This window comes from Periophthalmus magnuspinnatus, chromosome 16 (assembly GCF_009829125.3).
Source record: "Periophthalmus magnuspinnatus isolate fPerMag1 chromosome 16, fPerMag1.2.pri, whole genome shotgun sequence".
NCBI classification, from domain to species: Eukaryota; Metazoa; Chordata; class Actinopteri; order Gobiiformes; family Gobiidae; genus Periophthalmus; species Periophthalmus magnuspinnatus.
The window spans coordinates 19672788-19809736 of NC_047141.1; the positions used below are offsets into that span (position 1 = coordinate 19672788).

At 39.1% G+C, this 136949-nt stretch overlaps 2 protein-coding genes across 2 annotated transcripts; one reads left to right on the forward strand and one right to left on the reverse strand.

The window, feature by feature from the left end:
- Positions 1 to 294: 294 nt before the first annotated feature.
- Positions 295 to 3083, forward strand: zgc:91890 (solute carrier family 52, riboflavin transporter, member 3-B). Its single transcript, XM_033981652.2, has 4 exons — positions 295 to 476; positions 962 to 2039; positions 2184 to 2307; positions 2403 to 3083. The coding sequence occupies exons 2-4, from the start codon at positions 1009 to 1011 to the stop codon at positions 2613 to 2615; spliced, it is 1368 nt and encodes a 455-aa protein (XP_033837543.1). The 5' UTR covers positions 295 to 476; positions 962 to 1008; the 3' UTR covers positions 2616 to 3083.
- A 7661-nt stretch (positions 3084 to 10744) lies between these two features.
- Positions 10745 to 67752, reverse strand: LOC117384418 (nuclear factor of activated T-cells, cytoplasmic 1-like). The gene is made up of 10 exons (XM_033981741.2): positions 67272 to 67752; positions 63051 to 64143; positions 61551 to 61710; positions 52899 to 53101; positions 50788 to 50960; positions 49997 to 50137; positions 38707 to 38762; positions 35109 to 35241; positions 28416 to 29027; positions 10745 to 12273 (listed from the first exon to the last, which is right to left on the reverse strand). Exons 1-10 carry the CDS (start codon positions 67399 to 67401, stop codon positions 12218 to 12220), a joined length of 2757 nt encoding a protein of 918 aa, XP_033837632.1. The 5' UTR covers positions 67402 to 67752; the 3' UTR covers positions 10745 to 12217.
- Positions 67753 to 136949: the final 69197 nt, after the last annotated feature.

Below are 136949 nucleotides of genomic sequence, written 5' to 3' on the forward strand. Positions count from 1 at the left end.
TGAGTTGAATGAATAAAATAAACATCCTACGTAGGCTAATATTTAAGCCATGCATTTTATCATTGGAAATGTATTATATACACAAATTAATTTAGTCATAGCCTCGAGGTTATCAAATCAAGTTATTATGTAGCAAATAAGAGGATGAATTGATTCTTTATGCATTTTTAAGCAGCACAGAGCTACTCTTGCAGCGATGATGGAAAAGCTCCGCCCATTGTTAATATTTCCACCAATCACTGCGCAAAGGGTTTTGAAACCGGCTAAGCAACTGCGCATGCGCCTTCCAGACCCGTGTCAAGTGCAGTACACGGAAGTGGAATGCGGTGGGAAGTGTGCGTGGGTCACATAAAGGGGACAAGAGAGTTTTTGGACAGTATGGATGAATGAATACACTGAGGTTTACGGATATTTTCATTTCAGTGGAGTGTGTAATATTAACATGAAGTTGCTGAGTCTGATTTTGGACTGATTAGGTAAGAGATGCTGACGCTTTGGAAAATAACAGGTTTTAGGACTGAAGTAGCCTTTAAGCCACTTGACCTCTAAATTACAATGAAAAATACTTCTTAGATTTTCAGTGTACTTTAACTTAATAGAATATTACCATTAGATAATATACTCTATATTTTAATAGCACCTCTTCCTTGTTTGTGCTGTCCCACTAAATGTTGACACTGTGGTTATAGGAATCAATACAGTGTTGTCTGCTCTGGTTAATAACATTTTAACAAACCTTACCTCCTAACATTTTATAATTTTAATATTCATAATCCCTACTGTCATAACTTGCAGCATTTACAGTGTCATGCTATTGGAGCTTTAGGCTATGTCTGTGCTACCACATGATACTTTTCCTGGATCAGTGTGTCAGTGTGTGAAAGGTCATATGCCTCTGGCCTATATCTAAATCTCTACTCCCTCAAATACTAATACTAATACATTTACATTTCTTTTGCAGACTTTTCTCATCATCACTTCCTCCCTAACCTAATTCCTGCCTCCATTATGTCACTGCTGACTCACGTGCTCGCCTGCCTCTTCGGGATGGGCTCTTGGGTAGCCATCAATGGGATGTGGGTGGAGCTTCCTCTAGTTGTCCAGGAGATCCCAGAGCACTGGTACCTGCCGTCCTACTTGACTGTCCTCATCCAGATGGCGAACATCGGCCCTCTATTTATCACCCTCATGCACCGTTTTCGCCCTGGGACCCTAGACGAACGGCCTGTCGTCTACTTCATTGTTGTGTTGGGTGTTATTGCTACATTCCTGCTGTCTTTCTTTTGGAAGAACACAGTGACAATTGCTGGATCCTTGCACAGTGTTCCTCTTCTGGTGTTAAGCTTTCTTCTCTCTGTAGTGGACTGCACGTCTTCTGTCACCTTTCTGCCCTTCATGATGCGCCTACACCCACAGTATCTCACCACATACTTTGCAGGTGAAGGCCTCAGTGGACTTGTGCCTGCTATGGTGGCTCTGATCCAAGGTGTTGGCGTGGTTCACTGTGAGAATGTCACCCTCTTGGCTAACACAACAGCCGTTAATTCAACTACAGCAGTGAGCGGAGACCTGCAAGCTGTCAGCGAACCAGCTAAATTCTCTGCACAAATATTCTTTCTTTTCCTCAGCTCTATGATGGTTGTGTGTCTTATAGCTTTCATTCTGCTCAACTGTCACCCTGCTGTATCCCGGGAAAGAAAAAGTAATATATATTATGTCACTGATCTCGCTCAGGAAAAGAGGGATCAAGGGTTGTCACTACACTCTCAATCTCCAGAACAAAAACCAATGATTAGTTCCCAGGAGATGGCCAGGTGGGAACCCCGCAGCTCTTTTGGCAGGGGCACCTATAGTAACTTTGAGGTGGTGTTTATCTTTTTTGTACTTGCCTGGGTCAATGCTTTGACCAATGCAGTGCTGCCCTCAGTCCAGTCCTTCTCGTGTCTGCCTTATGGGAACCAGGCATACCATCTGGCCGCCACCCTAGCAGCTGTTGCTAATCCTATGGCCTGTTTCATCGCCATGTTTGTACCACAGAGGTGAGTGTACACTTCTTTGTACAATGCTAATCTTGTACTATGTTTAGTGATTGATTAGTGATTTTATATCCTGGACATCTTGTATGATGAAATCTTAATAACAATGAACAGTATCACATGAAATTACGCCTTTTTATTTTTCAGGTCTCTCATTTTGATGGGTGTCTTGACTTTATGCGGGACTGGATTTGGTGCCTATATCATGGCAATGGCGGCGTTGAGTCCTTGTCCACTGCTGGTCGATAGTACAAGTGGAAGTGTAATCATAGTGAGACATTTCCATTTCTCCTTTCAATGTTTTCTACTGCTTGTTAATTTGGTTGTTTTGAGCCATTATTTTAATTGCCTTTGTCTATTGTCTAGGTCTTCGCGTGGATCCTATTTGTCTTGACTTTATCATATGTAAAAGTCATTATTGGAGTAATCCTCAGAGATGAAGGACACAGCGCCCTTGTGTGGTGTGGAGCAGTAGTGCAGCTGGGGTCAATGGTCGGAGCTGTGTCCATGTTTCCAGTTGTGAGTCTTTATGGACTGTTTAAATCAGGTGATGCCTGCAACACAAAGTGCCCAATATAAATAATCCACATGCCTTATTAAGTTAATGATAATATTATGAACTTGGACTAAAAGAGCTTTACGTTTTGTTTGTTTGTTTTTTTTCTTTTTGTTGTTACACTTTTTGTGGAGATGGTCTGGAACCTAAGATATCTGTGAACATTTTGTTACAAAAAATAATGTTTGATTTCATGTGTGAGGTCAAAAGTATACTTGAACATAAGTAGCCTACTGAAAGTTACAACAATCAGCCTTATTAGTAAATGTGCAGAAAATGATAATAATAATAATAATAATAATAATGTTGTTTACAGTATGGACTTTATAAATGTTACCAGAACACAAGCTTGATTTAAGTTTATCATTCATGTGTTTTAAAAAAATATTGAAAATAAAATTACTGTTGGTGAAAAAAATGTATCAGTATCAGTAGTGAAACAAAAACTACTTCAAGATCTATTTTACATGTTGAAGGATTAAATTGATGGGAAAAGAAATGAAAAAAAAAATGCACACAACTCTGCAAAACTTCTAATCAACCACTAGATGTCGCTCTTGTAGTATGTTTAACGCATGAGCAGTGTTTTCACTTTGGTCGTTTCAGTAGCTTTTTGCACTAGTGTAGATTAATAATGATGCCTTGAAATCCAAAATCTATCTAATAATGTTGAAAAAATCGCATTCCATAATTATCCCGTTATTGGACATTGCACAACTAAACATAACCTAGAAGTGATGCATATCCGTATTAAGAGTGATTACTTTAGTGTGCATCATATATGTCACGCATGGAATGCATCTTGTCCATATACATATGTTTGTTCTTCCGATTTTAGCCACTGGGACACAGAGCCATAAGGACACTCATGGTTGGTCATATATGATTCAGATCCCTGTGGTCACTCACAACATCTGGGGTCATCATTTCCTGATAGCTCACCCTCACCTCTGTCCTATGTCTTTTTCACATATGGTTGTGCGGACTAGAGGTAACAAATCATCTTACTACAGCAATCAGGCATAACAGTGGGTGTGGATTCATTCCTCACTTTGGTAATTGATCAAACCTTGCTTGATCCAAATGTGTAATGACATAAAGTGAAAGATAGTTCTCTACTCTTCTCTCTACACCTTCACCATTTGATGTCTCTTTTTACTCATGTCTTCTTCGAATCACACAGCAGACATTGTGACTGTAATTTCAATTTAAAACACATGAGGGGGGATATCCTAGCCTTGGCTGTTCTTTAATGGGCCGTCGTGGGATTGGAGTATGCAGAGAATGATTGAATTTTGTAATAAGGCCAGGAACTATTGTGCGTTATGCAATCGACCATTCCCCACTCACAACGCGACGTCTGGTAAAACCTCGGGCAGGAGGAAGAAGAAAAGGAGCTGGAAACCTTGACGTCTGGACCCTGAGACAGACAAATATTTTTGCTGCTAAATGACTCAAGACTATATAAAAGTAAAACTCTGAGATGGAGATAAAAAGAGTAAGATGTGAGCAGCCACATCAAACTGAATGGTTTTGAAACAGGCTGCTTTTAATGGTGCTAAATGAGTCTTTTTACACTGTAATGCATGACATCCTATATTTCCTGAAACATATGGAGCCCATACAAAACTGCCATATTGGTTTATTTATAAGATTGTGTCATGTCTGTGTTAGTCTTCTGAGTCTTTCCACCTGCGCTACCACACTTTTTCACTTTTTGCTTTTGCATGGGCAAAAGTCACTAATAGGCAAGGGAAGTTTATTTGTATAGCACACAAAGGCATGAAAATCACAATGCAAACAAATCAAAACATAAATAATCATCGTGAAATTAACATTAAAATAAAAGAGTGCAGAATAAAACCCTTTCAGTCGTATGCACAGCCAAGCAGAACTGTTTAGAGCCTGGATTTAAACATTGTTAAAGTAGAGGCCTGTCTCACATCTTCAGGAAGACTGTCCTGGGCTTTAGCTACATAAAGCTGAAATGCAGATTGTTGTAAAAATATGAACACCATGAGTTTTTAAGGTTTACCACTCACTCCGTTCACATGTAGTGGTAAAATAGGCCTCCTTTTAGGCCCTTATGCAAACTGACTGCACAAGACTTTGACTACTTTAGCGTACTATCCATGGCAATAGTTTTCTGACCACCACTACACATGACTCTTTTACAAATTGCGCTATTACAGAGGACAATTCATCCCCTGTCATGGTCTTTTATTGTCATTACATTCCGAATACTACTATACATAATGTCAAACAAATACTAATTGCTGAACCTCTATAGCCTTTGCAATAGCTCAAACTCGTATTGCTGTTTAAAGTAAACTTTGATTTCACACCTGCTACTTTGGATTTCTCCTTGGTGATCTACAACTTTCAGCAGCAACATCCTTCCCGTTAGGCCCATTACATTCCTATGGACCCTTTTCTCTATGGCCAACTTCGAACTAAGACATAAAGTAATCAAAAGTTAAGAGCAAACACTCAAGGAGGCACTTAGCACAAAGAAAAGCTTTTATGATAAAACATTCATATACAAGACAGGAGACAGGTAATCTTTGAGGACGATAGGGTTGCCTTGTGGTCAGTTTCAGTGTAGTAGGGCTTGGGGAGTGTGGATGAAGGCTGCTAATGACCTCCCCACCCGCTCATCACACACAGAACTGTCTATGCAAAACAACTCAAACCTGAGAGTATCTTTAGTGGTGAGAAGTGGTGTGAAGTGTGCCTCAAAGAGCTGTTGGAGGCTGCAGTAAAGTACACTTTCTTGACAAGCCGATTTTAGTGGAGACCGATAATGTGCATGCATATTAATGGGGAAAGATGTACAGTCAATAAGATATACATTATAATATATTCAACACAAGGAGGCAGATGAGCGCTTCATAGTCTATAACTTTCAAAGTCATAAACACATTTGCATCGAGAGAGCCCTGAGTCCAAACTTATTTACTTTAGGCTTACTATGTTTTGTATTCTTTTGTTGTTGTTTTTGTGTGTGTAATTATTATTTTTATTTTTAGATTCTCATTTTTACTTAAACTGTTGTTTTGTTTTATTGTTTTTTGTGTGTGTGTGGGTTTTTTTTGTAAGATTAATGTAAGATTTAATGAGTGATTTTGATTTTCCATTACATAAAAGTAACATAACTGTGTCCCCAGATATATAGACATGCTCAAATCAAATATAGCTTAGCAATGATTTATTCTTAATTACAAAAAAATGAACATGATGGCCACGTTGTTTGTTATAATTTAGTCTTTTGGTTCTCAAACTGATTATCCAAGAGAGAATAAGCCTCATATGATTGTCTCATTTGGTTTTGCCGGTTTCAATGCTGAAATCCAGTTAAAACCTAAAATACCTCTCTCTGATCTTAATCCTCATAAGTCAATGCTAGTGCAGCCTCTGAGAGAATTCTGGAGGTTCTGAGCTTTCACATGAGGCATGGCTTGTCCATATACTGAGAATGAGCAAAACTTGTGTCTGTCCTCTATCTGCAGGTTAAGGCAGTGGTCACCCAGGTTCAGTTGTGATTGTAGTGTGTATATGTGTGTGTATATGTGTGTGTATTATATATATATATATATATATATATATATATATATATATATATATATATATATAGGGAGAGAGAGAGAGAGAGAGAGAGAGAGAGAGAGCAGCAGTACAGCAGTATATACAGTTTCTTTAACTAAATTTGCTGTCCCGGTGTGTGCCCACCTTGCCATTGACTTTATTCAAACTTTGTTACTTAAACATGTTCATTTGCGTAATATTATCAATTGCTCATTAAAAATGCAGTAAAATCTGTATTTTTATCTGTCTACTTTTACTTTTTAGTTTCAAGTTTAACTATAAGTTGAGTCTGAGTGTGTCATTAAAAATGCAACTCTCCCATTACTCTCCCATTAAACAGTGCACCGTCATATTCAAAACCAAAACAGGAAAAGGTCCAAAAGCCTCATCTGTCTATGTCGGGAAGTCGTGTGCTCAGGTCGACTGTGGGGTCAGTGGCAGGTCGCACAGGGCGTCCATTAGTGGCCTTATTTAGACTTATTTCTTTAAGGGGAGTGATTGGCCACAAAGACAGAGAATCATTACCTCTGCCCGCCCCCTCTCTGCCAGCAGTCAATAATGAGGGATCATTAAAATGAATAGATGGACGTTCCCCTTTTCTCCGGATCCTTATTGCAAAATCAGTGTCAGGGGAAATGAAGATTGAGGTTGTAGAAGGCGTCTAAAAGCCTAACAGTGATTGTCGTGAACTCATCTCCAATGCCAGGCTCCTTTATCTACTGTAAGAGTCTGCACCTGCCTGAACTCTGCTCCGGCAAGAGCTTTTACTGAGGCCCATTAGAGCATCCCTAATGTGCGCTTCAATGTACTTCAACATAAACATGGCGTACATGTACTAAAACATTTACAGCAAACAGACAAGGATCGCCGGATGGCTCGGCTTTCAGTAGAGGCAAAGAGGGTTGAAAGAAATGTGCAAACTGGTAAATAACAGCTGTTATTCAAAAGTAAACATTTGTAAAACAATACTCTGTATTTCATTGTGTTGTGATCACCTCATCATGCATTTTTGACACAAGTAAGACTGGACAATTTGAGCATTATACTTATAGGTACATTATAAAACACACTTGGACTGATTTTGTGTAAATATTTTTTACTTAATCGCTCCAGCTGCAACATGTGTGCATTCAATCAGAATTTTTAGCCAGGATCACATTTATCTTATTTCAAGTAACACCATGAAATTTCCAGAGACAAAGTAAAAGAGTTAAAAAGGTTGAATAAAGCATTAGGACCTTTTGAGTACCAAGAAGCACTGCCTGACTATAAACTGTCACTTTAAAGAGATGCTCACTTTTTTGCCTTACTTAAGCACAAACATCTGCAGTAATGGCAAATTGTTTAAATACTCGCACAACATTTTACGCAAAAGAAACGAGCAAACTCAAGCTGAATGACTGCAGATGGAGAATAAAAGGACGGCACACAGTTTTCCAGACCCCATCTGTTTGCTTTTGTGGTGTGTCTCTTAAAATGTCTTTTAAAACAGTGATTTGTCTGAGGGCCTACTCCATTGTGACTTGGCTCTTGGGTCATCCCTTTGGCCTGTCCCATGTGAAACCAGCCCATGAAAAGACTGCCCTGTGCACCTGTAGGCTCAGACTGTCCCACCCAAAACAGATTCAAACAACGCATGTAAAGGCCTGGTAAAGATGACACATGTGGTAGTCATTGTGCTATTTTATCGCGTCAAAACTCCTGATAAGGCTGTTTATGTTCTCCTGACATATGTTACTGAATACCCAACTCCCAAGTGGCAAGAAAGAGCCAATGGAGCACACTTATGGGATCTAGCTATGAAAAGGTCTGCCTGCATGGTCAAGTAATTATCTTTTAAAGCATCTTAAAGCATGCTTCTCTTAACATGCCCTTCATAACGCAGGGATATTGGGAATTTACAGCAAGCAGATGGACTTTAGGTGGTAGGAGCGAGACCATTTGGCCTGAGAGCTCACTTCGTAAAGAGGCAACATCAAGAGTGCAGTGGGAATACAAGAAGAAAAGATGTGGGGCAGTAAAGTCACTATAAAGGCAGATAATGAAACTTCTAAGTCATGGCCTCTGCAGGTGTGGAGGGCAGGTGGACACAGGGAGGGCCTGGCACGTGCTGGAATCATCACCCAAAATACACAAGGGTTTAGGTGGAACCTTTGTGCACAAATATAATTGTTTTTTGAAAATAATAGTATTGAAAAATAAGAGTATTCTGTAGTGACATGCGTTCACATGCAATACTTTGGTTTGGCACCTAAACAGAAGTGGATGAAGGAATTTTCTTATGTAAATAAAAGCACAGATAAAGAGGTTAAAAGTTAATCAAGTACAAGTAAAAGAATCCCATGAAAAAATCTGCTTCAGTAAAAGTATTTAAGTACCTGTTTAAAATGTAATTTAAGAGTAAAAAGTAAAAGTATTGTGTTGTTAATTTATTTAAGTGTTGAATGTAGTCATACTGATTTTAAAAAAAGGGAAGATTTTGATCAACACTAGCAGTACAAATGAATTTCTTAATTTCTCATGAATTTTGAATATTCAATTTTGTTTACTCAAAGCCAAAGTTTGAACTCAAAACCTTTATGAAAAGTACTTCAAATCATATGAAAAGTACTTTCTACTTTTCAGTCTAGTTCAAATAAGTACAGACACCTACTCTAAAATGTAGTAAAGTAAAAAGTATCCACTTTAATATTTACTTAAGTAAAGTACAGATACCTACAAATTCTACTTAAATACAGTAGTTTAGTACTTGTCCTTCATTACCTTCCACCACTGCCTATATACATAAAAATTACACTGACTTGTAAGTTATGTTGAAAAAATTTTGATAAGGTGTGCTGACCTTTTGTTTTCAATGTTTAATCTACTTAACAACAACATTTAAGAAGCATCCATAAAAGACAACAGAGAACCAATTAGGCATGTGTTTCAATAAAGTAAAGTAAGTATATAATGAATATTCTTTCTAATAAGTAATAATAAGGATTATATTTTAGAGATTTTATACATTGCATTGTCTAAGAGCTGCCTTGAATCTGACCCACAGAGACTTGGCTCCCAATCTGCACCAATGACCTCTCAAACCCTACCAGTTACTCATTCACTTGATACGTTCATACATATGCAATGTGGATGAAGTGTCTTGCCCAAGTGCACAATAACAGCCTGATGCGGTCAGAGCTGGAGCACCAAACTGCAGTTTGCTTGGCACCCTCGCTGTACTGGCTTTTGTACTAGTGTGCCTCTTAGCATACTTAATCATTATCTCATTGTGACAGTTATTTGGATAATCAAGAGACCAACATAAATCAAATTACTCTACTTTCTTATGTTCTTATTTTTTCCAAAACAAACTTAATTATGTATATTACAAATAAAAAAAATCCACAACTCTTGCAGATTGCAGGCCTCTGTATGTTTTTTCTCACATAATTGGTATTCCTGCTCTACCTAAACCTCTTTTGCTTAATGGCGCAGTGTATTGGAAAGCATGGCCTGCAGTCATGCTTCCTTCACTGTGTCAAAGGGTACGGCACATTGAGAGGAGCGCTCAGGTAAGTGCCAGGAAAAAGGGGCGTGTCTGCATCTGTAAATATAGTGCCTCTATTTTGGGCTTACAGGGGAGCACCGCCTGGGCCTGCCTTCTGTCTCTGAGCAGGCCATGGGCGGTTCTGAACCCGGGCAAATGGAAAAAGTGGGCATGCAGGACTGGCAGGTGGTACACAGGAGCGTGGCACGACTCCCAGGGCGAGGGTTATATCAGACATAACTGCTCACCGCTGACAATAATCACCGGAAAACACAGGCCTCTGCTTGTACCTGCGCACCAATGCATTTTTGTTTAACTACAATGTGCGGATACAGCACTAGCAATAAGTGTGTATTAACTAGAATTATGCACTTCTTCTTTTTCCATGTGCCTAATGTTTTCTTTTTGTCTGTATAAATCAAACTGGACTCTTATGGGCTTTAAGCCATGTTATGTTGTTACTGCCTCAAAAACATACCTAAAGTTGTGTTTTGTCTCATTCACACATGTTTGAGTAATCCTACATTATTAGTCTGTCTACATCTCCAAAGCTAAAATGCTCTGTTCCACCTTGTGAAGTCATGAAGCAGTTGTTTTCAAGTTAAGAACAACTTTTTACCTTTAGTTCAGTGTAGAGGGGCAATTCCAGGGCTGAAATTATCCTAATTATTTTTGGAGTGTATGGACTTCCACTTCCTGTATCACCACATGACATCACAAGGTGTTTTCTGTTTGAGAGAAGAACTCAGCCTAAATATGCAGGATTTGTGTGTTAAATATGTGTGAATGACACAAAAAACAACTCTAGATATATTTTTGATGAAGAAACAACATTATAACATAGATCAGAAAATAGCATAATATGGGCCCTTTAAAGTTAAAGTTATATTGTTGACATATACTTCAAATGTGTATTGTGAAATTATTCATTACATACAAGTTATAATGATGCCATTTATTTATTTTAATATAGAGAACACATTAAATGCACTTTAAACACATTTCTTTTTTTTTTTTTTTTTTATAAATATTTCATATTAAAGAGAAATATGTTTGACCTTGTGCCTACACAGAAAAGCATTATGGGTGTGACAAGTTTGTAGCTGAGAGAGTAAGGCACAAAAATAGAAAACATTATGATACAGTTAACTCATGCTAATATACCACATGTCCCAATGTGTCAGGAAGTGACTGGATATGTCTGCTCTATTATCCCAGTGTGATGTGCATGCAACGGATCATTTGGAAAAGTGTTCAACATTTGGTCTGCTCTGTATGGACAGTAAAGTGCATTCTGTTGCTTTCCTATGGGGTGAAACTCAATGCTATACTTTGTGAAACATAGGCAATAATTTCACCAAAGACAAAATCATTTGGTTTATTTAGATCAATTATTGCCAACTGTTTGCCATAACAGTCTGGCTAACCCCAACAGTTGAAGTGTACTGTCAGTGTGCCTATTTACATGATGTGCAAAAGCAACTAATGCGCAAAAGTCTGTAAGTGTTTGAGGGATCAATTTGAGAGAACATATTTCACCAAATATTTAAAATCTAATTATATACCATTGTTTTGAGATTCAATGGAACAGACCAATACCTGGGCAGAGGTCTGTGCTCTACAAGTGCAGCTATATCTTCAATATATGTTCATAGCGTCTCTTAAAATCCCATCCTAGACTTTTGCCCATTGTGTGTATTTAAACCTGCAACGTTAAAATTTAGCAGGTAAGCATACCATTGTTAACAGAATTTAGGGGCAGAAAGAAAATTGAAAAGTCTGCCTCAATAAGCCACTCTTAGTCTGTGCTGTACGCTAATTTCGATTGTCTCAGCATGACTCAGTTGAAGTTGAAAACTGGAAGACAGGGTCGGGGCCATTTCAGTTGAGGCACTAAGGTGAAAGCATTTCATAGAATAGCTATAGATAGAGAAAACCAAAGCAAATAAGATAGATAAATGGCATGATACAACCTGAAGGCATTCATATTATCAATACATACAAAATAATATACAAGGATAATATGCTTTAGCAAATAAAATACAAGGCTAGTCTATTCACATAGTCCGATTCAACATATTGTCCGGCGTGAGCTCCCCTGGAAAAATCATTCAAAGTTGTACAAAAAACATGTAGACAATAATAATTTGGTTTAGAATGGACACATAAATACATGAGTGCTGTCGTTAATATTACTGCAGTAAGGCACCAGTTTGCACAAAGAAATTGACGATCCACTGTCCATGCATTATTATACATAGTAAGTTGTTTGGTCCACTAATCAATTAATTTTCTTTGTTAAGGCAAGCAATATACACTGCCCTTGAAATCACTTCCCTTTCAACATTCATGGAGTTTGTGGATCTTGCCAATGATTGTCAGTGTGCAGTTGGAGAAGTCAAAAAGAGTCAGAGATCCTGGTCAAATATCCAAATTCTTCATAGTCTGGATCTCATTGTTTTGTGGTTATCTTGTTGTCGGAGCTGTGAGCGGCAGACGGGTCCAGGATGTCTATGCATGAGTGTGCACGGAAATGCTGGAGAGGTCGTTTCTGATGATTTCATTAACTGTGGAAAAACATACACAAAGGGACAGCGTTAGTCCAAATTATACAGAAGCATGTAGTTCATAGTGCTAATTTAAAAAGATTTGACGCCAAGGTTGTTTCTATAGATCAGTGGGGGAATAAGTACTAAGTTACTAAATAATATACCAATACTATGATAAAAGGTAAAACTGACAGAAGAGAAAGAGATACAAATGTAGAGAAAACGCAAATAGCAAACAAAAAGCAAAAAAAAAGTAAATACATCGGGTGCATAGTAGTATCAACAGCTAGTAACAGCAGCATAGCAGTGATGAGTGAGGGAACAACAAAATCTTGATATTTCCATACTGAAATGGTATTGAAAGTATCACATCTCAAATGTGCTGTTTCATAATCAAATTCACATTTGAATCATTTTCTTAAATACATTGTTTATAAAAGTTTATCTGCCTCATATATATATATATATATATATATATATATATATATATATATATATATATATATATATATATATATATATATATATATATATATATATTTTATTTTTTTTTTAAGCTGAGGGTATTGGACTGATCCAATCGTGCATCATGACTGTAATCTCATGTACTCTCTTAGCATAGTTTCACTTTTTAATACATTCTTGCTAACTTGAATAAGAGCAGATATCAGAACAATATCAGTGAATTCTTTGAAAGTTGTGTCAGCCCCCACATGGTCCCAGTCTAAGTCATGATGTTTCCTGCACTTGTCCCTAAACCCGCGCCTTTCCCATAGACCAGCAGACACACATGAGTCCAGCTCTTATCATTTCTGTGTGCTTTGGCAAATCCCAGGGAAGTGACTCTGGAGATGGCGAGGGCTCTGCAGTCACCCAACAACACAAACAAGCAGCCCATGGTTTTGTGATCGAGACGCGCTGTGATAAAGTTCACTGATGTAGACAGAGAGAGTGAGGTTAGAGACAGGAAATCCACCCACTGAACAGGGTCTGCAGAATGCTATTGATATGGGTTTGTGATACCAAGAAAATAACATAGGCCTAAGCTCATAGGGAGGTGTTGTATGACAAAGAAGTGTCATACTTTAGCAACGATTCATCACTAGGCTTCTTTAGGAATGAAATAAATACAAAATACGTTTAAGCTACATTGTGCATCTTTAATACACATATATTGAATCAAAAGAAAAGGCTATAACACAACAACAAGGCCAGTAACCACATGGTCACATAGGGAAGAGTGTAATATTACCTGCACTTTTAGGCCTTTTGGGGAAATGCAATAGTGGATGTACAATTTTACTAAAGCCAATCAAGGAGTAGTGTGATTTTGAACTGCACTTTTAGGTCAAGTGGGAGAATGCTGTAGTGCACTCAATACATACCACTGAGCCATGAAGACTCAGTGGCATGCATTGAGTGCATTATATGGTTTCTCTTAATCTTAATAATCTAATTTGAATAAAACACTGAAAATAAAAGAAGAAGGTTTCAAAAGCCCTGTTGGCAGCCTCTGGAATAATAACTTGACTTTGAAAACATACCACACACCTTCGCACACACAAATCAGGCTGGTTGGGACTCACCCCCCTAAACAGGAGGAACTCCCATTGGAAAAACCTGACCTGTGCCAACACTGCTGGCTGTTTTCAACTCCATTTGGCTCCAGGCTGAGCAGGCATTTACACGCCGAGGTTATTTTTAGCTCTGCCACACCAGGACATTAAGGAAGTATGGGGACATGTAACAGTTAAATGAATGTCACTGCTGCTCTGTGGGTCTAATACAATACTGTGTCACAAGTCTCACAAAAGTTAATTTAACAGAAACTAACACAAGTGCCAATAAATGGGTCCACACTTAACATAATATTTGTTCTGTGCTCAATTAATGACACTCTGAGCAAAGAAAAACATTATAGATTCATGATTAAAATAATATATATATATATTTTTCCATTTCATGCCGTGTCAACCAAAAATTGATTGACTTGGAAAAACCCCAAACTTCCAAAACATCCTCAAAAGTACCCTTTAAAATGCACACACTGTCGTCACAGTGCCGTTACAAAAGTGCTATTTCCTCTGCCCACGTATTACCTGAGCTGTACTTTTGCTACTGATCAGCTAAAACTTTTTCCATTATAAAGATAGAGGAGGGTAAGAGACTGGCCCTACTATGTTTTATTTGAGTGTGCACTGGGTCAACGAGTGAATCTCAATGTGAAACAGGATGCGGCGAACGGTTGCACCACAAAATAACACCAACATTCTATTTATAAATGTTATTAAGACTGTTTGTGTCATGGCTACGAAACTGTGACAATAAGACACTGAAACAGGTTGGACAGTGTAAATATGTTTCCCAGAAGAACATAATAAATACAAGAATACATTTAAAGCCAAGCCAAATGTGAGAACACATGCACACTTACAGAAGTTTGTCTGAGTTGAAATACAAAAAAAGTTAAATAAATAAGTAATATATTTAAAATTATTTACCAGGATTATACAGACAAATTGTGTTATAAGTCAGAGCCATTATATCAAACAAATACATGTAAAGGTTTATGTGAGGTTGGGCATTCTGCATAAAAAAGTTTTTCAAATTAATATGAAAATCACTTCTATGCGATTGCCATAGTTTCATAGTTGAGTTATATCATAGTTTTATCATTATAACATCAGGTTATGAGTATAAATCCTGAAAATAAATAACTGGCCACTAAAATCAGAATATTCAAATATAATTCCATAATAAAAGCCTGTACAACATTCCTATAAAGGTATATTTCAACACTCATTTGTCCTGGCATCCTTCTCACTGCAGGTTGGAAACTGTTCCATTTCTGTTTGCCCATGCAGGTTAATAATGGAAAGCTGCAACAGGGAGGATCCCCATTCATGAATAAACAAAAACAGTGGAAAACTAAACTCCCGATATTCCCCGGTGAGAAAAAAAAGCTTACTTAAACAAGTGTCTTCCTTTATTAGTCACAACGCCAACGCAATTTGTACAGCACCATTCAAACCTGTCAGGGCCTATTCTTAGGGCTGGGCAGCTGGAGGGTCTATTTTAGATTGACACCAAAATACTACATACTATAATAATGCTTCCTTGTTTGATTAAATGAATGTGTATTTTCAGTGTTGGTATCCCTACTTAGATCCTCATCTTTGTCAGGTGTGCCAGGATAATTCCAATACAAATCTGTCTTTATCTGCTGCTTCGGAAATAAAGGTTGAAAATATTGTTGCAGCAAAGGTTTATTTAAAGGGTTCAGTTTTGATAAGAACAACATTCCAGCCTGAATAAATATTAGATTGTATCGCTGGACAGATACCTAAAGGATTAATACAGTACTATGACTTTGTAGGATTATGCAAATTAATATGGGACTATTCCAATTGGTGTAATTTTCTGCTAAACAATCTATATTAAGAGTGTTATGTTAGGAAAGCTGGTGAGAAGTCAAGCAAAACAAAAAAACAAACAAAACTAAATGAAAAAATAAAAAATAAATAAAAAAATTAACTAATTCATTTATTAGAAAGGAGATGCTATCTATGGTAGGGCTGAACAATTTGGGAAAAAAATAATTGTGATTTTTCTGCATTCAGAAGAATTGCAAAAAAAAAGATTTAAACATGAGCTATGCAGAATAAGACTGGATATTTCCTTATTTGTGAAGGAAATTATGGCACTTCAAAAACTGCAGTCCTTCCAATTGGCCAATTGCGTCCACTTAAATTGTGAGTTTGATTCAATTGCAAAAAGCAGCCCTATTGCGTTTTTCAGTAACACTACTTGGCTGCTGTCCTCTTAGGTATTGCAGTGTAGAAGTTGTGCATAAACCTGAGCGTCACATGGGATTGAGTTAGAATAGTTAGCGGCCTCCTTTGAGCAGAGGGTTCGATACGAGCCGGGCTTCCTCTGTGAACAGTGAAAGCCCTGTGGTCTGCTACAGTCTGGAGGCCCGCTGCTGTAACCCAATCTCCATCAACCCAAATCAGCCCTGACCGGCAATGACCCGTGCCACTGACATCACCTTAGCTCAGCTCCACTCAGCTGACGACCCAAAACATGACCTTTGACCCTGAGTGTGTAGCTGAGGCTTCCTGTTCTCTTGATACTGAAGCGGGAGAGACACCTTCTTGAACTTCTTCCACTTTCACTGCGAGAATAAACTGTGAGGGTCAGGAACATATTGAGGAGTCTTCCGCTGCCTATAGTAAAGGAGCCTCCATTGTTTGTAAAAAGATGCTATTTCTTCCTGCTATTATGGTGCTTGGAGAAACATAGAGAAATCAGTTTGAAAATTATAGTTCCTGAAATTGTCTGATATGATTTTTTGTGCCAGTACTGTATACATGTCTTGCTGTTATGGTCAGAAAAAATATTGGTGCCAAATAAATAAATAAATACATTTTTATCAAACCAATACAATATTTGAACAAACCCACTGATATCACTGATAATCCATCCCTAGCTCCTAATTCATTTACCACCTGAAAAACATTACATTTAGCATTTTCCGTAATATTATTTGATTATATATTATTACATACAGATATTATATTGCTGCAATATAACATGTTGGAAAGAGGCCTGAGCTATGTAAACCCTTGCTGCCAATAGACTGAGTAACACCTCATGTGAACTTAGGTAAAAATTGATTTGCTTATGGAAGCCAAACTAAAGCTCCAACTTGCTGCACAGAGACAATTGAATTTCCTGCTACATATTACTTTTGTTTCCCCGGCAATATCAAATCTTCTCTCGGGCCTCGGCAGCAACACTTAATGGACAATTTGCTGCCTCCCACGCACGACTCGAAAGCTCAAACCACGTCACCACTTCTTCTACCTTATAAGCAGCGTCAAAAATAAGGGAGGGGTCAAAGGTCGGAACACACAAGATAAATTGACGATGTGGGGAGTTTATTCCCAAAGATAAACTCAAAGGGGAGAGAGACAGGGTGTTCCTCTAATGCCTCATCGTGATAAAGTGCTTCATAAATTCATCCACGTCGTGCAGGTAGACGGCTCCTAATACGTCCCAGAACCCCTTTGGGCCTAATGATGTGATGATCTGAACAGACAGCGTATTTCATCGGATATACGCTGGTGTGTGAACCTCTGGGATGTCCCATGTGGAAGCACTCACCACTCAGATAGGGAGAGAGAAAGACATTGAACTATAAGGACTTTGATGTTCAGGGTAAGATTATAGCAGTGTGATGGGTGGTCATTTAAAACGGTGAGCTACGCTATATATCTGCTGTATTAAATGTGTTCACGTGGCATCACACTATAGTTTAAAATTGAGCTGGGAGGAATAACAAAATTCTGTAGCCTAATTTGCTGTTTAACAACTGTCAGATTAAATATTGCTTGACCTTGGCTATGGTTCATACCTCTGTAATTATAGGGCCTATCCAGATGATACAGTTTAACGTCTTTCCTGTCCGCAAACAAAAGCGATTTTTTTTCACAATACTTCAGCAAGTGATAGTGGTGTTCATTAGCAAAGACATCATTGGAGGAGTTGTAAGCCATAAGATTTATCTGCCAAGTATTGTAGTCCCAGTTCAACATTTGCAGAAGATAACTTTTGAAATTTCTTGAAAATTGTAAATTTAGTTTTGCCCTCCATCATCAAATTGTACAATGTGACCGCAACTTTTTGGACATGGGACTCTAAGAAGTAACAAGATCATAACCTAACAAAGAGTTGGGTCTTACTATCAGTCTGTTGGAGACAAAACAGAAAAAATAAACTGTGTAAACAAGAAGTGTTGTGATGTCGCTGAGGAGATTTCCAATCGATAAGTCTGCTGCTGTTTTTAGAGAAAGCTTCCAGTGGTTTGAGCTGAGTGTGAGTGAGAGAACTGTCACACCTTAGAACGATCAACTAATTGTAGTAGATGATAGTTTAGTCCTAGCTATGTTGTCCAAGTTCAGTTCTGGTCTTGGGTTCTTTTTCTTTTTTGATGAAATATGATAAAACAAACAACACAAGTGTATCCGGCCTTAATGTTATTGTGTTAGTGGCATAAAGTAGTTTCCATATTATCATTTATTACAATAATACATAACCAAAAGTGTTTTTTTCCATCCAAAACAAACATCTTTTGGGTACCCATAAAACTACAGAGATTACATTTAAACCATGGCTAAAAAAAATAGGACTAGATCCAAAATTAGAAAAGCAAATCTGTAACAACAGTCCTTCTGTGCACCCCACTGTGCCCACGCCTGGTCTGTGAGATAACCCTGTGTTTGATGTGGTGCCTCTCTCCAGTTTGGGAGGCAGCCCTGAGCTCCATCCTCCCTCTCCGTCTCATTTCCTCCAGAGCCCATGGGGGCACCAGTGTGCTGCTCCAGGTCACTCCCCAGAGGCCCATGTGAGGATGAGAGGGAGCTGTTTACTGCTGCTCTCATATGCCCTCACGACTGGATTCTCTGAAAAGGATTTAGGTGCCAACGCAAACAATGACAAAAAAAAGCACTACTAAAGACCAGTTAGTTGTATGAAGTATAAGAAAATATCTCTGTCAAATAATTAATTTTGTGAGGGGATAATAAAGGTAATACATGTAAATTTTATGATGATTATTTGTGATGTGCACTTTCAATTATTTTGTGTACGAATTGCGCTACACAAATAAACTTGCCTTGCCTTGCCTAATGAAGAAGGTTATATAGTCATAATTTCAACATTATATATTGTGTCCTCTGTAAATTATTTAAATTTGCAAGGAGCCATCTGTACATCATGGCAACGGACAACAGATGAAAACTAGCCTCTTGGCTAATTCTGGCATGTTAAACAGTTACTGTTGGTCAACATGCACTGTCCACTATAAATAAATAAATAAATAAATAAATATTCATTCAAAATTGTTGCTTTTCAAATAGATGAGAAATATCTAACCATTTGTGCACTGAATTTATTGCCCGTTTCACTTTTTGGATAAATTATTCCACATGACTATATAACAATTATGTATAGAGCATAACATATATATTGTGAAGCTTTAGTTTTTTTGTTTTTTGTTTTTAATTATATGAATACACTGATATCGTCTCGAGCTGTGTTCAAAAATGTCAAATCAAAATCATAACTACACAGTATTTTATAATCCAAATGTTTGCCTTAGTTAAGTATGTCAAAACAAAACCACGCAATCAAAATGCTATCACATAACAAAGAAATCTCAGATGTGGCTGTATACTGCCAAGTCTGTTTGATATATATAAAAACAAAACTTCATGCCAAAATGCCTCCTGACCATTCTTTATGGAGCAAACAGACAACATTTGATCCTCAGAATTTTACACGAAGTGAACAGAGATTTCTCATCCCTGAACATTTATGATCTGAACATATAGATGCATAGATGATTGATTTTAAAGACAGAAAGACTAAACATATTGAAATAATCATAACTGCATATAGTGTACGTGCACCTGTACAATTTATGGCCACATTTGTATCGGGCTACTTTAAATCACCTTTGTCTGTCTGGCTTGTTTTCCTCGCTGCCGTTGTACTGACACTGTCCAAAAAGGCTTAGCTCAGTGTTAGCTTTATAGTTTGCTATCCATCACTGATAGACAGCCCGGGGAGGATACTTCCTGTTTTTTAGTGTGGGTGAGTCTGCATGAGCGGCCTTTGTGTAACCTGTCTGTTTTGCATTGGTTTATAACTTATCTGCTTTGCTTGTGCTCTGTCCCGCGATTTGGATATCATGCTATATTTTGCATGCAACATCAAGGGGAAAAAGGCCCCTAGTCCTTCAGCTGCAAATGAAAAAAACCTGTTGATCCTCAAGTGATGTGATTAACAATACCCTGCCATCCAATTTTAAATCCCCAATGTCTGCAGGGATTTCGATATATCAAGTCATGGGGTCAGATAAGGGTGCTCGTATGAAATAGCATAGAAGAAGGAAGGCAGTTGGCAAAAAGTCCAAATATCTTTCCAATTCAATGTCAACTCCTGCTTTGGATATCACCGACAAATCATCAAACATCTGGAGGCTGTGGATCTGTCAATAAAGGCACTTTTTGAAGATTACAAATGTTGACACTAATGCATTATATCATAATGGAAGGTTTTTATGAAAAAAGGGCAAGTGGGGTGTATTAACTCGAGGCAAACTCGGGAGCTATGCAAGGAAATGGTAGAGTTTAAGATTTGGCTGGATTTTTCATTACTTAGCATAAACAAAATATGCTACTATTGTGTGGGTAATTCAAGAGTTATAAGGGTTTAAATAAAACAGACCTGGCATTTGCCCTATGTCAAAATAAACGAAACTGAAGATCAATTCCACCAATTTGACTAATTAAGATATGACAAATCCCTGATTTTTTTCCAACTAAAAAGTTAAAGTGATTTTCTGATGGCCATTTTTATTACTTTAATATAGCAAAGACCACCTTTTGTAATACATGTAATAGCATTTTAGTCACAATTCTGCATTCTGCATGCATGTAAAAACTGTTTTTGCTTTTAAGTCACAATAAAAAAAATAAAATAAAAATTTAGCTACGTTATAGCTAAAATAGGTCCTCTAGTAATTTATTAGAATGACCTATCAAATTATAATGGACTCATTCTTTGCACTTTGGTAAATGTGATTTGTAGTGGCAGGACAGCAGTTTAAGACATTTAAGAGCACATAAGACCACTTTTCTCTTAGTTTTACTACCACTTCATCACTTTTCTTCACCTCCCACTGTATAAACGCGCTTACCGAGGGCTTAAGGATTTCCCTATTTGTTATCACGTTGTTTTGAGAAGAATTGAGCTCGACGGAGTAAGATTGCTGGAGCCAAGGGACACATTTAAGTTTTATTACTACCATGGGTTATATGTCAACAGAAGGATGCTTACAGTTCAGCGGTTATAGCCATTCCCACCCCTGAAGTAAAGCTTTTCACCCACTGTGAGGGTGCTCCCAGCTCTGCAGTACCAGAGGAAGACACTGTGTACTTTGACTTCCACTACTGTTTATCTTTCTTTGAGTTTGAGTATTTAGGCTTGAAAAGGTATAGCTGTGAATGTGGTGTACAAATGTGCACGAAAAGGCACCACAGTGTAAAAAAAGAAAAAATATAAATATCATAGACAAAAAAATTCACAATTTGTAAATATACACAAGTTATGGACCTATTTATTTTAAACTTTATTTATTTGTTTTATTTTTATTCTAAATCATTTACACATTAGTAGGGGAATGGGGAGACCTATATTTTGAGGAGACCAGGCTCTTATTGGGTAACAGTCCCCAACACTATATAACCTGCACATTTTCATAAAATAGCTTTGGATATTCCTGCTTTATTCAAGTTGTGCTATATTCCAATATTTCTGCACTAAGATTCTATCAAAGTGTTGAAAAATCCACTGTCTTTCTTCATGTCTTCAGGCTTGGGCCTTTTGTGTTGACATCCGTCGCTATAGGATACGATTACACCCCTTTAACTGGGTTCAGATGGGGAGCTGTTATTAAGCGGTCTGGACGAGAGCTGCTCCTGTTTACTGAGGATGCTGGTATTTATGTCCCCTAAACACAACCATAAACAAAAGCACTACCGGGGGCAACTGTGCGAGAGCGCTTATGGATGACAGATGCCATTAAGGGTTTTGGAACCACTTTGGCGGTAGAAGAACACACATCATGGCATGAAGAGGGCCCTAACCTTATTGTTTGGAAGTTTCTGTTTGAAAAGCATTGTTATCCTCAATTTTAAACTTTGGAGACAGAATTTCAGTTGTCTATGTCTTCAAATGCATTTAAATCTCAGATCAGCCAATACTGATTTTGTTCAATAACTGCACAATGAAGTTAAGCTTTCTCACACACCCCAGCCCCATGAAACCAAATGGAACAAAGTGGCAGACTACTTACTCCATAGTAGAATATCATTGTTTTATAACACAGATTCTGAGTTAACTCAAAGATTTACCAAAGTAATTGGAGTATTTACATTATGGACTACCGTAAGTCGAGAAAATGACTAGATACATGGTATACTCAGAGAGGCCTCCTGAGTAAGTCACAGTAAATGCAAAAGCAGATCAAACAAGGCTGTAAGTGTCAGATTACTTTATGTGGTGTCCTCAGAAAACACCAAACCGTGTTGTAATGTTTACTTAGGATTAAATGTTCTCCGACTCACACTTAAACAAATGATAGACTAGATGATAACAGAATACACGAGGAAACTCACTGTAGTCAGCAGGCTGTCAGCGCAGTTGACCACACTGACATTTGTCATATTGTGCTACAGTAATGAGCGTGCCTGGCTCAAGCAGCAAACTCAGTGATCACAGATATACATGTACAGGGATGAGTGCAGCCAAGCCACAACTCTGTCTGTATCCTGACCCGCTGTGATCCATGTGGCTTGGTGTCTCTTCAACGTGCTCCTCCAAAACCTCAGAATGTGAGCCACTAAACAGCTGCGTCAGGAGAAACTTAAATACAGCACGTGGTGTACTGAAGGAAGACCACTGCAGGGAATAAACAGGAGCCAATGGGAAAGAGACAGCGGTTAGGAATAATGGGATCCAGCAGTCACACTTCCATCAGTCTGCCTCAGGGCAGCTGTGGCTACAGGGGAAACTGACCTCCATGATGAAAAATGAATAATCCAAGGGGCAAATAGGTATGGTTTGTGTCTGACAAAAAGGCCAAAAAGGCTTAATTATATATAATTATAGTTACTGTCACAGACTAAATGATTCTGTATGGTACATATTTGATGTCTTTTAATATAAGATATAACTCAATACAAAGTACAAGGCTGTCTATTATTTTATTTGCATTTTAAATTACTTGACTTACTCTTCTAGTGTCTCGCACATATGACTGAATAGGTTCAATATTAGTTTATAAGAAATATAAGTATCCAGAAGTTCACTGCAGCTTCTCCTCAGACTTCCCAGTGATATAAGAGGATTTATTCAACTGGACTAAAACAATTATAGTCTTCCACCATAATGCCTGTGTACACGAGGCCCCCGACACAAAGGAAACCCAATTTGTTTATATAATTTAGCTGGCCATTTTCATCAGACACATTCTTTTTCAATGACTCTGGATATTATGACGGAGACACTGAAACCAGACCAGATTCAGTGTGGAGCGACCTGCCAGGTTTTAGGGAGTGCACACACGCATAGAGGCCAAATAAAAGGATTCAATTCAGTCCTATCCATCTTTTTGTACTTATCAAATGTAACACAATCGCCAAAGGTTTTAATAAGGGCTAGAAACTCCAAGCCTGTCTGTGACCCCACTGCCACTGTCATATGTAACCACTTGGATACAATTATTTAGCTAAACTGCAAGCAATTTGGGATGAAGTGTATATAATTAAGTGGGCTTCATCAGATGTGTTGCAAAAAATATAGGCTGATCTCAACCAGGGATTGATGGCTTTTATGTGCAGCCAATGGGATAGAGATAAAAGAGAAGTAGGAAGAAAAAGAAAGAAAAGGTGATCCGGACAACTTCAAATACAAGGGAGCACTGTAGTCACTCTGTTGTGTATGTACTGTACAGTCATGTTTGTTGTATATTTCTAAATCTTGTCAAAAAATCGACCAGATGTCTTTTCATAGTTTTTAATTTTTATTTTTTTTAATTATCTTTTGGAATCAGATCGGAACAGATAAGTAATTAAGTTGAAAAGTTTTAAAAATATAAAAAAATATAACAAATAACATTATATCCAAGGAAATTGAAAAGCTGACTTGTTTTTATAACCTTAAATTTAGAGAGAAAAAAAAAAAAAGTGTTTTGCTATAGATTTTTTAAAATATCAATATCGAACACTGTGTTTTTGGCAGCAACGGCAAGTTAAATGTCACATATCGGCTGTGGAAATGCGTGCAGAACCATCAGTATTTCTTACGGTTCGTGTGCTCAGTGTTCAAATCCAGACACACAAATGGCCCAATGCTGCTGTCAGAACAACTGTTGTGTAATTGTTGACTTACATTGTACCTTTAAAATCAGATACACTGCAGGAGGCTATTAAAGACCATTTGAAAGCCTGAACCTGTACTTGTGGCTCACAGTGTCAAGTGGTGCCAGGAAAGCACAGCGGCTAATATGAGAAGACAGCCATAACAACAATAGTAAAAATGTACATCCTCTCTGTATTCATGAATTATAAAGCAGCCATCACCCATTGTTTTAGGCCTGTCGATATACTACGTCCAGCAGGAGACTAGCTTCTTGGCATTGCACTTAACCGCAAGACAGCCTCGCTCTCTGTCCACTATTAGCTGAGCCTGACCTGCTCCCAAAGGCCCAGAGGTCAAAGGAGAAAAGACGTGAAAGTGCACACTGTCGGTGCTGCAGTGATTCTGAAACACACACACTTTCACAATAAGTATTTTTGTGGTGTTTTGTTTTAATGTTACTACAGGATATCATGAGCACCTTTGATTCAAAACTTATTTTGGGAAATCTCTGATCCCTTATACCTACTTACTGCTGTCTCCCAACATTTTTAGTACATATACAATATAAATTGGGGAAGAACTTAAAATTAAGTAGAAATAGTTGTATAAATCAAACAATGAAAGCAAACAATGGCAAAAATAGCAATAGTTGTAATAGTTTTAATAATTGTAATAGTGGTGGTAGTTTTATTACATAATTTAAGTAGTTTTGTTCCTAGTTTTGCTTCTACTTAAGTATTTGAAGTAATAATATTATTACTTCAGTTAAGAGCTTTACCGTTCCCCATTACTTTACCAATTCCCTTTAGACAGTTAACGAACACCCAAGCCCCCAAATCCTCACACCGGTCAACCACCCAGTCCTGAGACAGCCTTGCGGCGCACTGCGATGTTAGCGACTCAGCATGTTTTCAGCGCGCTCTGGACCTCTACTCTCAATCATCATTAGGGCTTTTGTGGAGTCCTGGGGTCTGGGCACATCGCCAAGATGTGTAAAAGTTTCCATGAGGAAAGCCTTGAATCCCCGTCAGAAAAACTGAGGCAGTGCGGAGATCCTCGAATACTTTTTTGTTGCCTTGGGGAGATGAGGGAGGGAAGAGTTAGACTAACAACAATCCTGTTTTGAGTTTGGGCAAACAAGCTGGGTTTCAGATGCGCAAACCTTGAATTAAAGCAGGAAATAATCATGAGTGAAAATACCCTGCAACATGAGGCAATCAGTGCACATATGTCAAATGTCAGCAAATGGCAGAGGCTGTGTGTTGCATGATGCTTTTTAGTGAATAAGGGCCCTCTGTTTTGCAGAGAGGCAGCTGGGGTGGATCTAGAAACCATTGATTAGCACTAGCCTCTTTGCAGTGAGCAGCAAATTCATGATTTCACCCATCACAATAGTGACTAATGAGACAGGACACAGGGGTACACTCACATGCCCCATACTGTGTTCTCTTACTCATCGAGTCCATAGGAAACAAATAAAGTGTGACTTTTACAAGCTGTGATGAAGACCATAAACTCATACCAGAGTTTGATTGCATCTGTTTAAAATAACTGTATGTTTGTGGTCACGCCTCACATATACGTCTGCTGTCATGGCATAGTTTCCATATTTAGCTTAATTTGCAGGTTTGTTTTTAGTTGTAATTCTGGCAGCTATTTCTGGTTATTGGTGTATGGCTCCTGCAAAAGACATACACACATTTAACTAAGTGCTAAAAATGTAAATATGCCAAATGTTTCAAATAATAGACATCTGAACTTGGTTCTTTTGACTGTCATCCACAAGGCTTTGTCTATTCTGAAGTTAAACTGGTAAAAGCAATGAATTATATTCTCCTCTCTGAGGAGGATTCTACTTGGATTCTTCTGAGATTCTGTTTGCCCAGATGGCAAGGGAGTTCACAGACCTGTGGATGGTAAGCTACAGTCACACAGGAGAGAAGTGTTCAGCAGGTTGTAATAGAGATGTTTGCTCCTGTGTGGTACAGTAGCCCTGTGTTGATGAGTTGAGTGATTTCTCAGAGGCTGTGTAAAAGCTGGCCTGACCATTGAGACACATTTTCTCTGAATGATGAGAGCTGGAGGCCTCAGTGCTGGAGTGTGGGAGGTGGTCTGCTCTTGGGGAAGATCAAGTGTGCTCCCGCAGTCTCCAAATCACCGGCCCACAATCGCACTCTTCAACACGGCTGCCGTTAAATCACTACTGCTGAGGTGAGGTCATCCGTCTGTCTTCCCTTCTCTGATGGAGCGCTCAGCTCACTAACATACAGCGCTAATGCCTGCGGACATAAGCAGGATGCCCTGAAAGCCGCCTTCCGATCTTATTTATTTTAGCTTAGGACTCATTTAAGGGTCTTGGGAGATGGCCGGCCCGTGGGTGGTGAATGCCTTCGGAGTATGGTATTACCACCACACACTTACAGGTCTCCAGGAGCTCACCGCACAGGCTCAAGCAGACGATAGCTGATGCAGATAGGCAGCACACTGAGGTCTTCCTCAATGTCCTTGATCAATCAATATGAATTCCTGTGCATCCCTAATGCAGCAGTAATCACTGCCTGACTACATTTGGCTGCTCGACTCACAAAATATTAGGCCTGCTAAAGTGACAGAGGATCGAGTGGTGGGAAGGGGAAACAAGGTTACATGATTTTAGTTTAGCACTGAACTGAAAGTTTGGTGTATCTTCTATTGGCAGTGTAAAGTGACTCCTTAACAATCTCGTTTGAGAAATGCAAAATAAAGCTTGAGTTTCACTTGATTCAATTTACAATGAACTAAAAAACTTTTGCCTGCCATAACAATTGAAAATAAAGAAGAAAATGAAAGCAACAATGTAAAAATTGTTTTTCCAGGTGAACTGGAATGAACTGATAAAAATGTAAAAACACACAATGCAAAAGAAAATGGGAATAACGGACATCTGACTTTTGTCTGTTTATGAGCTAAAGACTAATGGGACTCATCAGGGCTGACAGATCTGCTGACAACTACAATTCAAGTCAATTACAGTTCCACAGCACAACTCCTCTGGTCCCTGTGTGCCTATCATCCTTTAACTCCCAGAGCTGTGAGAGAAGAACACATCACCACATATGCACAGGTAAACTAAAGCTGATGTTAACAGGAAAGAGAACACTGCAGGCTTCAATAAGATGTCTCTACCACCTTTATAGAAAGATGTTTTGTGCTATAGACATCATTAGTCTGTAGCTCAAGTGTGAATAATAATAATAACAGCTTTCTACCAGCTTCTCATGGCTTTCCTCATCAACCTAAAACACGGTAAAACCTCCAGATATAGCATGCATGTATTAGTCTGTTTTCAGTATCTTTGACTTCATTCAAACTTTATGGGCTGAGAGTGTAATTTCACCATAACAACAAGTACACTCATGCGCTAACAGATAATGACCCCAAGACACAGGCGGGGTGGTCACAGGAGACAATAACTTTGAAAATAAGGTCCCTTGGTGCTACTGGTCTCATCGCCAGAGGGGGACCGGTGACCCTGCAGTCTCCCTTGATGACGTCAGCTGCGTAGTGCCACCGCCATAGGGGAAACCAAAGCACAACAAAACATGTGACAGCACCCGCCTGCTTGCATCTCTCCCACAGGCAGTGCACGAGGTGTCGGTCGGGGCGCCTCGGTGCAGGAAACCCCAGCCCATTGTTATGCTTCAATCATTAACCCTTGTATCAACAGTTTGGTTGGCTGTATGCGTGTGCCACTGTTTTTGTTACACCGCTCCGCTTGGCTGACCTCGCCACTGTGATGTTTTGACAGATTGTTTCGAAATCCCATCAAGGCAATTTTAGTTTTTTAGCGAGGACAACATATGCCGCACCACATGTTAGGGCAAAGCAAATAAATCCAGCCATGCTAAAATTAAACAATTCTGACGCAAATCTGCAGACAGGATTTAGGCAGGAAGTGGGAAGAGGTACAATAGGGTGCAACAAAATGTGTGGGGGCTCGCTGATAAGACAAGGTGTTGATTGCAATGAAGCCTGTGGGGTAAACTGTCAAAGATCTTTATATGCTGCTATACTAACATGGCAACACCCAGAAAAAAACAAAAGATTTGAAAAAAGAAGAAAATGTAAACTTGACTTCGTAACCTAAACTACTAAAAAGCAGTGTACCCACAGTAGCTTGTTTTGACACTCACCATCATCGAGGTACATCTGGTCCAGTTCTTGGGGCTCCTGTTTTATGGTCACGGGTATGGACGAGGAGCTGGAGTCTTCATGCAGGAGGGTGGGTGAGTTCTCTCCATTCTGACTGGAGACAGGGCCAAAGGGGCTCTCTGCAGGACCTCCAGGCGTGGATGGATGGGACACGGGGGAGGATGAGGGGCTGCTGCTGGGGTAGATGTGGCTATAACCGTGGGGTCCCGGGCTGTTGAGGTGGTGGTTGGGGCTGCCCTGAGACTGGAGCATGGTTAGGGAGGAGCTGTGGTCTGGCGAGGCGGGATGGTTGAGATTATTGGCGTTTTCGTGGATACTGGACAACAGTGGACCATGTGTGGGACTACTGGGCAGGCACTTGTTGTAGGCCAAGGGGGTGAGGTCGTGCAGTGTGGGGCTGGAGCTAGGGGGCGATGGGGTGATAGTAGTGTGGCGAGGGGGGCAAGGGTAGGTACCGACCATGCAGGCTTCAGAGTCAGGTACAGGCAGGACAGGGGTGAGACGTGGCGGACTGTAGAATGACTGAGAGTGGATAGGCAGGCCGCTCCCCATGGAGTCGTACTCATCGTTAGGCTCTGTCTTAATGATTGGAACTGGGGGAAGAAGAAAAGGAATAACAAGAGATCCACGTGAGCTAGAGTCAGTAAAGCAATGAGCAGGCAATTGTGGGTATGATAGCATCCATAATCCAAATAAACAACGACCAGTGGATCTGGGCACAGCGTCAACTTGGCAGTGCTCAAGAAGAGAAACCCCTACCACCAATCCCCTTTCTCCGCTTTACCACACAGAGAAAAAACAAAAGTGCAAAGGGGGGAAAGAAAAATGGATGAGTCATCAGTGTGGAAAGCCACAGCTGGCTCTAATAATGAATAAGACCTATTTTCTTTGGACTTTCTCTCTGCTCTGATATCCAATAAAACACTACTTTAAAGGAACGAGCTGCTGCTGCTAGAGAAGCCAAAGACTCCACGCTTTCTCCACACTCTAAAAGTAATTGTTTCTCTTAGGACCAAAGATAAAGGGAAAGAGTCAGAAAAAAACAAGAAGATTTGATTTTGATTGGGTCAGCTATGCTTCTTAAGGAGCTGTGGAGTCTCTTTTGGCGTTTGACACTGGAATTCATGCCAGAGTGCGATGACCCCACTTGACTGTTGGACCTCCATACTGCTACCAATCTGCCAGAGCATCTGCAAACAGCTATAGCTACTCAAGGTATCAGTCATGAAAAGGTGCACCATTCTATTGTTGAAATATGGTGTCAAATATCCAGCTCAGGCGCTATAGCCTTCAGAAAAAGCTGTCCACCTGGAAAATATAATTTAAAAGCTCTTAGAAGGGTTAAAATTGGTACTCATTTGAAAAGTAAAAGTTTTACTGGAGCACTGCAAGGCAATGTGTAAGACACGCAATCCACAATAAAAAAGCCCATTGGTCAGATATGATATAAATATATAGAGCATATTCAAGAGCACTGCCAACAGCAGCTAATAGGCTGCCGTTAAGATACCCAGATGCATAGCAAAGGCCTATGAGTCACAATGGATATACTGTTTCTATTTCTGCACATTGTTAAAATGCGTTAATGGGTGTGGCAAGTGTTTGATGCCAAACCATTAATGGCTTTTGGCTAAAGACTTTACATGTGACATTTTCTCTAAGGCACACAGAGGATACAGATGTCAATATGAATAAAGAGCGCTTGTCCAATGTGTGTTTGTAACTCACACAATAGGACCTTTGAGTAAGCCATGAAATATATAGAGTGCAAGTGTGTCCCATAAAAGCAGGCTTCTGCTGCTGCTGGAGTTTATTATTGTGGAGCTGGATTCAAAAGTCCTCGATCACGCCTCAGTCTCTGAGGTGCTGAGCTGCAGAGCTGTGAGCCCAACGGCAGCAGCCTGTTTACGTCAGCCCAGTGTGTGCTGTCTGCTGTGGGACAGGCCCCCGGGACAGGTCTCAGTCTGACGGGAGCACAGTTCAGTAGTCCCATAATGCAGAGGCCTACTGTTTAGTGAGTAGGCCTGGGGACACAGCAGTCACACCAAGCACTTCAGCATCTTCCTCTTCCTCAAAGTGTGAACCAGAGCTGTGTCAGGAGGCACAAGTGCGGCGTCACAGCTGGAGACAGGGAAGGCATTTCTTATGCAACACACAAAGATATAGGTTTCAAGGTGAGATTTTGTTCTTCCTGCAATGCAATCTTTACATTATGACTGAAGTCTTTATATTATAATCACTCTAATACAATTAACCAAATGTAAAAATATAAAATAAGGATTTTCCCCACCACATGGTGACTATAGACAAGGAGTTGTGAAAGCAAAAACCCTGCTGAATTGTCCTAATGGCGTTCCTTCAGAATATTCCACATTTTTCCACGATTCCCCCTCTGCTCTTGATATAAACATGGGCGTCCCTCCAGTTCCAGTCGTCTGTGTGTCTCTTTTGCACTTTGAATGTGAAGCTGAGAAAACAGATTCACCAGGCACGTCCTCACTTCAGCTGGCTCTGATTTCCTCCAGAGCGGTGGGTTATAGCCCAGAGACAGTGGATGCGCCGCACATGGTCCTCTCCCTGCTTTGGCAGCCTCCCTCCTGTCTGCCTGGATTACGCTGATAATGGCTGCTCTCTGTATTCTACTACCTAACTACAAGCATTTGGCCTTTTGCTTTTTGGAATTTGTTGTACAGAACTGCAATTATTTGATAGCTATATTTGATAGCTGTCTGTTCTATGGTTTCAAATGAGGCTTAAAATACCAATGAATAAAATGCCAATTAAGAAAATAAAATACAATTGAATTCAGTCAGGTTTAACTCTTGATGTGATGCTTTCCTCTTTGTGTGGGAGAATGTCTTCCTCTTCCGTTTATTCTGGCCTTTTGCTGATCTTAGCAAAGAGATGATTATTTTTCAACAAATAATTGATTTCATGTTTGCTAGTGCTTTTCTATTGCTTGTGACATTTAAGAAAAAACAGGTGGCACATTGGACCATATCCCACTGTGTACAATCTGGTCTCCCAGCACTGGTCTGCCTGCACTGTGGGACTTAGTCAGGGCTGCTCCACTCTTTCCAAAGTAGAATATGACTGTGCAAAAATGTTATAAAAAGAACAATGTGTGCATTATACTGGCTTTTCCTGTATGTGTCATAGAAGATGTTCTGTCTCCTGCTGTAACCACAAACCAATGCATTTAAGGGGGAGAAACTGCAAATGTTAAGAATAGACCACCGTTCTACAGGAATCTCCAGTCGGCCTGTAAAAATAACGGGGTTCCCAGAATCTCGGTTTTAGGCATACTTTTCCCAGCTAGTTTTTGGGAAGGTTTGTTGTTTAATGTGGTTGGTAGAAAAATGGTATGTTATTTGTTCAGCGACACGTCACATGTTACAGCTCACGCACAACCACTCGAAGGAGAGGATGGAACAGTCAGGCTGATCCGGGAACTTGCCATGATGTACATTTTAAGATGGCAGACAACCAAGAAAGCCACAAATGTTCGTGAATATGGTTTTTAACATACATATTGGAAGGCACTCTTAGAAAATTGCATGGTAGGACTAATAGTGCTTATTATGTCTGTCTACATTTAGTAGACACAAAAGCAAACTTTATATTCAGAGTAAATATTAACATTGCAAAGTAGAAGTAGTTCGATAAGTCCAAGTAATATGCCCCTCTGATGTAATAAAAATATTATAAAAATCTATTTTTTGGTGGCTGCATTATCTTTTAAGAGTCCTAATAGTAAAAAACAATATGAGGGATGCTTGTTCCCTATTCATTGTCACTTTTAGAAATTTAAATTATTTTGAACTAACAGTACTCTTACTCAATAGGTCTATTTTCAACAATAGACTCAACAGCAACTTTATTTCTATCACTTTTGACAAGTCTCTCTCTCTCTCTCTCTCTCACTTTCTCAGTAACTCTCTCTCTCTCTCAGTAACTTTGAATGGCTTAGTTTCCACAATAAAATGATAGTCAATCTGATAAAAATATGGTATAGCTCTGGTTTGGAGGAAGCTGACACTGGCTGAGATTCTTATCAGTTCAGGTCTGTAACAATGCACCCTGTTTATAAAATAAAAAATAAGTCAGATTTTGGCTCAGCACACATGAAAACACTATTGTATCAACAAGGCAGTCACATGACCTGAGTGGAAAATAAAGGTGGTTTTCACAAGCATCTGTGTCCCAGCGCGTGTTTGTCTCATCCTTCCGCTCTTTCAAACAAGTCGAGCTATTTTAAGTATCAGCTTAGTCTTTTTATAGATGAGCAGACACCAGAGTGTGAAAGAAATGTACTCTCTAAACAGCGTCAGTGACCACAAGTGTGCTTGAAGTGGGACAGTGGGCCGGAAACCAGTTTTTCATAAACGACCAGCAAAGAAGTGTTGACAACAGTGTGTATCGAGTGTGTGTGCTTGTTCATACCTGGCGGATATTACACCAGCATACTGAAACCCTGAAAGCAATGGGCTTCGCTAGAATTTACCTACATATTCTGAGTTTAAGTGAATCTTTTTCGGTCACCTATTTTTGGTAGATTTCAAAATAACTACTGCACCATAAATATCCCCATGTTGAAGCTTGTGTTGAACTATGTCTTGTAGGTATAAATGTGGAATACTGTATACTCACAAAACAAAACAAAAAAAAAGTTAGTGATTAAATCTTAATTTCATATTTCTGAAACTGGTTTTGATATCTCTGATGATTGATGTAAAACATAAACAGGAAGTTCTCCATTTTCTACAAAAATGACACTGTCTGATATTTGTGGACTGTCTATACAATTCTAGCAACACAATATATACTCAATGTTTAATTTACTCAGCTATACAGTATTGTAGTGCAAATCTGGAATAAGTATAGCGCAGAATCATACAGACCTTAGCTTTAACACAGGGAATTAATTGTGGTCCTTAGAGAAAACATGGCCCTGCTTGTGTGGTCCACGCTGTACTTGTGGTTCAGTCTGCAGCCAACAGCAAGTCATCTTTTAATTAGACCTGTGTTTGTGCTCAGGGTAATGACTCAGATTCACTCACTGCAGGCTGATAAGGTCCTCGTTCTTTGTCTTAGCAGCTCACTATATGAAATGGATATTCTATATATGGCTCCGTCTGCCTCCGCTCTGGCCCAGTTACCCACAATGCACTCTTCATTACTGTAATCAGGCATCTCCAAATAGGGCTGACCTGTACTGTCTCTAAAAGGCTCATCTGAAATTGCTTATCTCCTGACTGCAATGGACATAAATACATCTACTGATAATCGAACTGTCACATCGTATTAACAGCTGTGGGCGTAGAAAAGTGTGCATGCAATACTTATCCGATACCACATTAGATGCATTAGGCAGCAATCAATGAAAACAAGATACAATTGTTTAAATGTAATGGATCGGTAGTTATCAAAAAGAGGGCGAGGCTTTCAAAGTTGCTGACTGGTTTACTCAAATAAGGGATGGGCTGGCTTAATATAATAAATACTCTCATGAAACTTTACTCTTCACTAAGTTCATTCATTTTTTTTTTTTTTTTTTTCATTCAACTATAAAAAGCCTATCCTAGCAGCTATGGGACAGTAGACAATGGTTAGTTATAACTTACAGGCATGTCAAGATATTTAGTTGATGATGGTCAAAATATAATCATTAGAACAAAACAAAAATATTTACTGAATTTACTGAAGTTTTAAATGTTTTTTAGTGGTCCAAAGTTGTTTCTCATTTACCTTATGCATTCGAAGCATCCTATTATTCACAGTGATGAGTTTATAAGTGCTTTTCACAACTCTCGGAGACCTGTGTGGAGTTTTGCCATGACAGCTAGTATGCTAACCTCACACTTCCTGATTAATAGATAATAAATGCTTTCTAATTAGATGCAAACGGCACACAACAGACTTATTTTGAGGTGCTTGTACAATATATCTGTACTGGAGCAAGACAGGACATTTAAATCTTACTTTCTTATCTCTGCCAGGGTTCATTCTTTTTTTTTTTTTATTATCAATTCAATTTTTTAATACTGCAGCATTTATAGTTGGTTATACACAAAAGCAGCATATCATATTAGTATTCAACACCTGTCATTGATGGAAAAAGTCAATAACCAGTAATGTAATCTTATAGCTGAATACTTTTCCACTCTCACCCATGCATTCCTTGGATTCCTATTTGAAAGGCACCTATAAACACATGCCAAAGATTCACAGAAAACAGACAAAGACGTAGTGCTCGAAGTTCACGTCTCTACTTGACTGATAGGATTGGCCCATAGGTTTGTAGTAGTTTGTGTGTTAAAAGTATAATGTGAAATTGGGGTCGCTGGGGGATTGACTTCTCACTTCAACACTAGCTCCAAGGCTCTGTCACTCAGAATGGGATCACCTCATGGCTCAGGAATGCACTCTCACGACTAAATAAACACAACACACAGCTAGTCCATTTACCCACAATGCCATGCCAGCCGATTCGTTGTACAAAATTTGACCGCAAATTTCACATGACAAGTTGACAATTGAAATAAACTGCGGTGGATGGATGTCAGGTCCTAGACAAATAGTCAGTTTGATGAAAGCAGAAGTGTGCAGCCTGTATGTGTCATTCACTGTCAGTTGTAATAATGTTAAAGGGGAGACATGGTGATAATGATTACCATTTGGGGGCAGGTAGGTGAAGCGCTGGTATTGGCTTCTCTTCCTCTTGCCGTTGCAGATGTAGAAGTTGACTTGGACTGGGCTGGATATTCGCTGGTTCCTGTAAGGCGGGATCTCCACAACAAGTGTGCTCTGAGAAAACAAAATAGCAATAATCAATATAGCACAAATACATAAACAAATGAATGCAAACTGATACTTATTACTCAATCAGTAAATCTCTGCCCAAAAGTATTTCTCCTCAAAACTTGTCGCAAACCATGAGATAGAAAGTTAGAGCTATACTTTGGGATATTGGAAATGTAGGAGTTTTAGTCCATATTGTACAACATTCTAGGAAAGTAGACTGTCTCATGAGATTTTCACGAGACAAGCAAACCCACCAGACCAAGGTCCAAGCCAGATCTATGGAAAGATAAGCCCGCTCACAGTATGGATGCATGTTTTGTCAAGGAGATTTGGAGCACTAAAAACACAAATCAACTGCATTTTTCTTCCAGATGCAGTGATGTTTTAAGCAAAAAATTCCATTGTTTTGTCTTGAGTATAGACTCACATTACTTTCCACCTCTGCCTAAGTGTCACTTAGAATAATGATCTTTGGCGCCTTTCTTTGCATAAATTTTCATTTCACATTTGAATGGCGTCATTTCTCGTGTGTAAAATTATTCACCATGTGTTTACTTAGTGCCAGGTCTGTATTTGGGTGAATGTTTCCAAGAGGCTGCACTTTAAATGAGCTGCTCTGGTCCAATGCAGATGCAGCAGTGACAGTAGTAGGCCCCACGAGGTTAGTCCACTGGCCCTGTTTGTCTCCTCTGTTTGACCCTCGGGCTTTAGCTGAGTCCCACCGCAACGGCCCGTACAGAGGTGGATAAAGAAAGGGATATGTTCCTTCTAATAATGATTAATCAAAAACTAGAGCAAAACCAAACCAACATATCTGTTTATATATTCTTATATATGGGAGTAAAAATGAATTCACCTTTAAATGTTATATAGTTCTATAGTGGAAATGTATGATAATTAACACTTCTGAATTTTGCATTTGCCAATACATTTGTTATATCCTAATTGAAAAGCCCTTTTTTCATTGTCAAACTCTCCAGTCCCTCCAAGGCCAGTCTATGACAATTCTGGATGGATGTGAACTTTCGACTGCTGTCAAGAGGAACATGGGGAGAATTTCACTAAAATGCCTAAGATAGCTGTCACTTCATAGGGTCCACACTGTGAGGTAATGTGACAGGAAGCACCTTTTCTATGTGTGGGGGTCAGGTTCAAAGGGTGGTGTCCTTGTGGTTAATTTGCCCTGCAGACGATGAAGGGCAGTGTGCAGGTGGTGGAGTGTTTGGCATGTGACTTCTTGTTTTGACCAGTATGGATGGTGGGAAGAAAAATAAAGTAAAGCAGGAAGGTACAGGTGAACTTAGGAGAACAAGAAAATAAAACAGTAGACGTTCTAACTCCAAAAAACAATAACAAGAAGCAGTAGGTGTCAGTAGGTGCAAGTCATATCTAAGAAGAGGCATGTTTTTCAAAGTTGAATAGCTGCAAGATTGCTTAGTTTAATGGCATACTGCTTAGTTTAACGTCATACTGTGGCATATTCCAGGCAAAGCAATAACATCTATGGAGACAGCGACAGGTGACAGGCCCTCCACTAAAGTGAGCCTTCTTTAAGTCATTAAAGAAACTAGTAAATCTTACTCAATTGTCATAACAACTGCCTATACTGCTGTTATTGTAATTATAGCTCCTACTGTTATTTGCCATTAAAATAACAAACTAGCTCTGATCTGGATACTTTGCGGTTCTTCAAGTCTGCTTATGGGAGTGAAAATATGGCCAAGTAGAAAGGTGCAGGGGGCCTGGTTAGCTTTAAGTTAGCCGACAGAGCAGGTTTTTAATGATGTTTGTTCTATCTACAAATAAACTCACTCACACTCGCTAATTTTTCCAGCATCTCTTACCCCTTTGCACATTGGCCCAGCCCTGCAGGCCAATTAGGTAACCTCGGTCCTCACACACATACCCTCCTGATGCAACCCTGCCATTTAACCTGGGCCAAATAACATCAACAACAATAACAAGGAGAAAAACACCCTCACGTTGTCGCATTTAGATCCACATAGATCCTTATTTTAACTTGGGAGAGAAAGGTAAATTGACTGGGTTAGCTAACACAAATAGATAGAAAGGTGAAGGGAGGGGGTAGATGCCGCTGATGAAAGACTAAAGCAATTCAAAACATACAGCACGCACACAGCAGGTCCTCCTTGACTGCTTGGCTCTAAAAGCAGACAAAGTGAATAGATTTTTGTAATTAGGTCCAGAGTATACAAAAGCAGCAGTTGGCCAGTGACACGTGCAACAACATCGAGGCCTTCCTCCTCATTATTCCCACTTCCTAATGTTTTAGATTAAGAAATTGGGAATGTGGTCTGGTTTCTTTTCTGATTAGGGCCTCTTATGAAATGCAGCAGGTAAAATCAACGCTGCAATCCGGCTTTGGCTGGAGTACAGATGTGGTGGTCCAAGTCTACGCTGCCACTATAGCAAAAGGGAAGATGGGAACTAATGCACACTTTTAATCTTGATTTTATATAACAAATGACATGAGTACTACTGAGGCAATACAGTAACTGAAATTCCTATTCTACACTAGAACCAACATTAAAGGTGCACTACGTAACTGTTCTGGTGGACGATTTGCCACTTGGTCACTTTTTTTTTTTTTGCCACATTTTTCCTCCTGTTCCACCTTTTAGGCACTCAATGCACATCAAGGAACCACTCAACCATTCACACACACATTCACACACCAATATACGCAGGCACAGGGGCAAGGTGGGTTAAGTGTGTTGCCCAAGGATAAAACAACAGCATTTATCTGTGGGAGCTAGAATTGCACCGCCCTGTTGTGCCACTCAGCTAATAATGTTTATGTTGAGAGCGGGATTCGAACCGCCAACCTTCTGATCAGTATACAAAACACTCCCCCATTTGTTTGCAATACGTTTAATGCCAGATTTTAGAACATTCCTGCCAAAACAATAACATCTCCATTGAGACATGCAGGTGGCAGTCCCTCCACTACAAAAGTTACATAGTGCAGCTTTAACTAATACTGTTACTAATGTACTGCAAGAGTATTAGTACCTCATAGCCTTTTAAAATACAACTTATTTTGACATGTGCTGTACTCATTAACTGCATACTATCAAAGTTAATTAACTGAGCATTATGTATCCTGTTTTCACCACAGATGTTGAACGCAGTACAGTATAACTATGTGAACTAATTGTCTGGCTATGCTTAGAGGGCAAGAGTGCGAAAGCTGCAAACAGTTAGCAGACACAAAAACAAAATGACAGGTCGTGTTTACTCCAAGAGGATGCAGAGACTGGGTGAAAATTCCATTCAGGATTGCATGGGCTAATCAACATTGTCTGTGTTGAAACTTGTAACGCCTTAGCAAAGGTTACATCATTACAGGGGACAGATGAGGAGCAGAGAAAATGAGGAAGTGTCAAGGGAAGGCGGGACAGAAGAAAGCAAGATGGCTACCCAACATGACTGATTGGGCACACTTACAGATTTGACGGATTCCTTGTCCACTTTGGCTTCTGTCTCCCAAAGATGATGGCCATCTACAGATAAAGAAAAATAAAGTCAGTCAAATTCAGCCATTCACATTGCCTGGGCTTATTTTATATATTATAAAACAGACAGCAGAATAGGCTTGCAATCACACCATCACAAATAGGCCACCAAAAGGGAGCACTGACTGGAACACAAAGCTGTAACTTCTTTGTTAGCTCTTGTAGTTTAGATAAATTGCACACTCAACAACAAGCAGTTTAAATATTCTATTGAAAGGATCTTGGTTCCTAAGTAAAATAGAAGCAAAATTAGATTTTACGTTTACCTCCTAAATCATTTGTATTTCAGTAAAGGTATCTGATTTATTCCAACCTAGCATATTGTCACAAAATACAGTTTTTACTTATAATCATTCCTCTTGGCTACTCCTGACTGGATTGGGGCTATATTTTAAAACTCCTGTCAGAAACTCCTATTCAGTTGTTGACATTATTATTTCTTTCTTCTGTAATCATATTTCAAGTAGAATCTTTCTTACAAATCCAACGTAAACCCCTCTTTATAGTCAAAACAGACTTGAACTTGCAGAACTTAACCCTGCACTTGAAACGCCTCCTCCTCATTTGTCCTCTTTCTTCTGCTCTGCCTCTTGTTGTGGCGAGGAGGTTCCCTTTTGCTGCAGAGCCATAAAAGCCAGTGAGCTCCTGCAGCTGCACAGAGCCTGCTAAAACTCAGCGCACATTCTTTGAGTTTTCTCTGTGATTTTATGCCACACCTTCAAGAAACAGACGCGGCGGGCTCTGCTAGGCCAATCAACACGACCGCAATGCCAATATTTTCACTATATTCGGGCCTGCTGACTTATTAAGGCTGTCAGAAATAGAGGTGACACACAACAGTCTTTGTGTCACTGGCACACTATGTGACGTGGGAGGAGGCAGGGGCAATGGCTGTGGTACCATGCATCAGAAGGAGAGAAAGCATGCAAAATACTTCTGCTCCTCCTCCTACTACTACTGCTACTACTACTACTTCTACTACTTGTACTCCTTGTGACAATTCCAAGTCTGGTCATATGGTGTAACATAAGTACAACAAAGAAAAAATGTAAAAAAATAAAATAAAATAGAAGAAAGTCTATTATCATCTAGAAATCAAATATTACTAGAACTCACAGAAAGAGACTAATTTTGGAGACAGCTGACCTTCAGATAAGATAATCAACTTTAGCTTCCAAGAAATCTGGAAGACGTAAACCCTGCTTTCAGTTCCTTTTAAGAGACTTGTGTTTTTCGCATCATGCAGTCAGTGAAAGAATAAAGGAGTGGAGTCATGGATGGCCTATTATTGGTGATCTGTGCTGGAGGAGGCAGGCCGGCAGCTTTATTATCCAGAGAGCGAACATCAGTAGATATCTCTTTCCAAAATGTCCATATTAAAACTCAAGACAAGTACAGAAACAGACGCTAAACAGATCAGATAAGGCTTTCTATTTGGACCTGGGGAAATAAGAGTTGCATATGGTGAAATGTGCATCACTAATGGACATTATGTGGATGTCTTCAGGAAATAAATTGTAACTGTAAGACGCCAGCAATATTTCTGTATCTTGAGCAACTTTTTGATTAAACCATACATACCAAACATCAGTTTTATCATCACATCTGAGTAAAATATTTCTACTATAAAGCTGTAATAACTTGCTGTGCACTAACCCAAAGTCTGTCAACTTAATTTCTACTTTTATTATAGGCAGTACTTTGTCAATGGTGTCTGAGTCAACCTAAGTTTTTATTGGTCAAACAATTATTTATTGGGACTGTACTGATTTATATAAACATGGAGTGAGTTAGATGGAGAATTGAGAGTAAGGTTAAGTCTATTTACAAATACACAGTTTTCATTTTAAATAAATATTTGTCAAAATAAATAGTTAGATGCAGTTTGGGTAAGATACATGGTCAGACTATAGAAATGGTAAATGGTAAAATGATGTTTATGTCGAGAGCAGGACTCGAACCTTCGGGTCAGTCGACAAATATTCTACCAAAATTTACTGTCGCCCTAGAAATACTATAGAATCCCCCTTTTAGTTCACTGATCCATTCAAAGAGCAGGTCGGAACTATAGTCCCGGTTGTTATGTCCATGATGAGGAAACTTCAACCCCCTTGTACCTGTAAATGTGTGAATTGGTGGTGGCCTTTTAACTAAACCTGTTCCAGCCATATTACATTTTTATTTACTGCTTTTTATGTTACATTTTTCCAGCTTGTCTGTACGTGGCAAAAGTGAATCTAAAAGTCACTCAAAGTATAAGAAAGGACAATTCGAAAAGGTCAGAGAAACAGACAGAGACAGACTGATGTGCATTCCTCATGTTACGTCCTGGGACACCACGAAGGGGAATCTGCTCTGCCTCCGCACCGGGCCGCTGTCCAACAGGGAAACCTAACACTACGACAGCAGCCCTCACCTCTGCAAGTAAACATGTTTTCAAACTCTCCCTTCTCGCTTAATCCCTTAAACAACTTTTACTGGTTCAATCTTTTCATAACAATTAATCTGTCAGGCTTCAGAGTGGAGATGCGGCCTCGTGCGGCATTCTTGGGTTAAGTTAGCGAGTGCCGTACAACCGATAACCACAAAAGTTTCCATTGACTTTTGCAGCTTTCCTCGCAACATCTGCAAAAGACTTCTGTTCTCGACAACACCTCCTCGCTCTCTCCACCCACACATGTACACACACACGCACACACACATGCACACACGTACACTCAGAATTGCCCCATGCTGTTGCTCTGTCCTTCAACTTGAATGATTAAAACCCAAATAATATGATCCTGAATTGGCGCTACTGTTTGGAAGTGTAATCCAAGTTAAACAAGGACACGCACATGTACAGATTGTTCTGTGGCTGCAGTATGTAAGTCTAAGGTAAACGAGCCATCTACCATCCCTACTGCCCTCAATGACTCACATGGACCCAGGACAAAGAATAACACATGCATAGACAGCCAGGATAAGGCTCTTATTCATAGGCAACACTGGGAGAGGCTTCTTGGACTCATCCACGTACTGGGAAGCAGAAACCAGGGAAATTATGTTAATTAAAGTGACCTTGTGTATGTGGCTACAATATAGTGGTAGTTTTAATGAACAGTGACATGTTTATGTAAATGGAAAAAAGATGCAGGGGAGCCTTGATAGTTGGCTGTACATGGAATAATAAACTATATTTAAAAAAATATCAGTTTTTTGAAGTATGATAATTACTGTATATAGCATCATTACTACTAAGCCGGAGGTTGTTGGATCCTCACTGTTGGGAAGACACTTCACGTGCCTTGCCTCTGGTCTTTGCACAATAGTTTATGAATGTGTGCCCAGTGGAGGAAGAAGAATCCTACATAAATCTGTCTATTTATCAGTGTTTGGAAATTATAGTAAGCCAGCCGCTCTTCCTGCTACTGGTGTGCATTTTCTGTTTGTACTAAGCCAGTATAAATTATACAGTATGTATCTTTAAGCCGTAGAGAGCTCACCTTGGTCAGCCATAGTTGGGAGTGACTCTGCCAGTGGCATTTAAAAGTGACAAATAGTGTACAAATATTGGCATAGCTGGGATCATTGTTTAGCATCAATGAGAAGAACTAACTGCAGCTGATTCTCTCACACCCTTCATTATTTAAAACAATGTATCACAAAAGTTTAAAAGTGGAAAAGTTGATATTCTCATTTGATGTCACTTTCTGAAACAACCCAGTTCCACATTTGTTCATGGTGTTGTCCAATATAGTTAAATTGTTGTGTTGAACTATATTTTCCAGTTTTCCCTTTTATTATTTTTTTTACAGTGCCTGGCCACACTTCACTAATTTCACAGACATTATTTCACTGTCCAATGAGGAGCAGAGCCAAAAAGTCAAACGGGGTTCCCTGATAGAAGGTCACAGAGGTCCAACTGCTTTGAGACACCTGGTTCTGCCAATCTCAAACTGGAGAAACTCCAGTTATGCATGTCTGCTTCCAATCAAGAATCCTCTGTAAATTATTATGAGACAGTCTACGTGTGATAGCTTTATAGCCAGGAAGTGAGTTATTCTTGGCGTGAAACAGGTAAAGTGTGAGCTGACTAGACCCGAGAGTTCAAAGTAGGGACGCTGGTATCACTGCTTTGCTTTGGACTTTTGAAGAACCAAATTACAGCCATGGACCTAAGACCTAAAGGTGATGGCTACAACATCACAGAGATTTTTACAATTGTATGATATTTGGTCATAAAATATGTGCCACGCATTTCAAAAATATAACAGCAAAGCTGGTCTAGCCTTCATGGTGTGTTACACTCTACATATGGGCATCGGCAGGGTCAGAGCAAAACCTGATCTGAACACCTTTATTTCCCACATATGGTGGACACAAGTGTACACACTTGATTCAAACACTTTCATCTTGTGCTCATGGCGTGTTCAGGTAATAATGGATAGTTTGGATTTTGAATGATGTTGTTTATGGTAAATTAAAGGTGCACTATCAATCAATCAATATATTATTTATCCACAATGGGCGACTATGTGACTTTTATGTAGGTTTAGGGTCTATATTGCTTTCCCTGGATGATCCACAGTATAACAATAAACAATCGATATTGCAAGGTGTTTTTATTAGTGTGAGCAGGTTAACTTCTCCACAGATCTGACCTATTTAATGCCATACTATGGAGCATTATAGGCAAAGCAATAACATCACCATGGAGACAAGAAGATAACAGACCATCTATCGCAAAGGTTAGTGCACCTTTAGATGCATTTGTTTTTACCAAATTCACATGGCTAACTAGTTATATTCTTGTACTGACAGATGAGAGCCTCATTTAAAATGTCATTTGAGCAATTTAATCAGAACCAGCGAGAGCTGGCCAGCATAAGTGTTTTCTGTTATGTTATGATTGCAGTAACAGAATCACTTACAGGGTTGACCAAACAAACGTGTGTTTGTTGATTGGAGTTGGAGTTGGGGCTGATTGTAATGACTGTATCCTCCTGTCTGTAGCCTGAGGCCGAGGTGGAGGTCGACCTTACAGTGCCCCTGTGCCAGAGCTACACTGTGAGCAATAACTATGATGACTAGCATAGCCCCAGTCCAAAGGGCAGTCTAGACAGAGCGCTACAAGTACAATACATCGACCAATTTGTGTGATGTTTAAACTTGCCCAGGGTACAAGTATAAACAGTCCGAGTGAACACAGACAATACAAATCGCACCTGCACCGGCTTTGATCGTCAGCTCTCACTGTGAGGGCTCAAGTATGAGAGATGTAAATAACTGCTGCAGGGAGTTTTCTATTGGACATTATTTCATCTTGCTTTTGGTGAAAATGTAGTTCAAAATCACTTGGTTTCACTTTATTTTATGTTTTTGATGTCTTTCTTGTCTTTCTTGAGTTTTATGTTGTGAAGTCTGAGCCTCCAGGGGGACCACCACCATTTTCTGTATGACTGATCAACTTTGTTCATAACATTGGTATTGTCGTTTTACAATAAATAAGAAAAATATAAAACTAACGTAAGATTAAGGGCAAATCTGGTACTAAGGTGTGTCTTAACCAGGATTTTAAAGTTTGTCTGTCAGTGCTCCTTGCATCATAGTGCAGTGGTACAACCCTACAGCAATATTTGGCCTTGCACATACCACCAGATCTAAATCAGCTCTAAAACAAGACTATTCTTGCTCTAAACTAGTAATAAAAAGATCAAATAGATCGACATTGCTTATATAGTTCTACTCAACAACTAGGCCATAAGAGGTAAAAAATGTAGATTAAACTGAGACTAAAATCAGCAAATACTTGAACCTGAAGGAGTCCACGTACCACAACTTGTGAAACCCTGGTCTTGTGCATCTTAAAAACAGAAGTGAGCCAGACTTCTCCCCACTGCTGCAGGCTGCTTGGTGCTGCCGTGCTCTAGGCAAAGCTCCAATCTCACCAGATGTAAAACCCATCTAAGCAGGGACACCAGGGAATTCCCTTAGCTCCTCTCTGACTCAGAGAATAGGCTTCCCCATTCTGCCTCCCTCCTTTTTCTGTTTGTCTGTCTGTCTATTTTCCCTGCCTCTAGCGATCATTCCGCCCATGGAAAGCTGAACAAGCCAGAACACACATGGCCATATAGGTGCGCCAGGTATGCCCAAAAGCTCAAGTGCCAAAAGAGTGGTTTTTGGGCGACCCAAAACACAAATTCCGAGCTTATAATAAATGTAACCGAGGAGTTAAACCTAGGGCAACAATGGAAAGTATCATAAATCCACTGCACAAGTGTATAAAACTATGAATGATAAGGTCTAATAAGAACAGGTTTCTGAAGGCATGTTTTTGCTGAAGCTGATATGGATGGAAAATATGGATTCTAGTCTATCATTATCTTGCGACAGTCTAATTATCAGAGTTTCCTGGCAACGTTTGGTGATGAACTAAGAAATTGGAAAGCCTGTTATTGGAGTTATTGACTGACGGAATAAAAATAAGATACTGCTGCTGTTACTTTTTGGAGGTTTTCTCAAAATTCTGTCATGTTTATTTAGGAATCCCACTTGAGATTATCTATAGAATCATCGCTCATTTTAGAACTAACTGGACTGTGCGGTCAGATCTTCCACTATCCCTCAACTGGAATATGAGAGTCTCAGTTATAATTGGTCTTATATCCAAATCCTATTTTCACTCTGTAAAGCATGACCACCATGACAAATATTTATTTTAATATGACCTCTATTGGCTATTGACTCCTGTTATGAAAATTACACCAGGAAGAGTACAAAAAACTTTGGCCCAATGAACTTCCAAATCACTCATGAATAAAAAGATGAGACAAAATGTGTTCAATATATTACATGCAAACTGAACACTTTTTATTCAAGAGTGAACTTTTTTTTAAAGCCATCTCTAGTGCTCACAGATATTCCTGCTACTCCAAGACAACAGCATTTACAACATACATAATCCCTACTTCATCCAAGCATAATGCAATTACTATTACTAGAAAAAACACTGTGCCACTGTCCTCATATTAATTATCAGTATTCTCCTAAAATAGGCCAGATATAAGTTGATAAAATCCCCAAATGTTTACTAAAACCTCTTTCCCTGCTTCTTCTGTTCGTCACTTGTCCCTCTCATATCCCGAGATCCTCTGAGGTACTTTTCTTTTCCGACTCTCTCTTCTACAGGGAATCCCTCACGGATGACTCTTAGAAAACACTTCCTATAGAGCAGGGCAAACAGGCCTGCAGGCTACAGCAGGCTAACAATGGCACACACCGAGCATCCACACACTGCACACAGCGCCGGGTTTGCATCACTATCCTGTGGGCCACCAACAGGAGCACTGGGGCACAGAAAACACCAGTAATTATTTTCATGGTAAAGTGAGCATAGCTTATTTATATTTTAGGACATCCCAGGAGGGTTTCTTTGAAGAATAAATAACAATGACAAATAATAATAACAGAATATCAGATATCCATAGCCGATATGGTTCTGTTTGTGTCAGTCTTAAGCCAGTATAAAAAGAGGCAAGGACTTTCAAAATAAAATGTCTGATGCTACGTGCTATAGAGGAGAAGGCTATATTGACAAATGGGTAATGTTACATTTGCTGTTTTTTGAAGATATGCATAAAATAAAATAAATAAAATACAAAACAAAAAGTTTTTACACTCCATTTACATTTTGTTCAATACTTGAATCAAAATATTTCTGATGGATAGTCAATATTACCCACCAATACTCGTGTGCCATGATTCTAGCCTAGATAATTGAGGATTGCAGGAAAAAAGTAAAACATATTTTTAATTCAAGATTTGCTAAGAATACAAAAGTAGACTTTTTTTTTCACTGGCAGGTAAATGTATCCCTATGTAACACTCGGTACTGCTTTTTGACATCTTGAGAATGCCACCTCACAGACTTCAATACAAATATGTGGAATCAGATTTAATCAATACTCCTTCTGTGCTGTTTTTGTGATCTCCAAATGACTCAGCTCCTAATGTTGAGTTTGTAATTATTCACACAGCGTTGGGGCGCGCTCACAAAGCGTCTGTTGCTCTGCAGGCTTAGTGGAGACTTGTGGAAGGTGTTTATTGGAGTGGATGTTGGAAAGCCAGTCTCAGCTCTGACCTTTGATGGCAGCAGCAGTAATGGCTGTCACCACTGTGGCACAAGCAATCATTTGTGATGTGAGTTCAACCCAAGAGTTTGTCTCCAAATATAAAGTTATGACTGTGTCTGTGAATGGCAATTGTGGTGAAAAGTTCTGTATTTTATGGCTGCATTCAGTCATGAGCTTTTCCAGATGAATATAAAACAATGTTATTCAATAATTCTCTAATGTAATTATAATTTTATTGCCTATTTTATTCCAAGGATGGTTTCGATCCCACGAAGCAAGAAAAACTAGAAAAGTCACACTAATCCACTAAGAATACTTTAATATTGCCAGTATAAATCAAAGATAGGTGAAAACAGCTAGAAGGGCATCTGATATAAAAAAAAGTTATTACGAATCACTGTCTTGTGCCAAACAAGCATAACTTAAATTTGCACCATGTAACTGTTCTGGAGGGGCCCCCTGCCACCATCAGACCAGACAATATGGCATTAAACTTACTTTGCACTTATTCTATTACAGATGTTTTTATTGCCCAAAAATACCTTGAAAAACACATTCTTACTGTGAGTGGGTCACTACTCCACAGCTCAGACATGTAACAAATGTTTGTGTCATTCGAGAGATAGGTTTGTTTAATGTCACACTCTGGAACATTTATAACAAGTTATAACTATCTAAGCTCCATGGAAACAAGCAGGTGTGGGACTGCTACATAGTTATACAGTGTGCCTTAATAGAGTGTTTTGTTGGGGAGGGCATCTGGAGTAAAGAGCCATAAGCCAGAACCACCAAACACATAGAATAATGTTCTGCTAACCAGTGAAGGCAGATAAAAAATAAAATTAAGTAGGATGTGTGTATTAAAAGATAATATTTTGGGAAATATAATTATTTTCCCATAAATGTGTGTGGTTCGGTCATTATTGTGTTTAAGGAGACCCTGGAAGTAACAGGTCATTAAAGTTGACATAAAAGCAGATGTAGTAAGTGGTACTAAGAAAGAAATATATTTTATGACTTGAATTCTTCTTCCTTGATTCTGCAGAGACGAAAAACAAACCACTAAAAATGTGAACAGTGGGGTAGAGTTTGGGGATCCCACTCGGACTAATGTCTTTACCGGGAATCAGGGAGAGAGGTGATATGAATGCAGAGAGGAAAAGAGGAAGCACCGTGGCCAGGAGGCATGTGGGGCTATGTGTCCGGCCAAAAGAGTGAGCGCGTGGGGGGAGAGCTGGTATACCCTGGGCTTTCCTCTCAAGAGGGATCCCTCTGTGACTAAATCAATCCAGGAGGAGGGAGACCCCACTTTACAAAAGGCCATTCGCCCACTGTTAGGTCTGTAATATGGTTTATAGACCTCCTCACATGGGATGAAAAGTAAGAACTCTGAACCATGTTAAAGGGATTTCCTTCTCATTTTAGCCAGTTTTGGATGACCTGTTCAAGCGTAGGCCTGACCATTTCCTATTCATTTATACTGTGTGCAATGTAAGCAAAATCTGACACCAAAAAATACACGATAGGGCTGTATTGAGGCGCAGTGCTATCACAAATCAAAAAGATATCTAAGCCAGTTCATAATCATATTATTCCAAGGGATAATTATATGTTAATGACAAAGTGGAGTTTACTTCACCTTTACTTCAATGACTGGACCCAAAAATATATGTTAATATACACCTAATTATACAGCTAATTAATCCACATTAGCCTGCAGATGCTATCAGGGATCTGAATAAACATCAATAATCAAAAAACCTTTAGTAAGGTTTATATATTTACAATTTCAAGTCAGAACAATCTATTTATCGATCTTTATCTATCTATCTGTTCATCAAGTAACAAGGACAACAAGGGGGACCCACGAATGACATTGTTTTTGTCACCTGTATTTTATGAGAATGTTCATGTGGATTAAAATAAGATTTATTGCTCTATTAGGCCCATTAATTTTGTATAATGTATTGTGTATACATTATGTATGTGTTTTACAATGATTAATCGCCTTGTCTAATGTTCTTACTTTTGAAATTGGCTTTAACTACAAAGGTCGCTTTTGTTTGCATTGATTCAGTGGCACCCATCAAGGAAATGATGCCTGCAAACTTCAGTAGCACTCTCCCACCCACACAATTTCTACAGATGTATGAGCAAAACATAAGAGCCAAATATTCTTTGCCTTATAATGTTGTTATTGACAGACAGGGTCAGAGTCCGGCTGTATACGCTGAGGTCAAAGTAGCGTCAGGCTAAATGTCAGGAGTGAGTGAGCGGGTGCAGTGTGACAGAGAAAGTGAGAGAAAGTGAGACGTTGCACATGCCCTGCTTGTGATTCATTCCTTGAGTTGTGGCGAGCACCAATGAACAGGCAATGGAAACTTCAGCAAATGTAAATACGCTTTGGTTAAAAATATAGTGGCTTAATGTGCACCACATGTGCCTCTTTTGGCCCGGTCTGCTCTATTTTGACGGGAGGAGAAACTGGAGGAAAGTTAGGAGGCAAGGCCAGACGGAGAGAGACGACTTTAGAGATATTGAATAAGCGGGGGATTGGTAGGCTATAAACACTTTGGTGGCAGCGGCAAAAGGCACAGGGATAGTGGGACGGGCAGTAGCTAAGGCAGAAGCAATTTCTGTTGTAGTTGTTCCAGGCCAGGGCAGTAGTAATAGTAGTAGTAGTAGTAGTAGTATATAGTGGTAACCATAGTATTATTTATTTGCCATTATGATTGCAAGCTTTGTAATAAACTGGAACATACAGAGGGTGGAAATGATTGTGGCAGTGACAGGAGGAGTTGTAATATCAGTAGGAGTGGACTGTACATCAATTTACCATCAATTCATAATTTGATCCTGTAAAATGATTCAGTGCTCAAACGCACGCTGTCTACCTTTCCCCACTCACTTTTCCAATCGGTTAACCTCTGAGTGAGCGACAGGTGGATTTAACCAGCCACAGTGAAGTATGAACTCTCACAAGAAGATACCTTTAATGATCTCTTAAGGCATTATGAAGCTAATAAGTGACTCAAACAAAAATGAGATATAGTGACAGTGCTGAAGTCTTCGTGGGGTTTCGTAGCAGTTGTAGTTGCAGGGACTTACCTTGGGCCTTCTCGACAAACACCACCTTCGAGTCAGGGAGGAAGTTGAGGCCGCTCACCAGCATCATCTTGCCCCCAGTGGCAGGATAACTGTCCACACTCTGCTTCTCCACCAAGGGAAGCTCTTGGGCTGAGCGTTGAGCTGTGGCAAGAAATACAGAGGAATATAAACAGTTCATTGTGGCCAAGAAAACTGCAGAAATAAGCTTAGAAAATTTATATCACGACCTTAGTTTAAGCCAGCAGCTGCTTTTAAATGCCAGAGACGATCCATCAACATTATTTATATTGGCAAACCTTAAGAGCATTTGTGTGTTTTGTGTTTTAAAAGGATAGACTTTCTGTTCTAGACCTTCTGTTTGGTAGTCCCACACTTGTATATTTATCAATACGGGGAATTGATTTAATTTTGAACCATAAATATACTGCAAACTTGTTATAGCAATAGTCTATGTACAAATAAAAAAATACAAGGACCTTGCTCCTTAAATTTACTGAACCATGTGGGGGACTGGCATGAAATTTGGGAAACCTGAACAAATGTATAAGTTTTACTACAGTCACTTAAGCATTCAGTTATTAAATGTTGGTGAACAGTGTATTGAGTAAGAAAAAGTTTAGCAAAAGGAGTGCTAAAATTTTTGTAATGGCAATATTAGTAGTAAAAGTATAAGCAGCAGAAGTAGTTTTAGAAGTAGAAGTAACATTTTGCACTTTTTAACATAGTGTTTTTCTTTAAAACACTGAATGCTACTTTGTATTTTTAAAGTAATATTTATAGCTTATACTTACAGCACTCAATTGGGTTGGAGGACGCCTGCAGAGACACAGTTCTACCATTGGGCTGGTTGATGTGCACTCTGAACACCAGTCTCACCCGGGTGTTTTTACGACCAATGTCTGTCTCTCCTTTGCGGAGCTCAATGTCAGAATTACGCAGCTTCAGGATCCCCGCACAGTCAATTCTGCCAATAAGCAAAGCAAAAATGTTTGGAAACTACTGATTTAAAACGCTGTCAAATCCTACTTTGACAACAATTATTTTTGGATTACTTAACTACTGAAACAATTAGGTTCTCGTGAGAGAATTTTATTAACCAGAAAAGGTAAAAAAAAAAATGCTGACTGAAGGGTTATTATAAACATTTACAGATAACGTGTATTGCTGATGAATGATTTTGATTTAATTATGCCACTATCTTTGTTATATAACATCTTGGCAAGAGATTTTGTCTGTGTAGTCCTGATAACGATTCACTATTTTTAAAGCAGTCCTATCAACATAATACAATAAAGTGTATGCCCTTGAGTAAGATGTAGCAAGATTAGACATTGAGTACTGAAGTTATGAGTTATGGACCATAGAGAGAACTTCTACTGGAGCATGGCAAAATCATTATTATTATAACATATCATCAAAAGTTTGATCTTCACCACTGTGCATCACAGATTTAAGGACTAAAGGGATCTAACAAATCTCACAGCAAATACAGAGCTTCAGCTTTATAGCTGCAGACCCTGTTGACTGTATTATGTAGACAGTAAGTCACACTACTGTGACTGCACTAAACCTGTCCACTGCACTAGCACTATTTAACGTTACCATTGGACATCTCCTTCAACCACTGCCACGTGTTGGTCTTCATTTCATCCCACTATTTGGGAGGTAAAAGGGTACAATTTCTGCATATGTGGAAAAAAGGCATTTGCTATGAAATGAATCTTCAGTGGCTGATAAAAAATAAATGAATACAAATGGGATATGGTTTGGCATTTCAGTTATTTTACATGGTAGGTTTTTTGGGCAGGATTCCTGGAACATATGGTAAAAGTCAAGTTGTCGGCTGATTCAAATTTTCCTTTTGATTTTGATTTCCACCTTCCACTTACGACTTCAAAAGCTCAGTACTATAATTCTTGACTTTTCTTCCACAAATTCTTGCATTGGTTTAAAAGGTACATACACTTGTATCGTAGACAATAGTGCAGGACAAACAGTTAGACAATCTCTATGGGTAATTTAGATTAAACTTGCAAGTTGTCAAATGATGGTTGCAAAATACTTTTTTTTATGCTACACTAAGAATTGTAAATTTCCACAAAAAACAAATAAGAATGACAAATTGAAACTGACAGAAAGCTTGACTGGTTTTCTCAACTTCCTACATCCCACACAGTCAAAGAATGATTATTGGCACGAGAGAACAGACGTGTGCTGCAGTGTTATCGAGGAGGCTGCTCAACAGTTCAGTGGAAAGAGACGGTTAAACACTTAGCCATGACCTTTACAGTAATTCAGTTTGGGAATGAAAGACCAAATGTTCGCTCTTCGTTTCGCATGTGTGCCGACAACGAAAGGGGAAAAGCAACTTCCTTCTGAATATTTTTATATAAGATCGCATTCATCCTAAGGGACACATTAAGTCATATGGGAGAGGGCGCTCTAAAATATGATACAATGTGAGGCGTACTGTGGTAGAGCGGGGTCACTCAAAAGGAAGTGCAAATGTTAAAATCATTAAGGCCATGTTAAATTACCCGACCCACGATTAAGAAAAGATTTTGAATAAACCCAAATGGTGAACTTCATAAATTGGAAGTCTCGATGTGCAATAGTTCTTCCCTCATAATTTTGTGAAACTGTGAAATATCAGTTGAGATCGCAAAATACAAGTAGTTTCTTTAGAGTTTCTTTAGATTTCAAAACTAAAACAAAGTCAAAATATACTCCCCACACTTTTCTAGACTTGAGGTCTCAAACCTCCAGGGGTGCAATAAGTCAGTTGCAGCCTCTGTACAATACCTCTCACCAGCCATTCTGTTTGTAGAGTCTGCAGGAGGGGGGATATATTTTGGTGTTTTGGAAAAGTGCAAAAAGAAAAAGAGGGATAGTTTGCTCTCACATGGCTCTCATGTTGTTCTCAGGCAGCAGGGGGATCTCTAGGATTTTGGTGTTGGATTGCATGACCTCGTGGCTGGCGGTGGAGACGGTTTTGCCGGTGATGCGGTGGACCTGGTAGAAGGCGTGTGGGCGCAAGAGGCGGTCGTCTGCCGTGCCGATGAACAGCTGCAGGGTCAGGGGCTCACTCTCCATGTAACCGTAAAGCTGCAGAGAGAACAAAGGCATCCAGGTGAGAGGCAACCACTCATTTAAGAAATACAGTAAGTATGTAAGGTACATTCAATATAAAAGGTATAACATTGTGTTTTAAAGATGCACCATGTAGCTTTTTCTGGTGGAAGGTCAGCTTGTTTGTCTCCATGGAGATGTTTTTTTGCTTTGTCTAGAATGTTCCACAGTATGGTATTAAATCACCAGGCCAGGTTACAAGTCCGATCTGTGGAGAGGCACCCCCACTCACAATTGTAACGCATGTTTTTATTTATTTGTTTATTTTTTCAATATAAATGTATGTAATTGAATAAATGCAAGAAGATAGATAAGTTAAATGCTCTACTGTGGAACATTCCAGACAATGCAATACAATCAATGTGAGACAAGCAGTTAGCAGAACCCCCTCCAGAAAAAAACTAAACAAAAACAAACATATTGCTTTTAAAATATTGCATAGTACATGGTATTTGTATATAATGAAAGTCTATAAGCAGTAATAGTAGTGTGGGTTTGTACTTTTTTACATTTGACACAAAAGTCAAGTTCAGTTTTTACTTTTATAAACTATTTCACAATTACAAGTACAAATTTATTTTTAAGCATCTAGACTTTTAATCTACTACCCGGCATAGCCCCGTCTTTGTTTGCTTTTCGGTTGCATTAGATACCCCTATTTCAGTGGAGGCTGCATTTTTGCTCCTTTTACTAGCCTGACATTCCTTTAAGAGAGGGTTTGATGTCTGGAAGCCCCTCTGAGTTGGGATCTCCAGTGTAAAGAGACATGGAGGCTGAGATAGAGACAGACTTCCTTCATAACTTCACCGTTCATTAAAATCACACCGGTGCTATTAAAATGTGTCTACAGAGATCTGGCTCTAGACTCAGCAGAAAAACCTGACAGAGCTGTGGGCCTACATCAAGGCAGTGGTTTGAAGGTTGCTCAGAGAAGAAAAGAATGTATTATTTTTGGATTTTAAAATATTTTCTTGTGAGAGGTGGATGAAATAATTATCAAAAATGTGGAGTAACTAAAAATGTATGTGGTCAGTTTTGGGAGGGCAGGTCTTCTTTCATTAAGCTTTTAAAATAATTAACTATCTGACTGATTTGAGCATTTTATCACTTAAACTAAGTAAAACTAATAAAAAAATAAATAATTAAATAGAATAAATGTGTAATGAGTCAGACAAAAAAAGAAAATACAATAAGATATAGTTTCAAAAATTGAATTGGAGTCTTTTTACATATGATAAAAAATTAAAAAATAAAACAAAACTCAAGCAGGCAATTGTGATTGTAATATAACCCGTCCTTAGGTCATGGATCATATAGAGCAGGCCTACCTTGTTACCTTTGGCAGTTATGAACATGCATTATGATTTCCATTAAAACTCTGAGACGAAGTCCAGCTGTGATCAAAGAGACTCCAGTATCACAACCACCACTTCAAGCAAGGAATACTTCCTCTAATGGTCCACCATTACCTGCTCCCTCTCAGCTAATAAAAAACACAAAACGTGAAAATTTGAAGAACAAAAATCTCTGCCACACATAATTTGAAAAGTGCAAATGGTTCAATGGCACTTTGTGTGTAAGTCTGCGCTTTGCCAAGTCAAAACAGGCATCTGTGGATTGGTTGATAACATTATAACATAATTTTGATGATTTAAGCAAGTGTGTAATTGGTTAAAAGCATGGGCATACAGAGTTACAAACTTTTAAAAGCGGTTAATGACAGCTAATACTTGAATTACGATTGACCAAGTAATTTTACCGTAGTGTATTTCTCTTGGAGCGAGGAATAAAGACTTCAGACCTCCCAGGAGATGCTTGCTTTATGCAGTGGATACACAGTGGGATTGGCAGATGGTGGCAGACCAAACCACTTCTCCAAACCCAAAAGGCATACGCTCAAATTTAAGTCCAGAGAAATCAAACAATGGTCACCCAAATATGCATTCAGGTGGGAATCTGACCGCACGTGACATTCACGAGAGGGATCATTTAGTCAAGAGCCATGGCTAACCAAAATGGTCATCTGAAAAAATCCCTCAAATTGCTCAATTACCACAACACACACTGGGGCTACGCAATGCAGTCATTTCTTTGGGCTCTATGGAAGTGAATGTAGAGGTGCCGTGAAAAGGAATAAAGGGTCTGCTATTTATCTAACAGCCTGAGTCATATAACAAAATGCACACCACATGTAACCTATGACATAATCTGATTAATGGGTTTATAATTAGCACTTGCGGTTGGTCAGGAAAGAGGCAGGCTGTCGCGGGAAGTCTGTGGAAATTAGCGCTAACATATCGTGTGGCAATAAATATGAAGATTAAGTAACATATGTCTGGATTTAGGAGAAAGCTCGGGCTATGGTCCTTCTCATTGTGCTGCATAATTTTCAGTATTAATTATGTTGAATAAAAGAGGATGTGACTTGTCACTAAAGCTGAATGTATATCCATATGTCTCAATAATCCATGCAGCAGTGGATATCTGGCTTCGCTCTCTGATTCAACTTCAAAAGAATAAAAGGTAGTGGTGGAACTAAGGCTGTCATTCAAATCCGGTTCCAGTGGTCCTATTTTACCCTTTGTGTCTCCAGCAGCTGTCTTGACCCATGCACTAGTCACACATGCTAGTCATCAGTGAGTTAGGACGGGGTCAGGAGCTTCTTGAAGTTTTGGAAACTCAAGGGACCACTTCATTTTCTGTGGTGATCTCACCAGCACAACCCTCTCTGCTTGTTATATTTTACTTATGGTGTCACCAGTGGTAATTATCCTTAGCCGCACATGCTACCAGTTATGGCTGTATTGACTCGCGAGACCGCTTTGGTATAAGGTATGAGGTACAAATCCAAAACACTGGAGCGTAAAATTGCATGACGTTCTTTATGATTTAATAAAAGGCAGACGGAGAGTTGAAAAGCTATGTCGCCTGTCACTTTTCCCTCTGCGGGCTTGTGTGGATTTGTCACTGAGCTCCTCCATTACCTCAGAGCCATGGGGGTCTGCGGGGGCACAGTGAGGGGTGGTCTTCTCTCTCCTGTCTGTCTGTGGTAGCTCACAATGACAGTGGCATCCTCACTCCAACCATCATGACCTCATAGCACCGAGGAAGTGATTAATGAGGTCAGGTATTCCTCGTGGTTACGCGGGTCTTCCCAGCAGCATAGTACTAAGCTTAGCCCTCCGCAGGCTCCCTACCTCGATCTCTTTACCATATGTGCTCTCACTGACCCTCTTCCTAGAGCTCCCCTGTGCTTCCACTGAACTTCTGGGATGCTCTGAAAAGCACAGCACCAGGGATAACTTCTTTATTTTATTCTCTAGAGATGAATAAAGCAGGTGAGATGGACAGAGATGCTACCATAGACCGTAATGTGGACAACAACTTCACTTTTATTAATATTCTTAATAATGCACTGATCTCAAAATACAACTTTTTGCTACAATTTGACGCATCCTTCATTCAATCTCTAAACACTTGGTGATAGCTTGATCCATTGTTTTCAGATGCCAACTGCTGCCACAGTGTCAGACCCATTTACACCTCTGACCACAGGCACTGAGGCAGGGGCCATAGTTGAAGGTTGGGGTGTAAGAAAAACAGAGTGGATATGGAAGCTGAAGCATTAATGACATAATTGCATGCAGCTGTACATTCTGGGTCAGCTGTGAGGACGCTGTGAGGACGTGTGAGGTGTCAGGAGGACCGGGCTGTCCGCCATTTATCTAACTGTAACCTTTGTACCAGAGTGGATCAATCACAAGCTCATTTGGGGTATTTTTTTTTAACATTTTCCGCTGTCATTTTCAACACCTTTTAACTTTTCATTTATCGTTTAACAGCAAGCAACAGGGCCATTTTCAAAAGATTAAGAGGTCAGACTTGCAAAGTGAGCAAAATGGCAAAATTTTTTGTTTGCTGTTTTTGTAAAAATAAAATCTATTGTACAAGTTTAATGTAAGGAAGGAATGATTGCGGTGGATAGCAGGTAAATGAAATGTGTCTGCCGTAGCTTGAGATTGACTGTGGATCTACTGCACAGGCAGCCTTCATCTCTTCACAGTGATTTCATCAGGGCCTGGAGAAATGTCATGACTCGTAGATGTCCACGTGGCGAGGAGAATTGGGGAGAGGATGTCTGAAAGTTGCACAGGAGCAGAAACCCAGACAGGAGAAAGACTTTTCCCTATTATCTCTCTCTGCTCGCAGTCACAGCCAGCCTTTGCTGTGCCCAATTAAATCACTCATCTCTTCTCACAGACTTCTCTCCATCACATTCACAGCACAAACGTCTCCAGAGGCCCATATTGAATGCATATAGGTGAATAAGGCAACACATGCAATCTTTTAATATTGTGTTTCCATAACTCAGAAATCTTTCCCCTTATTTTATAAGCCACCCCTATCCCTCAGAGTTTGTGTTGAGTAGAGCACTTAAGTGTTATGTCATCAAGGGCAACGTTTCAAAAGTTAACCCATGTCTAGACGAGTAAGGGTCCAAATTACATATAAAAATATGGCTTTGTCACCAGCACAGCAAGCCCTAAGAAAATATAACCCTTATTTACAGAGCATAGGGGACGACTACGCCACCATCAGACACCCGTGTTGGATGGCAACCAAAGGGTCTCAAAAATCTATGGATTCTCTTGACATTATCTAAAAGTGGTCACAAGAAACACATTTTGCTTCATATTCAACATATTATTAACTGGTAATTAGTGGTAGTTCAGTACCAGGGAAAGTAAAAGCCTTTTGGAGAGAGAACCATCATTTAAAAATGGCATAAATACCCCTATGGGAATCAAATAATAGCTCTGGTTAAGCTCTAACAGCTCTTTGGGGCTCACCACAGAATTCAAATATCAAACAAGAGGCTCAGAACATTTAATGAGCAATTAGCCTCACAGTCCAGGCTCAAGCTGATGATAGCTGTGAGACATAGCGTAGTGCACAGGGCCTGATCTCAAGGTGAATGTGCACATGTGAAGAAGGGTGCATATGTTTGAAAGTCTTTCATACTGACAGTGAGATGCGCATCCCATAGTGAGTGTGGAGGAGAGATGAGGATTGAGTCACGCACATGTTAATGGGGATGATGGCCACATCCTGCTGAAATTACACCATGTCTGTTGCTGCTTTAGACTTAATGAGAGAGTGGGTGAGTAGTGTGAGGGTTACAAACCCTATAGGCCAGTCATTATCCTATATGAACTAGACATATGCAGGACACTGCTGCGTGCAGAGCAATAGGTCTAATATGCCACAGGTGTTATTGTCTGCAGGATGTACTTGTTTCCTGCACTGATTTGAACATCTTTAGGTTGTCTTCATATAAACATAACCTCACACTAGAGTCTCTTTAAAATATCAACCATAGTTAAATTAGCTCTCATATTTTTCCTGTGGAACAATTCATCAATCACAGTTTCATGGTTTAAGGTATACAGCCATGTTGTTGGCTTCTCCGACTTAAAACGGGCCTTTTGACATAGCTGTGGTGAGAGAGGGAAGCGTCTGAAACAGTGAGGGGAGCCAGTGTTGTACCTAATGGCTCTGTGGTCTGGTGCAGTAAATAAAGTGGAAAAGCAGCCATGGGGGTCACAAAGTGGACTCTACAGAAGAGGTTAAAAGGCTGCAGACGCAAAGGATGTGAGATGGTCAGAGAGTGAGGCCAGAATAAATTATTGCGATTCGAAATGGAAAGCACATAAAGCACTACTGCTACCCGTAAACTCCAGGCTTTCATCAATGTGCAACTGGGGTATAGAAACTTCCGACCGCAGCCTTCTTTTGACGAGTTTATTTTGTGACAAATGCAACCTGATGTAACCTTTTACATGTTACTAGTTGTTTTTGGGTAATAGGACACCAGCCGTATATTTGGACCGTCACGTTCTCTCAAGGGACTGTGGCAAATGACTAGCTACATTGTATTCTGTCGTGTTTTTCATCTGCATGTTTTTGTCTGTGACTGGCACTTTCCAACACACATGTCACCACAGCTTGTGTGCACTGGTGTGATCAGCCATGAGCTCAAAAACAACTACGCTGTGGATGAGTAGCTGCAAACCGAGGGAGGACTTAGCTGCAGGTTTGGGAGATGGATGAAGGGTAAACGGTTGACATGCAGTGACAGCCCAAGCTCCCATGAGGGCTAGGGAGAGAGAGGGGAGGCATTGGTGCATGGAAAAGACAAGGCGGTGTCCGATGAGAGCTGGGATTATGACTCCAAACCACTACTCCAATTCAGTGCCAACCTCAGGCCACCCAGGTCCTAATCAGCAGGATGCAGAGTACCTCCAGGGGCCACAGAGCGGGGCCCCAGCTGCATGTTGACTCTGTCCACCCCCTTCTCAGCCCCGTCCCGATCTCGTCTTAGGCATACAAACACATTTCCTCAGCAACTTCCTTACACTCATGTCACTACTAACTTGTTCTGCATGACTGCATCTCGTAGATCCATCTCATTATCAAGGTGCAAGGGACTAAAGCCATCCAACACAAACAAAAGCCTTACCTACAGGATGACGTTGTTTTACAATACGCACCTGGCAAACCATATTTCTAAACAAACACTTTAAATAATTTTAAATAAAATATTGAATTCAATGGTGCTACCAGTGCCCCAACACTATGACAATCTTCTGCCTTTACCTCACCTCTTGCTTATTTTATATGATCAACAAACAGAAGATGTCATCAAATTACACTTTACTGTCATTAAGTTAAAAAAGAACACAATTATTAACGTAGAAAAAAATGTAAAAAAAAAGAACATCCTGTGTCTGCAAAGGACATCACGTCTAACCCTTTCTGTGCTGTGTGTAATGGCACATGTATTGAGCCATACATGTGTATTGTATTGTTAAAGCCGTCCTCCACAAGCAAACTTGATTACCTAATACATATAGATCCTATGTCATCCAGATGTCTTGATTGACTACACATGCTTAATCAGAAACATAAATCATCCTTAGGATTAAAATGTGAGCCCTGTATGCGGAGGCCACAATCACAGTTTTCTCCATGACTCCTGCTTACTAATAAATACTTCCCTTAAATAGTAAGACCTAAAACATCCTTCAAATAAATGGCCAGTTCTTATGATAAAATAAACATCCAAAGTCATCAATCTACATCTGGACAAAGACAGTTACTCATGACTTAAACGTGGGCCCCCAGAGTGACTCATAAAGTGACATAAACGATATCCAAAACAGCCTCACCTGCAGCAGCTGTGCTCTGCTCAGCCTCTTCGTTGCATGGGGTAGTTTGGTTGTGTTGAAATACAAGGCTTAGTAATGAGTGTGGACAATTAGTTATATTTACAGAGAAAACCCGGAGTGCAACAGGCCTGTTTGTTGCAGTCACATGTCAAGTGCTTTTGACATTGAGCAGACTAGTCTATGCTGACAGCATCTATTTACAGTGCTTGTCCCAACAACTGAGTGTTTAAAGATGGATCACCTCAACTTAAGCATTGGTGGGCCAGAAATGTTTGGAAGAGCATCTTAGACTATGTACCATGTGGAATATGCACTAATAATCTCTAGATAACATATGGAAATCTAGAGTACATCACATGTTTTATTATAGTGCCATTACCAATCTATCTTTTATTTTCCTTACGATTTTGTGTTGCTATTAAAATCCATATGTTAATAATTGTGTTTACGTCCATTTACGTCAATTTATATAACGTGTGCCAACTTTAGTTTTGAGTTTCCAAATTCAGATTTACATTTAGCAACATAGATTTAACAGTTAATGTAAACGGACCATCAGGCCTTAAGGACGTTGATACAGCTGAGTCCCTGGTCCCTCCTTGAGTAAACCAAGATGTCAGCTGTGGTGTGAAGACAGTGCGGCAGAGAAAAGCGGCTCTGTGCGCGGCCTGTGGTGAGACTGACGTGTGCGCTGGAACTGTTGGCCAAGCACAATAGTGAGAGGCGATGGTCTTGTTCGTTACTAATTGAGTCAGTATGCTGGGCTGCTGGTCTGAGTGACCTTTTACAGCAGCAGATTGACTCCAAGCTTCGGGGAACATTAATAACACAGCTCACAAGCACATACAAAAACACAAGCTGACTGCATTGAGTACACACAAGATTTCACTCACAAGTTACCAAAAGGGCAGAGACTTTTCTTCAAATTCAGAGTAAAAGTTCAATTTCGACTTGTAAATGTTATGACTGTGTAATCCAAGTGAATGTATATTCGTATTAACATAAGTAAGTGTGAGGGAGGGCATCTGGAATAAAATAAAAAGTATATTCAGTAATTTTGGCTTTACAAGTCTATTTTATTAGAATTACTGATGTTTCTGTTTTGTTTATATTTCAATTAAATAAGTGTATTACAGTTAGTGAAAAGTTTTCTGGACCGTAAATCTATAACTAACTAGATGGTATTTGGTACATACCTGGACAACAGGGTGCCCTCCAGACAAGGCCTTGACTGCTCCGCGACTGCCCTCGGTCTCATAATGCGCTCTGTGATGGGACTTTGGCTGCACCTCGATCTGCAGACTGTACGGCCCTGAGCAGGAGGGGAGCTGCCAGTCCAGAGAGGGCAGGGACGGGCTGCAAAATCATCACAAAGTCAGTGTAATAAGTAAAATGCATTATGTATGTTAGGATAATTACATGGTTTAGACATTTAAGACAGCTTAAGTTGCTGTTAATTCACGACCATATAGGAAATCGAAGTCAATTTGTATATGGTGTATTCTCATCTCACATGTCAAGTGGTCAGGTTTTCCATAGACAATGACAGCACGTCCGAAAACCTTCAAATCTGATCTATGGTATAGCTTGAAATTAGGCCACTTTGTGTAATTCGAATGGCTTCTTCCTGCTTCCCTCTATTATTGTATCAATTGAAGTCATTCGCTGACGTGCCTAATTCCTAAAGTCTGGCTAATAATTAGGTGGCTCTTTTACGAGTAAAGGAAATTAGAGCAGAATGTGCGCTAGTTAAAGTGTGGTATGTTTTGTATTACAGTATGACAGGTGGAAATAGACACAGTTAGGAAGAGTGACAGTGGAGAGATAGACGTTTCTAGGTTGTAAAAACAAATCCTACAGATTCTGGCAAGCACCCTATCTTTGAATTGAATAATATTTTTTTAATAGGTTGCACTTGTGTCACTCATTGTGATTTGACATGACCACAATTACGAAATGAAAACAAGTATTGCAGTAAAGGAGAGTATATCCAGCTGGCTGACTTTGCCACCATTGTTCTGGAGATGGGGCATAAGGTCCCCAGATGAATACTGTGGAGGTGTCTTTATCAAAACAAACATATGCAAGACAATATTTCTCTGTATCGGATGCCCTGTTCTGGTGGTTGGACTGAAACCAATCTCTGGATCTGTGTAGGCCATGCAGCCTGTTTGTTGACCCAAAACGCAGTGATTTCCCCTCTGCAGGGCTTTATCTGGGTACTCAGAGCATGACATCACACTGGCTGCACAGAGAGAGATGGACCAACGTACTGATTAACCCGCAGACGGCTTCCCCCTCAGCCAGGCCTGTCACCAATACTTCCTGCAGCACACTATCTCCATCAAACACTTGATTTCCGTCAGGGAAGTGTTACAGAGTCAGTGAACAAAACAATATTTTTTTCTGTCTTAAAAACAAAGTGTTCATCATTTTTGAATATAATTTCAAAAATATTTGACACCACCCAACTTAATGTAATTACCTTATGAAGACAACATGTAATAACCCCACCCCTGTAACCTTTAACTCCGAACCCTTACTACCATCTAATTGCATGTTATTAAATAGTAACAAGTGCAGGAAAATGAAGTGTGACATATATTTTTAAATAAACACTGGGAAGAATGCAAGACAAGTGTTTTTTTCTTTCTCTTCCCACTGAAAAATCTGTCTACAATCTGTTTGTGAGGTACCTGAGGTATGGCTTGGGTTTGGACCAAGAGTACGGGTGCTGGGGAACATCCAGGAACCCTCCGCAGTAGCTCTCCTTCTTCAGAGCCAGTCGAGAGGCATACTCATCGTGACACAGGTCTCCTTCTGGACTCAGGTCTTCTCCACTGGGCTCCACCTTCAGGCCCATGGATGCTTGGTGCTCCAGCATGGTCTTACGTGTCTTGATTGGTATCCCTTCCCCCATGTCTACTACCCCATCTGTAGTTAGGGCATTTATGGCTGCCACGATAGCAGAGTTGGTATACTGGTTTGTATTGGCAATCCAGTTTTCATCTGTCACACTAACCCTTGGAGACCCATGAGGAGAGGGAATAGGTGACTGATTTGGTGAAGTCTGGCGGTATGTGTTTCCGTTCAGACTGTACTTTCTCTTCCCAATCCCACTTCCGTTGCTTATGACCGCACCAGTGCTGGATGGAGAATTTGGCCTAGATCCACGAGTTTGTGAAGGCCAAGCCTCTTCAGCCACTGCCCCAATCTGAGGGGAGGTAGAGGGGGAGTGGTGGGGAGAGGCCGCAGGACCAGTTGCAAGAGGGCAGGACAGAAGCGAGTTACGTGGGGACACACATGGAGATTGCCAGGGTGAATTCTGAGGGGAGTTGTCATAATTGTAGAAGCTTGACTCGTAAGACGACGCTTCAGAATTGCAGCTGCGTGAGGAGATGCTACTTGCGGGGCTGAGACAAGTCGGATCACGGTAGCCCTCAGCAGCGTTAGGCAGTGTGAGTGTTACAATGGAGTTGACACCACGTTTGATGATGTGGTCTTCACTGTTGCTCTCCTCAACCTCGTCTTCTGGGTAATGGCTATAGGCAGTGATCTCAATCCTGGGGCTTTCAAGAGCTGGAGCACCGTTGGGTCTTATGCCATGGGGAAGGTAGTAGGTTGATCCAGGATTGTGGTTGTCATTTTGGAGGCTGTAGGCCGTCTGGTGGCAGGAGGTGACTGAGATGATTGGACTGGTCTGTAACGTGTGGTACTGGGTGGCCAGGCAAGGGTTGCCCATTCCCAGTGGAAGGGACAGGCTGACATTTGGAGTGTAGCTGTACGCATCTGAAAAATAAACAAAGTGCAATTTAGCAGTAGGAACAAAGAAGAAGTTTTTTTGTTTGTTTTTGACAACCCTATTATGAGAAAAGATGGCTAAAACAAGAATAAAGCCTAACCCAAGATTAAGTGGACTAATCAGGTAGTACTAAAGACTAAGATGTCCTGCTGATTGACTAGTTGGCTAAAAAAGGTGGGTGTGGCAAGAACTATTACGTATCAGATGTATTTGCCCCAAACTGCACTCATAAGAAACAGCTATGAAGAAAAAAGTAGTATGAAACAATGCATTTATACAAAGACAGATTTAGCTTTTGAATCATGAGTTTAATTTGCCTTTTTACTACCAAAACTGCTAACAAACTACTAAATATAAAAAAAATATATATATAAAAATCTACCTCACTCACTAACTTCTCCTTTCTGGCACTGTTCCATAGGAATCTGTATAATCTAAGCAAAATGATTAATCGACTAATACAAATTTTGTACACATCAACTGCCTCCAGCGCTATAACTAGAAATAAACCACAATGAAACCAGCACATTAACCAAGTACACATAAATCCCATCAATTCAAAAACAGCTTTATTTAAAACTAAATCAAAATTGTTTACCACCAGTAGTCTTCAGACCACAGTTTGAGAGCTATATTGTTCCATGGCCAAAGTTCTCAGACCCTTTACATTATGGCAGTAATTAACTGTGGTTGCATTTCAGAAGAACAATGGCCCCTTACAGAAATCTTCAACCAATATGTCTTTGAGGTCTCCACTGGCTCCCTGCTTCATAAACATCTGGAGAAGTTTAGCAATCATCTCCGAGCCTCTGCGTCCCAGTGTGTGGCTCTGTGTAGTCACAAGTTTGCGCCGCCTCTCTGTTTGTTTGATGGGCTGTATGTACTTGGCACTCCCCACTGTCATATGTACTCTACAGGAATTTCTCTAGCCGTGCGGATGGATGCTTTATTTGATTGATAGCATCACTCACTGTGTGTATTAGGCCCTCCCTGGTGGAAAACTGACAGCACTCTCGCACCACTCAGAGCTTGTGATTAAGTCAAAGGGAGAGGTATAATACACACAGGAAAAACAAAAACACGCAAATATGCAAGATCACAAAGAAACAATAATAGCCATCATCAAAGTTTGAAATTTTGCTCCACTTGTGGTCTAATGCTGTGTCAACATCTCATTTATTCTTCAATGAGTGGTCAAAGTTGGCAGACAGTAAAGGGCATTCCCCTCAAGCTATATTTGTCAACCACAACACAAGATATCTAGCACTCACGCTACTTTATATGTAGAACAGACAGGCTAAAATTAGCCTGCTAGGGGTTATTTTCAGAAATACGTATACCATAGAGTGAAAGGTCAGTGGATACAACAGTAAGGCAGAGGTGAATCAAGTTTAAGTTTGTGGTTGCAGCCTAGTATTACTTTTACTCAGTCTTTCGCGATTCTACAAAGATACGTCATGCGTTAACCACTCGACGTCTTTTGTATTTTGTAAAAGAGATTCATCTTGAAAAAATCTGGTGCAAAATTTGAAAGAATACATTTGTACAATTGCAATAACAATAAAATCAAATTACTCCATTATCCAATATAAAAATTATGGCTGGCACATCAAAAAATGCATTCAGAATGAGTTGTAAATAGTTAATTTGAAAATTGTGAGTAGCACACAGATTATAGCATACCCATTCTCCACAATTTCTCTCAATTATGCTATCAAGATCAAAACAGTGGCGACCAAACCAGCATGACTAAAGAATAGACGGGTTTATCTGCAGGGTTTGTGGTCAGTGCGGCCCCAGACTGACAGGACCTCAGGGAAAGAAGTCATAGTGAAACCATAGAACAAAGAAGTCAAAAAAGCAATCTAATGCACTTTCACGAAGAAGTTATTTTATTAGCTTTTGTAATACTAAACAGTTCAATATACTGCTTTCAAACTGCCTAAAATGGCGATATGTAATTTCAACAACAGCGAGTCACTAAAGGATCAAATGCAAGGTTTCAACCAACTAGTACATGAAAAAGACTTAAACCAGGAATAATCTTAAACTAAATCAGGACTACGCTACACACAAGTCTCAGCGCAGTTCACAGACAAATTTGGACAACATCAAAATATAAAGAAATTGAGGTAAATGAAAACTCCCAAGTACAATCAGTAAAACATTTGTGCCACCTAAATAAGATACACTACAGACGGAGAAGCACTGGCAAGAGTAATGTGCAATCATCTGCATGCCCCTGATAGCCAACCGTAAAGGCACAGCAGTATTGGGACACAGTACTAACAAAGCATAGAGGTACACACGCGTCTGTTACCAATTATAAGGCTTAAGTCTGAGAGTCTGAAAATGAGTAATAATAGTAGAGCCAGCAGCCGTCCATTTGAAACCACAAAAGACAAAATAAATCCACAAAATGCAGTGCCATCATCAACAGTAGGAGAAGTAAATCAAAGCAAGACAGACAGAGGAACGCCAATACTATGCCATATCTGATTGTGCTCTGTGCCAATACACTTTAACTGAAACAGAACATCCTGACTCAAACTTAAAAGAAAAAGGGAATATAGTTTTAAGTTCAACCCAGACCTAGCAAAGAGAGTAATATTGAGCCTATCTATATTTAAACTATTATGTAAAGCAGCTGTATACACCTCACATGTAGGTAAGGGCAGGTGGCTACAAAAGTTTGACTAAACAACACAAAGTGCACTGCGCTTAATGGTAGGCACCTGCCAGGTCTGCTCCCATAGAGTAAGTACACAATGTGCACGTGGGTGTCAATCAAAATATGCAAATGAGCAAAGATAGTTTATATAGTTTAACCACTAAAGCAACACTATAAACAGAAAAGACCCAAATCAAAATCAGAGAACGGTAGAGAAATTGCAACTTTGAATAACTTTATTAGCCAACAATTATGAGTTCTGAAAAGTAAAAGGTGAAAGGCCAAGAAAGAGCAAAAATACTGAGAGGTTATTAAGACTTGTATAACTTGAAATTTCTTCTCGTCTTATATGGGAGTTATTTGAGAGATAGGATTTGGACATCTTAAACTCATCTCTATATACAAAGAGAGTTGGCTCTGTGAAAGTTTACGCATAGCCCTTACCTTCTTCTGCTGACTTCATCTCGCTGCTGACAGAGTGGAGAAAGTCCAGTCCTCGATCTGAACCGGCTGCTGCTGCTGCTGATCCAAAACTGAACGATGAATGAACGCTGAGGCAAAACGCTTCCTGCATTCAACAAGCGGCGCGCAACTTTTTGTTAGTAAAATTTGTGTTGCGGTTAAGAGCAAGAGCAAAAATGAGCCAAACTTTACTTCATACACCGGCAGTAGAAAGAAAAAGCATCATTTAGAGTGCTCTGAAGTTGACAGCGCTTCGCAGTGTACGCGCGCTCGAGGGTAGAGTTGAACTGATGCTTCTGCAGAGCGGCACCAGCGACCACGGAGAGGAAGCGACCTGAGGTGAGTTTGAATCTTACGAGAGGGTTTTCAAGAGTCTCCCTTAGGTCGATGACGCCTCACTGTTTGTCATAGGGGCCGGCTCCGGTGCTTTTAAAGGTGGAAAACACCCTCCATGCTTTGCCGCTGTGCCCGCCCATCTGTTGGCCCATCCGGGGATGACGCGTACGCGCTCGTGCAAACCTACTTTCGATTAGGCGGATGATATCCACCGCGGGATCCCGGGGAGAGGACAGCCGCGCGCGTGCGTACTGTGCCAATATTACAGGTTTGAATCAATGTCATTACCTGTTTGTGAAGGTGCATCTAGTCCTCTAGTTTATTTGCCTGTCATTTTGCTGGCACAAATGTGAAATTATAAAATAATGGGTTGACTTAAAATGAAAAAATAATACTCAAAATAATTAATCCCGGAGGGGTTCATTATCTTGTTACAGTCACCATTGAGATCCTATTTATTATAAGTGTTGTTTTGACAGCCCTTCAGAGCTTAGATTTTGTAACCCTTTTGTTCAGAGAGGAGACTAAACTTTAAGCTATTTTTCAGACCAACCAATTGTCAGAAATGAATGTGTGAGATTAGTAAAACAAGAGTAGGCCAGTAAAGTAAGAGAGAAGAGGAAAGTGTGGAAGAGATAAAAAAAAATGCATGCAAGCAGGTTAAAATGCAGAGAACAGAGAACACCTGCCCCTCTGTTGAGTACCCTGCACAGCCATTTAGCCCCTGTTCCTCATCACTTATTTTAGAGAATGTGTTCCTTTACTGACATTTGCTGACATGAGCTGACATTTAACACAAAAACAGGATAACATAAAACATCACTTTTTGCTTATTCTGACTTAAAACAATGCCTATTGCTGTATTACAATTTTGATTTTTGACCAAAATATTTTATTTTATTTCAACATAATTTTCAATCCCTGCTTTTACTGTAAATACATGAGCACCCCTGGGATTTACAGTGAATTCAGGGTGCTCCTGGTTCTCATGGTCAGTTCCCAGACCATTTGAAAACACCTTGTTTCACAGCTTTCCCTTAGGACCAGGGTCTTCAACAACACCAACAGTTTCATGTATCAGGACACTGATGGCCCTGTAATGGCTCAGGTCGTTAGAACCAGCTCCTGTGTTATTATAGTACCATTAACATCCTGCATATCCTCATGATTACTGCAAAAACTCACATGCCACAACATTTCAGTTTTTCAACCCCAAAACAACACAGTACTGTAATGTGTATTTCTCTTCTTTCTTCTTCTTTTAATTTCTAATCTTTTGGTATTAGTTAAAACGCTCTATACTATGTAACTATATATGTTAACTATATATATATAAATTCATCAATTATCTCATGTACTCAAGCCATTTATCAAAGTGATGCACTGTTCCTGTTCCTGTTATAGTTTAAAATAGTACTTTTATTGTGCATTCATTAAGTAATTTGTTTCTTCAATACAGCGCAGATTTGGCCAATTTGCATAGACACAGTCAGTTTGCATTGATTAATGAGAGATAGTTGTTTCAGATGTAGAATGAATGGCTGTATTTTATGCCAGTGAAATACAACCTCGATTATACACATCTGTGTATGGAAAGAGTAATGACAAGCAAATCCTGTTTTTAACAAGTAGGAATATCTGAGCCCTGCTAACTGATGCAATTAATGATGGGTTAGACAAGCTACAACATACAGTAATTCCTTTTGAATCTGAGCCATAGAGTGTAAAAAAAATCTACTCCCTGAAGGCTGAGATGTAGCTGGCAGAGTTTAGGATGATCACACATAATCAAAAGCAGAAGGAGATGGGGTACAGGCAGACCATGCACACACAGTAACAGTATAACAGTGTTTTCTTTGCCCACAGTAGCTCCTCGCCGTCAGCTGCGGTCTTGGCACATGTGAGGCTTGAGATGAGAGAGCAGGCATCACGTACTTGAGCAGATGAATTATGATAAAACGCAGCGGTATAGGAAAAAAGTACCAGCACACGTCTGATTGGCAGTGTCAGCAGTAGGGGCTGTGCGACTGTGGTTAAGGTTAGCTCCTGTGGCAGACTGGAGAGACTTATCTTGATGAATCTTGTGCTTGTGAGGAAAGTGCCATTAGCCGTAACATCTGTCAACAAGAGTCAGTCCAAAAGAGATTCACGGTGACGAATTTCACCTGACAGCTCATCAGGCACCAGTGAAAGGAGACACTCAAGATTTAGGCTATCGTGTGTAGTCAATAGTCATATTTGTTGTTATTGTCAGAGCATGGATTTTCAGGTTAAGATGTTAACATTCATGGTGTTTCAAATATAGATTTGACAGTGGGTAAGGAGGCACTAGTCTGGAAAGCAGAAGCAGAAATAGAGGCAGAATGAAGTTTACATCTACTTTGCTTATACAATTATTAACACAAAACCTTCACAATAGATAAAATCTTTCAGTCCAAGCCTAGCTCAAGGTCTGGGTTTCAGGGCACTGCACTGTGGCACCCATTGCTCCTGACAGGCTGGCCCTGTGGCACTGAATGATGGGTCAAATTTTATGTTAATCAACCTTATTTTACATAGGTTTTATATTACTTGATGACCCATACAAGCCACACATCGCATTTCCCCAATACCTGAAGGTTCACGGATGAATGTGTTTTGCATATGCAGGAAATCCTGTAAGCTCCATACCCATGGCTTTATGAGGTTGATGGAAACCAACAAGTCAGAAATGTCAGAAAGTACCTGATGAAGGCAAAAAAAATGGAACACATATCCGCAGGAGTCAAGTCTGTATTATTTCATATCATGCCGGTATCTTTTGACAGGACTCTTCTTCCTCTTTGTTAATGACATTCTGACAAACCCCACTGGAGCTGTAGTTTTTAAATGGGTGGTACGCCCAGTCTGAGGGAAAGTGCCTCCACATTTCTGGAAATGTAAAATCATAATTTATTGCTACTACATCTGGCCTTGTGACTGTGCAACTCCACTGCAGCCACAACATGTCTGTGGAGTGCATTAGTCTTGTGTGTGTGATTTATGAGTAGCTTGCTCCCGCTCGCGTGTTTTGCACAAAATGATCATTGCTCATGCCTTGTAAACAGACACATTCTGCTTTATCATTTAAATGGATTGAGTTGCTTTGTTTTGTTCATTTGTACTGGTGCAACTCTTTCACAAACATAATGTCATTTGTGATTTGCACCAAGCAAATTCACATCACTGTCTTATGTAACAACCCCTTACGGACAGTAATAAAATCAGTTGAGCATATAGATTATTTCAGTCAATAAATATGTAGAGACAAATAAACCAATACCACAGCCCGGAGTAAGATTGATGCACACTTTTGGTGGCCCTGTTGTTGTGTCCTTTGGCAAGTCACCTTTTCTCATTATCGTACGTTATTATATGTGATGCCAGTCCTGTCATAGGTCCAGGAGGTAGAATTTGCAAACTGAGTGTGACTAAGGAGTAAATAGATAATGGACTTCTAGCTCTTTGAAAAGCTTGTTCAAAAAAATACAAACAGTAGATCTAAAATCATCTTATTTAAGGCCTAATGTGTTTTGTATTGAGTCATAATGGACTTATTATTTAGATGTATTTTGGTATTCTAAATCATCTATGGAAAGAAATGGTTCTCTTCCTCTATCACCAACCATGGCTGATAGTATAGTAGAAACAGATGCTCATTTGAACAAGTATAAATATAGAAAGATAAATACTGGAAACCTGAACTTATAATGTTTTTTAAATAATCCTGATCTAATTATAACCATTAAAATGCCACATGGTAAAATTAGAGAGATTTCATTGATTTGGGTTGAAAAATATCATTGTGCTACTATCTCTGTAGCATCTAAATCAATACTGATCCTGATTGAAGTATCAAAATTGAGTTTGAAATGTTAAAGTTTTAGCCTTGTGACAGCCCTAATAACTACAGAGTTTGATTTAAAGCTCTGATGTCAAAAAAGTAACGTTTTCTCCAGCGGTATTGCTTTCATTGTGGGGTGTTGCTACCAAGCTGTCTGAAAACCTCTGCCCACCCTCCCCAATATAATAAATAACTTGAATGGCTTTTAGCAGTATGGGAAATGTGGTTATTGCCAGTTTCTGTAATGTTTACTACCAGTGGCTTGGCTGTGGACTGGCTCTACATCATGGCGTATGCCTGAAAGCTGGGTTTTAGAAAAGGATTCACATGTAAATCCAGTGCCAGAAGTTGACAGGTATAAATAATCACATCTGAGTTTTCCAAGCTGTGGGATTATTGCTGTCAGATTTGTTTGTCTAGACATCGGGAATGAGGAAAAAAGCCGCTTGTGGGCAATCGTAATAAGACAGGACTACCATCCATTGAAAGTTGTTTGATGCTTACATTTATTTTCTGTCTAAAATTAGCTCATTAAAGTGGGCAAATAATGTTGTTTATTTTTACTTTTTCATGGACAATTCTCAAAACGGTGATTAGTTTTATTGTTCTAAAACTAATGATTGCAGTAAAAATAGACTACATTATTTGCCCATTTTAATTATACGCACTTATCAAATTAGAAAACATAGACAACCTTGAAAACTGGAAGAGGATTAGAAAATTCCCATATCCAGCTCTAAAGGTGCCCTGGAATGTTCCACAGTATGGCATTTAGTCAGGTCTGTGGAGAGGCAAATCTGCTTACAATATGCATGCATGTATTTCAATCCAGGCAAAGCAATGACATTTCCATAGAGACAAACTACAGTCAGTGGAATAGTTTGATAAATGAGATTATAACATGCACAAGTTTTCAAAAGTTTGCACATGTGACAAAGAAATGGCTAATATCAAGACAAAGTGTGTGTGTGAATAAACAGGTATGGTTGTGTATGTGAGTGTGTGTGAACTGAATGTTTTTAGAAATGGTGTATTTGATGTATAGTATTAGATGTATGTACAATATGTTTACAGGTCTTTCATCCATCTACAACAAGCTGTTACTTTTACTTAAACATCAGCGTGTCCAGAGACCACAGGTGGAAATTAGTACACTATACATCTTTCCTGTCTTTTTAAGGTCAGTGTATTGTTGTGCACTGTCCCTGTTCAAATAAAACCATACCATACATATCTTAAAGTCACCACTTTAACTTTGACTCGATTTTTTATTTTATTTTTTCATTTTCTCACTTCTTCTATTGCCCCGAACCTGCAGCATTTATAGCTAAAACATTCATGCATGTGTGGTGTTGATACAAGTTCATGACTCATTCTGTGCAGGGATTTTTAACCCTTAAAGTAGATATTGTAACCAGTCATGTTTACGGATCTTGGCGAATGAGAGAAGTCTGCGGTTAAAGTTTAGGACAAGTTATGAATGGCTGCTAACCGCACTATACGCACAAACTTCCCAACTTCTGCTTTTAACAGTGAGTACAGCACATAAAGGTACACATTGACATTGGAGAAGTGCTCTGAGCTATCTTAGGCATGTCTGGACACCGCTGTATGTTTAGCACCTCAGATTCCTCTTATAAGAAGGAAGTCATGTACAAGTCTGGATCGTAACCAAAGAATGTCACTGTCACATGGATGTTTATTATGGAGTCATGGAAGGTATAGGAGCAGAGGAGAATGGGAAATGGCTAGTTGATGTTGCATGCCCAGTTAAATTACTTTTCAGATTTTTTTGTTCACTTTATTATCACCTTAGGAAAAAAAAAAGTAATGCATTTAACCCATCGTTCAATGCCAATGATCAACCTGCCTGTCTACTTCTCCAGATCTTGAGCCAAGCTTGTCCAGGAATACCCAGCTGGAAGATTAGCTTATTGTGCATTTTTTTTCGGTTAACAAGGGAAAAGGAAACCCATCCAGACACAGGAAGAGCATGCAAACTTCACACAGAAATGCGAATTGAACCTGGGACCTGTTGTCAGTGATTTGAAATATATATATATATATATATTTTTTTTACCATGTTATTGAGCACAATGAAATAATGCTAACCTTGTGCAAATGGGATACATAAAAACCTCACTATTGCTCTACATTGTACATTTCTACCCCAGGGTTGAATGAAGCCTATTTGTTATTTAAACTAATGCCTCATAACCACCCTTTCTAGTGTTCAGTCGACTGCTGCTTTTGCTGACTTTGTGCATTGAGCAAACTCTCCACCGGGGGCACTGTATCATACCCACATGTGCAGTCTATTCACAATCTGTGGCCAATAAGGCTTTCTATAGGTCAAAAGAATACAACCTATGAGACAATTTTCCTACATTAAAACCAATGCGGGTAATTACTCAAAGCAAGACATGTGTGGGGAGCCATATTGTCAAACAAAAACATCATAAGCCGTTTGTCATCTGTATTGTATGTCCGTGCAGTTGGGTGACAGTCCCAGTGCTGGTTATGGGATGATGGCAGTGGATGGTTTCATTTTCCTAAGCCTATGACTGTCACTCTGAGGTCTGTTTCTGTGATTTAAACTCAGGGATATGTGCCAAAGTCATTTTACTGCTGTACTCTTCTCTTTGACTGTTTCACATTAAAACGTTATTATGACGTTTTCAGCTAGCATCCTTATTATGATAAAAGATAAGTATTATGAAGACTACATATTGTAAAATAGTGCATTTCCCCAACCAAATCAGTACCTAAAGTTGCACTGGAGCATAAAAGATAGAAAATAGAAAAATACAAATTCACCTGTTTTGGACAATCACCCCTCAAGTACTCATTATGCAGGTTTTTATACCGATATAATAGACATTAAATATTTCTCTTATTTGATGTTGTCATCTCAGGCTCATTTAAGTCAACTATTTTATTTGAACAAAAAAAAAAATGTAATTGTCCATCTGTTGCGCAGCCGGATGGAAAAACTTCCTAAAACATTCCCGTATAGTACTCCTCTCACGAATAACAGAGCGAGGATATAAACAGTTTTGGACCGTATCCAAACTGTGCATGTGTTGTGTCATGTTTCAGAGTGAGCTTGTGTCAACATTATCATATGGCTGCGGAGAAGTACATTCATATACAAGTTAGAACATGGCTGTGGTTAATACCTCATGCCATTCTTTACCAACAGACAAACTAAAACAAATCTGCCTAATCGAATGTGTAGCGCAGAAGTGTGCACGTGTAGTGGTGGTAGTAATGGTAATAGTAAGGAGGACAAGCAGTGGCAAGCGGTAGTGTTAGTTTGAGTCATAATAGTCTCGTGGATAAGCCTAGTAGAAATTGCAGTAGCACCCTGACAACATAAAAATTTTCTTTACTCCCATAAACACTTAGCCCTCTTTATTTACATGTGATATTTTACAAGTGCAAATATTATGCCACCTCTATTGGCCACACAAACACAGGGGGTCCCAAAACCACCTTGTGTGTATTTTCTCTGCTCTTCCTGTCTGCACCCAGGGCCATCCTCTGCCCGGGACCCTCTGATGGGATCCCCCTTCTGTTTCCTGCTGTTTGTATCCATCGCCCGGCAACCGTGGCAGCTGTCCATTTGGGATGGATTTTTTCTCTTTTTACTAGTGAGGCTGGGGTCTTGGAGGTTACAGGGTCATCACGCTGCTGGGGCATTTTATGGTCTTTATGGTGGCAGTTTGATATATGGGCAGAAGTTATGCTCTAATTTGGCCTTGAGCTGATAATGTTTTTCCATTGAAGCAACGCTGTTAAAATGTTGTGATTCAGCATTTTATTAGTCAGCCTTCTCTTTGATTCACCCCCATCTGGCTGTGAGATGACTGGGGCGATCACATGAACTGGACTCCATATTTGTCCCCAAATGAGTGTGGTCAGATAAACTGTGTTCATTCATATCACCGACAATACCAAATCTCATTGAATCTGCTTTAGTAAACAACAAAATACATATTGTTACATGAAAAATAACTTTAGTTTTTTTGTTTGTTTGTTTTTGGATTATACCCAGAACAACAAGGTCAACATGCAATGGACAGTGTAGCGTATCTAAAAGAAAAACAACATTATCTTATACCGACACATTTAAAGCTATGCAAAGACTTCAAAAGGTTTAGTGCGGAATATTATTAACAACACAGAAGTGCCAACAAAACAACTTATAATTAACAATTAAATTATATCAGAGGGAGTAGGGCACAGAGGGCACAGAGTGAGCAGGACACAGAGGACGTAGGGCACAGGGGGGTGGGGGGGGGGGGGTGGGGGGGGGGCACAGAGGGCAAAAGGGAGCAGGGCACAGAGTGAGTATGGTAGGAAGGGGATATAACTATTTCATGTCATTATCATTGTTATCACTATTTGTAAATATATTCTATTGTTTTATGCTATTTGTATATTCTGTGTTTTGTATGTCTCAGCATTGCAGATGGAAATTAGCTATAATCTGGTACAAAGCATCTCTTTAATGTTTCTTTGATTAATGCCCCTGTACATGGTCCCTCTAAAGTTCATTAAATAAACAAAAGTTTGTTTTCTGACAAATCAGTTGACAGAGTTATCATAAGTACCCGTGCATTTTGAGAATCATCCTGAAATTTCAGTTTTAACATGCACACTTAAAATACAATAGGACCAGATTCCCATTATTAGCTAAAAAACTGTATAAAACTTACATTGTGCACCTCAACAAACCAAATGGCTTCCAGTTTGCATTGATTTACATTATAAATTGGACATTCTCCACTGAATGCATTTCCTGACACAATTGTCTTAATTTCTTCTATTGGCAGAAACTAATGCACTGCCTTGTGAACTTTAGACTGGAAAAATAAGTTACTTCCTTTTAGAGATGGACCAATATATCACTTGGCTGAGGCTAATATTTTGTTTGGGTCAACCAGCTGTCAAAAAAAACATAAAACCTTTTCAGTTTTAAGGACACTTCACAAAAGGTGACTACGCAGCTCTCTTATCCGATCTGTAGTAAAACAGGGCCGTAGATAAGTTTGTAATCGCTTATATATTTAGGGAAAAAATATCTGAATCTGCCCCACATATTGGCCCAAAAATAACTGCAGACCTCATCGGACATTGGTTTCTCTGAATTCTAAACAATCGGTATCGACCATGGAAAAAAAACCCATATCGGTCAGTCTCTGATCCAGTTGTATTTATAAAAGTCCATAAATGACATAATCCGTTTCACATTTCTCTTCAGTGTGAGTGGGACCATATCCGCACCAGTCCGTACTTGACCTTCACACTGACACTGAGAAAGGCGGTGCACACTTACATCATGCACTTTTCTGCTTCTTTACCTTTCTTTTTACAAGACTTCACATCAACCAGGGCATTTAAAAAACATGTGTTATCCATGTATGACACAGGCCCTAAATCCAAATTAGAACATGTGTGTGGATCATATTCCCAAAAGTGACTCATGGGTGGTTGCATTTTAACAAACAAATACACACGTGATCCAAGAAAAAAGACTCTTGATCTTTGTGCTTTTAAAGATGAACCTAGACATAATAAAGTTTAGGGAGAGACGTGTGCTGCCCGGCTGTGGATGGGTCTGACTCATTCCCTCTGGCCCTAGAGCCTTAAGCGTCTCCCCAGTCGATGGAAATCTAAATCTGCTGTTTTGTTTTTCACTTGGATCCTTACAGCGGTGTTCCCAACCTCAGACACTGATCCAAATCACTAGGAATACCCTGATGCTGCAGTTTGAACCCTTAAGAGCTGAAACCAAATAGTATAATTGTGTAATAAGGAATCCCTATTCAGGAAACCCATACTACACGAGCTGGAAAACTGGCAGCTGCCTCTGCTCCTGATAACTTGCACGGTTTGTTGTAAAAGCTTGCTAAGTAATAGTATCAATTTACATATTACACATTTCAGACGGGTTGGATCTGGGATTGATTTGTGATTTCCATTGTTTCGGTTAGATATCCCAGAATGCAATGCAGCAATTCCAGGTACAACAATGGCCACACAGTACTTTCGAGCAAAATGACTCAAATTATGCGATGATTCACTACGTCCAGCAACTAAACATTTGTGGTGTCTGGACATTATACAAGATTGAACGCTGCAATTAAAATATTCAGGGAAAGGCTCTGCACACGTGTCCATTGACAAAATAAACAGGATCCAGAGCTTGTGGAGCTAGTGTGTCAAGGATTATATGGGAAATAACTAGTCCTATACAAAAGGCACTACTTTACTGGCACAGGGCGTTATTGTTGACATTTTAAGACGTTGTATGCTCTAATGAACAACATGCCAAGTCAAACTGGGTATGGCCATAATCATTTGTTTACATAAAGACAATTATACAGACAAATCTATTCACAGTGTTGTTGTACTAGCTTTTATATGGACTTCAGATACTTGTCCTTTTATTGTGTATATATTTGCTGTATATAAATTGCTTGTAGACAGCATGGTGGATATGGCAAACAATATTAATATGTAGCATCTATCCCAGCAACCAGCATTGGGTGGAGCATACACAGGGTTAAGATGAGGAAGAAATGTATGCCACACATATCCACTGACCTCAACAGATAGCGCTCTGTAAAGATGGATTCTCACTGTGGGCCAGGTTGTATCTTCACAGATGCGACCACGGATGTGACCCTAGATACATTTAATTTACCTGGCAAATCCAGAATGATATCTCTCTCTATTTTTTTATACATGTTGATATCAGTCTGGTCCCCACGCCCTGTGTTGCCTTTCTAGCCCGGTCAAACGTGATCATGCAGTCAAATTTGTTTTTGGTCACCTATGATTTACAAATAAAATTACATTTATGTCACCTCAGATTAACAGAGTTTACTGCTTTGCTCATGGATTCTGCAGAAATCCATGATGTTTTTCGGTCCCCTGTGATATTTATTTCCTTATTTTTTCCCGATATGGAGGGACCATGCGTGTCCCTGATTGGCTAATCCAACTATCAATCACGTCCATATGAAAACAGGGAAATTCACTAAAAAAGTGTGTATTCTGAATCCCAGGCAAACATTTAACATTGTATCCTGTGAAACATTTGGGTGAAGCTACAACATCTGCATAGAGACAACAAGTGGCAGACCCACCACCAGAAACTTTACATAGTGCACCTTTAATAATATGATTTACTGTATTAGAATAAAGATCACAATTTCCATGATACAGTTATTTACTATTTTTGGCAGAAAACTAAATCTACCTTTGTCTTTATGGGTTCTGCCAGCGCCATAGTGTACACATCTACAAGCATGTTCGGAAATACATAAAAATGAATAAATTGTTGTGTTGTATCCTTTGACCTGCACACAACCATTTGTATCACACTTGCAGGAAACAGAATTTTAGACCCTCAGTGGAGTCGTCCAATGTGTATCCGGGATCCCATCTTATGACACATCTTCAACAGTAAAACGTATTAGATTGTGCAAGCCTGCATGCCTATGTGATTTGTACGGTTTTAGGTTGTCAGGGATGGTAGCAGGAGGTAGCATTACTCAGCAGCTCCCTTGTGTCACAACCTTGCCACTATCTACGCAACCGCTAGGGCTTCTGGGAAACCATCTCGGACCCACAACGCTGCCAGTCGAGCGTGGTTTTGATAATCCCTGCATGTAAGTTAAGGAGTTTGGTGAAAAGTAATGATAGTCTCACCTCTTTTATTGTGGTTGGATGTGTAAATAGCCTACATCTGGACAATATAATTTCACACATCATCACTTTGGGTAACCCCCCTGCCCACCGCCCACCTCCTTAAAGAAAATAAAGCCCGGGTCTTGTCAGAGGGAATCCCTGCTAGCTCATGTGAGGATACACACTCCACACTGGCCCCAAACGACAATAATTTACTTTCAACAGTCTGAAACCGGGCTGACCCAATGTCTAGTGTGACTCAATGCTCCGGCTTCCCGCACTTCCAGGACAGCCATGCCAGAACATTGGAGATTCGCCGATGAACGAGACATTTCCCAGTTTTTGAAGCATTCTTCACTATGGATGGGTCTCTTCCGACGGAACACTTTAGTAGTATGTCTGCAGTGTGGTATTCTATTGGACATCCCTAAGGTGGAAAATAGGCTCCCAAAGCGTTTAACATCATCATAAGATCCAGACATGTGTGCTAGATGTAGGTACAGAGTGGGTTTTTCAAGTGTCCAGACAGTTACGAAATGCTTAAGTTAATACTGTAGTGTTATGGCTTATACTTATGGTTACTTGTGTGGTTTAGAAGTAGACAGAAATACTTTGAACAAGAAGATTTGGGCAACCAGGGAATATAAACCAGGCTGCCAGGGAATATAAACCAGGCTGCAATTTCTGATATTTCAAGTGTCTTTAATCTGACATATTAGACTCCGCATTTATCCAAATATATGCAGGATAAGTGGAAAATCATTAGATATGTTCCCAAAGTAAATGTCAAATTAGAGAAAGTGAAAGGGAGTTAGTGCTTGTCTTGTCAGCAAAGAGGTTAAGATTTGTTTTTCAGGCCGGTCAAATCAAGGCCACGTTATCCCGAGGCCCACAGATGCTTCTTAAAACAGTCTGGAATAAAACTGTAACCGTGACTCCATTCCAGTTTGTATACAATATCGAGTAAAAGACTAGTTTATTTGCAATATAATAAACAATTTGGCATTATGTGTTAACTATAAGAAAAATGCTATGTATCTGAAAAGCCAACCTTGCCTAGTCCTGGTTTAAAGCAAGGGGTTGTAGCCTACTTGTATGTTAGTGCTGCCATCTACTGGACATCTATTGTATTGCACTCTGGTTCAAGATGCAAATAACATTAATAGAAGTACATGGGCCTACTCAAACGGACTGTAAACTAAAAATATCTCACTTTTGTTTGATCAGAGGGATTTTAGAATACACTTGAAAACACTGTTGATACGGCACATAGCTTCTTTCTCGTGTTATAATCATACAATTGTGTATTTAAAGAGGCTGGATGTTTTGGTCGTGGTCTACTAAATTCCCTTGTTCATTCCCAGCCCATACTAAGCACCTGTCTCTCCTCATGCGCATTTTAAACCTTTCACGTAACTGCTCTTTCACTTTTCACCCTGCCCTAATGCTTACTGACTGATCCGTGCGCTGGACGTGCCACAGAACGCCGCATACCACGTGCGCAACGACTGTGAAATAGGCGCAATATGATAGTGTCTGAAAATAATATATTTGCTCATATTTCCCATGGTAAGTGTTTTAATTAAAATCAGACAGTGATATGATGCAGAACAACCTTGTGCAGCCACACGAGGCCCTGTATGCCACTTCTCATAACTGTTCAAATATCAAATAACTTAATATAGAAACAAGGCTTATGCAGATGCGCGGTAACCCAATGCGCAGTGGAAATAGTTGGTGTCGCTCCAAACTTTTACGCACAGTACGCCTTTTATTCGGATGATTTTGTGTTTTTAAAAGCCTATTCATGAAGTTTAACGCAATGTGCAAGATTTCAGTTCAACTTCTGTCAAAGCTGTTCCCGTCTGAGTGACTCTGCGCGCGCATGGCACAGTTTGGACTCTGATGAAGCAACACTAACTGGTAATGAGCATCCGTGTCCATCAGCTTCTCGGTACATGACTAATAAACATGTAGTCGCTATTTAAAGGCCCGCAAATGAGGGCGTAAAGGCAGAGAAGAGGGTCTTTTTCTTGTCCTCCCTGTGTCAGTTCATGTCAGGCTCCATTGGCAGCAGTCATTAGCATAGGTCTCAGATCAGAGCTGTCAAACATGATGTGATAGGCCTAACGTGTGCATTCAGATATACACACACAGCTGGGAACCGAACTAGACGCGAAAAGACAGATGTTGCGTCGTGCTGCCCCCTCGTGGATAAAAAGTGAAGTGATCGACTACTGTATAAGCACACTTTGGGTTATAAAATCAAAAGCTCCAAGGAAATTTCACTATATAGTCTATAAATATATCCATTTAAATATGTATGAATGGAATAATTTATACTAAAAAAAAGAAGATACCAATTCCAAACACAATAAAGACAAAATATGCAGGAAGGAACAAGATATATATTTACTTTGTAGCAGTCTTTCCTATTGCTCTTTGTTGACCCTGAAGGCCTGCAATTAACTACAACAACATTCCGGGAACAAAGTCTATGTGTAATAAAAAGGTCAAGAAGAAATTGTTCTGGTAAATTAGCTGTAGTTTACCATTTTAATTGTATATTGTAGTCTTGAGGGTCTCATTTGTCTCTGCGGTTGTATTTGTATCAGTTATTTCTTTTAATACAAAACGAATTTATATGTAAATCATGCCTAAATAACATTTTCAAATTAATTCTTTGGCTGCAGTGTTAAGTGCTGTCTGTAATAGTCAACACAAACATTAGCGTGATTCATTTATTCGTTCTTTCATTTAATACAAAGAGTAAATGTCAAGTTGGAGGTGGATGGGATCAGTTATTAAGTCTCTGGACATAACTGAGGATATTATTTCATGTTCTTTATGAGCAGGATTTTGACACCTGGAGATTTAAGCATGGTGGCCCTTTGGGAAAAGTGTCATGAAGCAGACAGTGGCAGAGTGGTTAGTACTTCAGTCTTTTTATAATGTTATGGGTTAGATACCTCAGCTGGCTAACTCTGCTGTTTTGTGATTAAACCTGTTTTTCATTGTAGAAAGTGTACTTATTCTTCCTGTCATAGCCCAATAAAATCACTATCGTTGGCACTGCATGCACTGAGGTCTACTGAGTCATTTAGTAGTATAATTAGCAATGACAGACCCAAGGCATTTTACTTTGACCTGTTCATTATTTGCACCATTGTATGATTATGACATATAGTGTGTACTTACTCCGGAGAGACGCTAGGCTAATCAGGCTGCTAGTGTAATTAAATCAGCCAGCCCTGGGCCCTTATTGACTGGATAATATGCCCAATACAATATGACTGTTATGACCTGCTGCTCCCAACATCCATCCATATAGGTTAGCTTCGTGCTAATTGCCTCAATAGAATTAACCCTAAGAGCAGGGGTGGACAGAAATGAGTTAGATCTGCCTGGTCACTTTATGAATTTATTTTCTCAATAAAGACATTATTGGTAGTACAAATATATTTTGCCTTATGAAATTGTAGCATTTCCAAAAGAATTTAGAAGGCTATAAGTAACACTATTGGCTATGTTGCATTTACATGTCCCAGTGTTCTGTACAATGGGGATGTATGGGCGCATGAAGCTATGTTGTCATACATGTAGTAATTAAACAGATTAACTGGAAACGCTGCCTGTGTCACCTGCATTTACCATCAGAACAGAAGACGGTAATTACTGTATTTTACATCCTCAGTCTGTAATTAAAAGCAGCTTTACATATGCATTGTAACTCATAATCCTTAAGGAGCTTAGTGAATACAAGCCAACATACATGTGAGAAAATACTACAGTCAGGTTCAATAAATCAGGAAATGTATCTTTATTCTTTACTCCCAATCTGCTGGCATGGGTGGATGCATTGTGTAGTATAATAATTATTTTAATGCCAGATGAGATAGCATACGCTTAAGCTATAATGGGTGAGACAAGTAAATGTTATGGTACAAGGCAGAGAGGAATGACGAACACAATAAACCATGAGGAACACAGAACATGTTGTATACATTGCATTACATAATCCACTGTATATAGTTTAGCATGCACAGAAACAGGACTGCAGACAGTGAGACCCTTATTCCTCATTCAAATACAAGTGATACACTTGTACGAGCTTTGTGAGGTCACTGTCCAACTAGTTGCATTTAAAAAGAGTTATTTCAGTTTGAGCAAATTCTCTCAACTGAATTGGTAAAGTGACATAAAGTGATTTGTGTGATGTCTAAAAAATATATCAACATTGTATAGTTGTATTGCAAAAATGACATTATGACAGTACATTTCAGAAGAACAGATGAGTAGAATTTGAATTATATTTAATCATAAGGTACTTAAAATAAATAAATAAATAAATATATATATATATATATATATATATATATATATATATATATATATATATATATATATATATATATATATATATATATATATATATATATATATATATATATATATATATGTATGTATGTATGTATGTATATATATATATATATATTTGCCTTCCTCTCAAAGACCTATGGTCAGTCCCTTGAGGCCTGATGCTGCGCTGGATGAGACCTCTGAATGGCCATGCCCTCGCTGTTGTTTCACACAATAGCCTCTCACAATCGGACAAGAGACCCTCTGTGCGGCCGCCACGGCACACTTCTCCAGCCCATCACCACAGAGAAAGAGAACCAGAGAGAGGGAGAGAGAGAGAGATGGGGGGGAAGAGGGAAGGAGAGGGAGAAAGGAGGCAGGCCCAGCAGTTTTTCCTCAACATGAGCTCACAGACTTACTGCCAACTTTTATTCATGTATTCATGGCTAATCCCCCAATGACTTAATGTGTAATATGATTAAGCATGAAGCAATTTAGAAATAATCTTTTCAGGGATAACATAGTCTTAATGAAGCGAATGGGGCTGCATTCTTTGGGTTGTACCGTTATGATGTCACAGTGTTTTTCTTTTCTTCCTCTGCTGCCCTTTATGTGACTGGACCATTGACAGGCCACAGCTAAGGTCAAAGTTCAAACTGCAATTGATGTCACTCTGCTTACACGGCCATAGCAGGAGCATGATTAGTTAGATATGTACATTTAGATAATGTGCTTGTCCTCTAATCTATTAGGAGCCACTGTGCTCCTCGCCCTCCGAGCCTAATGCACTCCAATGTATTTATGGTCAATAATTAAAAGGGAAAAGCATGCATTCAAACCGGTCTCTACTTAACAGATCTTAACTAATAAGATTAGGATAATGAATAGGCCACTTTCCCCGCTTGGCCCAGTGCAGCAGCCTTTTTGCTGACAGCTAATATGACAAGGCCAGCATCATAAGCCCGAGGAGAGAGAAGGGCTTTAGTGCAACAATAATACCCAGAAACAGTGAAAAAAGGCCGGACTATTTGTGAAAAACCTTTAATCTGTGGACTTTGACTCATTTTTATAATTCTATGAGAATGAGGGCATTTTGCTTTGCACACAACTGCAATTAAGTATGTTATCTTACAAAGAATTGTTGCAGAAATATTGTTCAATACATCAGAGAGATAATTAGAATTTTAAAGGTGGGAACAAGCCATCTTATTATTGTGTAGTATATCTCTGTGATTTAAGCCTTTTACAATATTTGATTGGCTGTAAAGGCTGCTGAGGTTTGTTACATTGTCATATACATAATAATATTACAAACACAAGGCAAGTTTATTTGTTTAGCACAATTCATACACAAAGTAATTCAAAGTGCTGTATAGAATATGAAAGACATTAGTTCAAAACACAAACAATCATCGTAAAATTAACATTAAAAGAGCAGAGAGCAGAATAAAAAACTTTCAGTCACATGCACAGCTAAACTGAACCATTTTGAGCCTGGATTGAAACATAAAGTGAAAGTAGAGGCCCATCTCACATCTTCAGGAAGACTGGCCCATGTGTTTAAAGTACTTTTTACAGTACAATCACATATTATTGCTTTTACGCAGATGTGTTTAAATGGTTTTATAAAGAACTGCAGGCCATAACAGTTGTAATTATAAATAAGTGTCTTTCTCAATATTGTAGAGCATTGTAGAGCAATATTTTTTCTTTTTTCTTAGTCTAATAAAATCAATGTTGGTGGCACTGCATAAATAGAAATCAACACAGTCAAACATATTACTTCTACCTGTTTCACCATTACTTACACCAACATAAAATAACAATAGTATTACTCTAGATCTCTGTTCACAACTATCTTTGTCATGCTCCACATCAGTCATACCACAAAAATAACCATGACAACAGAGGTTAATTTTCAGTTTGCCCAGTGAACGGTTACACATTGCTAGTTGACCTGCAAATAGGGTATCTCCCATATAAAACCCTATCATTTCATTTAGGGTCTCTTTGTAGCTGAAAGTGGGCTTGCTATATTTGGTAGTGACCATCTGTTTATTATTTAGCGGAGCTTGTGAGTGCAGGCGGAGCGCATTAGTGAGCGCGATGCAGTAGCTCTACCTGCCCTGCTCGGGTCTTTACCAGTCTCCCCAGGCCCATTAAAATCCTGTTAACTTTGATAATCCCTGGCAAGAACCCGGGCCTCTGCGGACCACTGAGAGGGAGAGGAATAGTTTAAAGTGCCACTGTTTAAGAGGTCATAACATCTTGTAAAGCCGTGTGTGGCTGAGTGGGCTTACATAATGTTACAGGGAGAGGAGGCAGGGGGCAGCTGTCCAGATATGATTTAATGTTGCTCTGTTCCGCTGAGGAATGGGGCTCAGGCTGGGACTTCCCTAGTCTGACAGAAATGCTATATGGTTGTGGTAATGGTGAGGTATAAATTTTGAATTTCGTGTTATTTAAATCACAAAAAAGAGTGTGTGCCTTGATCGAATGGATGCAGGTTTGCAACAGGAGTAAGTCTGTGTTTGAGCCCAGTTTAGTCCTCATTTAGACTTGCTTTGATCTTGGTTTGCTTGCAGGTTTTGTCCCAGTTTTGATGTGGTTTGTGCAAGGGTGAGACTGCTTTTCCTCTGCACAATAAGCATAAATAGTAAAGACAATATAATATAATAATGTAATAATAATAGTGATATGGCATAATTCAATGTGTGTATTTAATTTTCCCCTCTGCAATTGACTTTTCCTTGAGTGCATCCAACATAACACAGCACCAAATGCAGTGACCACACAGATGAGGCAGATGATGCTGTCTTCCCAACAAAAAAATATGGATTTATTTACTTAAAATTGTGTAAACTTGGAAACTACCACATAGCCCAATTAAAGTCTAGAACTGAAGCCAACTTTCACTCTTGCTGTAAAGCCCGCACTTCCAATCATGGTAGTCTCTTCTTTTTCAGCCTTAGTGTGTGTCTGGGGTTGGCTAACAGGGCGAGTGCAGCAGACCTAACAGGTGTTGTGAGGTCCCCAGCATTAACTCCAACACCTGGCCCTGGGCCCTTGGAGACCGCTAGCTGCACAGTGCTATTAGTCAGCTATGTGGATCACAGATAGACAAGGCCAAAACTGTCTCCTGCCACTTCACAAACAACACAGCCAGTGATCTATAGCGCTCTGATAACATTTTGAGACTTTGGAGCTGATGAGGAAGACCTTAGAACAACTTTGGCAGAGTAGTGCAAAATTAAAATTCCTTTCCTCCTCAATGGAAAAGTTTGAAATGAGCCAGAAACCGCCAGCATGTGTAGAGAGAAATTCCTGCCTCCTTCTGGTGGCCATTATCAAGAAAGCATTAGAAAAGGGGGGCATAATAGGAGCCATGGTGGCACTGCCCTGAAAACTGTGCCAATGGCCTCAAGTCCAAACAATCAGCTTCGTTTGATGGTCATCTGCAACAGAGTAAAGATACGTTCAAGCCAAAGAGTTTAAGTCATCTTTAAGAGTTTTACAGAAAATTGAGGGACAGAATAATATGCAAAACTAAACTGGTAATTTGACAACAGCTGGGCTTTAGAAGTTAATCAGTTCAAGAGAAAAGCATCAGTTTGAGATTTAAAAGAAGAATTGTTTTAGTTGATTGTACACTCTTTACATAGAGGGCTACTGAGTATTGTGGTAATTTGCTGTAATGGATTTAGATTTTCTTGCACAATAGAATACATTCTGTATACCTTGTGTATATGAAAATTGTCAGCTTGGCCTGTATTAAATCTTGTACAGGGTTCATTAAAGAGAGCTGGAGGGTCAGGAACAGGAATGGCTTATGTTATTGACAACAATTTGCTCGTTTCAAATCCATCGACAAAAAGACATGATTAGTTGAACCTGACTAAGCAGTTGTCTGAAGGCGGTATTGGCAAAGCTGGAAATGCAGTTTCTCATTTTCAAGCCACAGCAACATACCGTGTCCTTCTTCCTATTCCTAGCATAATTTGTCAACATTTGGGATGTAAAATGTTCAACTCTACCATTGTCCTACTGTTGTGATTACAGAGCAGAACTAGATCCTATTCAACAAAGTCAAATATTAACCATTCATTAGTCTGCTCAGTCATTAAGGCAATGCACAATGATCATTAGAGTCAAAGGTCATAGGAGGGCCTTGTTCACTACAGGCTCGTACTAAAAGGGCATGCACTCCCTTAACATTCATTTATTACAGCAATGCTTAATTTCAGTGTTTCCCTTTTTGATAACATCAGAAAAACAGTCAAATCATTTTCTGAACTACGTTTTGGAAGTAAACCATGTAATCTGCAATCTACGGGAAGCATCAGGGGGATGGGGCATGATTGGGGCCTAACCTATCCTTGAATGGCCAATGCTCCCCCAAAGATATTTGCCCCACTTTCACAGCACATCCAGTCTTGACTAAATCCATGTAAGACTCTAAATCGGGGGTGTCCAAACTTTTCTCATTAAGGACCACATATAAAAACACAGACAAAGCTAAGAGCCGATTGAGGGTCATAGACTGGTCACCAATACAGTGAAAATCTGTGTTATTATCATTAATTAGACTGACTCACTAGACCTTTATTCATGCTTACATCCTCAAAGGGACACGTTAAATATCTGACATGGGAAGTAAGTAGATTTTCAGAAATCCACTGTAAAAAGTACTGTTTAAGGTTGAGGGCTTAAGGGCCAAGAAAAATTGGTCTGAGGGCCGCATTTCGCCCCTGGGCCACAGTTTGGGCATGCCTGCTCTAAATTAACATGTTAAGTAAGCTACCCCACTGAAGAACTTAGCACCCTCATAGCTCTCCCAACCAAAAATATCTAATATCTGCAAACTACTCCACAAAACCACTGACAATGAAGTGAAGCTGTGCATTTTACAGGTATCAAATAATATATCTGTTGTGTTCCTTTCATCATGTCAATAGCAAATCAATCAGTTTCTTCTTCGCAATTTTAACAAAATATCTTTACTTTTGTCTTTTATCTCAGCAAAATGACTTACCAATATATTTATTCATACATTAATTACCAGTTGTGGATACCCTCTCCACCTCTGACTAGCAGGCACTAAAGTGAAGCAGCAACAGGAAGGCAGCTTATAGGAAAGAGACGATGTCGAGAAGATAGAGAAATGAGATTGGACAAGAGATGAGGCCAGGAGAGGATGAGAGAACCGCTCCGGCAAGTGTCACTGCGGCAGCTCCGATTCCTGCTACACTCCTTCTCCCAGAAAATTAAATATTGATCAATCTTACAGCGCTCCTAACAATGAAGGAGATAAAGGAGAGTATTAAAGGAAATAAATAAATATACACTTGTATCACCTGTCCAAGACGGGGGAGAGTGGTACAGTGAGGGTGAGGAGGAGGAGGAGGGGAATGGGGGGAGAAGTCTGGAGGCTATCCATTTGCTAAAGCCAGACTATAGGGATGCCTTGGCCCCAGATCTTCTTTATTGCATTTCTCTCCTGACAGTGAGCAAAGACCTCTCATCTCTGAATGGCGTTATCGGTAAAGATTTGGAGTCTGCACAGGCTTTTGAATAATTAATACGCTGCTCGATTCTTCTAATGAGGAATGTGCATCTATCAAGAGCTGTCTCTCTTGTCCGGGATGCCTCAGATTAGACCTGCAGAGTTTGTGAACAATTGGTATGTTATGTTTGGTTAGAAATCATGAGCAAGTGTAACAATCGTTTAGTTTTACTGGTCAACTTCTTAGCATTCAGGACATACTCAAGGATTTGGTATAAAAGGTACATCGGATGCGTTTCCAAATGTAGCGTTTATCTACTGGATTTGGACAAGCATAAAAAGGCTCGGTTACACTTCATAATAACTACACTATTTACAGCCTTAAAGCTACCATCTGTAATTAGATTGGCCAGCCCACCCCTGTTGTATTCTCACATAACACCACTAGATGTTATCTGTGTTACTGCAGTCTGATAGTGTGCCGGGTTTGGCCTGACAGAAGAAGACCAGAGAGCACAGGTGAGTCTGAACAAAGGCCAGATGAGGAGGGTTTCACATCTGGCATCTACAGGTGAAGAAAAATCAAATCAATCTGCAGGTGGTAGCTTTAATAAAGTGTGAAGAAAATGTTATTTATAATTAACAAGTAGTTTATTAAAGATAGTCCAGGCTTAGTAACTTCTCAATTAAGGGCTTTACATAATTAAGACATAGGGTAATATTTGTTCAATTAAAAGTCTTTCTTCATGCTTTATTAGGTTAATTAAGAGGTAGTTATTATAATTTGATTGCTTTTGTCTATTTTGGTTGTGCTTTGGTAAAAACTGTCCATACATAACATATAACAGGATAAATAACATATCTTTGTACATCAGGAGGATCTAGTCACACAGATTTTGGAAGCTGGAGGCATTATTGACCATTCTCTATAACTGTGACATCTCTGCTTTGAATAATGAACAGTTTTAACCCTTTACCCACATACGCTCTGTCAATTTCCCTAAACCATTATTGGCTCCTAAAACAAATTATGACAGCAGATCCTGCAGCTCGACCTTTGTGACCTCTTATATCGCTCATATTTACGACTGTCCTCTCTTTAGATAACACTGTACAGCGCATTGTGAGTTGTGTGTTTGAGAGTGGGTTAGTAAATCCTACAGCGGATGCAGTCAAGCCAATGGTCATAAACGCCAGCTCTATAGGATTTCCACATAAAGAAAGGAAAAGGTGCAACAGCCGGCCTATTTTATTTGACTTCCTCCAGCCTCTCTCATGATCCAGAGAGATGCTATCGTCTCATTTAAGGAAGCCATCATTTGCGCCTGTCCAGATCTGACCTCTCTATAAAATGGTTCTATCCTTGAAGCATTTTCAGATCTTGAATTCTCAAATCTTTATGTTCTGTTGTATTCCTGACAGACCACAGGCAGTGACACAAATCCTCTTCACCTAATTTCTTACCTCATACAGCAAGATGAATTAACCTACCAATATAATTTGACTGACTAACTGCATAGCTGCTTTGTTTGGAAAATCACCATTCAATAATGGACGGATTATGAAATGACTGCTATTGCTTTTCACATCTGCAAACCTTATAGTCTTTTAACTATTAAAAAGAAATAAAAAAATTTTTAAATTAACATTTTACCACTGACTTCAGTCAAAAGAGCTCCCTCTTCTGGATTTCTTATTCTTCAGTATATACAAATCACCAAAAAATTGCCCCTCTTACTTACACTACTACATACTTGGTATGTATTTTTCTTTCTTTCTTTCTTTTTTAACTTCTATTTACTGTAAAAAAAAAAAAAAAAAAAAAAAAGTGTTTAAAACTTCTAAGAAGACATGCTGTGCTTGTGTCTATAGTTATAATCTATGACATACGTAGATCATCGTGTTATAATTTTGCACATTTTAAATCACAAAATTCATCTAAAATGATGAATGACTTAATAAAAGAAACAAGTCAGCCGACTTCTGCATTAGAAAACTGAGGTGCCCAATGAGAGCTGAACGCTATCACAACAAAGAGAAATTGTCAGTCCCTCCTATGGATAGCTGCACATTACACTAGAGAGTAGAGGATTTTTTTTTTTTTCATTTGTACAAAAATAATTACACGATACTGCTTAATCCTGTATCAGCGATTAAGAAAATACAATTGGAGAACGAAGTAAGTACAGAGCAGTGGGCGTTTATCAGTGGAGGTGAAAACAGAAGTTGATTGGCAATATGGTGTCTTGAAAATCAGTAATTAAAGATTGCTCAGACATGCACAAATCTCTCCAAATACAACTTCAAGAGGGTAAATGAGAAGAGCAAACAACTATAACATGGTTAACTGTTCCACTCTTTTCAAGCATTTTAAGTTTGACTTTCACAACATTCACTTCTGCATGCTTCACAGATAAATGACTCGAGCAGAGAAGCCAACTTGAAACCAACAACCAAGCGTTTGTGTGTCAGTGGTGTAGTGTAACGAATTCACCACACATCTTTGTATCCTGGGTTGCCATGTTGAAACTGGCACTACCATTAAAACAGGCTATTCTTCCAGACTAGGTACTGAAGATTTTTTTATTCCAGAATTTCCCCACATTTAGACAACTTATTATAATATTAGATTTTTGCAAAACAAAGCAGAAGGTCTAACAGCCTGCTAACTTTACCTTCAGTACCCCTCCTTTTTCCCACTCCCCTCCCCCGCTCCTGTTCCATCCACGCTGCCCCTCTGAGATGTTATCGCTCCATTTAAGAAAGGGACAAACAAGATTATACTGTAAGTTATCCTCGATTATGGCCCACAAATCTGCCGCGCTGCTTCAGTGAGAAACGCACCGAGGCTGGATGAAAGATGATAAAGTAAGTGAGCTGCTTTTCCCCTTTGAGTCCATCTCTTTTTATCCACCAGCAAGGCCGATTTATGGGGTAAAGTAGACTTGACTTTTGTGGACAGTATATCTTTCAAAACCAGCTCTGGCTCTGGGGAAGCGGGGAAAAATAGCGACAGTGACAGATGTCTTCAACAGGCGTTTTTTCTCAAGGACTCTGAAAATGACATTTGTTGAGTGCGCATGTGAAAGACGGATGAATAAAAAACGTCAAGCCCCTTTTGATTGTAAATTGAAAGAAGTGTGCGGCAGCTCATCTCAAAACGACAAGTGGGGAAAGGGAGTGTATTCATGTCATACAGTACAGCGAGGGGGCTTGTTCACGTCTCTCTCTGCCGCTACAACCATCAATTTAGCTCTGTGGTGGCCAGTCAGCCCCGCTCCATCCCAGCTGTGTTTGACACTATTTATCTGCTCTACTGAAGCAGATCATTTTTGATTATTAACCTCCCGCCCCAATACAGAAAGAAAAATCATACCCTGAACCCTACTGGAAACACAAAATGACAAGTTCACAATCACACTTGACTGTTATAGCGATTGGATTGAAACCAGTTTGTCCTTTCTCACAGCATCATTTTTTCTTTCATTTTTATTTTTTCTTCTGTCTCTCCATCCATCCCACACCATCCAGCCCCTCCACCCTGCGTCTACATCTTTTCCTTTGGCTTCCCGGGCCATGTGTGCACCCTGCCCATTAAATTACAGTGTTCTCTTAATAAAAGGTTGAACTTTCTTAACCCAGTCATGTGGATGAAGATGCTGCCAGTCCCCCGCTGATCCAAATTCATGCTTTGGCCATATTCATTGCACTTACCCCTAAACTGTCACATGTGCACAAATACACCGCATAAGGTATAATAGGCAAATCGTCACTTCTAATTTCTGTGCAAACTATTACTCTTACACCAGCGCATCCAAAAGGCTTCAGAGATCAGGCATATCATTATGACCACATGCAAATGAGATAACTTAGGCGACAAGTTAACATTTTGTATTCGAAGTTTATTTCAAGCATAATATTAAGAAGAAAAATGTGGATGCATTTCAAAATGCCTTATACAGTTGGTGCATTTCCCACTAAAGCTGTTCTGTCCCTGTGAGAGACAATTACTTGACCTCTGTTGGCCACCACATTTGCAGTTATGTGGCAGGTTTACATCAGGATTTTTACATCTTTAATCACTTATTTTCAAGACGACATTTTGCAGATCAACCCCCATTTTCATCACTATCTCTATACGTCCAATTTTATTTTCTTAATCGGTGATACACGTAGGATTTGCCAACGTCGTATAGTCATTTAGGTATAAATGAAAAATAAAAATCTCTGAGCTCTGCAGCTATCCATCAGAGGTGCCAACTCTTTGTAGTGGTGACATTTACAGTGACGTCAGCTCAGATTGGGCATCGCAGTTTTCTAACGCATCATCTTGTTTCTTTTATTAAGTCGTTTTAGATGAATATTGTGATTTAAAATGTGCAAATTATAACACAATGATCCTCGGTGCTGTGATTGTAACTATATAGCAGGCTCAAGCATAACACGTGTTCTTTGATAATGGGAGTAGCTGGAAATAAAAGCTCATACAATTTATTTTTTCTTTGTGACTGGTGTTGTTTAATGTCTTAAATGTCTCCAAAACCTGACCATTTTCAGGCAGACACACCTTTACCATTACACTTGTCTCTCCAATACATTAAGCCCATTTAACTCATTTCAATCCTGTTATGTTTATTGATGCCTGCATAATTAAATTTCATACACATTTCATTAACGATTATGCTTTCTGTCACAGTGCGGCATTTCTAGGAGAGACGTCTAATTGTGTTATAATAGATCTGAGACATGCATTACAGTGGGGACACATACAGTTGTCATCTTAATATCGCAGAGCCCAGCAAACAGATCAATGACTGCCACGATGATGCTGTCAAAACGCTCTAAGTGACAGGAAGCTTTCAGAGCTGGTAATCATGAAGTAGGATGTCCCAGGGGAGGATCATGTATAGTGCGGGGGTTACAGGGGAAACTAACTTGTCACATTTGCTTGTACAGTTTTCACTATGACAGAGAATGGACTGTATGAATCCAGACACAGAGTTGCAAGGCATTTTATCCCAGTTCCAAACCTAGATTAATGACAAAGGTGGTACCGCTGTTCATTAAGTCATTTTAGATGAATATTGAGCTTTAAAATGAGCAATTTATAACATAATGATTCATGGATGTCAGATTATAGCTATAGCAAACACAAGGCCAAGGTATTTAAAATGTTATATATATATGAGCCATGCATGATACAGGTGTTGTGACTAATTACTATACTGGCCTCTCTACGTACATGCAGTTATCTTAATAATGACTAGAATTGGATTCAGATGAGCCGATGTGTCATAGGTCAGACATATCTGTAACACTGCTCCAACCTACTCAAACGTCCCTTCTTTTTGGTGAAAATGAGTCAGTGCTTAGTCACACCAAGAATGTTTACTTTTATTTATAATAGTCAATAAATACAGTCTTTAAAAGGCCTACATTACACAAAATTGATTCCTGGAGTTGTGTTTTGTTTCATTCACACGTTTGTACATCTCCAAAGCTCAAAATGCTTTGTTAAACCTTCTGATGTCATGTAAACAGCTCCATTTCACCTTTTGTTCAGTAGAGATTGGTAATTCCAAGGCTGGGATCATCCAAATGATTCTAGTGAAGGTGTTTGGAGTTTAAAAATGCAGTGGAGCACTTTCTGTATTACTATTGACATTGCAAACTAAACTTGAACTCAAGAGCCTTAATATGCAGGATTTGTATGTTAAACATGAGTGAATGAAACAAAACACAATTCCTGGTATGTCTGTGATGAGGAAACAACATTTTAACGTGGATCAGAAGAAGAAGAACACTTTTTCCTGAAACAATTGCCACAGAAAATGAAAAGAATTGTCTTAGTGGCTGAGCATTCACCCACTAAAGGCAGCAGTGTGATGTAAGCTCTGACCGGGCCATGCTGCCATTGTGTCTCTGAGCAATACACGTCATCTACATCACAGTAATATAAAACTAACTTACAACAACAAAGAGAAGGTGAATGGAAAATGCAATGTAAAGCACTTTGACCATTTTGGAAAGGTGCTAAATTCAAGGGGTTATTATTATTAAATGTTATTAAACAGATTATTAATGATGTTTTTATTTTTTAGAATTGGGTTGCTGGATACTGGGTGAGCTGGTCAATAGCAAAGCGTTTCACTAGTTGTCAGCTAATGTCTTTATATTAACTACAGACCTTTTTAAAAATTGTGTTTGATTTGATACAAAATGATACTCTTGGGAGGGTTTAACTTGGCTATTTTTCACTGCAATACACTGTCTTAATGCCTTAATTTTTCCTCCTACTGCTTACACTGCTGTTGTAAAGTGACAGGCTTATTAAGAATAACTTTCCCCTATGTGTCCCAATAAGCCATTTGTAAGGCTGGAGGTGGGGTTCACGTCAGGGGCCTGTAATAAGAGCCGTGTAGCCTGGCTCCTCTGTGGCTTTGTCTTCATTTACCTGCCTGTACATGTGTTGTATTAGTGATTCATTTACTGCTTTGATGTATTAAAAAGGAGCTTGAGGATTTCCAGTGGCACGCTCCCCAAGGTAGACACGTTTAAAGGCAGCTTTTTCTTCATTCCAGCACTTAGGTTTATTACAGATCCCCAGAGTGTCCAATTTTAAAGAAATATGCTTCCAAAATAGCAGGATAATTGTTTTACTTTTTTTTTTTACCAGGCAATTCCTTTAAAGAAACATCACAAAGACGCCCAGAGGAGGGTTAATGAAACATGAGCGGCACAATTTAATTTTTGTCTTATGTGCAATAGACAAGGTGTGTGGCTGTTTCTTCAAAATAAGCTTTTCTTTTATCAAATGGTGAAATATGACTTGTGACTTTAGAAACTTGCAATGGGAATGAACCTTTAGGTATTTTTCAATGCAACAGTATTTCTTGTTATTAATGGTGGAATGTAACGAAGTAAAAATATGGTACTTAAGTAAAAGTTTAGGTATTGGTACTTATTTGAGACCATTTTGAACTGTACTCAAAAGTAAATGTATTTTTTACGATAGTTTGAGATCTGCTGAAAAGTCTGAGGGGTTTATTTTTAACACGTGCACACACACACTTTTTTAACATGAGCAAACAAAAATATACAAGTGAAAAGCTAGAAAAAACAATTGATTCACTTAAACAAAATTCTACACAAATCCTTATTAAAATCTACACATTTGAAGCTTTATTAGATCTCAAAACCTGCGCAAAAGACTTTTTACTCTTTAAATACATTTTTAAACAGGTACTCTAATACTTTTACTTGTGTAGATGTGATACTTTTACTTGAGTATGTTTTGGCTCTGTTCTGAATTCTCTTAAGTAATCGAAATTGATTACTTTATCCTACACTGTTTGTTATGATAAACAAGCCTTAATGTACTGTCTGATGAGGTCCATTTCATTTTCAAATATGTATTACTTTACAAAAGTAATAGTACTATGATGAAAATAATGTTTGTGATTATCTTTATAACTGCAATAACAAGACAGTGGACTGACTAAACATGAGGCAATCTAAACAGGGACTTATCTGTGTACATCTCCAGCACAAGTTTACGCTCTCCCAAAACAAAAACAAGAGCAGAGACATCCATAAAGCGAGTGTGATGACACATCAAACCAAACACAGTCCTGTCATACACATCCTGTTGTGTTATGGTTTACATAGACACAAAGAGCAGCTCTCTAGGGGCAAAGACAGCATCATCTCGTATAATGTTACTTTATAGATGAAATGAAGAATCAGTTAGAGGAGAGAGATATTTAGTCAGTGTCTTGTGTTTAACCAAAAACGTATTACAAAACAGAGAGAATGGCGGAGACGTCAAGACTACACCTGTTTTTGTAAGTAACACATCTGATCTGATCCGGTGCCTACTTTTTATTTTAATTAAACAGTCAAATCCTCTTAATTTAGGTGAAACTAACATGGTTCTTTACACCATCTGAACTTTATTTGAATGAATTACATTTGGTTTGCTGCAGTGCTGCCCTCACCCTGCTGTGTTAAGATGTCATGTTCAGCTGTGGCCTCATGTGTGGGTGCCGTAATGATGATGATAGTGGAGCAGCAGCTTTTCCCCGTCAGCGGCTGGTGTAGTCCTGTCACTCACAACACATGTATACTTTCTCATCTGGCTCAAGGTGTACTGTCAGTGTCCCCGGATGTAAATGCTAAAAGAGTCGTGTCATTTGATTCCACATTTTCACTTTCCTGTTTTGAGAATGCCTACCAAAAGCACTCGACAGTCACACCTGTATTTATTTTTCTCTCCCTCTCTCAGTAAGTTGGAGTTAAGAAAGTGCCTATTCCAAACATTGCATGAACAAAACAGTGAAATATTGCGCAAACGACATTGCCTGAGTCTGACAATTACAATTATTCTTTGGGTGCTGCTTAAAATTCCCTTGGTCATTTCATTCACAGTGAGGCCTTTTAAATCAAGGGTTTCAAAAACAAATTGTTGCAGTTTTCAGAGAACAAATTAAAACATCTAAACTGAATGGAAAAGATATAAGAATTCAAATGTACAATGAGGTAATATTTGGAGCCATGTCAGTGCATTGAAACTGAGAAATTGTGTTACTTTAACTAGTGTATAAGCTCCTCAAATTGATCTCAACTGCTGTTTCTTGTTCTTCTTGCATTTCAGAATGGGTTAGTGATGCCAACAGGTTTTAGATCATTGTGAAAGATAAACTGACCCAGCCCCATGTTGTGTTTATCTGTCTATAATTTGGTAAACCCACTAAAACACTGTACATAATGTCAGCAGCTGCAGGTCCATCTCTGAGTGCTCCACATCTGCAGTGAGGAGCCATTAGTTCAGTGTCTCAGCGGGTCAGCTCCAGCACGCCTGGCATGTTCGGAGTTAACAGCTGTTGTGTGTTGCCCTCCTCGTGCCCACATACCTCTCTTTATGCTTTACGCACCAGTGGATACAGATGCACGTCTCTATGGTAACTTCACTCATCTGCAAATCGCATCGGAAACGTATGTTCAGCCCCCCGCCGCCTCCGCCTGCTGCCTTCGTCCCCAATCAAACCTAATTATACCATATTGCTTTTCTTGTCCAACAATAGGGGCCGGTTGCTGGGGGTGGGTGAGCGGGAGCCATTTAATGTAATTATTGAGACACTTCTTTCTCGGTGAGAGTGAGATGCGACGTGATGGACGCGGCTTGTCAAAATGCCTATTGATGAAGCGCAAAAAACCCAATTTGCAGTCATAAGGCAACTACCTTCCAATTATGTTAGTGCCAGAACATTCCTCAAGCCCAGCAACTCCAATCCTTCTCTGTTTTCTGAGCGGCCAAACCATTGCCCGTGGCAGACAGGTACCAAATGGGCTGCGCTCTGCATGCTGCCTTTAATGTTGTATTGATTTGCTTTAGCATACGCCCTGATTCTACTCACACACTTCAACACTATTGCCCTTTGTACTCCTAGCCTGACCTGCCCCACATGAAAATTACGTTATTGAAATATGTTAAATGTGCCCCGCTACCCCCCCCCCCCCCCCCCCCCCCCCCTCTTTTTCTCCACAAGAAAATATCTCACCTATTGATGGATCTTTCAGGGACTAGCAGATTGGTAATATTCGGGCCCCAACACTCTAATGACTTCTATTACGACAATTCCATCACCCCCTCCGCCAATCAATCATATAAACTAGGTAACATATCAAAGCAATGAATAAAATCAAAAGGAGATTGGATGATATCTTTTCCACTTTTCGTGTACGATCAAATATGTATGAACAGTGAGTAAATAGCAGAGCAATAAAGTCGTGAAATTAATGATGAATACAATGATCCATGCGGTGACAAACATGGAACCGTTTCTTACATTTTCTTGTCTCCTTAATAAGCGCTCACAATCACCGTTCTCTTCACTACAGGGGAGTCAATTACCTCAGTCTGACTAAGGTATACGACAAATGAGACACAAATATGTCTCCACAGCCAGTAAGTAAGAGGAATCCAGCCACAAATCATAATACAGATGTTTCTCCAAATGAAGGATGGCATCAGCGTTTACCAGTACTTAAAATTTCTTTAAAAAATACAGTTACACCAAATCAAAAGGTGGCATTTTACTTTGTCCTAAATAGAGACATAGATGGTGATAGATAAGATTAATGCTATTCTGTGGAACATTCAGGCAAAGCAACAACACATATCAATGGGCAATAATATTGTAAAAAAAAGAAGAAAAAAAAACATGTAACGTAAGTGTGTAAAAATAGTCACAGACACATTTTGGTCACATTTTTATATAGCATTTTTCCACCTTCAAGGCACTCAAAGCTCTTTACTTCAAGGAACCACTCACCCATTCACACACACACATTCAAACACCAGTGAACACAGACACTTAGAGGGGGAGTTAAGTGTCTTGCTCAAGGACCAACGACAGCATTCATCTGTGAGACCTGGCATCGAACCACCAACCTGTGAGTCAATGGATCTGACCGCTCTCCCAGTGATGTTTATGTCAAGAGTGGGATTCGAACCGCCAACCTTTGGATCAGTAGACGAACACTCTACTAACTAAACTCCTGTCTACTAAAACTGGATGAAAAATATGCATTATTTTTTCTTTATTAAGGGTTTCTGGTCATTTCAACCACTTTAAATCTTATTTAGGGCACAACATGGGATTTGACTATGGATATGTTTCACTAATTTACCTTTAGAAGTAAAATAATCAACTATAACAAAACATATAGTTAGAAATATAGAAATATGCATGTACTGCAGTATCTTGTGGCTTAGAAACTAGTGTAAAACAATGCTTAAATCTGCATGTATGTGTGCCTGTGGTGCACACGGGCTCACATGATAATGATGAATCTGCTGGTGGCATGTCCTCAGACTCCCTGAGCAGAGAGGAGACCCTCCCACAGAATACACAACAGGGATGGACATGGCTTATTCCCAGACAATGTCAATAGCTCAAGGGTAAAATCATTTGTCACCGCAGCCAAATCCCTCTAAATGTATACATTTATTATTGTCGCGCTTTAATTGATCGCAGGGCGCCAAGAGAAATACCAAGGGTCTGTAATACGCGCCTATCTCATTTACAAATCACTCTTCACAATACTTCAAGGACACACGAGGCTCCTTGCAAAGAGAAAGAGGAATTATCGGTTTCGAAGCCTCAATATTTTCAAGTTGAACATTAATCCGGTTGTCCTATAAACAAACACCACACAGATAAAAGGTAAAAAATAGTATTGGTTGGAGCAGACTGCTTTAAAAGTGAACTTGTAAAGCATGGCCAGGGAAGTTTTGATGACACTGAATGTAAAAAAAAACAAAAAACCAAAGACATTTGAAAGAATGAAAATAGTTTGATTATAAGGGTTCAAGTGTTTCAAGTAGTGAATTGATAAGGATGACATGTCTCAGAAGATGTTTTAAAATTACACTAGGCCCTTGTTTGTGAATAGTTGTATTCTTGTGGCTTATGTTTCATATTGTACCCTATAACCTAGCAAGACAAGCAACAAATACAGTCAAAAGCATAACGTGGATTATCTGTGTAATATTTAATGTTCTGCTTTAGTGTTATATAAAGTGTGAGACTTTGTTTTGCCAAAAGCTGTTAGTCATTGCCTTGAAATTGCATTATCAGAGCAGCTGCTATTACGGCTGTTAATATACTTGTCCATATGATTAGGAAGTTATCAATTGTGCGACTAACACGCACCTACTTCTATAGTATAGTATAAATACATTCATACCATAGGCCTGTATTCTCATCGGGACCACCCAGGTACAAGCCATAATTACTTCAACAACTTTGGATTACATCAACATTCTCAGCTGCTAGTGATACATCATGTCTATGGACTTTCTTATTATAGCTCACGCTTCATATGGAGACCTCAAGAAAATAATAATCCTTCTTTTGTGTATATGCTCTGTGGTGAAGAATATGAGCGTCAGAGAGTAGTGGAGTGGTCCCCGAGCATTTTACACCGATTTCTACTGCAAGTACCATGAGTAGTGAAGTAAATTTGATCAACATTTTGACTATTCTGGATAACTGTGATTATTCAGGTCACAAAGCAATCTTAAATAACATAAATTGTGATCCTTCTACTCACAAGAATTATAACTTTAGGACTAATGCGGGACAAACTCCAGGCAAGATCAAATACCAAAAAGTGCCCTTACCTAAATGCCCTATATTATGCAAAATTGATTCTTTTAAGTTTTGAGACATGTTACAATCCTGTTACGTCATTAAAACATACCTGGAGGTGTGTTTTGTTTCATTCACACATCTGAGTAACCCTTTATTATTAGTATATCTACATTTCCAAAGCTTAAATTGCTCTGTTGCACCTTGTGATGTCATGAAGTCATAGTTTCCAAGTTCCAAGTACTTTTTACCTTTTATTCAGAACAGATAGGCAATTCTAGCTCTGAAATTATCCAAATGATTCTAGTGAAGATGTGTGGATTTTAAAAACACAATGGAGCACTTTGTGTATTATCAGATGACATCACAAGTTGGATCAGAGTGTTTTCTGTGTTTAAATTTGTGTGTTAAACATGTGTAAATGAAACAAAACACAACTCCAGGTATGATTGTGATGAGGAAACAACATTATAACATAGATCAGAAAATAGGATAATATGGGCCCTTTAAGCTACACTAACTCAGGAATCAAAATGTCTTCCACAAAGCTCGTACACCAGTGCTGCCTGTATACCTCCGTTTGACAGCCTTTGTGCTAATGCATTATCATGGCCATCTGTTTACACTCAGATTTATAGTCATCCTTTAACTGCCCAAACAAATCTTAACACTGTCATATCAAAACAATATTGCAATTACCCCCCATTTGACAGTGTTCTGTGTATACAACCATAACGCGCCGTGTGTATGCTAACATCTGTTCTCCCAATATTCACATCCTATTGCCATCATTTTCAATTGATTCTTTATGAGTCATTTCCACGCTAATGGCTTGTGATCGCGGCAGTAAAGCAAGTGGGCCGTTGGGAGAAGGATTCCCAGACAGACAGCGACAGAGATGCGGAGAATCACAAGAGGGGGCTCGAGCCAAGACAACCAAGATCAACAATCTGCTGGAATCATACGGATAAAAAGACCACAATCACCGCCGCTCCTCATCTCTGATTATATTGTAAAGTGCCAATTATGTCACGTCAGAGCGCTACGGCGAGGAAGGTTGACACTCTGCAATAAAGCAAATAATTTCCAGTTGGGAGAACAGCAAAAACGTTAATATGAGGGGTGGAAGATGAGGGTGAGGAGGATCGGGGTTAAAGGAAGTAGCTAATAAGGTTTAATGATGCGTGTCAGGAAGCCACAGTATGCAGGGGAAACACAGCTGGCTTCATTTTGTAAACTATTTGATATACACTACATCTATGGCGCGCACAATTATCAGCTGCTCTCAGGCCACTGGGGACGAGTTAGGACCCTCCAATCAGGGACGTTTACCACACTGTCAATCTGGCAACCAGCAGTCATTCACACTGCTGCGTACCATGTGAATTCACCTCCTTGCAATGGCAGATACAGCCTTTGAAGAGACATACCATGCTTTGGATCCTAAACATGTTCATTGTCACCTTGGCATTTGTACTTTAAAATATTGGTTAATTACTAAGCGGATTTGTGTTAGAGCTCTCTCTGGTTACAGCAATAGGTATAACTTATAAAAACATCGATAAAGCAATTATGTAGCATTGTGATTGGCACGCTAACATATGCGCAGATATATGTAGGAATGATCCGAAGTCCATTCATGATTTATGGTCTTAAAAACTGTGCAGATCTCCGGATTTTACCTGTTGTATCTGTCTGGGGAAAGTTGAAACAAAAGTACTTTCTGAGTACCGGTACTCAGAGAGAAAGGACCTACTGCACAGGATTACTGAGACAAGCATAAACAAAGTAAAATAGAACTCCATCTCTGCTGCTGATAAGGAAACAACTTAAAAACATGTTTAAAGCTCAAAAAGTCCTCCTGAAATGCGTCATCGCTAGCAGCTTGAAGTTAATCTTATTCTGGTATTCATTATGGTATTTTATTTTTTATTTTTTGTACATAACCTGATACAGTATTTAGTAACATATACGCAGCTGCAGTTCTTGTGTCCAGGTTTGGAGTATTTCTTCCACTGCTGCTTTTGAGCACTTGAGCAATCCTCTTCCTCACAAGAGTCAAATAATTGTGAGTGTCAGCAGTAGATTTAGAGCGAGGCGCAGCAGGAGGATAAACCGCTGCCAGGGACAAAAGCTATATTCTGTGGCACTGAGGATTTACACTACACTGCAGCGCGATAAGGCCATCATTAAATCATTACGATAGCTACGCCACACTTTTTTCATTTTCTTTTTCTCTTTTCTCAACAGCATGGGGGAAGTATTTCTGACCTCACAGACAAAATGCTATCAGATATGTTAAATGTTTACATTATCCTCAGACAAACTCTCAGACAAACTATGGACAGTGGACATTCCAGGCCAAGTGTGATCATTATTTATTACAGCTCACTCATGGTGCACTCATACGCATGGTACACTCATGCTCATGACTCAAAGTGACTAGCGTGCACACCTCTCAGATAGAAGGTTCTGGGTTCAACTCCTGGGCCTTTCTGTGCAGAATTTGCATGTTTCTTCCCGTGTCTGGGTGGGTTTTCTCCTGGCACTCTGTTTTCTCCCATCAACACACAAGGTAATCCTCCAGCTAAGGTTGTCCAAGCCAAGCTCAAGATCTGGATATGGGTCCCTAGGTGCTGCAGTGTGGCATTCACTGCTCTGAAGGCATTGAAGGAAAGGAAAGGTCAAATGTAGAAGACAAATTTCCCTACAAGGACAACAAAGTGGACCTTAACCCTGTAGTGTAGTTTATGGCTATGTCTTGTTTTAGTGGTACATGCAGTTTGAGTCTTTTGCAGTTCAAATCTGTGAAATTCAAATTTAATAACATAATTTCTTTAAACAGACAGACACATATTTTTTTAGGTAGTCAAATTTTCAAGAGCTTCAATACTCTACATAACATCCCCTGAAAGAAAGACATTGTCAGCACATCATCACACACCAAATAATCCACTTTCAACCCTAATACTAACCTCCCATTGCTTCCACATTCAAGGGCTTGTCCCGTTTATTTTGAGTCCATCTCAGTACAGGTACACTTGTCTCACCTGGCGCTGATAGAGATTTGTCAGACTCTTGTGCTTTGATTTGCTGCTCTCCCACCAGAGGCCTAAACAAGCACGGCAGCCTCCACGGTTAAGTGTTTATGGCTCAGTGCAATGTGCAGGTGACAGTAATTATCAGCAGATGACAGTGGCAGTCCCCAATGGACCAGATGGTCATACAAGGGTCATGCATTCACAGAAACAGAGGGGGGAGAGAATACCATATAAAGGAAAGAACATAGGGATACATTCTGGACACATGAGCAGAGAAGCAGGTTAGGACAAACAATGAGGCTGTTGCGCCCATTTAGAGCTGGAAGAAGTCAAAAGAAACAGAATCTGAAAGTGGAGGATGGAGCATGAAAGGAAGGATTTGTGGACCTTTGCCAGCTTCCTGTGTTTTCTTTACGCCATGTTAAAGACGTGTCCTAAATGGATTGCTTGTGACCGGCACTGGCTCGGAGGGCACTGCGGAAAAAAGAAAACAAAGCAAAAACATTATATTATATCAAAGTAAAGTTTTGAATAATAAATAGGTCATAAATAAGCAGCCTCTTACACTCATAACAAGATGCGTTTTTCTAAAGCAGCATTAGTGGCGTGAACTGGGAAAGTTGGCACCAAACCATTATAGACATTCACCATCAATTAACTTGGCTATAAATTAATAAATTAATAGAATTAATTTATAAATGGGAAATGTTGTAGTCACATTTATAAATTAATAAAATAATAGAATTAATTTATAAATGGGAAATGTTGTAGTCACATTAAACAGGCTTTGTTTTTTCTTTAATACAGTACACTTCCATCTCTGTCAAAGCATTTCACAAGCACATTGGGAAACATTGCGTATAGAAACTTTTACATTTAGTTTATCTTAATGTCTTGGTGCTTGGAACTGTACACTCCATAATAAATGTGATCCTGGTCTGTTGTTTCCGTGGCGTCAGGTGTCTTGTTAAATGCCACTCCAAAACCCCCATTAGTTCATTTCCCTCTTGGTTAATTAACATCTGCTCCTGACCTTTCCAACAAATAGGTGCAACTTTATCTCAAAAGTCAAGGTTACAAAACTATGGATCAGAGCAGGCTGATTACTGATCACTAGACCGAAGGAAAGGCATTTCACTACAAGTTTCACTGACTCGTGTCCACCCAGGTTCAGGATTCAGTGAAGAGTGTTGGAAGTTTCTGTCACAATGTTGTACTAGTAATCAATAATGAAAATACTGACTTCTGCATCGACATAGTAGACATAGTTGATAGTAATAATCTGGTCTGGTCTATGTTATGGAATGACGTATTTTTGGGTGTTTCTATTGTCTCCGGGCTGATTTTACTAGAGTGAGTCTGATTTCAGAGAGTGAATGAAGTTGTAACTAAGCAAACAACATATAAAGAAAGTAGCAAAAGTGGAGCATTTTTATTCCTAGTCAATTATGTATAAAAGTAACCACACAAAAATCAAATATGTTCACCCATTTTTAATCAGTAGTAGCCAAATGATAATATTACTTCTTTGGCCTCCATATATTACATATTTTGTTTACTTGGCCACTTCAACCCCTGGATCCCAAGCAAATCACCTACAAAATTGTTACTCATGCAAAAATAGTAAATAAGAATTCATTTTTGGTGGTAAAATATAACATTTAAAAACATATGGTTGAATAAATATATTTAAATCCTCCCTTCTCATGCACAACATCGCTTATGTACCACCCAAGCAATGTTGTATCTCCATCACCTACACCAGTCTCCTCTTAACCAGGACTCTGATCTCCACTCATTACGTCAAAGTACGGAGGAGACGTTTCTATTACCACGCCAGATGTCCAAATCAGCCATGTTGTTTCTGCGCTTACTGTGCCCAACCGCCGCAGTCCCACCGTTTATTTTGGTAGGGGAGCTCAGGCGGAGGGGGGGAGGCCTGGCTAATTGTGAGCAGCTGTAATATCACACGACCATCATTAAGAGGGCAACAGCTTTGCACATGCATTCATAATCCAGCCCCAAATGGAATCAGTGGAGTCTGCCCACCGCTACTGAATCACCAGATTGTTAGTTTGGCCTAATTTTTACACTTTGTTTATGAAAGACTAAACCATTCAACATGATTAGCACCCGCAATAAGTAATCCTTCTCTGGAGAGGCTCTCCAGGGTGGGGCTGCGTCAGGTGGTCGTGAAGGCAGTTTTTATTTTTATTTTTTTGTATGTAATAGTCAATGCAAAATTAAATGACTGTTGTGAGATATTAAAAAGGAATACTGTATCAATAGGCTGCTGTCTAACCTTTGCATCCCTACCTAGTGTTATAGAGCATTGTGTAGTCCCATTTCCTAAACTACACAAATCAATCATCTTATATTACTGAAATGAATCGATTAAAATGGATTTGCGCAATAGACAAAAATCATGTCAAATTTGAGATCAAGTCAGACAACCAAACAATGTCATATTTATTCATTATGGTTGTGTTTCTCTTGGGGGTTCAAACTACAGCTTGAATCATATTGAAGGAATGCTGTGTGTAGGCCTGTCACTAAAATTACTATATTGACTTATCGTTCAATATATGTGAGATGTAACAATATTTTTGAGGCATCAATATGTATCGCATGTTCTTTTTCTTTGTAATACTGGGAAATTTGTGTTTATTTTCTGGCAGATTGATAAATTTTGAGCCGTAAATGCTTGAATAAATACTGTAACTTATGACTTATGAACATATGACTCATCACAGACGCAAACCCAGTACTAAAGTCAAGTCTTCATTCTGCTATTTATTTAATACAGTACGTGGGTTTTTAACAATATAGTAGATTTAGAATGTTTTTTTTTGTGGTATAAATCTGTTCTTGGGTTACTGTGTCAGTGCCATAAATTGGTTTCCATATTATTGTTTATTGTCTATACTTACTTAGCAATATTTCACACTTCAGAATTTGTTATCATGACAGGCCTATGTGTGTGTCTAAGCATTTTATAATCTGTTCTATAACAACTTTATATATTACAACTTCAAAAAACTTTACTTAATCGTACTGTATTTTTCATTATAAGGCTTGTCAGGTGGGTAACCATGACCACTGGTAAAATATATGATTGGAAAGTACTGGTCTATAGGGTGATACACACTAATACCACAACACATAAAAAGAGACTGGTACTTCTTTGAAAGTACCCGCGACTGCAGGATTATGAAAATTTGGCTTTGCATGAGTGATAAGTACCCTCATAATCTCAACAAGAAAATAATAATAGCGAAACATTAACAAAGGAGTCACACAATCCATTATTTCCTAGACACACAAACAACACCAGAGCTCTTTGCGTGTCATCTGCTGTTGTTAATATTTGAGTTAGTCAGTATGTGCCAGGACTCACGCACTGTTTTCATAATGTGGTTTCATTATAAGCACAATTGGCTAATGTTGAAATATGAAGTCAAAAAGACGACACCTCGGCCATCCGCTGCACAGACCGGACAGACACAAGTGGACCACACACTGAGCATAGCTGTGCATAAAGATATTAGAATATAAGCAGTTTGTACACACACTCCTCCACACTCAGGGCTCTTTAAACAACTGCATCATAACATCAGCTTGATAGTGAAGGCTCAATTATAGTATACAAAATGAATAGATGTTTGCAGTGTGTCCACATCCTGTATTTCAAAGTGCTTCTCTGAGTGCTGTCTGTCTGTGTTTGTGTATGAGAGGCTGAAAAGGGAAAAAGAGTCATCCACACTGAAACATAAATAGTTTGAATTTCATTTTGATTTATAAATATTTGTAAGCACGTATTTGGACATTTTGGAAACATCAAATTATTAGTTGACAATTAAACTTCCTTCCTTTGTGAGATCATCTGTAGTGTCAGTTACAGCAGAGTGTGTGGTCAGCAGCTCCTGAGTCAGCAACGTTTCCATGGACACTTAACGCAGAGGGGTTATTCCCTTGTCTTAATGTTCCACAGTATGTCATTATCTATCTTGCATTTATTCAATTACGTTTTTATTGCTCTAAAAAGACCTATCAGGTGCATGTTTCCATGGAGCTAGTTCAGTGGTATAATGTGAAAGATGCAGACAAAGCAATGACATCTCCATGGAGATAGACAGGAGACAGACCCTGCATTAGAAAAGTTACATAGTGCATATCCTCAGTATCTGGGTTTGTTTTTTATTTGTGCAAGTTTCAGTAATTCTGCAAGTGTATATTGCTTTCCAAAGTTCACAGCTGCTGCCACTCCCTTGTACATCATATCCTTTGTGTTTTTAAAATCCCAAATGTACAAATCACCTTTTATACGTCAAGCTTTAGTAGCATTATTATCACACAGGTCCTTCTCAGTTTTCCCGGGAGCATATGCAGATGATGCTCTCTATCAGTGTCCTTGATCTCAAATCAGCCTGACATTACAGGAGCTTAAGTAAGAAGGCATGGCATCAATATTAGATGAGAATGATGGGAATAGGTGGAGGGCCACTCATAAGCCTATAGACACGACACATTGTTAGCGACAGAGATGGGACATCCATGCAACATGAGCTGGTCTGAGTCACCACACAAGACTGCCATGGTCAGAAAACAAGCAGGCCTTATGACGCATGACAATGTTCTATTCTCCTTACAACAGTTCCTTAAGTATTAGCATTAAACATTTACATATCTATTCTCTTTGAATTAAAATTCATATTATCATAGGACAGTCAGAGGAAATCAATAGCATAACAAGCAACAGCAAACTACACAGGGGGGTTGTGGATTTAATTCACTAGTATGTGCTTTTTAAATCTGTGGCAGGACATTTATATTTCAAAACTATGGTGATGTAACACTAAAACAGTGTTTTTCTAAAGTTCAGTCATTTTTGACGCGTATGGATCCATAATGTTTACTATGTACTGCCCATGCACAGTTATATAGATATTTATAATTTTTTATCTATATACAGATATTTTCCACAGCAGCCACATACCTTTAGAATTTTTGACAATTTATTCCAAGTGAACCAAATTGTTTGCCCACTTTACTGACAATCACATCTCTTCATCCCCCATACAATTTATTATAGTCTTTTTATCTCTGTAATTCTCACAGAGCACCTTTGAGAGTCCTGTCTGCCTTTCACAGGACTACTTGAAGGTCAGAGCGTGAGTTGGCGGGACAGTGGGCAGTGCTGTAGTCTGCATGTGATGGGGGACCGCGCAGTCTCCGGTTGCCAGAGTCGTGACCGTCCCGGTGCAGGGGGCTAGCCACAGATCGATGCTCGTCGCGTGGAGCTGGATGCCCAGGATAGGCCAGTGCGAATGGATGCAGCGCTCTGGGACCGAATGACATAAGCGTCAGACGTCTAAGTGTCCCATTAGCAAGACTATGTTCTGCTGTCCTGTCGTCATCACCAACCAACATTGGCATTGTATAGAAAATGGCTTCAAGAACAAGAAAGGACAGTGATGTATACAATAGTTATTCACCTACCTACACAACTTGATGTTTATGGCTCATATATAAGGAGTCATAAGTACAAAAGTTTTCATATATGACTCAGCTTTATTAAGTCCAATTAGGAAATAAATAAAGGTGACAACAGGCAAACATTATTAGCAAATGTATTCATAAGGAAGGATATATCAGATTTTTTATCATTTCATAAAATAAAATCTCTTTCCCTATTACCAGTTTACAGTAAAGTGTTTTTGTCATCCTTGATCCAGGAAGTAAGGCTGATGTACTGTTGTTGTTCACTCTGTGATGGTAAAATTTAACTCTGAAAGTTGTGAAATGCAACTAGGAGCTAGGAGTGCATTAGAAAAGTGAGCAAAAACTGGACTGCTGCATACAGCTTAAAATGTAGTTCTGCTTTTGATGTTTTTTTCAGAATCAGAAACAGTGGTTTTAATCACACTGTTCATTAACAATGAAGACAAAAAATGCACAGAATACGAACGTGCAAAGAAATTCATATACAAATTTTCATTCCATTCCATTTTGTCGGGAAGATATGATGCCAAATGATCCAGTAATGTGCGGTAAGTTGATTGGCATCTGTTGTAAAAATCTGCAAAGATGCTCATTCAAATTTATTTCTGCCATTTTTATCCACCACATAAAACACAAACATACCTTTACTACAAATGATCCAGAGAAATATTTTTCAAACCTAAAATCTGGATTCATGTACATTTGCATATTACTAAAAGGGCTTAGGACACTTAGGATATGCATGAGGGCTTCCACCAAAGTGAAAATGAAACAGTGTGGTGGGATTGTTATAGATGATTCCTAAACACATAAGAAATGATGACAAAACAGTGAGGGCCACACATGGAGAGTTTGCTACATGCTTCCTGCTGGACCAAAACCCAACCAGAACCAAGCGCACTCCAGTGGTACTTTTATGACTTGTCTTCTGCCCATTGCAAATGAGCATCGTCACATGGGCACAGAGAGAAGTGTGGAGCTGGGATATCCTGCCCGCACTGTCCATCAAACTGTCCACTGATTATAACATAGGGAAAAATATGTCAAGTTACGGATCTGTTCACAGGATCAGAGTAGGCAGTTGACTGTAACATCAGGAATGAAACATAACACTAAGAAATGAGTTGAAATGATAACAGAACAAACGCAGAATGACAGTTTATGCTACAGCCCTGAATGATCAAACCTCTTCTAGCTGAGAGGTGAGAGGGTGTTTGTCAGTGTCACCTACTTGTTTCCATAGAAATACATAGGTTAAATGTCATATTGCAAAACATTCCAGGTAAAGCAATAAGATCTCCATGAGACAATGCCACAAAAGTTACAAAGTGCACTTTTAAAGTTTAGATCATACTTTCTGTGTATTTAGTTTAAGGCATTTCATATTGCCAACTCTGATTCGTCTAAACTCACAACAGACAGCGCATCTTAAGTTATAATTAAAATCATCCTGCTGTTATGTATGCACCCCGGCATCCCTAACTGGCCGACCTAAAGAAAAGCTAGTACTTCATTTCTTGGCAAGTCTTGATGCTTAAACAAGATACTATAAAATGTAGCTACAAGAGAAGGTCATGAACAGCAGTTAGATCCATCTAATTCCTTTTGACAAATCATGCTATGACTTAGTGCAGGAAGTGCTCTCTGGCTGAGAGCTGCAGCGACCAGGAGAGACATGTGTAAACAGAGCCTTCTTTGTGACGCCTCTTCACTCTCTACTGCACTGTGTCTCCTTCACTTAACTGTTGGCCACACTCAGACATCTACGCTATGGCTCGGAATCAACACTATTAACGTCTATTTCTGTACTTCCTAAAAGGGTTGGTTAAAAAAACAAGACAAAAAAAAAGTGATTAAGAGGTAGCATGTTACAAGGCACAGACGTGAAACTAAATATGGTGTGCATGTGTATTTTGTAAATAATAAATACAGCACAATGATGGACATCCAAACCAAAATGCACACTAAAATAGAGCAGGTCAGACCTCAGCAACAGATGTGTGGAAAGTGCGGTGCAGTCTGAGGTCCACACATCACAGAGAAGATGTGTGTGTATTATATGATATTTAAAGTGGGGTAGCATACTGTGAGTGGGATAGCACAGATCACTTTTTAACTTGCCTGGTGAGATCACTTGTTTCCATGGCAATAATCACATTGCATGAAAAACTATCCAGCTCTACGGAGGTGGGAGATTCTCCTTTAGAAATGTTACAAAGTGCACCTTTAATGAAAGATTTTTAAAGCAATACTTGTCACTTCAATGAGGCAAAGAAACACGAAAATGCTGTTATTTGTGTATTTCCAGATTTCAGTTAGCTTGGGTGAATTTACATTGTTAGGTTTAATCATTATCATTTATGGTAAAATGCCAAGAAAAATATTTGAAATGTCAAGACTATTACAGACTGTGCAAATAGGCTTGTTCTTACACACTTACAGTACATTACTAAATGATGATGATGATTAAATGCAATCGTTAATGTTTAATATTCATCTTCAGAAACAGAGAGAAACAACATACAGACAGCCTGACTCCTCTCCCCGTGGCGCCCTCACTCTTTCACTCACTGTAATTGCGACGCAGTGATGTCAGAGTGACAGCTGAGCCTGGACGTGAGACAGTGTTGAATAAGCGGCGGCCACAGTATCAAGAGCACAAAAACCTATCGGAGACACTCTATGGGGTGTCAATTTAATCATGCTTAAACCAGGTATCAGCTTCCCCCATGATTCCACCAATGACAAAGAATCCTCCTGACTGTGTTGCAGCAAACGGACCTGATATGGGCTCTGAGACTGCTGAGGCTCGAGCACACACATGCACGCTTTCCAGCAATCTATCAGAGTTATCAAATTATAGTCATGTCGAGATATAGAAATATTCAAAGTCTCTGCACAGAAATGTCAACAATGAGAATTCTATTAGCAGTAATGATGTGGAATAAACAAAATGATAGATTGTATGTTTTCAGAATTATATCTTGCCTGTGACCATATACAATTACAACCCATAGACTGTATAAAGAAGTGGACTAAGAGAGTGTAATGTTACCCATAGCGTTCGGCTCCAATCAAATGAAGCTCATTGAGGCTTGCGGTTATAAGGGCCAATTTGGAATCGAGTTTCATATTTGGAATTCCGACTTCTGGAGCAAGGATGCTGAAGGGGACACCCCTTCTGGCTTGCACCACTGGTTTAGCAAGGGGTGGGTGCATAGCAATGCTGTCAATCAAACCTGTTTGAATGAAAGCATAGCGGAAGCAACCTTGGGGGAAGGAGCTGCCTGATTTGTCTGTTATTAATGTTCATATCTTGATTTACAGACACAATGGTAAAATAAAAATACCAGGATCATGTAGAGAGAGTTAATATGAACATTTTAAGACCAAAATGATGAGACTCACTACAGCAGTTATAGAGAGAGGGGCAACAGTTTTTCAATGTAAAGTGTATTGGAGCCAGAGGCGATGGAACCTTATGCATGCCTATTCTCGCTTCATATTTGGAACCTAGCGGCTGGCAGGTTAGCTATGTCCATTTATATGTACAGTCTATGATTCAAACTAAGAACTATTTGGGCAATAGCACATAGCAGTCCTTAATGAGCGCAAATTAAAGGTGCTCTATATAAATGTTCAGGTATATACTATACCTGTAAACCTCTTGCTTGTCTCCACTGTGATACTATTGTATTTGCTTGGAATGTTCCGCAATATGGCATTTATCAATTGCTCACAAATACCTTCAAAAACACACTGTGGAACATTCCAGGCAAAGCAATAGCATCTCCACAGATACAAGCATGTCTCTTAATGCATCACCCCCGGTGCCTCATTATAGCATTATTGTATTTGGACACAGCAGAAATAATTCATCTGGCTGCCCACACAGGAGCTGGTGTCCTGTGACTGCTCTGCTGCCTGTCTGTTATCACCTGCAATTGATGTAATCCACACAACTATTATAGCTCACAGTATTGTACAGGGAATAGAGTCGGCAGCAGCACCTCCACAGGACTCCCCACCTCCTCCTCCTCGTCTCCCCAGCCTCCTGTTCTCATACCTGGGGAAAGCTGACACCTGCTGCAGCCTACTCTCTCAGCCACTTTAACACACACTTACTTTACAAGTGCAGGTGACTGGGGCTGGCTGGTGGCTGCATGAACATTAGTCAGTATACTCTGGGTATGAGGAGTTTAGAAAAATGCTTTAATACATGGCAAAGCATTTGTAAATTATTATTATTTTTATGATAATTTTGTGTGGTCTTTTTGATGTTTTGATATTCTATGTTAGCTGCCTTGAGATAACAGATAACAATGAGCACTCTTCCTGTAATCTGGTGTATTTACATTGTAACCAGATGTTCATTAAAATGAACTCTCCCTCAAACACATCACATACATAAATAAACAAGGAACTACATTTTGATGCTGAAAATGAATTATGGTTTTCAGCTGCTTTTGAACTGTTTATATTCATAGAACTTTAAATTATCTGCAAATAAAGTGATAGAATTTGTACAAATTACATGAAAAAAAAAACATTAGTTCATCTTATTATCTTCTTGGACTTGACAGTGAATTAGCTACTACAATGCGTTTGAACTGTACAAAAGTTTAACCGTACACTTGAAACTTGAAAGGCAAGTAATGGGCTGTCACAAATTTCTTTCTATAAGTAATAAATATATTCAAACAAACTGTAAGGTAAGACAACTATGTAAAAAATACTAGAATAAATGAGCAGCATTCTTTTGTGTCACATATGAATAATGAAAGATGTGCAGCAATAAAACAGCATTTGAGAGGTTCTTAATAATTCATCATGGTAAGTTGCAAACTCCCACAAATATCCATGCTCTGGCAGTGTGTCTCATGTTGCCACGTTTCCAGAGAGTGCATTGTTATGGGAATTGTCAACATTCCCGGGATGATCCTGCTGCCCGTTAGTCCCTGTGGTCCCGGGGAGGTGTGGAGATGAGGTGGGCTCCAAATTGATTGTAAACGCTGAATTATTCAACCCTTCGCCCATTTGAGTTTGAGTTTCTTCGGTTACGTCCAGAAGAGCTTTCATAGCAAAACAGGAGAAGATAATCTAGCAGTGGCCGGCCCCCACGGAGGAGCCTGAACGCTGCTAATTAAGGAGACAAAGCATCTCACACTCACAGACATCGACACACTGACACTGTTTGAGATACACAGACTGGGAAATTCTCACACATGTTACTATAAACCAGTTATCTAAGTTATTAAAACTGAAAAAAAAGTTTCAGTTTTCTAGAATAGTTACAAATATAGTGTATCCAAATGGGTAGTTTTCTCATTTTGGTTGGCTGTGATTGGTCAGAGAGGTCCTCACTAAGTCCTCCTCCCCTTTAAAAAAAAAAAAAAATCTTTATTTGTGATTACTTTTCTTATGTTATACAATTAGTAAAGACAATGTTGTATTTCTTTCTGCTTCTTTTCATTCACCATCATAGCTTTTATATTAATCTTAAATAAAAATAACAATAAATCATGAAAAAAGATGTACTGTAAATCCAAAAAGCAACAAGCAAATGAATAACAGATATTTTGATTCATAGTTTTCACAGAATCTTTACAGAAATGTTACTATAGGTAAATTACTTGTAGTACAGTGAGAGGGTTGAAGAGGATTATTAAATACACCAAAAGAGCGTCAAAATGATTCATTGTTTAAATTCTGTCAATACTAATCCTTTTAAAACCTATGATACTTTGAACTGCTTCATTCATTGTTCACTTGAATTCAAAAGTGTTTTGCTCACTTGAAGCGTTTTGAATGAACATAAAAAGCTGTAAATGGGGGCTAATCCATGGCCTTAAGCTGCTCAAAAATCCTCATCAACCGTCCTTGTAATATCTCTATTACCATATTTACTAGACTCCCGAAGCGTATTTTAGCTTTTATTCACAAAACGACGACACACCAAAAGAATTTGACCTGCCAGTTCAAGGGCGACAGTCATGCCTCTTATTATAATGACTCTTTTCACACAGTTACACATCTGCCTCATTATGAATAAAAAGAGGACTCTGTAAAAGTAATTACATTTGAAGATGCTCTCGCTGATACTTGATTATACCATTCAGTCCAACTCTAATTCACTGATGATGAGCCATAACATTACAACAAGATAGTGCAGGGTTCAAAACAAAAGAGAATCTATGATTTTATGCACGTGCAGCTGGCAATTTGTAAGTGATGGTATTTTTTAGCTTTTTAATGGTATTGTATAAAAAGATAAATAAATACAATTTTTTTAAAGTACTACTTCTATGGGAAGAAAAACATCCTTTGAGACGGTGATAATTGTCATGATGATGATGATTACAATAAAGATGGTGACAATGATGATGACAATGATTGTGTTGATGATGATGATGATGATGATTACAATAAAGATGGTGACAATGATGATGACAATGATTGTGTTGATGATGATGATGATGATTATGATTATTGTGATCTCATGAGGATTGCGATGATGATGATGATTATGATTATTGTGATCTCATGAGGATTGCGATGATGATGATGATGATGATGATGATGATGATGATGATGATGATGATGATGATGAGAAAGAGGAGGAGGAGTAGGTCCAGGAACAAGACTGTGATTATTGTGATGCTGATGAAGATTTTGATGATGATTATAATGATTGTGATGATGTTAAGGATTGTGACGATGATGATGATTGTGATGGTGATGATTGTGATGATGAGGATTGTGATGATGATGATGATGATGAAGGTGATGATGATGATGATTGTGATGATGAGGATTGTGATGATGAGGATTGTGATGATGAGGATTGTGATGATGATGACGATGACAACGGTGATTATTGAGATGATGATGATGATGAAAATGACGATGATGACGACGATGATGATTGTGGTGATGAGGGTCGTGATGCATGTCATGATGATGCTTCTGATTATTTTATTTCATATTTTGAGGTACTGTACATATAATAGCTGATAATGGAACACACAGCGCACTGCAGTGGATCAGGCAGTAGCAGCTGGTCATAATGTTATGGCTGATCAGTGTTAATCTACCACTGAACAGGCTGCAGGTGGAGCATTCAGGGCTAATGTACTCAGAGAAGTGTGCCATGCCACAGATATGAGTGCACAACCACAGGAAACCCTATAGCTCTCCGATGCAGCTCCTATCATTAATGACGCTCTGAAATTTTAATTGTCTGATCACATTAAGTGCTTGGGGAAGACAACAAACGGACGGCTGCAGATCTCGGCGGTGTCGTCTGAACGTGCAACGGGTGGGACATAATGGGACTCAGGTAAAAGGGATGAGCTGCTGTATCAGGCTGGTGTCTTATGAAGAGTTGAGTTACACCTGAGAGACGGCTTTATGTGACAGCTGATTTCACCACCCGGACATCCTCACTGTCCTCACCTAGAAACTACTGTACAGGTGAATGAGCATGTGTGAGTCTCAGTGCAGAAAAGTGGTTAAAATGGCAAGGTTTTTTTTGGGGGGGTTTTTTTTGAAAGAAAAAGACTAATCTTATACGTCATTTTTTGCAAGCCAATTCTGTTAAATAAAACATGTAGTGTAGCAAGAAGTATAGTCATTTCTGTTGTATAAATTAAACTTAAAATGCATTTTCAGTACACTATTCCATTCATGTTTATTTTTGATGTACAAGATATGAGCTAGTTTTTAACGTTCTCTTTAACCATTCGTCACCCAATGGCATACTTTCTGAATTAAATAGCAGAATTTCATGTCTGGATTTAAAAGTTAGTGTGCACAGTTAGAATTAGAACGTTTGCCATTTACTGTATTGATAATAGGGATCGGAGGAACAACCACTTTATGTTGCAAAGAACACTGATTTAAGGTACCTATCGACGCTGAGGTAAACTTTTGCATTTTACCCATGTTAGGGTCCCTTCTCCAGATCTTGACTACAGCTTTGTGGGGAAAAGTACATAAAAAAGCTTAGCATATGTTTTAGGCAATATGGTCCCAAACATTAACTAAAAACGATGAATCATTATTAAAACAATAAATATGAAGCTGCCTACTCATACATAAACCGTAATCATGAAAACATCCAATGACATGCTGGGGTCATGTGGATACAAGGCCTCTCTGACCTCATCTGTAATTACAGGCCATGCATTATGGAAATTGGTTTGTGTGTGTTTGACAGGCTACGTTTTCTGTCAACATTTTCGATGCTTTAATCCCCCTTTCAGTGCCTTAGATGTTCGACTTTAAGCACAAGTTTGATGAAAGACAAGCCATCACTACGCTCTGAATGACGGAACAAGTAAAAGTCATTGTTTCTTTTTGACACTGTCGGCTGCAGCTGCCAGATCAAACATAAACAAAGGCAGACCTCTTCACCCTCTGGCAGCGTCATCAAAACAATCTCCTCTGAGGTCAAAAGTTTGGAATACACAAGTTTGTAAAAGGGCTATTTCCTCTGTCTTCTTAATTGATACTAGATTTATCCTAGCCCAGCCCCTCGGGGAAGCCAGAGGTGATGTTTTCATAGAAGGATCATGTAAATAAAGGCTAAACAAAGAGAGGACCCCTACCAGCAAAGCATCATGGGAAGGGGCTTGAGGCAGGGCCCACACAAGTTGCTGACCATTACAACATAAGGTTAAATATGGACATCATTCTATGTGGCCTGCAGTTGAGTTTGTTTTGGAAAGCAGCTACAAGTTCAAAATAATTTCTAAGTAACATTTTTCTGCTCTAGCCTCAGTGGCTGTTAGCATTTTTAGCATAGAATCCTTGAATGGTTGCACTACTAAAAGTCACAAGGGGTATGTGCATTTTTACACTACTGTGGCCTTTATTCACTGTTAAATAAAATATATTTCTATTATACATATTCACCACTTTTTCATTCTTGTTAGCTTTTTCTCAACAGTTAATAAAGCTTCTGTCCATTTTTATGTTTTATGCTGAATGTCTGTATGCAGGCATGTTTTGTCTTGGCCTAAAGATTACCAGTACTACTATATAGTTATTATTTTAAGTATTTATTTTGCAGCTATAAGTGCAGGTGCAGAAATGTCCTTCACATCGAGGTGCACATATACTATCTTCTTTGTAATTCAAGTTCTCAGCGTCTCTGCAGTGAGCTACACATGAGATTGAAAACATCTCTTTTTTGGTTGTTTTCGTAGGAGGTGACAGAAATCTGAAGCTAAAGCTTGCAGTGCTTTTGACCTCTCAGTGGTATTATCTGATTACAGTGTTGGCAGGCGAACAATACAGGAGCACAGAGCAGTGGGACAGGGGCAGGCACAGTGTGTAAGCCCCACCACACAGGCCTTTTACAGAGACGCACAGTCAAGGAGCCTCCACAGTGAAAGGCTCCAAAAAATGTATAGCGTCTCTCTACAGTTTAGAGTGAAAGATTTAAGTTCAACAGCATGGCAAAACAAGCACTTTGTTATAGTGATTTTGATTGACACTGAGAACATAGTGTCACCCCTTTTTTGTGTAAAGTCCCCCGAAAGTGTTGTTTTTTTTTTTGTTTATTTTGTAATTTTAAATGTTTTTACTTGTATGCAGCCAATATCACTATTCGTTTTCTTGTTTTAAGGATATTTATTCCACAGAAACATTGTTAAAGACGTAAAATGCAACACAAAGATCATTATTGAAATTGTATATTCCATCTTTCCAACCAGGGGTCCCTGTATAACACTCACATTTACATCAGCAAATGAGTAAAACTGTTTTGAGTGAAGTTTTAAAAATACTAGAACTTCAATGCCACTAGGTCAACCTGTCAGGAGTACTCCGATATGTCCGTACCACAAATACTTCCTCTTAAATAAATGCTTTGCATTACAGTTTCGCATATACCACTGTTTGAAATGTACAGTGTTTCTGCATCAGCCTACGGACCTACCCTTCACAAAGTTACTGCCTGAAAAGAGTTTAATTCAGCCGCAGTGACACGTGTGATTGGTCAGCACTGGTGTATGAAGGTACAATGGAGAGTGGGGGGAGGGGTGGTCCTGTTCTCCCATGGCAGCCCAGAACAAACATAAATCTTCTTCAACAATCTATTTTCCATCATACTTATTCACAGGGGACATCTCAAAGTGGTCTTTACCCTTTCTGTCAATGGCTGCCCTCATCCATCAATTTCATAGAGAATTATAGGCCTGATCGATGTAGTTCACGACCGCGGAGCATTCGTCCGGACTGAGTGAGTGAGTCGCCGTGGAGACAGGCCCTGCTCATATGACTGGTCCTTGATGTAGTGCAAACAAAATAGTGCTTTTCCTCACCATTAAGCACATTTTATACTTCTTGCAACGGTGGAATTGATGCAATAAAAGGCATATGTGGTGAATGTTAACCACTGACTGGATAAAATAAATGGGCAATGGCGGAGAATCAGTTTCAGTTCATTTTTATTGTTTATTTATTTTACCTTTATTTTACCAAAGAATAACACTAATAACTAATTGTGCTGGCAGTGTGCAGCACTTTGAAATACTATGTGTGTTTTAAATGAGCTTTTATTAAACTTAACTGGAGAATTACAGTGTTGGCCTGTGGGAAAGAGTGAAAAACAACAACTAACAATGAAAGTTTGCTGTGATTTTACATTTGAATTGGTTAGAAAATGGGCTTTTAGGAAAGTTTGAGAAATCTTTTTGGTACTGGATAAATGTTTCTATACACATATACACATACACAGTTTGGTGAATTAGACACAGTTAGTAATGGGACTTTTAGCTCTTCTATGGGAATCTTTTGGATCCGTTCATTTCAAAGAGCTGTTCAAAAGACTGGCTCCTTTTCTGTTTATTTACATGACAGAAGCCAATGTGAGAGCTAATTTTACCTACAAACTAATCACAGAGAGAAATGACCAAGGCGTAAATGTGTTTAAAATGGTTCAAACTGAGAGAGGGAGTGTGTTTACCCTTTGGAATTATGCATCTAATTAAAATGATGATAATAATAATAATAATTTAAAAACTAACTGTTATTATGATGCCAAATATGTTTTTTGTGCACAAAGCTCTCATTTATGTTGCCTGCTCTGCTTCTGTGCTGATTCCTGTAGGGGTTCAGTGTTAATCAGTATAAAATGCAGAGAAACTACAAAGAAAAAGATTCAGTTCACGTTAAGGAACCGTTCAAAAGAGCCGACTCGTTCACAAACATCACATGACTAAACACGGAGAATGCTATCAACAGAAACATAAAGCCTCAATTTCAAATGGATTTTTTTTTTTTTCTGTGATATTTTACTTTACGAATAAATAATGCTTGAATTATCTGCTTTTATGTTGTGAAAATTACACATTTTTTCCCCAAAAAACATTAAAGCCAAAATGCATTTAAGCCATTCGGAGCTGAACTTGTCATGTCCTTGTTGTCAAATGCTATTATGGTGACAAAAAGTAAGTTCCATTTGAGCAGAAGGACGCTCTAATAATGAGTGTGAGGGACAAGGTCTAGCCATTATGGAATATTTAGCAATACCATTACACACCCAGTGACAAAGATATTCAGGCTGCATAATGGGGCTATGAAGGGCTGTGGCACAAAACATAATTGCTCCTCCTGAAACATTGATGAATGAAATGAGGGAGTGGGTGGGATCAAATTCATAAATCAAATTACAGTACCTTTTGCTTGCTGCATGCTTAAACAGTTGAGATCACTTTTAAATCGCAGAGGGAGCTGGGATAAAGTAAACGAATAGGCATAATTATGTGTATCTTCTCACTCCGGTATTGTCTTTGATGAATTTTTTACAGAGGCGACCATTAGGTACAAACTAATACCAGTTAAGCCGGAGCAAACGTGAATTATTGAATCTGTCCGATGGTATCACGTTACACCCGACTTATGAATAGTTGATTTGATTTGTATAATTGACAAGGCTTATCGTACAGTGGGGCCTTTGGGTTTGGAGATGTAGAGATATCTGTGCAGACTGAGAGGTTGTACAAAAGGTTAGCTCGCATCAGTGAACACGTTTAGCTGGTTTCCATACAGGTAGCATCCCATTAACTGTCATAACTGCCTTGTGTAGGGACAATATGAGACCATGTGGGTGAAATGACATAGGAACAATACGGATTTAATATATTGTAATGTGAAGTGTATAAATGTGTTGATCTGCCTACAAGTTGAGCCTGTATAGCCTTGAGTCACACCTAACCCTAGACTGCATGAAGGTCTGAGGAGCATGTGGGCAAAATATGATTAACTTATTCAAAACTATTTTCTATGGAGATCACTTTCAGGAAAAAAAGTAAAGTAAAATGTAATATTAATACTGTTATGGTTACATTTCACTTCTGCCCTGCTAACATGGAAAACACTGGCTTGTTTTTCCACCTATCCCTTTATAATATGCAAATCCCTCTCCTCTGAACACAGCCACACACACACATACGCACACACACGCACATTGACACGTCCGCACACTTAAGACATTAAGTCCTCAACCTGCAGCGGTCTTGTGAGGGATATTGGCATGTACACGAGATTGATGAAAATTACTTCCCGAGCATTTATTTCTTCTAATACCACCGAAAGAGGAGTGTGCACTCAGGAGATATTTGATCTGAATTAGGGAAACTGATGAAGCAATTGATTAATTGGAATTTAAGCCATCAGTCACCAGAGCCATCAGCAGCATCATTTACATTCCAAACAATCAGCTGATGGCCCAATAGGACACTGAGTATTAATACAAGTCAGTGTGATACGGCTGCGGCGCCACCAACGCTTATTGACAAGCACAATGACGTTTTTAATCCCCGCTTGATCAAATTGCATATATTCTGGGATTTTCCTCGTCAACTCAATATAGGTATCTTATGAATTTTTAATCAGATAGTTAGGAGGAGGGGATTTGGGGGTGATAGAGGTTTAACACTTGCTGAATGCAGAGAAAATGTTCAATTTAGATTATGAAGATAAGATGGATGCTGAATTCATGGTTGCTTTTATTGTTCTTCACTTAAACTTTTACCTTGCAGAGTTCTCCGACAGCATGCAGACTCCTTTTATATTTAGCTGGCCAGTATATTCTAGGTCACAGGAAACAGGACTCATCAGCAAATATGTATGTGTTATCAGTGTTCACATTTTCAAACTATAATAACAAAAAAATCTGCACCCGTGGATCATGTCCTACACATTCTTGCCAAAAATGGGCTTTGAGTCCATGTATTCTTTCCTAACACTGACTAAATGCACAACCTTTAACTTACTTCCCAGACCACAAATAGTTTTTGTTCCCATGCTCTGGCACAAATTCACACAGGGAAACATGAATTACATGGCAGGCCTATATGATTCAGTGAAGGCACTGATTGTTCTTTCAGAGTGCCCATTACACAGGCCTATCATTGCAGCATCAAGCCCTCCTTCCCATTGACAGTGCTGACGTTTTCCCACTTGGCCTGAGCCCCCTACTGACAGCCACACCAGTACGGCCCCCTCCCTCACACACCCCCATCACCCAATCTGCAGCTCTCACAATGCTGGATTCTGCTGAAGAAGTTAGTCATTAGTTGAAACAGCCGAGTGTTGTAATGAAATCTGCCTCCACATCAATAGTGTTTACTGTTGCCAGTTTGCTTTGCTCCATGCTTTTTTAATTTATCTGTTTGCACTGCAGCAGTACAGCAGCAGTAATGATGCTGATGTGTGGCGGTAAACCACTGTTTTATATCTGACCCCCTACTGTACATGAGACATCCAATATTATACTTTCACTCATACCAAGTCATCATTTCGATGCCTCTCATCAGATCCTGTCAATGGATTCTTCCCCCTGCACTACACTCTGGTTGGTTAGCCTTGTGGCTGCATGGCTGCTGGTAGCAGGGTCTCTCCCCTCTAACTTTAAGTGCTAATGAAGTAGCCATAGCACTGTGTTATTGTGTGTTAGAGGGGGAGAGGGGCCACAGGAGACAGGCTGCAGTAGAGGCAGGAGCAGGCCCACTCACTGTGATGGCTGCCTCAGACGGGTGTCAAAACACCCCCGGTCTGCCTCCCATCAAGCCGGCTGCACTGAAATAGGAAGTGAGCCTCTGAAAGGAAAGATTAAAGTTTTCTGGAAGCACAGTTGGCAGCTGCACATGCCCTAAAGATAAACTTTATCCGGCCGCATGTGCAAAACTTTGCTGGAGTCATTTGTCATTTTCTAAAGGAATACATTTCCAAGTGACTTGGATTCGAGACAAGAACATAAGACTGGCCACCGCAGTGTGGGGAGCTACTGACCCATTATTTAGAGTTTAAAATTCTATTTAAGGGCCTGTAAATGGCAGCCAGCATTTGGATTTGTGGTTAAATAAATGCAGGTCTAGAACAGGTCACAAGTCAAGTGTGTTGCATAGCTCTCAAATATGGACAATATTTCCACTGGAATTAATTTTTTTCATTCCAACCAAAACAAATTTTCTTTTCTTTTTTTACCTACAATTACGACTGTTTAGGGCTTCATCTGTGGATTCTGGTGAAGCCGGCTCTTTTTCTTTTTGTTCTGGTATTATTTTTATTCTTTCTTTTTGACTCGTAAGTTGCCATGTTTGGTTTGAACAGACAATGTTTTTTCTTTGATTTGTAAATCTGCCCTGTCTATCAACCTGCAAACTCAAGACTTCAAGAGTGTCCTTTTTTCCCATGCAGGTCACAAGCTCGCATAGATGAAGGCAATTCTTCATAAAACGTTTGTACTGTTTCAAAATGCAACATGTTTAACATGTTTTCCATTCTAAATACACACTGCAGTTGTATGTATGTAACCACAAATGCGCACATGCAATTGTTCATAACAACACTAACATAGGCCCGTGTGCCAGCTCACCATCTGGTCAGAACATGATCATCATATGCAATCTGCCCACCCAACCTGGCACTGATTCACCAGACCAACGTTCCAATTACCCTCATCATGCCAGCACTGCAGCGGAGAGCGGCCGCACGTATGGGCACAAAGACACCCACCTGTGCAGGGGAGGACACTCTGCCAAACAGGGGTCAGTGCATCATACAAACTGAAATATACAAGCCTGCAATTAGTAGCACAAACATAGCACACCATTTGGGTAGTCATTCTGACATAAAGATTATACGCTGCAACATTTGATCCATTTCCAGCTCATCCGTCATTGTCAGGACAAGGGTTAGGGACTTGTTTTCTCAGAGAGCTTTGTACACAAATAAACAAAACTCTGCATGTGGGGTAAAACTGTCTTTTAAAACAATTGAAATAACAACTTGACATAAACTAGCACAATAAAAAATAAAGTTAAACTGATTTGGTAAAAGCAGCTCTTGAGGTCAAAATAAGACAGCTGTGTTTTATCTGCATCATAATATATATAAAAGCACTTACAAACTTATTATGGTGAATTATTAGAATGCTCAGAATGTGATAGAAAGGTAAGGAATAATTCTGGACCACTGCAAAAGTTTAGTTTCAAGGAGGTAAAAAGTACAGCGCCCCTAAAAAAAAGAACAAAAAATCACGTATCTGGTAAAATCAACTCTAAAATGTGAAGATTCTGTTCTGTTCTTCTTGTGGCCCTTATCAGCCTATAAGCCTCGGGCTCAACCCTGATCTATTCCTCAGCCCATCTGCCTTTTCTTGATTTTAATTTTCCCATTCCTGAGCCATGCTAATGCTGCCCTGTGCGCTGTATGAGCTATGAACCAGAGGCCTCAGCAGCACCATGGAGTCAGGAGAGGTCACTGTCAATTATATCCATTTAATACCCACTTATGTCTGCGACCATGGCTTCCTTGTGGGGTCACACAGACTTCGCCCTGCACTTTATCCAATAATCTCACAGAATATAGGCTGGGATATTCCAAAAGATCAATGTCATTAACAAGGAGCCACTGAATGCATTTGATTATAGATGTAATTAGTACAGGCTTGAGGGGACCGGCTCTTATGCACAAAGAGACTAAATCCATTTAGTATCAAAATGACCTTAAAAATGGACACCACTCTCAGATCATTTTTGCAACTGATGACCAGCATAATGCAGTTAGTATCACTAATGACAAGGCTTTAGGGCTCATATACATAAGTTAGCTTTGACAGATAGAGAGGACTATTAAGTTCGTCTGAGCAAGTCACGCTTCTGTCTCTGATAGAAGAGGCCATTTCACTATAAGGAGGCAACCATTACTTTTACTTACAAACATAAACAGATGCTACTTTCCTATCCAAGTACACTATAGAGAGTCACCAAGACTCCATCACCAAAAACTATGACTTACTACTGTTACTTTAGCAGTTGTACTTATTTGCTGTGCATCATTTGTTCTTCTACACCTACAACATCTCCCAGGAAAGATTTTTATTACTATGTACTTCTAACTACCTATACTATTATTAGAGTATATAGAATTATTATTATTATTATTATTTATTTTTTCAATTTATTTATTTTTTATTATTTTTATTATTATTATTTTTTTAATTACAAAATTCACTTCTGTCAAATACACAGAGATTTTCATTCTAAATTTTTTGTCCAGTTGACAGATATGATTTTTTCTTCTGCTATGGATCATACCTGAACGAGGGATTACACAGACTTTTCAAACTGATGTTGCTACCTCTATAAAATGTTCCTAAATGAAGTTTTGAAAAGACAAGAACTACAACCTTTGACTACATATTTAACACATGACTTTTAATTTTAATTTTAGAATAAAACTTCATTTTTTTTCGCATAACATGACCACTGCATTTTGACTCGACTGTTACGATGATTTGACACCTCACCAAATATATATTATGTCAAGTTATTATTGTTTTAGAAAATTTGAAAAATAAATGTTTAGTAAATGGCCAGAATGAGCATGTAGTTACTCTGATGGTGTGAAGTACTGGTGGAGGAAAAGAGTGTGGTAAGGGTTAGTGTAGTTAGTGTAGTTAGTGTAGAGCAGCTGTGAAAGGCGACACTGTGGATGCTGCATTAAGAGGATGAGCTTTTAATAATTCTGCTCAATATTGAACAGGGATCACTTTACTGACCAGTCCCACAGGTCCCAATGAGACGAGGCTCCGTGCAGTTTACCTCCGCATCACTAGACCTGTTCTGAATCTCAGTCCACGTGGTTGTAGCGGTGGGAATTGGGGGGACAAAGGTAACTCTAGTCAATACCAGCTACAGAGAATCATAGGTGGGACCCATTTGTTAGTTTAAGAGGATATTTTATACAGGTTTGAAGTACTATTTCTTTAATTGTTATGATATAATTGGCCACCTACAGTTGCTTTATGACGTTAAAAATTGGCCTCTGTATAGTAGATATGGATGTTACGTTTATGAATGAAACAAAACACAACTTTAGGTATGTTTTTGATGCGAAAACAACATTGTAACATGGCTCAGAAAATAGTATGATATGGGCCCTTTAAACTTAGATCAATCTTGGCGACCAATAGAGACCTGTTGCGAGGGATGTGAAAGGGAACCGACAAAATGACAGCACACAGGAGACTTTCTGTGGCTTGTATTGGATTGCACTGGCCTGAAACCTAAAGCCGTGTGGTAACAGGGTACAGCCACTTAAGATGGCCAGATAGCCCCGATGATAGACACTTTAATTTTTTATATAATATCATCTGCGGGTCATACTCGGAGGGAGAGCACTGAGTTCACTTCAAATTTAGATTGAAATGGAATGAAAGAGTAAAATATGGTCTGTAAAAAATTAGATGGAGGTATTCAATGTCTAAAACATTTCTAAATAAAAGTAGTTATTTTTAACAACTCTATTAATATGCATAATCACTTAAACTAATACTGCTGCTTGTACTAGTGATACTATTATAAAGTTGAATGCTATAATGTTAATGAAGGCATATTGTGCTTGAGCCTGCTATAGTTACAGTCCGTGACACTTGTGGATTATGATGATATAATTTGCACATTTTAAATCAAAGTTTTCATTTAAAACAACTTAATAAATGAACCAAGTCTGCTGAGTTCCGCGTTAGAAAACTGTGGTCTCCAATGGGAGCAAAGGTCGCTGTAAATGTCACTACAACAAAGAGCTGTGAAGTTGTTGGCCCCTCCTATGGATAGCTGCACATTGCGCTAGTGAGAAGCAGGGTTTTTTTCATTTGTACAAAAATGACTATGATGAATGCGATGATGCTGAATATTGTGTATATCACCGATTTAAAAAATTTTATTAGAGAACGAAGAAAGAACAGAGCAGTGGGTGTAGGCCGGTGGTGGTGAAAACGGGGGTTTATTGTTAATATGGCGTCTTGAAAATAAACAATTAAAGCTTGCTCAGGCATGCATGAAGCACTCCAAATACAACCTCAAGAGGGTAAATGAAAAGGCGAAACAACTATAACATGATTAAGAGCTCTGAAAACAAGAGTAAATAATGCATACATCATTGATACTATTAACAACAATTGAATTTTGAAACGATAAGAAAACCTTTTTGTCCTACAATTCAGAAATTACAGTGTTGCAACAGAAGAGTACAAAGGTGGAAGCAGCCAAATAACTGTTCCAAATATTACATACCATAAAAAAATAACCTCAATTAAAGAGAATCTAATATAATAAAAACAATTAAACTACTTCCAGAATGTTTAATACTGTTACTATGACTTGTTTAACGCCAACATTTTGTGACTTTCCGTTACTGATGTAGCATCACTGCTGACAGGAGGCCGGCGGCCATGTGCAGAGCATGTTAACAAACCTCCCCCGCTTCATCAAACATCTCATAACAGTCAATTACAGGTCTGCATGGGTCATGGAGATTACAGGACACGTATCAAACACAAGGCAAAGGCATGAGCGCGTGTGTGTGCTGTGTAGAACGTCAGTCTGATCTTTACACTAACCACTGCGAGGGCTCGTCTGCCCCCCCCCCCCCCCCCCCCCAGGCTGCTGCGTAGTGGCCGTGTTAAATGTAGGTGGTGCGCTCGTATAGCTAATTATACAACCAAGCATTTTTTCCTAATGAAATGGTGTATAATTGAGAGTGCGAATTACGACTAGGTGAGTTGTACTGTGCTGTAAAATTGCATGTGTAGGTAACGGGCACGGCGGGGAGCTCATGACTTCTTCCCACATATATTTAGATTACAAATGTATACACTATTACAACTCATCCTGAATATTTCTTGCAGGACAATACTGAAAAACTGAAGGTAAAAGTCCCTGTTCGCAATGTGTTTAAGTAAAATTTTTGCCCCACGACAGATATATTGTATAAGCAGCTCTTGAGGTACAGTCTGCATCTAATTGAAAATAATCAGGAAGTGCACAGTTAGCATGCTACTAAAACTCTGCTCTGGTCTCTGACAGTTGTGAAAAGCACTTATAAACTTATTGTGTTGAATATAATAGTTGGACGCTCGGGATGCATAAAGTAAGTGAGGGATGAGTTTGACCCACTGCAAACTTTAAACTTTACAATGAAGTATTTCTGTTTTTGTTTGTTTTTTACATTTAAAACAGCAAAATCAGGTACAGCATTGTTAAGTATTCTCAATATTGTCCGTCAAGTAAAAGTGATCACGTTTAGTACGCAGCTTGTATGAAAACCTCCTGTTTCCACTCCGAACTATATAACCAGATATACTGTTACAATGCAATCCACTAAAGTAGGATACACTGACACTGTTATTTTTATATGTACATGTATATTTTTTCATAAACTCCTTTTACTTTGACTCGCAGCCCCTAAATACTGGAACAATTCTCAACATTGAATTTCACTATAAAAATAAACAACCTCTCCTTGATTGATTTCACCGCTGTAAAACTTCAACCATATAGCTATTGTTTTTTATGAGTGTGTAATGGCCAACAATATGGATGACTTTGTGGGTTTTGTTCAAATTAAATTAGACCAGCCAAGACACATGAAGCCATAGTCGGAATACCTTGGCAGACACACTAACAATGTTTGTCACAACTGCCCTGTTTCTATCCCAAGCCCAAATGAAAGAAGTCAGAGAAATATGGGATTACCATGAGTTATTTATGACGCTGAAACCCAAGAGGCCTCTTTATGAAATCATCTCATCTGATTGGCTGCTCACCGCTCCGGACCTCCATCTGATATGATTTCAAATGGCCCCAGCATCAAAGTGGCCAGTGTAAAGTATGAGCAGTTTTGCACACGTTTAATCAAAATACTGATCTCTATCGGCAGCAGACTGATTGACGCGAGCAGAGTGTTGTGAAATAGATATGCCGCCTGTCATAGTCATTATGGATTTTTCAGTTTGCAGACACTGCGCAGTGAAAGTGCACTTAAAATCACATTGGACCAAGGTAAAGGCGAGACAACCTTTTGAACCTTTACATGATGCATATTCATTTTGTCAATGTAGAATGGTCATATTTAATTATAGAGGCTTTTCCTTGGTTTTATGCAACTAATTAAAAGCAGTAAACTATGGATTTGGTGTAGTTTAATTCAATGGTTCCCAACCTTTTGTGTCATGAGAACTTAAAAACTTTTTTCTCACACTCTGAGTATACTCCTTAAGTTTGTGTACTAGGCAAATAAATAAATGGCTCTTTAAAAGGGATTAATCTTTTAGTCAAAACATAGACTAAAATAAAAAAATATATATATTCAGTTTAGGTGTAAAAGCCAAAAGTTAAATCTGTCACCCGGACAAAAGTTGTAGTGAAGACGTTTCGTGGCTCATCCAAGCCACTTTTGCAGAACTGAAGAAGCAGCTTGGATGATTTTACTTTTGGGTTTACTATGAATCAGACCTGGGCGACTGAGGGATTACACAGATATCTTTCAGTTTGGTTGTGTTTATACACGCTAAAAGTATAAAAATGTCTTTGGCCTGGAGGAGGGCATTCTCTTGCTTGTTTCCATGGCAGTGTTCCTTTGGCTCTAATCTTCCACAGTAAGGCATAAAACTTATCTATCTCCATGGAGAATGTTCTGAGGTTTTAACTTTCTATTTCCATGGAATCATGTAGGTGACGTGCTACATCCAGAAAGCTACATACTGTACCTTTAAATTTCTGGGGAGGGCAATAGCAAACTGTTCCAAACTTGCATCCAGAGGAAGCAGAACAAGTGAATGACACCTAATAAAATCAGTCACTTTGTGTTGAAGTTCAAAGATGGAGAAAAGGAGATGATTGTAAAAGGAAGCGTGTTCATTGATCATCCAAAAGTCTGCAGTTTATTCAATGTAATATTCATTACATTACTTAAGTGGTTAAACAAAAGAAAATTAGTACTTTGTCATTGAAACCAACTTCACTGACACACCTCTTCACATTAGTACAACAGTGTTCTAGTGTGCTACTGCTACCTACACACAGCAGAGACTTATGCAATCAATGGCAGTCCATACTTAATGAACTTTGTGACCTTTAGGAGAATGTACAAGGCTTAACCAGATTCTATGTATTTAATAATTCAGGTGGAGTGCATACAGAATAGAGATGGATCTCTAAAATAGGCAACAGCAATATCATTTTGTCCAGTGACTGACAGCTTATTGCTTTGGACAACTATTCAACATCAATTAGAATACTGAAGACGATTTTGTGTCATATGAAAATCCTGTGTGATTTGATTGTATACTGCATATATAAAGTTGAGTGAATGTTAAGTATGTACTAATGCAGAGGAGAGGGATCTACAGTAGCTTGATCTGCCATTGAGATGTTGTGAATGGAAGATCATAGGTGCATTATTGATGAGTGTGAGTTTGTGTTTCAGCTCCAGAGGAAATGATAAGGTGTAATGCAACAGTCTTCTGTGATCATGGACAGGACCGGCCTGGACAATCTGCCTACATCTGATCTACATCCATAGAAAAGAATAGTGCAGTGCAGTAGTTTGAAGTGCAGTGCTCATTTACAAGCATTTTAGGTATAACTGTCATTTCCCGACATCTGTATCACATCAATAATATAACCTGACAGTTATTGCTGTAAAGAGACAGAACATTACAAAAACATAAATAAATACATTACTGTAAATTGTGTTCAGTTGTTAAAAGTTGTATTCAAATGTTTACTGTACTTTTGAACACACAATATGAAATGTTTCAAAAATGTATTTGAATTGTTGAAACTAGTGCAGACTGACATACAGTGAAAGCCACACAGTATTACATTTTTCCTGTATATAAGGATTGGTCATATGTATCCGTCTGCATTTTGATCTTTTGTGTTCATGTGGTTTTATATGGCGCTGTTGTTTTTTTGTTTTGTTTTAGTTTAGTTTTTTGTTTTTTTTGTTTTTCTGTGCTGTTTAACAAGCTCCATTAAAATAAATCATAAAGTAGTAGTGACCATAATGCAAAAAGGTAAACTGGTGTTATGAAATATAATACAATATATAAAATATATCCAAAGACAGGGGTCCAAATCTCCTAGCGTCCCACCTGACTGTTATTGCACAGGGCTCTTGTTTTCTGTGCCGGTGCTCACGATCAATAGCTCCGGCCGATTGTAAGTGTGATCAGGTCAGAAGGATTATTGCTGCGTAGGAGACTTTTGTATTGATCCTCTCATCATGTCAATCACCCACAGTGACAAGTCCAAACTCTCCAAATACTGTACATCAGCAAGACACAACAGCCATCAGCATCAAATATTACAGTCAAAACTGTTCAGGTGAAAGGGAATCTATAAGCAATGTGTCTTTATTAAAATGCTCCATTAGGTCCTTGAGTCTCTCACAATATTTTATAGGGATTAAATATTTTATTTAGAAGTAAGGGCAAGTGAAATACATGATTTTGGTAAGATTCTTTAGGATATTTCTGAAAATACCATAGAATAAATACAACCAGGGATGAAGATTAGTGTTACATACTATAATATTACGATTTTTTTGCAATAAATAAATAATCACCTGATAGATATGTTTAATGTTATACTTTTCAACATTCCAAGAAAAACAAGAACATCAAGAAAGCAGGGTGATGATAAAAGTACATACCACCTTTAGGCCAGTGACTCCCAGTGATAAAGAAATTGTTGACAGAGAAAAAATAAACCATCTACACTCATTCATAAAATTCAGCTGCTTTTAAAAACTCTTTTTATTTTTTCTCACACTAGTAGCGGGAGTGAAATCTCATTTAATGAAGAGCAGATAGCACAGACTGGTTCAAATCAGTGTTGGGAAACAAGGGCTGCTGCTGAAACATGCAGCCTGTTGTAATATCCTCCATTTCTCCTGCTGGACTGGGCTCCAGCGTGTAACTGATAGTGGCCACATGCATATTTTACACTACAGTCCAGGTGTAACATTTCAGCACTTGAAAAGGACTGAACAGATTTGGTAAGTAAAAGAGAGGAAAGGAGGATTGTACAGAGGAGTATGGATGCTGTTTGAAGTCACTAAATAGATGTATCTGTATATGTACTCAGACTATAAATGATCTGTAATGAATGAATATGAAAATATGAGTGGTCTGTCTGTAATATGCCTGAGACCTTTAGTTGGGAAAAATAGAGCCATATGAATGAAATATAGTCACCTCACTTCATGATGACATCATTGTTAACCACTCTGCAACTATGTATGATTGCACTTACAGAATATTACATCATCACCCTCCTCTTTCAGTGTTGTCTTGTAAAGCTTACATCTTTACAAATTGAAATCAACCATGTTGAAATTCCATTTACTGACAATATTTACAAGTAAATGGCATGCATTTCTATAGGGCCAGTTTATGTTAAGTTAATGCAACCATTTCTGACTGGAATAATTTGATATTTATCATTGCATAACTCAATTACAAAACTCCATTTTCTCATAATGGCCTCTGATAATGAGGATGCTTTCTGTGCTGTCACATGACCAAAGAGTGGCCTAATGATTGGACAGTTACAGCAAGTCATGGCAGTTTATAGTATGGAATTTCATAATGGTTTGGATTAATAGCAGCATCATGAGGTTTTCGTCTGCACCAGTTTTGAGTCGTCCCAATAAAAACTGCAAAGACAAAGTGGACTTGTATAAAAGATCCAGTCATACATCAGACAACAGAAAGTAAACTAGTGCTACTCACCCAACAAAGGCTGAAAATCCCAAGATGTAACAGCAAGTGGAAAGGCCTAATAAGAACCTTCAAAACTTCCCTGCTCCAGGACAAAGCTGATCATCAAAAGCAGTGAAAACAGTCTGAACAGATAATGCCTATACGTTAGGAGAATAAAAGATACAATCAGGCTAGTGCCCTTCTCACCCTCCTCCTCCTTTGAGATCTCTGTGTTGGGAATAATATAAGGCTTGAGGGAGCCGCTTGTGAGATAAAAGGCCACATCACAATGATGATCTCTATCGATCGGCAACCTTGGGCACACAGAGGAGGTCCGGCATTTGTCACGTCGCAGCTCAACCCAATAGCTGATCCGCGCTGCACTCTGATGAATTGGCCCTGTTCTCCAAGTTTGTTTAATTGATGACGTCTTCTCTTGCAGGTGGACCACCACTATGTTCTGTGCATATATTGATTTTGCCAAAACTCGCCCCTTCACTTCCCTCTCTTTAAGGACCCAAGTGCACGAGTTAAAGCCACCTTGACTTAACCTGGACAACAGCAAAGTGTGTGCCCTTCTGAGTGCTTACTTTTAACAGACAAACACAGTCCCACTTTGTTAACACAGAGGCGTGTTGGTTCAACAGTACAAAACTTCAGGGGCTTTTTCAACCAACATCCAAGTGCTGTAAAGTTAAAGTTAAAAATATGATTTTTTTAATGAAATGCTTCATGGGGATAAACAATACCAAACATGAACACACTAAACAGACTAGAAATAAACAGTTTATGAATACAATGTGGAAACTGGTGAGAACTTTTATGGTGCAAAAAGACTGCACTGTAGACCACCAACTCATACAGGAAAGAGTGAGAGTGGGCCAAGCACACTGCCCGACAGCGGGGCTTCTGGAGTGCATAAGTTTGTCATTTTGAGAGAGTGCATGAAAACTAACACTTGTCTGAGCGGGCTAAGCCACCGCTCTAGTGCAGGAGGTAAAGTCGGCTTTGGGCCATCAAAGGGAAATTCCAGCCTAATGGGGTTTCAAAGTTTCCAGCGTGTCCCTGCTCCATCTGCAAAGTGCACGACTTAGCGCTCATGCTAACAGATACTTCAGTTAATGTACATGCTTTTTTTCTTTCTTTTTCTTTTGTCAGTCAGTGCACTTTTATGGGACTGGGAATAAAATAATATTAGAACATAAAAGCCGGTGGAAGTGCGGTAGGCTATAACATTGAACAACACAAGAAAATTGGCAACATCAAAGGCAGTGCAAACAAAGGCAGAAAATTGTGCAAAAAGGACGACTTTTGGATTTAAAGCACCTATCTGAGATCCCCGCGCCCGGAGAATGGGATTGGATTACTGTCGGTTAGATTTACTCTTTGGGCTCTTGGCCACTACATCATCGTAGGGCCCCCTGCCTCTGGATCAATGGGGATATTTACTGCGCCTGTTTCAGGGAGACTTTCACAGTAGGCAGGGCATTAAACAAACAGCCAACAGCCCCGTCCCAATGATGGCCTGTCTCTGCACACTGGTCCCGTCCTGAACACTGTGCACTGAAATCAGGTACAAACCATCCAGTCAGGGGAAGATAAAACTCTAAAGGTTATTTTCTTTGGCTGATCAACAGTCTGTGGTATTTTAAGGCAAGAATTCAACAGATCTTATGGTTTTTGACATTTTTGTAACCATGCCTAAAATGACTTCTTTTTAAATGCGCACACCTCCATGGCCTTTCATAAATTTTGGCTTTTCCCAGTAAAATTAAATTGCACTTCTTAAAATCGTTTGCTGAAGACAGTGTATTGAACAAAGATATTTGTGAGTTGTGTTGGTTATTGGTGAGCTGAATTTTTATCATTAAAATGACCTGAGGTAAAACAATACGCTGCAGTAGCCTGTTGGATTACATTATAAGATTGATGAACAACAGTCTTCATGCTGTCTGTCTGGGAAATCATTCACTAAATGCCAGCACATGAGTGGAAAATGAGGGGAATGCATGTCAGTTTCTCTTGAATACAAGCTAAATAGGTTCCTTCATAGAGGTAAACAGTCCATATAAGATTTTTTTTTGTCAATACCAGACAATTGTACTTGGTAAGCCCATGTGATCAGCTGACTGTGCAGTGTCAAACAATGCAGTTATAACAGCAGTGATCATCCTGCATCCTCCCCAGGCTCCTATTCACTAAGATGAGATGCCTGTGTGTAAAAGCCAGGGTAAAGCAAATAGTACGCTGGAGATGAAAGCTGATGTAAGCTGTAATAAAGATACAGTCATCATTTTAGTCAGTAACATAAGGAATTCAATTAACTGTCACAAAACACCTGCTTTAAAGGAAAAGTGATAGTTTTAGTTCATTTTCATATGTTTATTATAATTTACACAATTTAAATGCAGCTGTGCATTTGTTAGTCTAATTCAAGTATGATTATTTTTTCAGTAATATGCAGAAAACATTGATTCAGTACATAAGTGACTTCAAGCCTTTTATCTATAAGAACAGTTTACAATGAATCAACTCCAGTCGCCAATGCAAACACATGAAGGACCATAAGTCTGAGAAATGCAGATAGGAAAGCAGTTCAAAAATTTTCTTTTGTTTAGGGATTTCATGAATGGGTTATGGTTAAGAGCTAAGAGTTATCTGTTTTGGTTATTGATTAGTTGCTAAGCCTAAATCTAAAGTCTTAATGAACTATTTGTTTATTATGAATTAAGTTTTTCTTTGTGCTTTATTAAAGGTAATTAGTTGTGGTCATCATAAAGTGTCATCAAAAGATTATTCTTTAATTAAGTAGTTAATATGCCTGAATCATTCTTAAAATACTGTTAATAAACTAATTGTTCAATATGAATGAAGTCTTCATGCCTTTATGCTTTAGTCAAGCTAATTAAGGTGAAGTTATGATAAAGTGTAACCAATATTTATTCTTCGTCCCTGCACTCACTGTGTTCTTATGAGTTTAAAGCCTAAATAAGAATTCTGTAATTAACTGATTAAAGTGTGTCTTATATTCAAACAGTCCTTCACCTGACCTGCTCCATGTCCCACTCTGGGTGAATCCAGTTATACACATCTGAAGACACTTTTTTGGTTCTTTATTTTGGTGGGTGTTTGTGTGT

Excerpts from the sequence above, each read along its gene's own strand:
- zgc:91890 (XM_033981652.2), top strand. The coding sequence starts at position 1,009 with ATGTCACTGCTGACTCACGTGCTCGCCTGCCTCTTCGGGATGGGCTCT. Across the intron at positions 2,040-2,183 it reads GCCATGTTTGTACCACAGAG|GTCTCTCATTTTGATGGGTG; the intron begins GTGAGTGTACAC and ends TTTATTTTTCAG. Across the intron at positions 2,308-2,402 it reads CAAGTGGAAGTGTAATCATA|GTCTTCGCGTGGATCCTATT; the intron begins GTGAGACATTTC and ends TCTATTGTCTAG.
- LOC117384418 (XM_033981741.2), bottom strand. The coding sequence starts at position 67,401 with ATGCAGGAAGCGTTTTGCCTCAGCGTTCATTCATCGTTCAGTTTTGGA. Across the intron at positions 29,028-35,108 it reads CACCTACCTGCCCCCAAATG|TTCCAATCATTAAGACAGAG; the intron begins GTAATCATTATC and ends TTCTTCCCCCAG. Across the intron at positions 12,274-28,415 it reads CCAGATGTACCTCGATGATG|TTAATGAAATCATCAGAAAC; the intron begins GTGAGTGTCAAA and ends GTTTTTCCACAG.